The sequence below is a fragment of the Microcaecilia unicolor genome, chromosome 1, assembly GCF_901765095.1.
Source record: "Microcaecilia unicolor chromosome 1, aMicUni1.1, whole genome shotgun sequence".
Lineage (NCBI taxonomy): Eukaryota > Metazoa > Chordata > Amphibia > Gymnophiona > Siphonopidae > Microcaecilia > Microcaecilia unicolor.
The window spans coordinates 447,452,754-447,596,932 of NC_044031.1; the positions used below are offsets into that span (position 1 = coordinate 447,452,754).

The following is a 144,179-nucleotide window of genomic DNA, read 5'->3' on the forward strand; positions in this document are numbered from 1 at the left end:
AACGCCGTTTTCTTAGTCACCGCAGTGATTAAAGAATCCACTGTAGGCCACAGATAGGCCTCACGTTCACTTTCAGGCAAAGGATAGAGGCGGGACATAGCCCTAGCCACTTTAAGGCTCGCTTCCGGGACATCCCATTGAGCCGAAATTAAGGTGTGCATGGCATCATGCACGTGGAAGGTTCTATGCGGGCGCTTCGTCCCCAGCATAATGGCAGAGCCAACAGGGGCTGAGGGAGAGACGTCCTCCGGAGAGGAAATCTTCAAAATGCCCATGGCCTGCATTAACAGGTTGGGCAAACCCTCTGAGCTAAAGAGCCGCGCTGCAGAGGGGTCATCCGCTCCATCCGAGCGGGGATCCGTCTCCTCCAAGGAATCCGCAAAGGACCGTTGGGAGAACTCAGATACGCTGCCCTCATCTACATCGGAGGAGAGAAAGTCCTCCAAGGCCTGGGAATCAACCCGAGGGCGTTTACCTCCGGGGCCTCAACCTCTTTACCAGCCGAGGGAGCAGGGGCAGCGTTTTGCATAAGGGAGGCCTGATGCAGCAGCAAAACAAACTCGGGGGAGAAACCCCCCAGACTGTGCACTTCCGCAGCCTGGGCTATAGCCCTAGACGCACCCTCAACCGGCGCTCGCAAGAGCGGGGGAGAGACATGCTGCGCATCCAAGATGGCGTCTGGCGCGACACTCCGCGAAGGAGCCGCGCGGGAAAAACGGCGCTTAACTTTAGCCGCTTTTGTGCCGTCGCCCAAATTAAGGGCGTTCATGGCATCAATGTCTCCCACCTCAAGGGCGGCCCAAGAAGAAGCCGTCCGAGCCGCGTGGCCGGCCAATATGGCGGAGGCGAGCCGCGGGGGATGGGCGTTTATGGCGGGAAAAACCGCCACATCGAAGGACCTGGACACTCATCGGTCACGAAACTGTCACCCAACAAGGGCGATCAGACTTTAAGACCCCCGCATCCCCTCTAGAAGCGCACACGCGATCCGGGGAGCGACTCTTTGCGCCCTCGCCCTCCGACGCCATAGGCCACGTGGAGACCAATCGGGGAACCCCCTGCCCGCTATAAAAGGTAAAAATTACCTGCTTTCCGCTCCGAGCTGTAACGACCTGGTGTCCCAGTGAGTAGCTGCAATAAACGTTTAAATAAACGTCGAAATAAACGCCTTTAAGGACGTTCAAAAATTTTTTTTTTTTTTTTCAACGGAGCCAGCGGGAGGGGGGAGAAAAGGAGGGACCTGGCGCCACCAGGTTTGCACTTGCTCAAGAAGAGCCCTCAACCCCAGGCACTCAACAAAACCTAAAAATTAGGCTTGGAGGCCTAGCCAGAGCTGCTGCTGTGTGTGACCACCACCTGCTGAGATAGAGAACATACTGAGGAGTTTCCGGCAGCACATGACCACATATAGGGAGGCAAAAGTTTGCTCTCTATCTCCACCTGCTGGTAGATGGACACAACCCACCAGTCTATGGATTGATCAGCATGATGATATGGAATATTGCATTTTATTAAGGTGTCTCCCAACAGAGGGGGATGTGGCTTGTTGGTGCTGTAAAGAATTGGAGGAAGATAAGATTGTGGAACTGAGGTGTGCTAGAGAGTGAAGCCAGGAAGCAAAGTGGGTGGGACTCGGAGCAAGGCTGGGCAGAGTGAACAGGACTGGAGGCATGTCCTAAAATCTCCCTCTCAAAAATTGGGCCCCCTTGGCAGCTCTGAGGGAATTTTAATGTGCATGTGGAGGGGAGTCAAAAAAGGAGGAGTAGGGGAAGCTGGCTCTTCTCAAACAACAGAGACATGTAGATGGATTAAAAGCTTTATTTCATTAACATCAAATTCGACTTGCCATAGCAGCCGTGTTTTGGCGCCTGAGCGTCTGCTTCAGGAATCTACAGAAACGTTAAAAATCAAGAAATAACATTCAAAAGAACCAGTTGTGGTAAAAACCATATGAAAATATTATATATATATATATTTTTTTTTGTTATATTTGTACCCCGCGCTTTCCCACTCATGGCAGGCTCAATGCGGCTTACATGGGGCAATGGAGAGTTAAGTGACTTGCCCAGAGTCATATATATATATATATATATATATATATATATATATATATATATATATAATTTTCGAAAATAGGCTTAATCACTTCAATTGGTTGTAATTAACATGCACACACTTTCTTAAACAACCGTTACATGTAATTATAAATCTTTATTCAAATATTGCACATAGTTCACAATGTTGTTCAATAATTTCTAATAAAAACCTCATTTAAACCAACACTTCTTCATGCTTACCATATCCTCACTCACCTCTTCATACTTACCACATTCTCACTCACACATAAAACCCATTATACAAGCCCTATTCTTTACATAACATCATATAGTGGAGGAGTGGCCTAGTGGTTAGGGTGGTGGACTTTGGTCCTGAGGAACTGAGTTTGATTCCCACTGCAGGCACAGGCAGCTCCTTGTGACTCTGGGCAAGTCACTTAACCCTCCATTGCCCCAGGTACAAATAAGTACCTGTATACAATATGTAAGCCGCATTGAGCCTGCCATAAGTGGGAAAGCGTGGGGTACAAATGTAACAAACAAACAAAAAAAAACTTATTGAATCGTTACCACAGATAACAAGGACAGTATTTCAACAATCGTTAACAAAAGTAGCAGTGGCCATATGTCTAAATATAACCATATCACTTCAAAAGGCCATTCAATTTCTAATATCTATACTTAAATCAATATATCATACACATATACATTCCTTTATCAGAAGTCACCTAAGCGTTATTAAAACAATATTCCAAAATAGGCTTAATCAATTACCTAAGCGTTGTTAAAACAATATTCCAAAATAAGCTTAATCACTTACCTAAGTGTTGTAGGGTCTTGATGATGAACTGCATCGCTACAGTATATAACCAGTATGACTTCTTGCTGAGGACAGTGTTATAAGTCTGTACTGAGTGGGACCTTTTGTACGAGTATAAAAGAAGATTAGGTCCCTCAGTAACAATAAGAAGGGCATGAAGAATTGAGATTGTTTCTCAAGTGAAGCAGTTGGATTTGCAACAGCTGTTTGAAATCATCGTACCTTTGTCGATTGAAAGGAGAAGACCGCTTCTGACAAGTTTTTTGGATACAGATTTTGGATTACTTTTGGCTGACACGTTGTCAGTTGTTAATACGGACTTCTTATAAAGGAATGTATATGTGTATGATATATTGATTTAAGTATAGATATTAGAAATTGAATGGCCTTTTGAAGTGATATGGTTATATTTAGACATATGGCCACTGCTACTTTTGTTAACGATTGTTGAAATACTGTCCTCGTTATCTGTGGTAACGATTCAAGAAGTATATGATGTTATGTAAAGAATAGGGTTTGTATAATGGGTTTTATGTGTGAGTGAGAATGTGGTAAGTATGAAGAGGTGAGTGAGGATATGGTAAGCATGAAGAAGTGTTGGTTTAAATTAGGTTTTTATTAGAAATTTATTGAACAACGTTGCGAATTATTATGTGCAATATTTGAATAAAGATTTATAATTAAATGTAATGGTTGTTTAAGAAAGTGTGTGTATATATACTATATATATATATATATGTATATATACTATATATATATATATATATATATATATATATATATAAAGCATATAATAAACATCAAAAACAACAGGAATTATCAAGACATGATGGGAATATGTTAAATATGTATAAAAAAAGAAAAAATTAAGTTCAATATCCTGCTTATTTTCGAAGGAGAAGGCTGGCCATATTCCGACACAAATCAGGAGATGGCCGGCCTTCTCCTAATGCCGGCCAAATCGGTATAATCGAAAGCCGATTTTGGCCGGCTTCAACTGCTTGCCGTCGCAGGGCCGGCCAAAGTTCAAGGGGGCGTGTCAGCTGTGTACCGAAGGCGGGACAGGGGCGTGGTTAACAGATGGCCGGCCTCGGCCGATAATGGAAAAAAGAAGGCTGGCCCTGATGAGCATTTGGCCGACTTTACTTGGTCCCTTTTTTGTTCACAACCAAGCCTCAAAAAGGTGCCTGAACTGACCAGATGACCACCGGAGGGAATTGGGGATCACCTCCCCTTACTCCCCCAGTGGTCACCAACCCCCTCCCAACCTAAAAAAAATTTTTAATACATTTTTTGCCAGCCTCAAATGTCATACCCAGCTCCATGACAGCAGTATGCAGGTCCCTGGAGCAGTTTTTAGTGGGTGCAGTGCGGACCCAGGCCCATCCCCCCTACCTGTTACATTTGTGGTGGCAAATGGGAGCCCTCCAACCCCCCCCCCCCCAAACCCACTGTACCCAAATGTAGGTGCCCCCCATTCATCCCTAAGGGCTATGGTAGTGGTGTATAGTTGTGGGTAGTGGGTTTTGGGGAGGATTTGGGGGACTCACCACCCAAGGTAAGGGAGCTATGCAGCTGCGAACAATTTGTGATGTCCACTGCAGTGCCCCCTAGGGTGCCCATTTGGTGTCCTGGCATGTGAGGGGGACCAGTGCACTACAAATGCTGGCTCCTCCCACAACCAAATGTCTTGGTTTTGGCTGGGTTTGAGATGGCCGCCATTAGTTTCCATTATCGGCGAAAACCAATGACGGCCATCTCTAATGCCGTCAATCCCTAAGGGCGGCCCAAATGTTGAGATTTGGCCGGCCCCGACCGTTTTATCGAAACGAAAGATGGGGACATCTTGTTTCGATAATACAGTCGGGTACGCCGCTTGACGGGGCCGTCGTTAGAGATGGCCACCCTTATAGATGGCCGGCCCCGTTCGATTATGCCCCCGTATAAGATATGTATCATATAAATTATAATAAAAGCACACAAAGCATATAATGAGCACAAAATGAAATACACATATATATATAAAGATTTTTACATAAAAAGGTGCTAGTGAGAATCAAAATGTACTAACCTTATGATGTCAGTTATATTGTCAAAGTAGTTAGAAATTGTAGATAAGAAATTTGTACATAAGCAGGGTATCAAACTTAACCCTGTAAAAGGAATAAGGGTTAAACATCGATATAAACAGAAAGAAGTAGAGTGACTGGATTATACTAAAAAACAAAACAAAAAAAAGCAGGTGCCAAACTATAAAATGCAGTTTGAAAAGGGATCAGGGCACACGAAACGCGATTAAAGAGGGAGAGAAAAGATATCAGTTCCGTTCAAATGTTGATAATCTCTTAGATAATGGAAAGTGCCAATAAGCTTGTAAATTTGTATTTAGTGGAATGATAAAACAATACTTTAAGAAGTCCTTATTTTTTTTTTTAAATCTGCTGTAGAAAAAGTGGAGACTTACCTGAATGCGAGCAAAAACAAAATCTTCATGGATTAACAGTGGCGGTCTCTGTGAAGTATCAAGAAGGCATTTCTTTTCTGTCTGTTATTTAACTGTACAAAAAGCGCGACAAAAGCATTGGCTAAAATCGTGAGACCCCCTTAGATAACAGGAGACAGGATGACGTCAAAAAGATGAAGCCAGTTAATTTAATCTTCCTTTCCATCTCCTCCACGCAGCCGTCATTTCTGTTCATCCAAAACAAAGCAAGCAAATGCTGGCTCCTCCTACATCCCAATAGCTTGATTTTCTACATTTTTCACTTAGACGTTTTCTTTTTGAAAATAGCCCAAAAAATAAAATGTCCAAAGCACAAAACTTTGTTGGAAACAGTATTTTCGAAAAGAAAAGATAGACGTTTTTCTTTTTTGAAAATGAACTTCTTTCCTATTCAGATTTTGGACATTTTTTTTGCAAAACGTCTAAAGTCAGACTTAGACATCATATCGAAAATGCCCCCTATGTCATTTGGAGGGGCTAGTTATAGGGACTTCCTGTATTGGTGCAGAGATGTTTTCACCTAGTAAAACAGAAATGCTAGGATAATAAGGTACTTAACTATCAAACTTACTATTTATAAGTACAATTTAAAAAACAAAACATTAATTAGGTTGAAACCTGGGAGCATTTAACATCTTTTTTTCCTGTGCCTACATCAAAAGAAAGATGTGGGAACTTGCTCTTTTTGTTTTGTGGATTGCAGTGATATATTATAAAAATGCACTTGCTTTTTTTATTAGTACTATTTCACAGAGAGGTATTGAATAATGAGGGAAGGGCATCCTTCATGCAAAAGTTCTGTCGTCAGTCTAAGGGCCCTGTTTTCTAAGCAGCGTTATAGGCGCGTTAACATTTTTAATGTGCGTTAACCATATAGGCGCGTTAACCATGTACATGCCTACAATATCCCCATAGGTGCCTACATCGTTAGCACGCACACATGCTAAGTGTAGACGTACTAAAAACACTAACGCACCTTAGTAAACAGGGCTTTAAATATGCAAACATTGTCCAGTTCAGCACACTATTAGCTGCCAAGTTCATACAACGTTAATTATGTTCAATGGGAAATAAATCTGTTGGCTCAGGCTACTTGCTATGTGAATATTCCATCATTGTTTCATTATTGTTACCACGTATTACATATTAAGGGCATTTGCTTTAAACTTTGTTTTAATTCGTTTATCCAGTCCTTACATGCACATGGTTTTGTTTTTTAAACCCAAAGGTGAATCCTAAGGGTGGTGGAATAATTAGGTATAAACTGTGTTGTTTCTGACTTTACTTGTTTTGGACTGCTTTGGGTCTTGTTGATCTATACATCTGCTGTCTGGAAATTTGCAAGATGGAAATAAGAAAATAAAAGTTAAGTTTTGGATGTACTCTACAGAAGTTGTTGTTTACTTTTGAAATGCGTGGATGCATGTTCTGGTGTATGCATGTGATAATATTTGAATAACTGTGTATACTTATGACTATGATTTCTGAACATGCAGCATCATTAAAGGACATAATTTTAAATGCCCAGTTGGGTATATATGCTAATCTCAACCTTGTTAAATGTTTCAGACATATCCATCTACTCGATCCCATGACATAACTGAATTCTATTATTCCCGAGTTTGCTTGGGATAATGTGGGATATAAATTTAAATAAAAATATTCTTTATCCTGTACCTTTTAAGACACTACCTAACCAGCTGGATGGTGATGGTACAAGGAAAGCAAGTTTGATCCAGTGAAGACTAAATCAAAATAACCAGTTCCTTAGCTGGGCGCTAGTATTACCATAGTTAGGGTTACCATACATCCGGATTTACCCGGACAAGTCCTCTTTTTGAGGACATGTCCGGGTGTCCGGACGGATTTGGCCAGCCTGCCTGTTTGTCCGGATTTCTGGACAAACGGGCTGGCTGGCAGGCACAGGACTCCTCTCCCCTACTCTACTCTACTATCCCTGGTGATCTAGAGGTACCTCTTCATCTTCGGGGCAGGAAAGAGCCCCCTCTTTCCTGCCCGGAGCGCTGCTGCTAGCTGCCCTGCATCCTGTGAGTCCGGCTCTCGGCGTTTCAAAATGGCCGCCGAGAGTTGAAGCAGCCTCGTGAGACTTCAACTCTCGGTGGCCATTTTGAAACGCCGAGAGCCGGACTCACAGGATGCAGGGCAGATGGCAGCAGCGCTCCAGGCAGGAAAGAGGGGGCTCTTTCCTGCCCCGAAGAGGTACCTCTAGACCACCAGGGATAGTAGAGTAAGGGGAGGGGAGGTGACGGGGGGGGGGGGAGTGGAGATGACGGGGGAGGGTGGGTGATGGGGGGGAGGAGGGGTGACCGGGGGAGGGGAATATGCATCAGGGGCGGGGTGAGTGTGTGAAAGGGGCGGGACAGGGGACATGAAAGGGGCGGGGCAAGTGTCCTCTTTTTATGAGGTGAAAAAATGGTAACCCTAACCATAGTGAAAATGTGACCATACCATGCCTCTGTGTTTATGTTCCACTAATAAGTTAAACGATTAACCAGCTTTCTTGAAAGGATTATATAACCTTTGGATGCATGGCTAGGAACAAAAACATATACTTATTTATTCAACATCATAATTTCTCATGTACAGCTACAAAACAACCTTTTAGAGCAGCGTTCATAATAATCTCTTTATTATCGACTAGATAAAAGAGATAAGAGTTTTCAGTTTTGGCACAGTATAAGTCACAAGAACAAAATATAAGAAAACCAATGGACTGCATTACAGGCTTATAGAATTTTAGAGCAGTGTTCATAATAATCTCTTTACTATCGACCAGATAAAAGAGATAAGAGTTTTCAGTTTTGGCACAGTATAAGTCACCACAAGAACAAAATATAAGAAAACCAATGGACTGCACTACGGGCTTATAGCCCATTTAGTTATGTAGTTTAAACAAAAGAGATATGCATGAAACAAAATATTTATTTTGACTTACAAAATCACTTCACCCTGAAACATGTTCAAAAACAGAATAATCCATTTGTGTATCTAAAAGGTAAACGTCTACAAAACAAATGAAGATGTGATTCCATGTGCCACAGTGAAAGGAGAGTTTAATTCTACTTTCATTAAATTTTAATATATTCCATCTTTATAGAAGCAGACTTCCCAAGGCAGATTACAACAGTTAAGATGAATCCATCAGGAAACAAGTATCCTCACTGAAATGTAGCTATCGGTGTTTGTATAGAACACTGTAGAAAAATGAACACAAAATACAAGGTTTATAATTACTGTTTCTGAAGAGTGAGGCTTGAAACGCGCTGAGAGAACCAATTGGAGCCCAGAATGAGACTTGGATAACGATTAAGAAGGCTATTTGAGTACCAGAATGAGGCTTGGCAGTTACTGAGAGGAGCTATTGGAGCACCAGAATGAGGCTTGGAATTCACAAAAAGGCGGAACAACAGACTGAAGTTTGGGACTAAGGAAGTTAGATTGAGACTAAATTTGTTTGGAACACCGGCCAAAAACCGCACACACGGCATAAAAAGTAGCCCCCCCAAAAACTGCAACCTTCCACCGCCAAAAATGTCCCACCACTGGCTTGCAAAACTAGCCCGATCTGGTGCCCAACTAGTAACACGGTAAACTGCGCCTGCGCCACGCACGGTCCGTAGTGCCGTGGTTGCTTCTGCCAGCCGCAAGATGGTAGCAACTCGGCAGTATTAGCAGCACAGCAGTTGCTCTAGGCGTGCAGGATGGAGGGAAAGAAGAGCCTGCGGCGAGAACGAGAAGCGGTGAGTGAAGGGGCGGAGATGATGTCATGCCGCCGCCGCAGAGTCGTGAATGGGGAACGGGAGGAGTGGGGTGCCTCTGCCACATTGCTTTTCTTTTCCGTTCATGTGTCTTCTAACCCGAAAGATCCTAGCCTCTTATGCATTCAAATGCCATAGTTCCCCGGAAGATTTGTTTCTTTAGTTTTATGTGTTTAGCCACCATGTGAACTGTGCATTGGACTTCGTAATAAATGGTTTGGTGAAAGTCAGTTGTTTAATAAAGATGTGGAAGAACTCAGATCCGCATCACTGGTACTGTTAAATAACTCAATAACAAAATGTGAAGACTTAACAACCACTCTCTAGTGAAAGGAGAAAAAAGATCTCATCATACTGTGGCAATAAGAACACATAGTTCTTCAAATGACTTTTGAAGCACACATTTAAAAAGTAATCACAGATCACAAAAAACCTCCAGGAAAAAGTTTTTTTTAGTTAATAATTTTTATCTGACAAAACAATTTTAATGTTTACTAGTGTATTTAAACTTTACGCGCTTATTCAAGACCCATCAGATATAGACCCACAACAAAATTTTGAGAGAACCCTGGACTAATCTGGATAAAGCACTGGTAATGGTTGTACTGCTGCTGCTGCGAAAATGGTCGCTCTCCTGCTAGTCAAGAGCAAACCTAGCAGGGGAGAAACCATTTTCCAGCAGCAGTGCTTCAAATTCATTTGAAGAAGAACTATGTGTGATGAGATCTTTTTTCCTCCTTTCACAAGAGAGTGTTGTTGAGTCTTCACATTTTGTTATTGAGTTAATAAAGATGTGGATGCATTTATAAAGAAATGTAAAAAAAAAAATGACACGTTTTTGGAAGACGGGTCCATTTTATTAGTTGTTGGCCAAAAAACAAACAAACCCTAAGGAGTGAGCCACAGCAAATGACTCAGTCTCTGCTTTGTACCCCCAGAGATCCAGATTGTTCACTGTTGGAGACAGAATGGCAGATTCTGTGGGCTGACCCATGACATTGTGTTATGGCACAGTTTGTATAAATATCAACCTATCAAAAGGAGTTTACTTGTACAAACATATACAGAGATGGTATGCAGGTGTCCTGCACCATCTTTAAGGTTCCATACAGCTGACGATTTAGTTTTCAGTGTTAATTTGGTTTATCTAGATGGTTTTGTAGCGCTCTTCCTGAGGCAGCCACGAGGTTGGCGAAACAAGGCGCTTTTGTCGAGGGGCTGGCGTTTTTTCGCCGCTGCAGCAACCATATTGGACTCCGGAGTCCCTAAGAGTGGGATTTTTGGTTATAGTCTTTCGCCTGTGGGTGTTACACCTGGTTAAAGCTAAGTATTCCACACTTGTGATATCTGGGGTTAAGCCTGAGTGGGTTTCTACTTGTTGCAGAATGTATAAGCAAAGTTTCAAGATGGTTTAAAATGTTAAAATGTTAAAAAAAGTTTTATATTTACCACTGTTTTGCTCTATTATACAACAAATAGTACCTTAGCATATCTCAGGGTGTATCCTTGTTTTGAGGGTTCTCTTTAGACAGTCCTTTACTGGCTTTTGTCAGTTTTTCAGGATGGTTAGATGATAGGTGTCCATTTGTAAGATTGATATAGAATTTTTGAGAGAGGGATTGAGTTTTTTATCCCATCGGTTTTCTCATGTTTTATGAGTTTTTACGTTGGGATTTTTTCTCTCTTGACTCTCTTAAATAGAACCCATGATAGTACTCTACTCCTATTTTAAGCAGGGGTTTAGCAATAACTTTGTATGATTCCCTGCTAGGAGGTTTGAGGTTCATTTTGTTAACAGGATTTATCAATCCAGAGGGACACCTGCATACCATCTCTGTATATGTTTGTACAAGTAAACTCCTTTTGATAGGTTGATATTTCATTTTCGAGTTTATTTTCTCCTATATAATTTACAGTTTGTATAAATGCCTTTCTTATTGATTTCTCACTCTAAATGTATAGATACCCATCAAAGCCTACGTTATTTTATTGTGTCTTAGAAGTTTTATGTAATAACTTCTCCCCTTAAAAGGAAAGATCTATCTGTAGTTTGCAGTGGTGCAACAGCCATATTCTGCTACGCCACTGGTTCTCAGCCATACTCGTTAGCTCCAGTGCGTAGCAGTTCTAGTGCACAGTCACACCAGCCAATTCTTGACCCTCTCTGCAAGAATTTAGCACTGGTTTAGACATCAGACCATAAATATGGCTTCCAAGTCACATTTTGCAACATGCCTTTTGGAAGTAATCGTGGGACTGGAGAAGATCTAGGGCAGTTGGGTAAAGACCTGAGGGACTCCCAGGTCTTGGAGATTGCCAGGGGATGAGTCTTAAGGATGATTTTTAATTCTCTCTGTTTTGTCGTAGGTTTTGTAAGGACAGGAAAACCACTTTCAGGGTTTCCGCTTCCACTGCGACAAGCCACCTGGCTGCAGATAGAATGAGCTTGGTTTCAACTCCAGGTCTACCTATGCCTGCTCATCTCCCAATGATGGAGTCTCCATTCACTCCTCGGGCAGGACTCCTTTATGGGTTTCAGGAGGAGTGACCAAGATTGCCTTAGCTCAATGTGTCTTAGTTTTTCTATAGCATGGTTACAACGTATACTTCACTACAGATTTTTCTTGGAGTCTACATGCAAACTCAAACGCTAATATCAGGCAGTTCTTGCCACCTTTCCAACGTTGCTGCCTTTAGGCACAGTCGAGTCTGTCCACAGTTGCAATTGGGGGAGTGGGAAGTTCCCTTTGCTTTGTAGTTCCAACCAGGGAGCATCCTTTCAGCTGAGTTTGGACATCATAAGAGTCTAGGATGTTTACGGTTCGAATTTTCACAATGGGAACCTTCCAGTGTGTAATAGTTCAGTGAGTTTCTAGCCTCCTTGGACCTCTAGGAAATGTATTTTCATATTCCCATATTTCCGCAGAGGGATCTTAGCGATTTATGACCGTCATTCAGCCTTTCCACGTTACCAAAGACATATTTCAAGGTCATGGTGGTAGTGGCAGCTTTCCTTCGTGAGGATGGATTGCAGGTTCATCCATACCTTGTGACTGGCTGATTTGTGGCTCTCTATCAAGAGAGTCTGCAAATTTCATCCAAGATACCTACCCTTCTTCAGTCCTTAGGATTGATAATCAATGTCACCAAGTGTCAGTTGTTTACAGCACATAGCTTATCGGGGAGTGATGTACCATAACCACCTTCCCCATTCATGATACCTACACTGACTACATAGTTTGTTACCTTTAGATTGTAAGCTCTCTCGAGCAGGGACTGTCCTTCCCCATGTTTAAACTTGTACAGCGCTGCGTAACCCTGGCAGCGCTATAGAAATGCTAAGTAGTAGTAGTAGTAGTATATAGGCTTGGGAAGTCCTTTCTTCCTTTCGCCCCTCAGCAAGAGGTGCTAACCCAAGTCAGATTCTACTTTCCCTACCAGGTCCAGGATATAGGAATAGCTTCAAGTTATAGGCACAAGGGTCTCTTTCTTGGACATTCCCCCATGGGCCTGATTCCTTATCAGACCACTTCGGGGGTTCCTTCTTTGCTTTGGTCCCCATCTCTATGGTTCCCTTCAAGCCAACTTAGTCTCAATGGGTAATTTCAACACAGCCATCCGCTTACACCTCCAGAAGTTCTCTGTCTCTGGAGGTGGCTATCTGCAGCTTGTAGGCTGCTAAGGTGTGCGGCAACAGATTTTGGATCCCTTACAGAAGGCAGACAGTCGACCGCTTCCTCACTTGCCAGATGTGGAGTCAAGACTGGCTTAGTTGACAGTTTTCTTCTATGATTTGTTTCAGGCTTTGAATAAGAAGACATTTTTGGTGGTCACAGCCTGTCGTTTGATGTGGTTGCACTGCTGGGCGGCAGATGCAGCTTCTAACAACGACTGGTTCAGCTCCCTTTTCAGGGCAAGCTATTGTTTGAGGACTTGGTGAAGTTGGCGGAAGATCTGGGTGACACATAGACTCAACGTCTTCCTGAAGACATGTCTACACGTTATTTTTGGTCGGATCAGGCTCCCCCTTATCTTTAGGACACCTGGACTATCGTCCAGGGCAGCCTAGTTTTCTTCAGCACTTCAGTCCAGGCAGGGTCTCAGAACTCCCGATTTAATCCGTTCGAGATCCTCCAGATTTCTACTTAAGGGGTGACGGGGCACAGTCCTGTCTTTTTTGCATATGGTGGTTTCTGCCTTCCATCCCATTCCACCTTTGTCTCTTCCCGCTTCTTGAACGTTCACCATGTACTCCTATACTATTTAGAAGTGACCAGCGAGTTCTGTTGGTCAAACCTTTGCTTCATGCTTTACTCGGGACTGTAGGAAGGTAATGCAGTTTCCAAAGCCACACTGGCTCACCATTTTTAGATTGGCAGATGCGGGCGTAGCGGTTTTGATGTCAGGGAGAGCAGACCTTTTGTAAAATAAGCATCAGTGTGAAGCTGAAGTTCTGATTTGCAAAGGTGCCATTTTATTCAAAATCCATTTAGGGGAGCAGCCATCTAGCTATGCCTCTGCATAGCGGGGCAATGCATGGAGTGGTCCACTGAGCAGAAGTGACTTCTGATACAGCCTCATGCACTGCTAAAGGCTGAAGCAGTCTAGTGCTTGCCATTTTAAGGTTAGCAGATGCAGTGGTGGCAGGATCAGAAGCAGATGTATTCAGAACGTGGAGAGCCCTGGGTATGTAGAAAGGCGGAGACTCTTTACGAAACCCCTTCACTGTGGTGGAATCATCAGATTCCTGACCTGCTGAGCAGAAATGCCTCCCGGCATAGCCTCATTCTGGCCTCTGGCTGGTCACAAGAAAGGGGATCTGGTTTCGAGAGCTGCGGTGGCTGTTGGCTGAGAGAAGCAATTTCTTCTTCTGGCCTTTATATGGGACAGTCTCTCCCATTGCAGGTGGCAGCATTTTCTTCCAGATTGCAGTTGGCTTCCTTTTTCGAGTCCCGTCTGGCTTCCGATGCTGCCCTTTTTAGTTCGGCCAGTTGGTGGTCTGTCCTGCCGTGGATGGCTTTTGCAGATTGACCACTTGATCTGATGTCCTTCTCTTGCTAGGCTGCAGACTTGACGTGGCAGCGCATATAGCTGTGGCCTGTAGAGCATCGCTCCAGTCTGCTGAGGTTGTAGTACACCACCCCACTTGAGGACTGCTTTGGTACACCCCACAAGTCTCTGGATTGATTTGTGGGACGCAATGGAAAGTAAAATTAGTCCTTACCTGATAATTTTCTTTCCATTAGTCCCAACAGATCAATCCAGAGGCCTGCCCTTTGTTGCTCTGGGTTGAATGTTTTCTTCTAGTTGATTCCGTTCCATCAGGTTCCTTCATTTGATTTTCGGCTACCAAAAAAACAGAAAACAAGCAAAACAAATCAAAACATAAAGGAAACCTCCTGTTACCCTCCCGCAGGAGCTTACATGAGCTTTATGCAGGCAGGAGAGGGACTTACTGTTAGATGTCCTCTTCCTCCTTTCACTGCTTTGGTATCAACAATACTGAAGTTAAGGTTGGCTGCACATGACCACATATAGTAAACCTCTGAAGTTCTCTATCTCCACCTGCTAGTGGAGGGATATAACCCACAAGTCTCTGGATTGATCTGTTGAGACTAATGTAAATAAAATTATCAGGTAAGGACTAATTTTACCATAGGCTGCTTACTAAAGGGACACCATCCCAACTGCACTCCAAACGACCTTATTCTTCGGCACGTGTGCCCTCACGATCTACTTCCGGGTTAATATACTGGTCCGGATAAGTGAGTACGCCCTCTCAAGAAAAAGTTACAAAGATGGCATCACTATTTCCCTTCCCAGATTTAATCCGCCAGGGGTCACCGAATTCCATGAAACAATGAACCTTTGTTCTTGAGTCAGCAAAACGTCTCTAACATCACCACCTCTCAGTAGAACCACCTGTGACAGTGCTACAAACCGCAGATCATCAATCCGGTGACCCATAGATTCCCAATGGGCCACCAAAAGCACCTCCAATCTCAGATTTTTAATATTACTAATTTGTTCCGCTACCCGCTGTTTTAGTTTTCTTTTCGTGTGACCAATATAATACAAGTGACACGGGCACACAATACAATAAACTACCTGTGCACTGTCACAATTGGTGCTGCTTCTGAAGTAAAACTTTTTTGGTGGTCCCTGGTATAGGCAAACTGTTGGTGGTAAGGGAAAATGTTACAAAGATGGCATCACTATTTCCCTTCCCAGATTTAATCCGCCAGGGGTCACCGAATTCCATGAAACAATGAACCTTTGTTCTTGAGTCAGCAAAACGTCTCTAACATCACCACCTCTCAGTAGAACCACCTGTGACAGTGCTACAAACCGCAGATCATCAATCCGGTGACCCATAGATTCCCAATGGGCCACCAAAAGCACCTCCAATCTCAGATTTTTAATATTACTAATTTGTTCCGCTACCCGCTGTTTTAGTTTTCTTTTCGTGTGACCAATATAATACAAGTGACACGGGCACACAATACAATAAACTACCTGTGCACTGTCACAATTGGTGCTGCTTCTGAAGTAAAACTTTTTGGTGGTCCCTGGTACAGGCGAACTGTCGGTGGTAAGGGAAAATGTTGTAAATTTTCCCTTACCACTGACAGTTCGCCTGTACCAGGGACCACCAAAAAGTTTTACCTCAGAAGCAGCACCACTTGTGACAGTGTACAGGTAATTCATTGTAAATTGTTGTAGCTTTGTGCACTGTCACAAGTGGTGCTGCTGCTGGGGGGGGGGGGGGGGGGGGGGGGGGGGAAGAGGCATTTCGGCTGCTTCAGACTGCAGTGTGGGCAGACACCCGGGCGGATAACTGGCCTGGGCTGCATTAGGTGTGAGTGTCCCTTTAATTTCTTTTTGCTGGCAAAGGAAGCTAGATCACTTACTTCACAGGTTTACCTTTTGCCTGAGAGAAACTGTCCAGTTAATGAACAGGGAGACTTGTCTGAAGATAATTTAAATGTATCTCAGTTGCTGGAAACATCTATAGAGGAAGAAACTGTGAGATCTACTTTATTGAAGACATTTGTTTTAGAACCAGACAAGGGCTGGGTTATGAGACTCTTATTTCAAAAATGCTGAGAAACTTCATGGGTGGAAAGATGTGGGTGTTTCCTGATATTTGTGCTTAGACACAAGAAAACAGATTTTGTTGATGTGCTCTGAGGTTTTGGCCCTCTGTGCTCATTTCGTTATACGTGTTCCTTGTAAATGTTTGATTTAGTTAGATAATAATCGATTATCTGTTCTAGGACCCAATGCAACGTAGGGGTTTTCTTCAGCTTCCCATTACCCAGGGGATGTTACAATATTGAGGTCTTGATAATGCAATTCTCTGGCTAGACACCTGCAATATTTTTGTTTCTTCTTTTTCCTCTTTATTTGTAATAGTAATTTGAATAACAGCCCCTTTTTCTTAATGGTCCCCTCCGAATCATAAATAGTGGACTTATAGGGAGCCTTACTGCACTGTGTATTTTTTTCGTAGAATATTTGCCCATTACTTGTTTTTTTGTATTTTTTTGTACTTGGTTTCATTATAAATTCAAATTAAAAAAAAATTGAAATTCCTTTACCCTTTGTTAACATGGGGTGCATGGGAAAGGCTGAGTGCAAGAGGTTCAGCAGAGGCCTGGGAAATTGCACTGGTGAAGGAGAAGCAGGATGCAAATGGTTTCTGGCCCTGCGGTGCCCAGGAAGTGGAAACACTGATGATTAGGCCACTGGAACAGCCTTCTGCAATTTATCAGGACTTTCCACTTGTATGTATATTTGGGATATGAAAAAAAAAGAGAGAGATGAGGAATGGATAGTCATAAGCAAAAGTTAAAGAAAGTGAAAAGGGTGTGAATAATCCCATTGTAAAAGGTGGCCTGAGGTTTTGTTTTTCTTTACTTCTCTCTCTGCTTATGCTCAGGTCCAGGGTACCAATGACAGCAGCATAGTCAGTAAATGCTCCATGGCTTCACTGGGCTACTTCCAAGATGAATTCCTCCAGTACTTTGTGGCTAAGAAAAGCAGACGAGCACCTCTGATAAATTGGTTTGTACTTCTTAAAACATCAGACTTATGTACGGCACTTTCCTAGTCACTGTCTGCATCCTTACCTTACCTCTTCCCTTCTCTATCATGAATTGTGGTCTCTTCTGTGGAAGGGCTCCTTTTGAGTTCATACCATGTTAACTTCTGATATTACTTCAGCATTCCAAATGTTCCATTTCTTCTCCCTTTCTTTTACTTATTATCCATGTATACAATAGAAATAAAACATGGAAAAGAAAATAAGATGATACCTTTTTTATTGGACATAACTTAATACATTTCTTGATTAGCTTTCGAAGGTAGCCCTTCTTCATCAGATCATAAATAAGCAAATGTTAGTAGATGACAGTGTATATAAGTGAAACATCAAAGCATTTCAGTGACAGTTTAACAGGATGGGGGTGGATAGGTGAGAGACAGGAAGAGTCGGGTGGATGAGGGACATGGAGATAGGAGGGTGACAAAGCAAGTACAATTTTATGGTTTATAATGGGCTAGAAAACCCAGATCTTTGTTAAGTCCTGTCTGGTGGGTGTCAAAATATTTAATCATTCTGACTTCAAAGGTCTTACGTTCCTGTTTTGTTTTAAAGTTTCCTTTCAGGATTCTTACCATGAAATCACTGGTACAGTGTTCTGCTTTTGTAAAGTGCTTCCCCACAGAAGTAACATCCTGATTGGTAATAGCATTTTTCATATGGTGTCTATGTAAATTAAATCTCTTCTTTAGCATCTGACTTGTTTCTCCAATGTAGCAGCCTTCGTTGCATTTTTTACACTGAGTGATATATACCACATTGGAAGATGAGCACGTGAAAGATTCCTTAATGTTGAATATTTTTCCTTACTGGCAACCGGAGCTCTGCTCCTTGTTTGTGTGTGGAAAGCAACTCCTTGTCTGCGTTTTATACACGGTTCCATTGCTACCGCAGCTTCAATTCTGCAGGTACTTCTTTCAGTGGGGCAGCTCTTTCAGTGGGGCTGTCTTGTCTCCTGTTAGCTACCATTCCCGTGGCACCTTTCTTGCCGTAGCCTCTTGGTGGCTGGCGAGAAGCTTCTCCATTCCTGGAGTTTGAATTTGTCTCTGCTCCTTTTGTGACTACTTGGCACCTTGGGGGTCTTTTATCCACAGTGTGGCTCTCAACTCTTTCTTTTTGTCTCCTTTTGTTGTCTTGGCTGTGTTCTTTCATCCCTAAGTCCAGAGCGAGCTGGTTAAGAAGTACTCTTTCTACGGTTGTACTCTGATATGCTGCTGCCCTTTTCTTAATGGTTCTCCTGGAGAGATTAGCACTCCAGTTAGTTGGTTCTCTCGACTCTGGAGTCTCTTGTTCTGTGGAGTTTGATTCTTTCCCTAGGCGTGGGTCTGGGTGGTTCCTGGGCCTTGCTTCCTTTCTTCTATGAAGTGTTGCGTACTGTTTGGGGTTGCGTACTCCTAGTACTTGTTAGGGTCGCTTCATCCGACCATCTTGGACGCAAGGCAGACTGGCAGGTTTGGGAGTTAGTCTTTGTCCTGCCAGGGTTTGGAGAAGTGGATCCTGGTCTAGGAGAGACAGTTCTTCTCCTTGTTGCTTGGATACGACTGTTGCCTTCCTTCCAAGGGGGGGGGTCCTTTGGCATGAGTATCTTTTACTGCTTCTTTTACTACTCTCGGGACAGGTACGTAATTTTTCTTTTGCTCAGGACGTTTGTTTTATGTCCTATGCCTTCCGTTCCTTTTCTAGTGTCTAACTCTGTTCCATTTTGGTAGCCTGGTGGTTCAAATATTTGAATCCTTTTCTTCTGATCAGTTTTTTTTGCTGTGTGTATAGCTTTGTTGATTTTTCAACCTTCTGCATTCTTCTTTCTCCCCCCCCCCCCCCCCCCCCCAGATGACAAGGAAGGAAAAATTATGTTCTTACCTGATAATTTTCTTTCCTTTAATCATACCAGACCAGTCCAGATGCCCTCCCTGGCGAAAGTCTGTCAGAGTGTTGTTTCCTTTAGGTATCCCTGGCAGTTCCACGACGCTTCAATACACTGGGATGTCCTACAGCAATGCCTACATCTTCTCTATTCAATCTCCTGCCACTTGTTGTTGTGCCTGCTCTGTGTGACTCCTGTTACTTGGCATCACGGGGTATTCAGGGGTAGATCTCTATGTGCTTGAGCAACCTCAGTGTGGACCATTCCCTCCCGCTTACTTTACTGTGAGGGGAGGTTGTGCCAAGCAGGAACGGTGAGGTTCTGCATATTGGCTCCAAGAGTTTGCCTGTTTGGTATTAACTGTGTTTTCTTCTAGACTTCAGAGCACCATTGCTTGGCTATTTGAAATACTGAACATTCCAGACTGCACAATACTCTTAAGGGGCGGTTTACTTGGAACTATTTTCTCTGTCTCCTTCCACTAGTCTGGACTGGTCTGGTATGATTAAAGGAAAGAAAATTATCAGGTAAGAACATAATTTTCCCTTCCTTGTTGTTATACCAGACTAGTGAGTTGTGCTCATCTACTAACAGATAGAGACAGAAAAAAAGTAGTTCTTGTTAGTCACCCTTTAAAAGCATGGTGCAGCCTGGAATGTTCAGTATTTCTCCCCACCCCCGAAATTCAGTGCTATTTTACTGGCCAGAAAAAGCTTCTGAGCATTTAAATAGCATTTTGGCGCCTAACCACCAATATTCAACACAAGATAACCAGATATCTCAGCTGAAAAGATAACCAGCAATATTCAGCGCTGACAGACTAAATTTAGTGGTGAAATTGGACCGCCTAAATAGCAGTCCTATCTTTGGCCGCTGTAAACTTAATCAGCCAGCGCTGAATATTGACCATATTGGTTAAGTTTGAGCTGCCCCCCCCCTCCCCCCCAAAAAAAGGATATTCAATGCTGGGCACTGGAAACGGCCTGGGCATTGAATATCCGTCCAGGGTTATTGCCGATTGCAGCACTTAGGTGGGCCTCCTGTAGGCTAAATATTGGCCTCTGTCTCCAAATGGATGGTTGATGGTACATGCAGCTGCTTTTTGGTGTTTTCAGCCAGCTCCTGCCCTGTTCACACTGGGTAGCAGTTGAGCAGGGGGTTTTCTCTTGGAAGATATTAGCTCCTTTGCTTCTGCAGTTCTGGATGGAGCTGGGTGACACGTGGTGATGGGTCCTTCCTACCCCCCCCCCCCCCCCCCCCCCACCCCCCCCCCCCCCCCCCCACACCACACACACACACTCCTCGGCTTCTGAGGAGTTTTCTAGATTGTTCTGGACAAATTATAATTTTGTATGTGCGCTGAAGATTTTTCCCAGCAAGTATTTTTCTTCAGTGAACTCTTCTTCAGCATGTAAGTACTACCACCAGTTTTTTTTTTTTTCCTCGATGGTGAGAAAGCACAAACTCAGTCGGTGTTTTTCTTTTCTTAGCCTTTTATCCTTTTCTAGTGTTTTTATTACTTTAGGGCTGATTCTGCTGTTCTGCCTTCTACACTGGGTCCCAATTGGACTCCTCCTGTTCCCGTGCTCCTCGCGGTGATTATGCCACTCTGGCATTTGGTTTCTGCTGGAATCCTTACATAGTCGTGAGTGCAGGTGTTTTCTCTATCTTAGGCTCCTGTTCCGCTTTTATTGGTGGTGTTTCCTGTGCTGATTTGCGGCTCCCTTGTAATGGCTTTAGCCCGCATCTGCATTCTGCGAAGCCAGATTCCATATCATCATGCTGATCAATCCATAGACTGGTGGGTTGTGTCCATCTACCAGCAGGTGGAGATAGAGAGCAATTCTTTTGCCTCCCTATATGTGGTCATGTGCTGCCGGAAACTCCTCAGTATGTTCTCTATCTCAGCAGGTGGTGGTCACACACAGCAGCAGCTCTGGCTAGGTCTCCAAGCCTAATCTTTAGGTTTTGTTGCTGGGGTTGAGGGCTCTTCTTGAGCAAGTGCAAACCTGGTGGCGCCAGATCCCTCCTTTTCTCCCACCTCCCGCTGGCTCCGTTAAAAAAAAAAAAAAAAAATTTTGGACGTCCTTAAGGGCGTTTATTTCGACGTTTATTTAAACGTTTATTGCAGCTACTCACTGGGACACCAGGTCGTTACAGCTCGGAGCGAGAAGCAGGTAATTTTTACCTTTTTATAGCGGGCAGGGGGTTCCCCGATTGATCTCCGCGTGGCCTATGGCGTCGGAGGGCGAGGGCGCGAAGAATCGCTCCCCGGACCGCGTGTGCGCTTCTAGCGGGGATGCGGGGGTTTTAAAGTCTGATTCGCCCTTGTTGGGTGTCAGTTTGGAGGCCGGTCAGTGTCCCGGGTCTTCCTCCGGCGCAGCGGTTTTTCCCGCCATAAACGCCCATCCCCCGCTGCTCGCCTCCGCCATCTTGGCCGGCCACTCTGCTCGGACAGCTTCTTCTTGGGCCGCCCTTGAGCTGGGAGACGTTCATGCCATGGCCGCCCTTGATTTGGGCGACGGCAAAAAAGCGGCTAAAGTTAAGCGCCGTTCTTCCTGCGCGGCGCCTTCGCGGAGTGTCGCGCCGGACGCCATCTTGGATGCGCAGCATGTTGCTCCCCCGCTCTTGCGAGCGCCGGTTGAGGGTGCGTCTAGGGCTGTGGCCCAGGCTGCTGAAATACACAGTCTGGGGGGGTTTCTCCCCCGAGTTTATTTTGCTGCTGCATCAGGCCTTCCTTATGCAAAACGCTGCCCCCTTCTCCCTTGTCCGATAACGGGGTTGAGGCCCCCGGAAGTAAACGCCCTCGGGTGGATTCCCAGGCCTTAGAGGACGCTGTTTCCTCTGATGTAGATGAGGGCAGCGTATCTGAGTTCTCCCAACGGTCCTTTGGGGATTCCTTGGAGGAGACGGATTCCCGCTCGGATGGAGCGGATGACCCCTCTGCAGTTCGGATCTTTCGCTCAGAGGATTTGCCCAACCTGTTACTGCAGGCCATGAGCATTTTGAAGATTTCCTCGCCAGAGGACGTCTCTCCCTCAGCCCCTGTTGGCTCTGCCATTATGCTGGGGACGAAGCGCCTGCCTAGAACCTTCCACGTGCATGATGCCATGCACATCTTAATTTCGGCTCAATGGGATGTCCCGGAAGCGAGCCTCAAAGTGGCTAGGGCTATGTCCCGCCTCTATCCTTTGCCTGAAAGTGAACGTGAGGCCTTTATTTGGCCTACCGTGGATTCTTTAATCACTGCGGTGACTAAGAAAACGGCGTTGCCGGTGGAAGGTGGCACGGCCCTAAAGGACGCCCAAGACAGAAGATTGGAAGCGGCTTTAAGGTCGTCCTTCGAGGCGGCTGCCTTAAGTTTGCAGGCCTCAGTTTGCGGCTCCTATGTGGCCAGGGCATGCCTGACGATGGTGCAGCGGGCTTCCCCCTCGGATCCTTCCTTGAGGGCTGACTGGCCGGCCCTGGAATCGGGCTTGGCTTATTTGGCAGACTTACTGTATGATGTCTTGAGAGCCTCGGCTAAAGGTATGGCACAGACAGTCTCTGCGCGGCGCTGGCTTTGGCTGAAACATTGGTCTGCGGACCACGCCTCTAAGTCCCGCCTGGCTAAGTTGCCTTTTAAAGGCAAGCTGCTCTTTGGGGTCGAGCTGGACAAAATCGTGACCGATCTCGGCACGTCTAAGGGCAAGAGGTTACCAGAGGTCAGGGCTCGGGCCAGTGCTCGCCCCGGTATCTCCAGAGGACGGTTTCAGGAAGCCCTTCGGTACCGCCCGGGCAAGTCGGGCTCCTCTGCCCCCTCTTCCTTCAAAAGGAACTTCTCCCCCAAGCAGCATTCCTTTCGCAGAGACCGCCGTCCCGAAGGTACGCCCTCCGGTCCTCCCCCAGGGTCTCGTACCTAATGACGGGGCCCTGGTCCATGGCCCAGTGCAGATTGGAGGATGCCTGTCCTCGTTTCTGGGCGAGTGGACCAGGGTAACTTCAGACGCTTGGGTTCTGGAAGTCATCAGAGACGGCTACAAGTTTTAGTTCTGCCGACCCTTAAGAGACGGGTTTGTACTCTCTCCCTGCAAGTCTCCGGTCAAAGCTGTGGCAGTGCAGCAGACCTTGGACAACCTGATACGCCTGGGTGCGGTCGTTCCGGTGCCGGAAAATCAGATTGGCAAGGGACGTTACTCCATTTACTTTGTGGTACCAAAGAAAGGAGGTTCTGTCCGGCCTATCCTCGACCTCAAAGGGGTCAATCGGGCCTTGAAAGTGCAGCACTTTCGCATGGAGACTCTCCGCTCTGTTATAGCGGCAGTGAAGGCAGGAGAGTTCTTGGCTTCCTTGGACATCAAGGAAGCGTACCTGCATATTCCCATCTGGCCTCCTCATCAACGCTTTCTGCGTTTTGCAGTCCTGGGCCGACACTTCCAGTTCAGAGCCCTCCCTTTCGGGTTGGCTACTGCTCCGCGGACCTTCTCCAAAGTAATGGTGGTCATCGCGGCCTTCCTGCGAAAGGAAGGAGTACAAGTCCATCCTTATCTGGACGACTGGTTGATCCGAGCCCCCTCTTATGCAGAGTGCGGCAAAGCTGTGGACCGGGTGGTTGCTCTTTTGAGCTCCCTGGGGTGGATCATCAACTGGGAGAAGAGCCAGCTGCGCCCGACTCAGTCCCTGGAGTATCTGGGAATTCGATTCGACACCCAAGTGGGCAGAGTGTTCCTGCCAGACAATCGGATTGTCAAACTTCAGGCTCAGGTGGACCAGTTCCTAGTAGCCTCTCCTCTTCGGGCTTGGGACTATGTGCAGCTGTTGGGCTCTATGACGGCCACGATGGAAGTAGTGCCCTGGGCCAGGGCTCATATGAGACCACTACAACACTCTCTGCTGCAGCGCTGGACTCCGATGTCGGAGGATTATGCTGTGCGCCTTCCCTTGGACCCAGCAGTGCGCAAAGCGCTGAGCTGGTGGCTGCAGACAGACAAGTCTGCAGGAATGCCTCTGGTGACCCCGGAGTGGATTGTCGTCACGATGGACGCCTCTTTGTCGGGCTGGGGAGCCCACTGCTTGGGAAGGACAGCGCAGGGGCTCTGGTCTCCTGCAGAGGCAAAGTGGTCTATCAACCTCCTGGAACTCAGAGCCATTCGGTTGGCGCTTTTGGAGTTCATCCCGGTACTGGCGTTGAAGCCAGTACGGGTCCTGTCGGACAATGCCACGGCTGTGGCCTATGTCAACCGCCAGGGAGGTACCAAGAGCGCCCCTCTAGCCAAGGAGGCCATGAATCTATGCCAGTGGGCGGAAACGAACCTGGAACAGCTGTCAGCGGCCCACATTGCCGAAGTCATGAATGTCAAGGCGGACTTTCTCAGTCGCCATACCTTGGATCCCGGAGAGTGGCAGCTATCTGCTCAGGCGTTCTTGGACATCACGAAGCGCTGGGGCCAGCCGAGCCTAGATCTGATGGCGTCATCGGCCAATTGCCAAGTGCCGCACTTTTTCAGCAGAGGACAGGACCCTCGATCCCTGGGAGTAGATGCTCTTCTCTAACAGTGGCCGACACAGGAGCTTCTCTATGTGTTCCCGCCCTGGCCCATGTTGGGCAGGGTGCTAGACCGGGTGGCAAAGCATCCGGGCCGGATAATCCTGGTGGGTCCGGACTGGCCCAGACGTCCCTGGTATGCGGACTTGATCAGGCTCTGTGGACGATCCTCTGCGGCTGCCAGTGGAGCAGGTCCTGTTGCATCAGGGTCCCGTGGTGATGGAGGATCCCTCCCCCTTTGGTCTTACGGCCTGGCTATTGAGCGGCAGCATCTGAGAAAGAAGGGCTTCTCAGACAAGGTCATCGCCACTATGCTGAGAGCGAGGAAGCGCTCTACTTCTACTGCTTACGCCAGGGTTTGGCGTACCTTTGCAGCGTGGTGTGAAGCAGGCTTACTTTCTCCCTTCACTGCTCCAATTTCTTCAGTGTTGGCGTTCCTGCAAGAAGGTCTGGAGAAAGGCCTGTCGCTCAGTTCCCTTAAAGTCCAGGTAGCGGCTCTGGCTTGCTTCAGGGGCCGCCTGAAGGGTGCTTCCCTGGCTTCGCAGCCAGATGTGGTGCGCTTTCTCAAGGGAGTTAATCACCTGTGCCCTCCTCTGCACTCGGTGGTGCCTGCGTGGAATCTCAACCTGGTGCTAAGAGCCTTGCAGAAGCCGCCTTTTGAACCCTTGTCAAGGGCATCTCTGAAAGACCTGACGTTGAAAGCAGTCTTTTTGGTGGCTATCTCTTCAGCCAGAAGAGTTTCCGAGCTCCAGGCACTCTCATGTCGAGAGCCCTTTCTGCAGTTCACGGAGGCAGGAGTGTCTATTCGCACAGTGCCTTCCTTCCTGCCCAAGATTGTTTCTCGCTTCCATGTGAATCAGCAGCTCTGTCTCCCTTCCTTTCGTAGGGAGGACTACCCAGAGGAATACTCTGCTCTCAAATATCTGGATGTGAGACGAGTCATCATCAGATACTTGGAAGTGACCAATGATTTCTGGAAGTCGGATCATCTGTTTGTCCTGTTTGCAGGTCCTCTAAGGGTCTGCAGGCTGCTAAGCCTACAGTGGCAAGGTGGGTCAAGGAAGCCATTGCAGCGGCTTATGTGGCCGCGGGGAAGGTGCCGCCTATCCAGCTGAAGGCTCACTCCACTAGAGCTCAGGCGGCCTCGATGGCAGAGGCCGGGTCCGTCTCCTTGGAAGAGATTTGCAAGGCGGCAACTTGGGCATCGGCCCATACCTTCGCCAGGCATTACCGCTTGAATGTGGCTGCTCGGGCGGAGGCCCGGTTTGGAGCTTCAGTGTTGCGGTCAGGGATTTTTATGTCCCGCCCTGGGTGAGTACTGCTTCGGTACATCCCACCAGTCTATGGATTGATCAGCATGATGATATGGAAGGTAAAATTATGTATCATACCTGATAATTTTCTTTCCATTAATCATAGCTGATCAATCCATAGCCCCTCCCAGATATCTGTACTGTTTATATTCTGGTTGCATTTCAGATTCAAGTTTAGTCTTCAGTTCCTTCAGGAGGACTTCGTGTTCAAGTTTTTCAATGGATTCTTCAAGAGTTGAGACGAATTTGTGTTACAGTGAGCTGCTGCATTCCTCTCCCCTCCGTTTTACGGGGCTGGATTGAGACTTAAATTCTGCCGGCACTCCCTCCCGCTTCGTGCGGCAGTAGGGCAGCTTTGTACCCCTCCCGCTTCGGCGGTGTTAGGGTCAGTCAGCTCCTCCCGCGGTTGCAGGATAAGCCAGATTCCCCCGTATCGGCGGGGTGGTGTCCTCCCCCGCTCCGTGGGGATGAGCTGGACGGATTCCCCTCCCCCACTTGTGTGGGGATGAGCTGGGTTAATTCCCCTCCCCCGTTTCGGCGGTGGTGAGCTGGGCAGAGTGTCCCTTTGTGGGTGTAATTCTCTAAGTGCTGAGTCCTGCGGATGGAGCTTGGATATCGACATACTGAGGAGTTTCCGGCAGCACATGGCCACATATAGGGAGGCAAAAGGATTGCTCTCTATCTCCACCTGCTGGTAGATGGACACAACCCACCAGTCTATGGATTGATCAGCTATGATTAATGGAAAGAAAATTATCAGGTATGATACATAATTTTACCTTATTTTTCTTGATGGCTTCTCCATTCATTCTGCTTCTGGGTCAGCTGTTATATCTTTTTTTGTGGGGCTCTGGGAACAGCCCAGTTCTCTTCTGGCTAGAGTAATTGTTTTATTTTAAAGGATTTGCTCTCTTCTACTTTTGGATCTACTTTCTTGGTGTGGTGTGGGACTTGATAATATTCAAATTTGGAGTTTGCTTCTGCTCATTTGCCATAGTTTTGGTCTGCTTTCACTAATAGCAGTCCTGTTTTGCTTTTTCTCCCTTCCTCTTATGGATGCAGAATACCCTTGGAGATTCAGTTGTTAGTACTCTGGTATCCCACATTTGCAGCTTCCTTCCTCCTGATGCGCTGGCCTCCACAGCTTCTTTGGTTTAGTTCTGCGTCTTTTCTATTCTGTAGGCTAGGCAGATATGCTTTTTTGCCTACCTTCTCCTGGGAGGCATTGCTACGTTTTAGCTATGCTTCATGGCTCGCTCTCTTACGAACATTTCTTGCTTACTCAGCACTCTTGCGTTTCATGATGAACTGCAGTTTCATCAATGTGGGCAGACTGTTCCATTGCGGTATGGATGGCACTTCTCATTTCTTGCTTGTACATCACTAGTTTGCCTCTTTTGGCAGCGTGCTGATCCATATTTCCTGGGAAGCACAGGCCCATCTCTCACTGTACAACAATGGTTCTCCTTTTGGCTTTTATAGTGCTATATATCTCTGCATGTAAACTGCAACACCTCCTGCTGTGAACACTGAGCACTATTTCAGCTTTCTACATGGAGCATTGCTCCATCTCTCCATGTTGGGCATTGCTCTCTCTCTCTCTCTCTGCTTGTTGGGAACTAGCTGTTGTGCACAGTACCATCTCTACCTGTGGTGCATAGTGCCATCTCTAACCCTTCTGCACAACACCATCCATGATGCTCTGTTCCTCCTCTGCAGGTGAAGCACAACTCCATCTCTCAGTCTACAGCGCGGCTTCTTTGCTGAGTGGTGAGCTCAGTTCTAGCTCTGAGTTCAGCTCCATTGCTGAGTTGGTTAAAGGTCCATTTACAATTGGATCTGTTTCTGTAGATATCAACTTCTCTATCTTTGACTGTAGAACTTGCTGCATCTCTGGAACTATTATCTGGCCTCTTCTCTAGCTGTTCAGCTCAGATCTATCCTTGAATTTATAGTAATCTTCCGTCTCTGTTTGAAAACACACCTCCATCTCTTGAGGTAGAAAACCATTCTTCTCGGACTGTGGAACACACTTCATCACTGGGTGTGGACACAGTCCCTATCCTTTGATTTCTTGGTGTGGACACAGTCCCATCTCTGGCTACAGGGCTCAGTTCTTTCTCTGAACTTTCTCTGGAAGTGGCATACAAATTCTGTCTGTGGGAAGTAGCACCATCTCTGGTCCCAGAAACCAGCTTACTTTCCTGATATATTTTCCTAGGTCGGACTTGCTAAGGCTGATTCATATTTCTGAACGAGTTTGGCTGCCTGTTTAATTGGAGTCTTGTGCAGGACCATTTCAGCTCTGTATATGGTGTGCTGCTCCGTCTTGAGTATTGTACAATGGCCCTTCTCTGCTTGTGCATTTCAGACACATCTTATGCTGCTGTTCTCGACTGACTGTAGACCGACAATCCATTTATTCTTCTGGTGTCAACTCAGCCACTAGCTGCGACATGGAGTGCTCTCTCACGCTCTCTCTCTCTCTTTGGAGTATGACTCCCTTCACAAGTTAAGCTTGTTAAGCTTGCTGTTTTTTTCCTCTTGAGTGGCGCAGCCCTAAGTTTGACCACGGCTCAGTTGACAGCTTTCTTATTTTGGGGGGGGGGGGGGGCATTTTTTGATATTCCTCTTGCCAGACTCTGCTGCCTTTTGGCCTCTTGCAAGCAGGGCATCTCTGCTTCAGGATTGACTTTATACCTGTAAAGCTCAGCTTGGTTTTCTCCTTTGCTGTTTAGTGCTGTTATTGACATTTTACATCTGTTCTGGTTAAACTTCTACCTGTTTTTTTTTTATTTTTTTGTGAACCAGGTGTGTCATGGATCTTGCTGATACCTCTGGCTGCCTCATCGGTAGCTGCCATTCTGTTCTGCGGGGATAGTTTTGATGTTTTTCTGAATTCTCAAGTGGTCAAGGTCCTCTTAATTTGTCTCTTGGTACTCGGCTGTAGCTCCATGTGTTAGGGTCTTTGACGGGCACTAGTATTCTCTTAAATGTTCTCTACTCCCATCTATTTCCCTTCTCAAGATTGGGCTTTTTCTTCAGCAGCCTATTTAATTGTGGTACCTGTATTGTGGTGACCTTCTGGCTTAGTGCCTTCTGCTTCTTGCAGTGCTTACATCAGTGCTTTGGCTCTCAGGTTGGGGCATCTTATTTGGACTTTGCTTATCGGTTCTATTCCTACAGCTTGAATTGTTTCCTCTTAGTCTGTTTGGTGGCCAGGATTCATGGAAGTCCTGCTTCTAGTGTGGAAAGGGGACCAACTTCTGCCTTTGGACAGAACTATATGTATTTTGGTACTCCTTTTAGCTTTAGGGGTTGCCCAGTTACTGCTTTGCTATATCCCATTGGTCTGGACAAGAAAGGAAAAATTATGTCTTAGATATTTTTCTTTCCTTTAGTCCTACCAGATCAGTCCAGACACTCGTCCGGTGCACTCTTTTTTTGCTTTCTTTCCATCCTGTAGTGTTACTACACTTGCTCACTTTTACTGGAGTTTTACTCTCATATTTCCGCTATGCTCACTTTAACGCTTCTCCAGCATCATCGCCTTGCCTGTAGTCCGCTACTATATGCACCTCCTTTACTTCATGGACTTTTGGCTGAATGAGACAGTTGAGCTTGAGTCTATACTGGCAGCTACTGTGGTCAGAGGCACCACTGCTTGGCTAGTTGAAATACTGAACATTCCAGGCTGTACCATCCCTTTAAAGGGGGAATAACAATAACTACTTTTCTCTATCTCCATCCACTGGTAGATGAGCACAACCCATTGATCTGGACTTGTCTGATAGGACTAAAGGAAAGAAAATTATCAGGCAAGACATAATTTTTCCATCTTAGCTCATCATTGTTATATCTCTTTGTGATCATTTTTAGTCTTCCCAAAAGGTGGCCTATGCCTTTTCAGAAGAGTAGCAATTCATGGACTGTTGATGGTTCATGCTGAGTCTTTGTGTATTATTTTCTCAGGGGTTATTTTATCCGGGCGAAGGCTGTGGATCACTGTATAAGACAGTTTCTATTACAGACACAGAACCATAGCAAGAGGCAGGTGAGTATCCTCAGATATGATATACAAAGTAGTTCTGTTTCTGTGCTTTTATTTTAGAGGAGAACAAAGTGCAACAGGTTTCTGTGCAAGCATAGAAAGAGGTGAAAGTTGCTGTCTGAAGGCACAGCAGACACTAGTAGGTCTGTGGATTCTATTTTAGGACTATAGGGCCCTTTACTAAAACTTAGCGTACGCTAACAGAATTCTAATGTGCACTAAATGCTAAGAAGCCCATAGGCGCACGGTAAGCTTTACTAAAAGGGCCCCTATGAGTTTTGTTTTAATTACAGCATTTCTAGCATGCCCATCATAATTTCAACCAAATGCAGTGCAATCCACTTAAGTGCAAAGGTCTGGAACCAAAGAAATACATGCAGTTAACTGGAGCATGCAGTTATCTGGAGCGTGCACTTAACCGTTGTGACCCAAAGAAGTTTGACATCTGATAAGCATATGTACAGTACTGTTTATTATACGTACAGTATACAATCTCCGTTAACTGACATTATACAATCTCCGTTAACTGACGTTATACAGTCTCCGTTAACTGACGTTAGGCTTACTTGAAGTAATCAGTCATAGTCCTCTGTACACACTTGTGTCTGTGAGATCCATAAGCTACGTCTGCCAGACGGTAAAAACTGTCATAGCACTGACATCCAGTGGCCTCCAGGTAGGCCCGCAGGGTGTTGAGACTCTCCAGCGCTCTTGAAAAAGTGACAGGAGGTTGTTGAATTTCGTCAGCATGTACCTCGCTGCTCATTTCATCATCTGTTTCATCATCAGCCGTTGCCTTCGTGTAGGCGCATATCTCGACATCAGTGCTGTTGTCAGCTGTTTGTAGATCGTAATCAACAGCTATTTAGTGATGAAACTCCTCTTCAGTAACACCGGCTGGGATGTCAATAGCCTGTTCATCTGATGCGTTTGCAACAGCTGCATCTGTTTCGTCCCTCTCCACATCCATAACAAAGCTTGCCCGCTTGTAGCAGTTCACAATGGTTGCCTGTATAACATGATTCCAGGCTTCATTCTGCATGTGTTCTAAAATGGCCGCTGAGTCACGGGCTAAAAAAACGTTAGCTCCAGTTACCATCACGGAGCTGACCCGTTGTCTGGCTGAATAATGGCCTGATTTTGCATAAACCGGCTTCATTGGGTACCGCAGTGGTCTGCCTTTCCCCTCAACACCTGTTTCGGACCGGAACTTCAAAGGGAGCAGTTTTCCGTCCTTGCTCGTTGTGTCGGCGGTCCGGCTGTACACTCGATTACATCGATGTTCCGGTACTGGGTGCAGGATTGCGAGGACCGGCTCCCCACGATGCGGGTCGCTAGCGCAACTACTGGTTGGCTCCTTCCCGATGTTTGTTTGACCCAGCTCTCCTTCAGCCTTTCTATCGGACTGCTCCAGTCCGAGATAGTCTACTGCGCTGCTTGTAGCTGGCTGTTGGGCGTTGAGGCCTACTTCACGATGGGGAGATCTTTTGTGCATTGCTGCATCTTGTGGGGGATTTGCTTCCTTTTGAGACGCCAGATGATGCGAGGGGCTGCTGCCCTTAATTCCGGTAGACTGCGACTCTCATACCTTGGTAGTGTTATTGCCGGACCCATTGGACCCGCTGGCATTATTCGCCTCCAGCTGCTGTCTTCTGCCTCCGGTGACCACCTCCACTTTCCAGGCTGCATGTTGCTTCTTCTGCACTTCGACTGCGCTCGCTGCGTCTCACTACAGTGCCTTGTTGGGAGCTGTTCCAGCCACTCAGATACATCTCAGCGTCTAGATTTCCACAGTCCATTTTAGACTCTTTTCCCTTCCCTTCCCTTCTTCCTCTGTTCCTTCTACCCTCTCTACTGTCATTGTATTGTTTCATCAGTTCATTATGTGTCGCTTTGAGGCCGCTTTCAGTGGTATAAAGTGGGGTATAAATGTTCTGCATAAATAAATATGTAGGGAATCCAACAGTGATAGATTATGAGCCAGTTCAACAGCACGTTTATCCTTGCCAGTCTGGTCATCCATAACGCTCATCAGACGACGTAGCACAAGAGCCCGATAATATTGTTTGAAATTGGCTATTATGCCCTGATCCATAGGTTGGATCAGAGAGGTAGTGTTTGGTGGCAGGAAGACCACCTTGATTTTAGACAGCCTGACATCATCACTGTGTGCAGCACAATTATCACAAAGCAACAAAATCTGACGCTTTTGTGCCCGCATTCTAGTGTCTAACTTCTTTAGCCACTGCTTCCAAATTTCCCCAGTCATTCATGAATTTGCATTAGCCTCGTATGACACAGGAAGTCGCTTAACATTCTTGAAGCAACGGGGCTGTTTGCTCTTTCCAATGATGAGTGATTTCAACTTCTCACTCCCGTCCATATTGCAGCAAAGGAGGATCGTCAATTGGTCCTTCGACGTTTTACTTCCTGTAGTTTCGGTTTGTTTGAATGCAAGTGTTCCATCAGGAATAGCTCGTCAGTAGAGACCTTTTTCGTCAGCATTGAAAATGTCACGAGGTGCAAACTCGTTCAAGATGGTAGGAAGAACTGAAACAACCTAATTTTCAGCACCAAAGTCATCAGCGTCTTGTTTTTCACCATGCTATTTCTTGAATTTATGTTGTTCCTCTCCTTCCATCTTTCCAACCATCCAACAGTGGCTTTGAATTCAGTTAGTCCAAGACTTTCAGCTAGCTGATTAGCTTTCTCCATAAGCAGTGGACCACTGACAGGAAACTGTCTGCTCCTGACTTGAGAAAACCACTGAAGAAGAGCATCTTCTACCTCTTCAGCTTTTCCTGCCCGTTTTCGTTTCCGTTGTGGATTTGTATTGTTTTGCCTGTCTTCCAGAAGCTGATCTTTCTGCTTCAAGATACGTGAAATTTGACTGGGATTGACATCATATTCTTTAGCAATAGATGCTTGACTTTGTTTTCTAATGTTTTTTAAGAACTTCTATTCGTTCAGCCAGTGTTAGTCTTACAGTTGCGCGACGAAGACTCCAGTGTACGCTCTAACAACATTCTTTCTCTTATTCTGCCTGTGACAGTTAACCAACGAGATTTCAAATTTACCGCCCCTTTGTCACGTGCCAATCGGCTTCCATATCGCATGCTTTCGCTTATGCGGAGTCTTTCCTGCAGAGGAGCGGTCTTAAACCATGCATATAAGCAAATCTTGCACTTGTCATTGGTGCGCTGAACCAGTTTGTCCCCATAGAAATTGATGGTGCCAAAAATGAGACTGAAGTACGGCATGCAGTTAAACAAAGCATGTGCTTATCCGACATGAACTTAAATGGAGTGCATTGTACAGTAGGTCCTTCAGTGCACAGATACCCAATTATTCTACCTGCCAGCCAAAAAAAAGACTGGCCTAACATCTAGCATCCACCCTGTATAGCATCTAAGAGAATGCCTGAATGAACAAGAAGACCTTCAGCTATCTTTCAAAGGTAGGTGTCAACCATCACCCTGATAGCCATAGATAAGTGGTTCCATTCCAGAGGGCTTGCAATTGAAAAAGATCAGCTTGTAGTATCTGCAAACTAAATTTTCCATATTGAAAGTAATTGGGTCCTGTTCAAGCATAGATATGAGGTGGTTTGAAAATTTTTAGGACCAAATTCAAATACTATGGAGCATCGTTTTGTAAGTCCCTTTGAATTAGCAATATAATCGAACTTAATTCTGTAAAGAATAGGCAGCCAGTGTAAGTCCCACAAAATCGGAGTGATAATATTGTGACTTAGGAATACCAGTTAGCAATTTGGTGGGTAATACTGTAAGACAGATGTAATAACCTTAATAGAAAAATGACTTAAATAGTTCGATTTAGGTGAAACCAAACTCTGTAACACAGTTCTAAAATCATCAAGAGCTAACATTGACTTAAGCTTTTAAAAAACCTAAATGAGCTATCGGAGATTGATTGGAGCTCAGAGAGACCCCAAGAATGGAAATCTGTGCAAAAATCTTAACATAAGCATCCTGATAACTTTAAAAGTGGTTGGTAAATTCAGAACTATAGAAGAACTCAAAAATAGTCTCTTATTCATTTATTTTTGAAATAAGTTGATTGGTATCCATCCATTCAGAAACAACAGAAAGACACTATTCCAGTCTAAGCAAAGCATCCATTACAGAACCGTCAAACCCTAAAAAGAACTGTATGCCATCTGCATAGATCTTTGTAAGGATTTTAGGAACTAGAGTGTACATAATCAGAAGTACCAAATACAAATTAAATAAAAGAGCAGATAGTGCAGAACCTTGTGGAATACCAACCTGCAAAGGAAAAATAGAAATCTAGTCTAAATCTTTCCTTAATGAATGATTCTAACTATGCACTGCATCATCAGTATTCAGCATATTGGAGACGGTCAAAAGTGGAAGCCATAGTTCTTCATCCTCTCCTTAAATATGGAATTATTAATCCATGAAGAATCACGCAGAGGCAAAGATAGAGTGAATAATATAGCCACTTGATCATACCATGATAAATGCTGAAAAGATACATTTCAGGGCAAAATATTATGAGGAGGAGTATTTTAATGGTTAGAGGAGCTTGTTTGAAATCACACTGCAGCTCCCTGTGATCTTGGGAAAGTCACTTAACCCTCCATTACTTCAGGTACATGCTTAGATTGTGAGCCTTCCAAGAACAGAAAAATAACCTACTGTCCCTTAATCTGTACTACTCTATAACTTTTGGGTTTATATAAGTACATAAGTATTGCCATGCTGGGAAAGACCAAAGGTCCATCAAGCCCAGCATCCTGTTTCCAACAGTGGCCAATCCAGGTCACAAGTACCTGGCAAGATCCCAAAAAAGTACAAAACATTTTATACTTTTTATCCCAGAAATAGTGGCTTTTCCCCAAGTCCATTTAATAATGATCTGTAGACTTTTCCTTTAGGAAGCCGTCCAAACCTTTTTTAAACTCCGCTAAGCTAACCACCTTTACCACATTCTCTGGCAAGGGATTCCAGAGTTTAATTACACATTGAGTGAAGAAAAGGCTTCTCTGATTTGTTTTAAATTTACTACATTGTAGCTTCATCGCACGCCCCCTAGTCCTAGTATTTTTGGAAAGCGTAAACAGACGCTTCACATCTACCCGTTCAACTCCACTCATTATTTTAAAGATCTCTATCATATCTCTCCTCAGCCACCTTTTCTCCAAGCTAAAGAGCCCTAACCGCTTTAGCCTTTCCTCATAGGGAAGTCATCCCATCCTCTTTATCATTTTCGTCGCCCTTCTCTGCACCTTTTCTAATTCCACTATATCTTTTTTGAGATGCGGCGACCAGAAGTGGTATATAAGAAATAAAAATAACAATAAAAAGTTTTACCCAGAAAGACCAGTTCCATAGCGTCCCACAGATCAATCCAGAGACAAATGGGTTATGTCCCTCTACCAGCAGGTGGAGATAGAACTTCAGAGGTTTACTATATGTGATCATGTGCAGCCATCTTAACCTCAGTATTCTCTCTATCTCAGTGGGTGGATGGACATCTCCTGTGCAGCTCTGGTTTGGTCTTTACTCCTAACCAGTTCCCCCAGGTTTAGTTGAGCTGGGGAATTGGCATGGCTTGGCCGGCCAGTTGGGTTTCATCTGGTGGAGCCAGTCCCCTCCCCTCCTGGTGCCCACCTCTATGGGCTTCTTGTGGGCCTCTGTCTTTCCTGGGCTTAGGGCTCTGGTTCCTCCTGCCTCTTAAAAAAAAACCAAAAAAAAAAAACACTTTTTGGTGAGTTTTTCTCTGTGTGATCTGCTGCAACTGCAAGTATGCTGCTATTTGCTGCTTTCTGTGAGGTTGGTAGGCTCAATTACCTATCTGCTGGACCTCTCAGGTATTTTGATATGTGCCTTCCGGTATGAGATGTTCGGCGCTGTTTGCTAGCCTCTGTCCGCATTCCGTCAGATTCGCTGTTTGTACGGCGGCTGCTGCAGTGCGGAGGGCCTTCCAGTGTTAGAGTGGGCCTGTTGGCGGTGGAGTCTGTTTTGGCGGGCTCTGCGCCTTTCGTCCGCTCTGTCCGCCATCTTCAATTGCTCCCGTTGCAGAGCATGAGGCTATCTGCGTTGGCGCTGGGTTGCAGTCGGGCTTGTTCAGTGCCCTGCCCGCAGCAGTGTTCAGGAAGTGAGTGGCGGGAGCCTTTCTGTTTTGGCATCAGGGTGCCGTTGCAGTCTGCTATCCGGTTTGGATTATTTGCAGGGGGGATTGTTTTTTGGTTTTCCTCTCTGCTCCGGCGCTGTTTTTTTCCAGGGGCTAGATGCTGCAGGCCTTTTGTTTGCCCAGGCCACTGTGCTGAGTTTTTCGGCTTTCTTTTCTGTTGAGCACCTCCAGTTTAATTTAAAAAAAAAAAAAATGTTTTTAGTCGTCTTATTTTTCCTGATTTCGTTCTGGTTGGTGTTCTCGCAGGAGTAGTGGCGCTGGGCTCAGGGACACTCTCCATTTGGGTCTCCCAGCGCTTCGCCTGGATGACTGGGACTTCAGATACTCGGACTGTTGGGTCATTGGTCTGTCTCTAGCCTTTGGGTCAATCTCGGGTTCTGGCAATTGGCATCCTTTTGTTGCTGAGTGTTGAAGCTAGCTCAGGCTCCGTTCTGGTGTTTTGCGCTACCTCTGGTCAGCTAGCCTTTCCCAGTCTAGAGACATCAGGGCTTCCGCTGTCTTCGCAGACAGGATCTTGGGCTCTCTCTGCAACTTGGTATTTCTCTGCTTCTGTTCTCCAGGCCTTGCTCTGTCATGAGGCGGGACTTATCTCTGGACCTAAAGCCTTGCTCCCCTTCGCTGAACCCTGCTCTACCCCTGTGCTGCTCCGTCTTTGTGCGTCGAGCCTTCCTCTGAGCGTCAAGGCTTGCTCTCCCTCTGAGCGTCAATACTTGCTCCACCTTTGGGTGTCGATACTGGCTCCGCCTCTGCACCTCGTGCAACAGTCCTTGATCCTTCTCTGTCTCGGTGCGGCCTCCTTTGTCCTGTCTTCTGGCGTCGAGCCTCGATATGCCTTGCCATGTTGCTGAGTATCAAGCTTTATCGGGCTTTGCTTTTCCAACCTGGTCAAGACTTGATTAGTCTCTGGGTATGAAGCCTTGTCAAGCATTGCTCTGTCTCTGGGTATGAAGCCTTGTCAAGCATTGCTCTGTCTCTGGGTATGAAGCCTTGTCAAGCATTACTCTCCCTCTGGGTATGAAGCCTTGTCAAGCATTGCTCTGTCTCTGGGTATGAAGCCTTGTCAAGCATTGCTCTGTCTCTGGGTATAAAGCCTTGTCAAGCATTGCTCCGTCTCTAGACGTCGAGCATTGTCGGGCCTTACCGAGCCTTGCTCCGTTCCTCTCGAGCCTCGTTCTGTCTTGGGACGTCGAGCCTTATCAAGCTTTGCTCCGTCTCTGGGCATTGAGCTTTGCTCCGTCTCTGAACGTCGAGCGTTGCTGTGTCTCTGGCCGTCGGGCCTGGGTCCGTCCACCTCTGGCCGTCGGGCCTGGGTCCGTCCACCTCTGGCCGTCGGGCCTGGGTCCGTCCACCTCTGGCCGTCGGGCCTGGGTCCGTCCACCTCTGGCCGTCGGGCCTGGCTCTGTCCACCTCTGGCCGTCGGGCCTGGCTCCGTCCACCTCTGGCCGTCGGGCCTAGCTCCATCCGCCTCTGGCCGTCGGGCCTGGCTCCATGTTTGGGTTTGAGTGTTGCTCCATTTCTAGAACTCGAGCCTTGATCCGTCTCTGGACTTCGAGATTTCTCGAGCCTTGTCCCATCTCTGCATGTCAAGACTTGGCAAGTCTTGCTCTGTCTCTGGGTGTCGACCCTTATCGAGCATGGCTTCGCCTCTGGACGTTGGCCTTTGAGCCTTATGCCATCTCTGGGCTTCAAGTCTTGTTCTCTTTTGAGACCTGGCGGCCAAGATGGGTGCAGGCCGTTGACCAGAGCTCCATTGGGGTCAATGGAGTTTGCACTAGCACAAGATGCCGGTCTCTTTACAGTTATCGGCTGTTGGTCGGTTGTGGGAGGTCCGAGCTTTCTCTGCCTATGGGCGGAGTTCTGGTCTCTTCTGGTGTAAGGGCTGTGCTCCTAACTGGGAGGTCAGCCCGGGCTCTGTCTCTGCTTGGGGGGACCTGGTCTGGACTGGAGGATGTGGAATTCTGCAGGTTCTCTCCCACTTGGGAGGGTAGGTGTCGTTCCTATTTCTTAGGGTTGAGTGGCTCTATTGCTCTCCGTGGATCTTATCCTCGGGAATCCTCTGTCTTAAGTCTTGCTCCAATTTTGCCATTTTAGGCCTTTTTAGTTCTGGCCACTTAGTCTTGTGGCACTTCTGCGGTCCCACCCAACTCGGGAACTGCTTTGGAACATCCCACTCGTCTCTGGATTGATCTGTGGGACGCTATGGAATGTAAAATTATGCCTTACCTGATAATTTTCTTTCCATTAGTCCCAGCAGATCAATCCAGAGGCCCACCCTTTGTTGATATTGGCAGAATCTTTTCCCGCTTGTCTCTGCTTCAGTTCATTTAGGTTGCTACGTTTGGTTTGTAAAAAAAAAAATACACTCATTGGGCTAAGAGGCAGGAGAGGGCTTACAGTTTGGATTTCTTCTCTCATATTCCACTGCTTTGGTATTGACAATACTGAGGTTAAGATGGCTGCACATGTCCACATATAGTAAACTTCTGAAGTTCTCTCTGTCTCCACCTGCTGGTAGAGGGACATAACCCACTCGTCTCAATCTGTTGGGACTAAAGGAAAGAAAATTATCAGGTAAGGCATAATTTTACCTTCTAACATATTATTGGCCTCATGAGTTGAGAAAGAGATCTTCCATGAGAAATTCAAGGCAGCTAATGCATTTAACAATATATGCCCGCAATTCAGAAAAAGCATTAATGTTGAATTGAAAGGTATGTTTAAAATCTCTCAGAATACATAAATTATCCATTGAAACAGGCAACAAAGTCACGGGTTCTAAAAATGAAATACATTCAGATCCCAAATATCTACGCAGTAAACCAGACATAACAAAATTCTTGAGCATGTCAATAACAATACATCACAGACCTTATCAAAATGCACAAATTCTCTTTTAATATTATTCTGGTGAATAGTCATAACATTACCCACCCCCTTTCTTTTCAACCTCCTGACATTGCACTTCCTTCCCATGTAAAATTGTCTAGGGAGCACTGCTTCATTACAGGAACATCTGAATCAATAAACCAAGATTGTATGCACTTGGTAATAAATTAGTAACACTTCTGCAGATTCTCTCCTTAGGAGCTGGTTTTGATTCATTATATTTCCGCCTGAAGGCCAGTGGTTATCTGGACAAGACTGTTGTGTACGAGGTGGATTTCCCTGAAGTAATACGTCGTAAAACCTTGATGATTAAAGGCACAGAGAAGCTGGCAGAGCTCGTGGCCATCACCAAAGAAGCAAAATGCCTGGACAGTGGTAAAACAGTCATAGTAAATAGACATTGGTATTTGGGGAGTGGGGAGGGAGCTTACAGGTTTGACACTATTAATGAGAAAATTGTGGTGGTCATTTTAGAAAGTCTTTTCTAAAATCACAAAGCTGTGTGTGTGCGCCATCAATGCAAGAAAAAGGGGGGTCCTCACAATTTCCACAAAAAGTCAAGCAGAACCAACGAAGGTGAAAGTGAGGGGAGTTCCAAATAACCAAGGCAAACAAGGAGTAAGAGTGGCCTAGGGTTTTATTTGCCAAAATATGCTGACACAAAACCCTACATGGCCATGTTTCAGCACAATGCCTTCCTCGGGGGGTTGTAGCAGTTCAGATAAAATCAGCTTTGCAGAGTTTTTAAATGGGAAAAAACCATTAAAGCGCTGGAGCAATATGGGCTAAAATAGAAACGCAAAGTTAAATGATCTGTAAGGCATGGCAACCAGTTCTCTTAATTTGGCTCTTGACTGACTTTTGTAGAGACGACTGGTTGCCATGCCTTACAGATCATTTATCTTTGCGTTTCTATTTTAGCGCATATCTCTCTATATAAAAGGCAACACCAACGTTCTATGAAGCCTCCAGCCGGAAGTGTGAAGGGGGCGAGATATCCGGTTTCCCTATGAGTGTCTGCCCCGCCCTCTCTGTAACACAGTCAGTGAAGGAAAACAGCAGAGCATGAAATCAAATCGCTGGCTCTGTAACAGTGAAGGACTCAGAGGGGGGAGGGGAGTGAGGCCAGAGGGCAGGGACACACACACTCCCACATGCACACAGAAGAAAACATTGCTAGCCCCCGTTTCATTTGCATCAGAAACGGGGCTTTTTTACGAGTATATATATATACACACACACATATTTTGTCTTCTTACCTTAGATTTTTTTTTTTTAGTTCTTAATCAGACACATGATATAATTTATCCTCATCCGGTACTAATTTATGATTGATATGTTTGTTCTTGGGTTTTTACCATCTGATACTATCATATCTGCATGTGAGAAGCTCAGTTTCCTTAGCGTCAGCTGCAAATGAATCCAGAGATTTGTGGGTTGTGACCATCTATCAGCAGGTGGAGATAGAGAGTGCTGAACTGAACTGTCTAATAGGATGGAATTTTCCTTGGTCAGTCAGTAGTCTGTCTCTAGCAGGCGGTTGGACAGTCACAAGCTCTTGGTCTCATCTGATGGTACTCCTGTTCTGGGTCTCAGTTCAGTGGAATTTTGAGGTGTGTTTCTGAGCGGTGCTGGCTTTAGGGGGTATACCTGGTGATACCAGGTCCCCGTCCCCCCCCCCTTCTCCCCTTCCAGTCCTTTCTCGTATAAAAAAATTAAAATAAATTGAGGTGTCATTCTTTAAAGCCCATAGGGTTGGCTGCAGGAGAAGTACTGTTTTGGATTAGTATACAGGGCTTAGTAGTAAAGAGAGTTTGTGTGCTTCCAGCAGCACTGAGTTTAACGGGCAGGACTGCCGACGGCTGGCTCTCCTGGAGTGAGTGTATCTTTAAGTTTTCTTTCAACTTCTTGTTGGTCATGGTTTTAATTTTGTTTTCTGTGTGATAGCTGTCAAAAGTTGTTAGGCGCTGCTCCCACTGTGGGAAGCAGAGGGTAGTGTCTGGGTGTCTGTGCAGGCTCTCTAGTAGAGGAGGCCATGTAGGGGAGGCCTCGGTAGTTTCCCATGTGGGAGCGATGCGGCCTTATTCTCCTCATGGGGCTGAAAGTGATCTGGCAGCCATTTTAGTGCAGTGGGATTCGGAAATAGCGCTGCCAACAGCTTTTACCCCACACTGCTTTGGCGGTCCTTATGTCAGCTGCTCCAGGGGTGATGTCTTCTGATTCATCCCCCCCCCCCCCTCCCAAGTTAATTCTGCTGCTCCTTAATTCCTATGTGTTAAAGTAATCTGGTAAGGGAAATGGCAGTTCCTTTTTAACTCAGTATTTGGAGATTTCTGGCTGGCTCCCTGCCTCAGTCTCCCCTTATGGACCCTCCCAAAAGAGGAGATGTTTGCACTCCAGCTCAGCATTAGGATCTATTACTCCCCTGTCTCCCTCTCAATCTGAGAGAGTGATGTCAGAGCAGTTCCTTTCTGCACAGATGCAGGAGGAATTGGAGGAGGGGGAGCTTTTTAAAGAGGACTCTGTTGATCCCACTGCGGTGTAGGTGTTTCATAAGGAAGAGTTGCTTTCCTTTATACTTAAGGCTCTCCTGGATCATAATATTTCTTCTTCTGACCTTACTACACCTGCATCTGCTAATCCCAAAATGGCGAGCACTAGAAGACTGCCTAAGTTTTTTCCGGTGCATGAGGCTGTGCAGAAAATCACTGCTCAGTGAGCCATCCCAGATTCTACCCTTCGGGTGGCGCAGTCTATATTGCATCTTTAACCTGCTTCCACACCTGAGCTGGAAAAGCTACATTTGCCTGAAGTGGCTGCTGAAGTGGCATGCCTTAGCTGGCTGCAACAAATTTCTGATTCTTTCCAGGAGTCAGATTGTCAGCCTCCTCTTGAATTGCCGGATGTGGAGACGGGGCTGGCACATTTGGCGGAGTCTTTGTATGATTCGGGCGTCGGCCAAGCAAATGTCTTTGATGGTTGCAGCCCGTCATTTGCTGTGGCTGCGCCAGCGGGTGGCAGATACTGCTTCTAACAGAGGCTGGTTGAGCCTCTTTTTAGGGCCACCTGTTTGATGAGGACTTAGCGAAGTTGGTGAAAGATGTGAATGACTCAAAGATTCAACATCTTACTGAGGGCTAGTCTACACGTTCTTTCCAGTTGGGTCAAGCTCGCCCTCAGTTAATTCTCTATGTTGGATCGTGTTGCTACATTTTTATATTTTAGATGGACTGTTGTAATCGGTTTGTGTTTGCAGTTCTTGGTTTATCACCTTTCCCTTTGGGGAAGGAGAAACGTTATAATTCCTCAGCAATCCTCCAGACCATTCAAGACGCTTGGGTTATGCACTCCTACCAGCAGAGGGAGACTGAGAACACTAAAACTTCTTATACAAGTAGCCTGTGCAGACCTTCTACTAACCAGTATTTTCTCAGTCTCAGCAGAGGGTAGATGTGTGCAGCCTGTGCAGTGTACTCAGTCTGGTAGGCCCGTTTGGGGTTTCTAGGTTGGGTTGTAAATGTTAGAGAATCCACACTTGGATCTCTATTACAGGGTGTGAGTCCTAAGGGGCTTCTTATTCCCTGTGGGGTGTTACACCCGGGTGGCCGGGTCTCTCCCCCTGTGCTCTTCCTCTGGAGGACTGCTTGACCTCGGCTACAGACCTCGTTCTGTACCCTTGAGGCGTTTAGGCATCAGCAACGAGGTTTTAAAAAAAAAAAATGTTTTTAAAAGGCGGCTATTTTGGCCGTTCTTGTGGCAGTCCAGAGATAAAATGTCTTCAAGGGCGTTCTTGCCTTAGGCGGTTTTGCCTATTAGTCTGTCAGAGCACAAAGCAACTGTTTGTTTTTATTGTGTTCACGGCCATTATATCTAAGTCGGCGAGGTGTTGGTTTTGCGCAAAGCACGGCATTGAAATGAAAGGTGGGCAATGTAAATTTTGTGGGGAGCCTACGTTGTCAGCGCTCTTGCCCCCCGTGCTTTCCCCTGAGTCGGCGGAGGTGTTGGGCGGCGATTTGACTGCACATTCCGGGCTGGCAACGGCGGGGGCCGGTTTTGGCAGGAAACGCGGCCATTTTGGCTGCACGTCCCGTGTCAGCCTCGATGGAGCCGTTTTGGGCGGAAAGCGCGGCCCTTTTGGCCGCGCATTCCATACCGGCGCCAGGGGACCCGTGTGTGGCGGGAAGCGCGCCTGGTTTAGCCACGGATCACATGATGGACCTGCCGCCTCTGGAGCGAGGGGGATCCGTCGCAGAGACTGCGGGAAGTGTTGGGGCTTCAGCAGCGTCGGGGGGGGGGGGGGGGGGGTTTCTGGTTTCCCCCCTGAGTTTGTTTGGTCTCTGTATAATGCCTGGAGAGCTGGCCCCTCTCAGGCTGTTTGTTCCCCGGAGGCTGCTAGCTCAGTGGGAGTTAAGCGCCCGCGGGTGGATATTTCGGAGCCTATGGAGATACTTTCTCTGCTTGGGTCGGAGGTTTGGAGTGACCTAGGAGAGGAGGATCTCTTAGATGAGTCTGAGGATCAGGATGGGCTAAGACCTGGGGAAGATTCTTCAGTGGTTCGCATTTTTCATGAGGAGAAGTTGTTAGAGCTCATTGATCAGGTGATCTCTACTTTGATGTTTGCTCTGGCGGCCACTCCCTCTGCGGAGGGACCCCAGGTAAATCCCTTGGTTAAGGGGATTTGGAGAGCCGTTCCTTTCCCATGAATTCAGACATTAGAGACATGTTTTTTCAGGAATGGTCTGTGCCGGAGGCTGCTTGTAAGGTGTCTAGGGCTATGGTGCGGCTGTATCCCTTGCCTCCGGAAGATTTGGCCCTGCTGAAACCATCGACTGTGGATGCGGTGGTTACGGCGGTTACTAAGGCTACGGCCATTCCGGTGGATGGCGGTACAGCCTTACAGGATCCTCAGGATAGGAAGCTAGAGTCCTTTCTGAAGCGCAGCTTTGATTTGTCAGCTTTGGCCTTGCAAGCCTCTGTGTGGGGGGGGCTTGGTAGCCAGAGCTTGTTTCCGTTGGTCGGAGAAGCTCTTGGATAAGCCTGCGTTAGATAGGACTGGTTTGGTTCAAGTCCTGGCCAAATTGGAGATGGGGTCTTCGTTTTTGGCGGACACCCTTTATGATTTGCTAAGGGCTTTGGCTAAGAATATGGCTCTGGCGGTGACAGCTCGCAGGGCTCTTTGGCTTAGGGGCTGGGTGGCAGATGCGGCCTCTAAAGCAAAGTTGTGTTCTCTACCTTTCTAAAGTTCTATGTTGTTTGGAGAGGACTTGGATAAACTGATGAGTGGTCTTGGGGATACCAAGTTCTCACGGTTGCCGGAGTTACGGCCTAAGGCGGCTATTCGAGGTGGTTCGGCTAGAGTTCGGTTTGATGACGCGAGGCGGTACAGGCCGGGCAGATTTGTATCTCCTTCTAAAAGCTGTTTTTTTCCAGTGGACGCAGTCCTTTCGAGGGGGTCGTCGAGGAGGTCGGGACTCCTCCAGAGGTGCCGGAAATGGTAATAAGTCTTCCTTATGAAGGTGTGCGGGTCCAGCCTCTGGTGAAGGTTGGGGCGCGACTTCGTCTGTTTTATCAGGGGTGGACCCAAATTACTTAAGATCAGTGGGTGCTGGAGGTTGTTCGCGACGGTTATGCGCTCGAGTTCGAGCACCCGCTGCCGGATCTGTTTCTTCCCTCTCCTTGTCACTCTCGAGTCAAGTTAAACGCTATTCAAGAGACTCTGGGTCGCTTAATCCAGTTGGGAGCTGTGGTACCCGTTCCTCAGCACGAGCAGGGAATGGGTTGTTATTCCATTTACTTTGTGGTGCTGAAGAAGGAGGACCAGTTTCGACCCATTTTAGATCTCAAGAGGGTCAATGGGTCGCTCAAGGTGCCATCCTTCCGCATGGAGACTCTGCGCTCAGTCATAGTGGCTGTTCGTCAGGGAGAATTTCTCACGTCACTGGATCTCACAGAAGCGTATCTGCACGTGCCGATTCGAGAGGCGCATTAGCGTTTGCTTCGTTTTGCTGTTTTAGGGAGGCACTTTCAGTTCTGTGCTGTGCCTTTTGGTCTGGCAACGGCTCCACGCACCTTCTCCAAGATAATGGTGGTGGTAGCAGCGGCTTTGCGGAGGCAGGGAATTCTGGTGCATCCATATCTGGGCAACTGGTTGATCCGGGCAAAGTCTCGGGCTAACAGTGTTGCGGCGACGGCTCAGGTGGTCGTGTTTCTGGAATCGCTCGGATGGGTAGTGAATGTAGTCAAAAGTCAGTTGATCCCATCTCAGAGTCTGGAGTACTTGGGAGTGCGGTTCGACACGGCAGTGGGTCGTGTTTTTCTGCCGGATTCTCGGATCGCCTCTCTTCAGCAGCAGGTCCGGCTGTTAATGTCTGTTCAGAGTCCGACGGTTCGAATGTACCTTCGGGTTCCGGGCCTCATGGCAGCGACAATAGAGGTAGTACCATGGGCCAGGGCGCATATGCGTCAGCTTCAGGCGGCTCTGTTGTCCCGGTGGTCTCCCCAGGTACACAGTTTGGAGTTGCGGTTGCCATTGAGGGGGGCTCCTCGGCGCAGTCTCCAGTGGTGGCTGTGCTCGGCCCATCTGAAAAAGGGCATGCCGTTGGAACCCCCTCAGTGGGTGATTCTGGTAACGGATGCCAGTCTGCTGGGCTGGGGAGCTCAGTGTCTCGGTCGGTCCGCACAGGGGCGGTGGTCGATGGAGGAAGCTCAGTGGTCTATCAACCGGTTGGAGACGAGGGCGATTCGGCTAGCTCTGTTGGCATTTCGCTCAAGTGTGATCGGAAAAGGCGGTAAGAGTCATGTCCGACAACACGACAGCGGTAGCGTATGTCAACCGGCAGGGTGGTACAAAGAGTCCGCGTTTGGCAATCGAGACGGCTCTGCTCTTGAGTTGGGCGGAAAGGCATCTAGTGCAGATTTCGGCGGCGCACATGGCCAGGGTGGACAACGTGAACGCGGATTTTCTAAGCAGACACATGTTGGACCCCGGAGAATGGTCTCTGCACCGGTCGGTGTTCGACCAGATAGTTCTAAAGTGGGGAATGCCAGTAGTGGATCTCATGGCGTCGGCACAGAATGCTCAGGTTCCTCGGTATTTCAGTCGGCGTCGGGATCTGCGAGCGGAAGGGATCGATGCGATGGTCCTTCCGTGGCCTCAGCAGGTGTTGCTGTACTTGTTTCCCCCGTGGCCCTTGATAGGTCGAGTCCTACAGAGGGTAGAATGTCATGCGGGTCCAGTGTTGTTGGTGGCTCCGAATTGGCCGCATTGGCCGTGGTTCGGGGATCTGATGTGCTTGTTAGAAGGCGAGCCTCTGCGGCTGGGGGGCTCGATGCTGCTGTGTCAGGGTCCAATTGTCATGCCGGATCCGGCTCGGTTCTCTCTTACGGTGTGGCCCTTGAGAGGGAACGGTTGAGAAGGAAAGGGTTTTCCCCTCAGGTGATTCAGACGATGCTGCAATCTCGCAAACGTTCGACGTCTTAGGCCTATGTGCGTGTGTGGTGCATATTTGAAGATTGGTGTGGGGACCGAGCGTGTGTCCCTTCGACAGCTTCTGTGTCGTGCATTTTAGATTTCTTGCAGGATGGTTTTGAGAAGGGCCTTTCGTTGTCATCTTTGAAGGTGCAGCTGGCTGCTTTGGCGTGTTTTCGGGGTAAGGTGCAGGGCAGGTCGGTTGCGTCTTCCCCGGATGTGGTCCGTTTTTTGAGGGGGGTGAAGTTGCTTTCTCCTCCTCAGCGGCCGGTAGTTCCTCAGTGGGATCTTAATATCGTTCTTGACTCTTTGGCGTGTTCTCCTTTTGAGCCCTTGGAGTCTTGTTTGATAAAAGACCTTACTATGAAGGTGGTCTTTTTGGTAGCTATATCATCGGCTCGCAGGATTTCGGAACTTCAGGCTCTTTCATGTAGGCCTCCGTTTCTGTGGTTTTCTAAGGAAAAGGTTTCGCTGCGTCCAGTCCTTTCGTTTTTGCCTAAGGTGGTATCTTCCTTTCATGTCAATCAGGTGATTTTGTTGCCGGTCTTGGGGGACCGGACGGGGGATGCTTCTCAGCGTCGTTTGGAGAAATTGGATGTGCGCAGAGTGTTGAAGGTTTACTTGCGCAGGTCGAAGGAATTCAGGTCTTCGGACAGGTTATTTGTCCTTCATGGGGGGCCCAAGAAGGGAGCGGCTGCTTCTAAGGCATCTATAGCTCGGTGGTTGAAGGATGCCATCTTTTCGGCTTACATATTGCATGGCCGTACAGTGCTGGTGGGGCTCAAGGCACATTCCACTAGGGGGATGGCGGCTTTTTGGGCAGAGATTAGTTTTGTTCCACCGGTGGACATTTGTAGAGCGGCGGTGTGGTCCTCCCTGCATTCTTTTGTCAAACATTACAGAGTGGATGTACAGGCAAGGGAAGATGCCAGTTTTGGAGCTGCAGTCCTGTCCTCTGGGCTTCGCAGGTCCCACCTTTAGATGTGTTTACTGCTTTGGTATGTCCCAAGCGTCTTGAACGGTCTGGAGGATTGGTGAGGAAGGTGAAATTAGGCCTTACCTGCTAATTTCTTTCCTCTAGATCCTCAAGAGCCCACCCAGTGTATCGCCAGTTCAGTATGATATTTTCTTTAGACTTCAGTTGCTGATATTTCTAGTAGCTCCTGTGATTTGGGTCCTGGAGTTTTACTAAGGGCAGTTTTGTGGTACCGTTTGTGCCCATCTGCAGTTGAATTCCCCTGACAAGGGGAGGAGATCTGAGTGTGGATTCAGTGGTTTTGTTTAGGTGGAGGTGTTTTGTTCCTCTGCTTTGTTACTATTTTACTGGTTAGTAGAAAGTCTGCACAGGCTACTTGTATAAGAAGTTTTAGTGTTCTCAGTCTCCCTCTGCTGGTAGGAGTGCATAACCCAAGCGTCTTGAACGGTTTGGAGGATCTAGAGGAAAGAAAATTAGCAGGTAAGGCCTAATTTCACCTTCTGTTTCCTTCTGCTTTGTTATGAGAAATACTGACTGACCAAGGAGCATTCCATCCTACAAGACAGTTCAGTTTAGCACTCTCTATATCCACCTGCTGGTAGATGGTTACAACCTTCAAGTCTCTGAATTCATCTGCTGTAACTAAAGGAAAGAAAATTGTCAGGTAAGACATAATTTTTCAATTTCACACTGGACATGTTTGCAATGATGTCACCTTTTCAGGTCTCCTGGAGTTCAGTGGGAAAGATTATAAACTTCTTGGTATTGACCTCAATGATGTAGTCCTGCTGGACAAGGAGCTGAAAGAATTGGGCGTGGATCCATCCTGTCCCACTCTGCTGTTAGCCGAAGTTGTGCTGACTTACATGGAGAATATCAGGTTTGTTTTTCTGGACCATGTGTTGAAAAGAATGATGGAGTCATAACCTGGCATAAGCATAGAACTTTAAAGGCTACAGCTGGGGCAGGAGATATAACCAAAGAACATGGCCTAGGTTGAGGAAGAAATGTATGGGAAGAGTCTGAAGGATATTTTGTCAGGGAGCATCATTTAGGGTTTGTGAAGGATATGCTTGCAGCTGACGCTGTCTCTTCCGTAGATCTTCTGCTGTGATCTGTTGGGCAGCTGATTACTTCTCTTCAGCTCAGTTTGTTGTCTATGAACAGATCCATCCCGAGGATCCCTTTGGCCAGGTCATGCAACAGCATTTCATCCATCTAAATTCCAAGTTATATGCCCTTAGTGAATACCCCAACCATGAGGGACAGAGAAAGCGCTTTCTGTACAGTGTAAGTATTATGAGGCTTAATTTTTTGCAATGCAAGAAATGGAACAGGAGATTTAGTATTAGGTAAATGGTTAGAGGCATGCCTACCTATTACTATGATTAGACAACACTTGCAAATCATTTGCTGTGGAAAAAGTATTTGTACTGAAATACCTCATAGCCCCCTCTTCCCAAAATCATTTCCCTGCTTCCTTTACTTTTTGTCTCCCTCAGCTCCATCGTTATCCCTGTCTTATCTTTTCTGTGAATTCAAGCCTTCTGTCCCTCTCCTTTTTTCCAGCCTGACCCTGGCATGCAAACCTGATCTGCACTACAGGGTGTGGATTCTGTAGTGTGATATGCATTTGCACTCCACTGGCCAATGACACCAGTTCCCTTTAGGCATATTATATTTTCCTTATAGAGCTGACAACATACTACACAAAGTAATCATAAAGTCAAAATAGATCTATTAAATCTAATAAATGATTAGTACAAGTTACAAGACAAAACATTGTACAAGCAAGAGAAAAGGAGATGTAGGAAATGAAAATGGGGAATGATTGAATTGAAGTGAGATTGTAGACCACCAGGTTGAGAATAACACCATGGAAGGTGGAAATTGCAATTCCTTGTCATCAACAGCAGATGAATCCATTAACTGATGGGTTGTATCTGCCTACCAGCAGGTGAAGATAGAGAACACTGAAAGCACACGGTGTTCCTGGACACCCAGCCCCCTCTGCCTTCAGTATATCTGTATCTCCCAGCAGGTGTGGACATCACTTTCTCAGCTCCTGGATTTCTGCCTGGGGTGGCTCCTGTGCTTTGCCAGTAGAGCGGGGGGGGGGGGTGTTATGGCTGGTGGTGCCCACTTTAAAGGCATACTTGGTTTTCCCTGTCCCTGCCTTACCCACCCCATTCCCCCTCCTCCCGGAGTTCCTCTGTGTCTGCGTGCCTCTAACTTTCCTCACAGTAAAAAAAAAAAAAAAAGGGTCTCGCTTTCTCAGCGTGGCGATTTCTGAGGCTTTCTCCAGAGCTCCTGGTTCGGTGCAGCTTGACCAAAGCTCGTTTGACTCAGTCTCCTAAGGTGAAATTGGTGCCCAGTTCATCCGGGGAGGTTCCCGGTGACAGCGCTCTGTGCGGGGTAAGTTTTGGCGCAAAGGCGTCATTTTGTTTTCTGTATTTGATGGCTGCTGAAGGGGTTAAGCGCTGCTCCCACTGTGGGAAACGCAGATCAGCAGCGGGGCTTTCCAGCACATGCTGCCTAGATGCTAATGCTGGCACGAGCATGGCGAGCGGTGATTGTTCCCGCCCGACGGAGTTGGCAGCGGGCACCATCTTGGAGGCATTGCATGACTCAACCCTCACGGTTGCGGAGGGGTCTGAGTACAGGGGGACGCCTCGTTTTGAGGTTTCTAGAGGAGCTATTGCCTCCGCTTCCCCCGATGTGGGGGCGGATGCATAAGGTGAGTTTTTCTCCCCTGAATTAGTGCTGCTGATGCATAAGGCTTTTATGTTAAAAAGAGCACTGCCTGAGGCTCCTGACAATTCTTTTCGGACTGGGTTGCCTCCAGTTCTTGATACCCAGCGTCTGCTGGAGACTTTATTTCTTCCCCTGAGCTTTTGGCTGACGCTAATCGTAGACGAGTGAATTCCCTGTCTGAGGGGGCCTCTTCACCCTGTTCTCCCCCGTGGTCTAGTTTCGGGGAGTCTTAGGGGTCTGGCAGGCTGATGATCCAGACGAGGGTGGCTGCTTGCCACAAGAGTTGGATGACCCTAAAGCGGTTCAGATTTTCCACCATGACGAGCTGCCAGCTCTCATTTCTGATGCCTTGCAGGCCCTTTGTATTGAAGATCCTGACGAGGGCGCTGCCTCTTCTATTAATCCTCAGATGGCTAGTACTAAGAAGCCTTTTCGGGATTTTCCTGTGCATGCTTCCATCCAAGAGCTTATTTCAGCTTAGTGGTCTGACCCTGATGGTCCCTTGAAGGTGGCCAGGGCTATGTGTCACCTTTACCCTCTGAGTGAAAGTCAGTTGGCCCTTTTTGGGATGCCTAAAGTGGGATGCGTTAGTCACGACTGTGATTAAAAAGACTACTCTCCCGGTGGAGAGAGGGGTCGCTTTGAAAGATATGCAGGACCGGCGGCTGGAATCCGCGCTGAAGCGGTCCTTTGACATCTCGGGGCCTGTCCTTACGGGTGGCTATTTGCAGTTCCTATGCAGCTTGGGCCTGCCTTTCCTGGTTGCAGCAGGTGGTTGAGCAGCCCACCGATGGAGCGCGTTCCCTCGCTGAGGTTGGCCCGCGTATGGAGTCTGCCCTGTCTTTTTTGGCTGATGCCCTTTACGATCTGGTCAGAGCTTCAGCTAAGCAGATGTCGGTGGCTGTCCGCCGCCTTCTTTGGCTCCGGCATTGGGTGGCTGACATGGCCTCTAAACTAAGGCTGGTGAGGTTACCCTTTCGTGGCCTTCTTTTATTTGGGGAGGATTTGGAGAAGATTGTTAAGGACCTAGGTTGCTTGAGGATAGGCCGTGGCCTTCTTCCAGAAGTCCTTCTTTTCCCTCCTCTTCCAGGCCATGTTTTTGCGAAGCTCGCAGGTATCGCCTGGGGCGCTCTGCGGGGTTTGGTCAACGTACCCGTTTCCAGCAGAGGAACTCCTTTCGTTCAGACAAACGCGCTGCCGCATCTGGGCAACGTCCAGGAGTTCAGGGGCGCCCTCCACAATGATGGGGCGCTGGTCCACTCATCGGTTCCCCGCAGTAAGGGGTCATCTCTCCCTCTTTCTCGAGGAGTGAACCAAGATTACTTCGGATCAGTGGGTTCTGGACCTAATCAGGGAAGGTTACCGCCTAGAATTTGCTGCCCCGGTGGGAGACGCATTTTTGGATTCCAGATGCGGCACTGCTATCAAGCGGGTGGCGGTAAACGAAACCTTGCAGGTGTTGCTGAAGCTTGGAGTGGTGGTTCCGGTTCCTCCTGCCGAACGTGACTGCGGTCGCTACTCCATCTATTTTGTGGTGCCTCGAAAAGGCGGGTCGTTCAGACCTAACCTCAACTTACGCAGTCAACGAGGCCTTAGGAGTGCGACACTTCCTTATGGAAACCCTGTGCTCCGTCATTGCGGCGGTACAGCCAGGAGAGTTTCTCGCGTCTGCACCTCAAGGAAGCGTGTTTGCATATTCCCATCTGGCCGCCGCATCAGCGGTTTCTCCAGTTTGCAGTATTGAACCAATATTCCAGTTTCGCGCCTTGCCTTTCGGTCTGGCAACTGCCCCTCGGACGTTTTCCAAGGTGATGGTAGTGGTGGCTGCCTTTCTCAGGCGAGAGGGTATCAGAGTTCACCCTTATCTCGACGACTGGCAAGAATTCATAGTATAGTTGCTGGGAGAATGGATGTTCATTTGGAAATGCTCAGATAGGCATTTGCAAAATAGCTTGGTAATATGCTTGGAGGCATAGCTTGATGGAGTTTGATGAGAGAACAAGGATGCAAGTTAGTGGAATGAGGTAAGGATTGTGATCAAGGGCACAGGAATGAATAGAGTATCAGGAGAAAGCTACTTGGGAGCCATGTGATAATATTTTTAAATGTTTTATAGTTTTTTTTCTTTAGTGTATGCCATTTTATTTACAGTTTTATGATTACTTTGTTAAATTGGTATATAATTTGTACCCTGCTTAGATTTTTAGAGAGAGTGGACTAGAAACTTTTACATAAATAAAGAGATGGTGAGTAAGGCACAGATATTGCAAAGTGGTAAATAAAAGGTGAAAGACATGGTGATTACATATGGGAAAGACCAGAAAAATCTAAGCAGGTGCAGTTTATGATTTTGTAAATATTTAGGTCAAGTGAAAATGACCCCCATAGAGATCAGAGGAGTTAATCCGTGGGTGATGATCCAAAGAGCAATGGAGTTAAATGGTCATCAATATATCTTTCTGTGCCTGGGTGACTTAAAAGTTGTTATAAGATCTCATCCTCTTGGAAAAATACAGTACAATATGCCTGGGGCATCATATATTGCTCTAGAGTCTGTTATATGACTTCTTTGCAGGTATCTTGTGAAATGGTATATTTCTGTAACTAACCCCATGCTTTTGATTTCCAGGGCTGGCCTAAGTGCCAGGTTATTAATATGAATGAATTTCATTTCAACTTCATTAGTAGATCTGACAGGAGGAGGATTGAAACTCTAGAGCCGTTTGATGAATTTGAGGTAAATATATCCTGTTTGTTGAACCTCACTACTTTGCTTATAACTTTACTACAGTGTGACAATGAAACAAATCTCATGATGCCATGGGCTGGATAAGGCAGCATTAGTAATCTCTTAACATCTGGTAGTTGTGATTAATTCATAGCATCAAGGGGCCTGGTGAATTTACTCCATTATTTTTATTGTATGATTTCTTTCCTATGTTACAGGAATGGCACTTGAAGTGTTCCCATTATTTTATACTGGTTGCATCAAAGGGAAGCCTGATCCAGAACTCAACGCTCTCTATCTCTACAGGTTAAGGAGAAATTAGATTCTTTGTTAGAGACCGACCAAATTTTGGGTGGTTATGGTGCCAAAACTAGCACAAACTCCTTTTTCTGCCTGCTTTTGATCTCAACTGAAAGATTATTTTAATTTTTAGCCTTGTTTTCGGTTTTGGCTGAAAATGACCGTGTGTTTAGTGAAAGTTGACAATTTTGTGCTTTGTTCCACTTCTCTCCCTCTATTTTCCCTTCTCCTTTCCCCCTCTCCCCCCTCCCATACAGGGGTTGCCCCCCTGGCCTATCTTTACAATCCCTGGTTGTCTAGGGGTGTAGTTGGGGCAGGAGCGATCCTTAGTTACTCGTACCCGTTTTGGCTCTGCTCTCAAAATGACAGCCATGACTAGACTACCAGAAAATGTAATTTAGTCCTTAATATGTGTGTGGGGGAGGGAATATTCTTAAATTTTTTTCTTGTACTGCATTTGCAAGTAATGATCTTGTTCAGTAGTTTATATGGTAAATAGAATGCTCCAAATAAATGCTTTTGATACAAATTTTTAGCAGGAATTTAAGTCTGTAAATTTGGGATAATAAGCTCCTTAGGAATTAGCCTCCCTGTAGAGTTATGTCAGCTGTCACTCTGAGTGTCAAAGTCAGCCACTGTAAAAGCACTGTGACTTTTAGTTTGTTTTCATTAGCTGTGGCCTGTGTGTGGAGTCTGTTTTGCTTGGAGGTCTCATTATTTAAATTATATTCTGGCTTGGATACTGTGGGTTTAGCAGAGGGATGCAGACTGCAAACTCTGACAATCCCCAGTGGCCCTCGCTGGCTCACATTCACACAACCAAACTTGAGCTTTCAGTTTCAGCTTCAAACGATTTTGCTGGGTCTCTATTCTTTGTACATCTTTCTTGTCTTAGAATATAGGAATTGAGACTTGACCCAGATTCTGTACACTAAAATTGCTCTATTCACAGTACACAGTATCCTGATAGCTCATATTGGCACTTGTGGAGTTAGGTGTGAGGTTCAAATCTTACCCAGTTAAATTTTCTCTTTATCTGTTGCAGGTTTCCTAGTAATGGAACCTCCAGCTATCTGTGGTACTGTTTCAGTCTTCCTGTGCCCTGGTAGTACAGAAATTAGCGGCCTCAGGAGGTATGGGCACTGTTCTGCACTGTTCAGACCCGATGTGGTTATCAGCACTGGAGGTTTTGGGGAGAAAAATGGACAACATGGACGCCTTGGAGATATTCATGCTCTTATCAGCTATGAAGGCAAATGGAGAAATGCATGTGTGAAGATAAATGAATCAGATAATGGAGGGGGTAAAATTCTATTCTATTTATATTTATTTCACTTGATATACCGCAATAAATCAATGTAACAGTGTGGTTTACACAAAACAAAGAACATTACAATGTAATTAAAACTATATTGGTCCCAGAAAACAACAAGGCAGACGATCTGCAAAATCCAATGTGGAAAACAAACCAGCAGATCAGTATAATATCCAAAAAAACTTTATTAAAGATACCGTATGTAAGACAGTTGCCCGACACAGGCCGTGTTTCAGGACAAGGATAAAAGGAATTTTCTTGACAGTAGACTATTTATCGATCACTTGGCGAAATAACAGGATACGCTGTTTTGTGCTACTTATGCTGTTTTTTTGTAAAGAAAATTCCTTTTATCCTTGTCCTGATACGCAATGTGCGACCGTTCCTTTTTAAGAAAGATACAGACGAGCCCCTGACGCAGCCCTATTGTTGGGCGAAACACAGCCTGTGTCGGGCAACTGTCTTAACATACAGTATCTTTAATAAAGTTTTTTGGATATTATACTGATCTGCTGATTAAAACTATAATTAGGAAAATGGGAGAACAAAGAAAAAAAAATACAGAATCCATTACATACTGCACCCCAAGTCAACATATTGGAAAAAGCCAGCAAGCCAGGAACCTGATCCTTATGGCCCATGTCAGTCTGAAATAATACGTTTTTAGAGCAGACTTAAATTTTTTGTACAAAGATTCCAGCCTGAGATTTATTTATTGAGATTTAACTGCCTTTATGAAGAGATTCACCCAAGGTGGTATACAGAAGGTACAGTTTAACATCAAACTTAAAATTTTGTTAACAGCATAACAATAGTAAAATGTACAAGTGTAATCATAAATACAATGAAAGAGGAAAATTTGAAATCAGCAAATTGAAACCTAATAATTAGACTACCATGAAACAGGATTAAAAATATACACATTTAACAGCACTGAAGTTTAAATAAACAGAGATATAATACGATGTAAGCATAATAGTGATGGAATATCTAATAAGCACACAATTAGAACATTCAAATAACATTTTTATAATACTAATTGTTTTCCACAGTACAGCTTACCATGTTTATTTTTATTCGGAGATTTGATATACTGCATTTCACAACAAATCAAAGCGGTGTACAATATAAAATAAAAATAATAAAGAAAGGAATGCCAAAATTCAATAGGACAGAAGAAATGAAATAAGGCAGAAAAAGGGAATCCAGTAACAACGGGCAGGGTGCAAAGAGACAACCGACTGCTCGCTCCCACCTGCCACCTAAGAATGAATCTCTGATTAGGGAGTTATGGAAACACCTGAGAAAGTAAATGGGTTTTAAGGAGACAGTGGAAGTGGAGAAATGAAAGCTCAGCTTTCAAAGCAGGAGGTAAGGAATTCCAAAGAAAAGAAGACAAAAAAATGCAGAGGCATGTGTGGAATTAAGGCGAGCACAATGAGCAGATGGCACAGAAAGATGGGAATCAAAAGCAGAACGGAGTGAGTGTGTAGGATAATAGGGGATAATGAGATGGGAGGGGACACCTGAAAAGAGTGATCAGTGAGAAAAGAGCAAAACTAAAGGAGCACAGTGCCACGAAGGCCCATAGAAGACAATCTAGATAACAAAAGGGAGTGACTAACCAAGTTGAAAGTGGATGAAAGGTCTAAAGAACCCAGCAAAAGAGCATTACCACGCACGTTCTATGACAGTATGACAGAAATTCAACAAAGAAGCAATAACTGGCTCAGTTGAGCACCCAGGACGAAAGCCACCCTGAAAAAGATGAAGCATATTAGAAGACACTAGTTGTTGCAAAAGCTGCTGAAAAACACACCTTTTCAAGTAGTTTACTCAAAGAAGGCAAATTTGAAACAGGACGATACTTACTCAGTAGTGCCAGATCAAGAGACTGATTCTATATATATATATATATATATATATATATATATATGTGTGTGTGCATGCTAGGGCATTGCATAATGTCGAAAGTGGCCTGTACCTTTAGGTTGGAGAATGTTTAGTTGAAGGTGGGATCAGATTGGGAGGAGCGTAGTACTACGGGGGTTGGGTCAGAGAAAGGGGGGCTTGGGGAATTTAGGAGGGGCTTGAGGGTGTTACAGATGGTGTTATGTGTACTGAGCTTCTATCACTTGGTGTGCTTATTGACCACTATCTACTTGAAGATTTTGGCGGCTTTGAAATCAATTTTACGTGGAGGGTATCCCTGCACTGCTCATTAGTTTTGATGCTGAAAAAGCTTTTGATAAGAGTATTGTGGGGGTTTCTGTATGCGACCATTAGAGCCTATGGTTTGGGGGATTTCTTCCTTAAAGTGGTAGAGACATTGTATTGCAGCAAGGAAGAAACCACACAAGGTGTGGAGGTGCACTAAATCCCCACGAAAAGTCCAATGGAACAGCAGAGAAGGAGTGGGGAAGGTAGGCTCTTTCCAAACGCAGAGACGGACGGACGATTAAAAATGGTTTATTGGTAACATCAAACAAATATATGACTCAACACAGCTGTGTTTCGGCGCCGTGTTGAGTCATATATTTGTTTGATGTTACCAATAAACTATTTTTAATCGTCCATCCGTCTCTGCGTTTGGAAAGAGCCTACCTTCCCCACTCCTTCTCTGCTGTTCCATCAGAGACATGTTGCCATCCAAGGGCCCAGATTTATGCAAACAGGAAATGTTCGGATTTCTTTGAGATCAGGAGGGGGGAGCTCGGCAGGGATGTCCCTTGTTCCCCCTTTTGTTTGTACTAACATTGGACCCCCTTATTTGAGAAATCATTTCGAATTCTGATATTAAGGGTTTTACAGCTATACACCATACGTTTAAAATTGCAGCGTTTGCAGATGACTTGCTGGTGTTCTGAGTGAACCGCAGACATTACTTCCTGCTCTGCTTGAAAATTTTAGAGAGTATGGCAGTTTCTTGGGGTTTAGCCTGAACTATGGTAAGTCTGAGTTGCTGGGGAGTCTGGCTTTCTTACAAGTGACCTGGCCTACTCCTTTCCCGGTACAGTGGGTGAAGGGCTCATTTTGTTATTTGTATCGCCTAAATGTTTGAAAGTTACTTCAAGAGACTAAACTGCAGTTGGTGGCCTTGCGTGATCTTCCGCTGTCTTTGATGGGCAAACTTTATTCGTTTCATATGGAGCTCTTTCCACGTTGGTTGTTTTTACTTCAAACTAGAGAATGACACTGGGACGGGGAACCGCAGTAACTGCGGGGATGGGGACAAGAGCCCACAAGGACGGGGACAAGGGACAAACTTTGTCCCCGTGTCATTTTCTATTTTGAAGCCTGTTAATGAACTGGACTTTTATTTATGTTTAAGTGATGCCTACAAAGATATTTTGATTTTTTGGAAAAACAAGCAAACATACTGGCCACAACTAGCAAAATTTGCATGGGAGATCCTGTACATCCTGCTACCAGCACATCTTCTAAGAAGACAACTTCTATTCCAGTAAGGACTGTGGAAGACAGGAGAAGTAGATTGAATCCTGAGATTGTTGATGATTTCTTATTTATCCACAAATTAAAAAAAACATAACAGTGCTTTATCCACAGATTAAAAAAAAAAACATAACAGTGCTTTATAGGGCATATTTTTCCCTTCTAGGGCATATAGAACGGGTTGTATTTTATACCCCTGGACATTTTAACAGTGTGAATTAGGATTCCTTGATGTAGTAGAAATCACCTATTGTTGGGATTGGAAAGGTAGAGAGGGTGGTGGTGGGAAGGAGTGTTATTATAGCTGCAAATAGTTAGTATTGTTCTCTATTTGTAATTTCTACACAACAGTTGCACAGCATATTGTTCCTTTTTATATTTTAATAAAGATTTAAATATAAAATCATAAGTGTTCGAGGCTTCTGCAGATGAGGACAGAGCCCATGGGGGGCGGGGATGGAGACAAGGCCTGCGGGGACGGAGAAAGAACCCACTGGGGCGGGGTGAGGTTTGTTGAAAATGTGGGTTTGAAGTTAAAATGGAAAAGAAATTGAAACTTATATTTTCTGTATTATTAGTTCTTCACAGTGTGGTACAGTCATAGAAGAAATCTGCTATAGAACAGAGAAAATAATTACATATTTGAAAAAGGTTTTAGGAGTTTACAGTTAATTCACTTGATTTTGAAAGTAGTCTTGTTACCAAACCATTACATTTGTGAAGTCATTAAATAAATGATTTATAATTGATTGATTCTGAGCCTATTATTTGGAAAAATCTTACATTTAGTTTATTTTCCTCTTTCAAGCCTTGGGTTTGGAAGACAATGTTAGTTTATTTGTCCTCATCTGTTGCAGAGGTTCATCTCAAGATATTTTGCCTAACTACAAACATCAGGTACGGTAGAGCTGAACATACTCTGAAAACAGAGTGGAGTTACAATTACTTCACTATCACATTGATGTGCTCGTATTCTCCATAGTGCCTGCTAGTGAAGCTTGTAACATTTTTCCTGGTTGGATATGAAAGATGAATGGTGTTTGCTTTCTTGCAGATGAACGCCTCTTTCACAGTATGACATGGCTCTCAGATTATGAGCGCTGTCTAATACTAGGAGGGAGATACTCCCCCATCTCTCCAGCCTCTAAAATCTTGTGTCTGAAGTTCCAGCAACTAACAAATGAGAAGCAGCATAGGATAGAAGTGAAAGTGACAGAAACCCATCTGAAAGAGACAGACTGTTCACACCGCTGGCGCCACTCTGCCTCAGAGGTGCTTTTTTCTGGTAAGAAAGGAGAAAGATGACTTCTGTTTTTGAAAGTTGTATAAAATAACAGAGCATTGCTTTAGTGTAATCCAGAGGGTCCCACAGATGGAGTGCTGAACCATTAGCAGGGAGTATGTGGCACTGCGACAGCACACCAGAATGAAGTGTTACAGGTCTCCCTCCCTCTGACCCCGGGTCTGTTCTAACTTGCCTGGATTGCTGCCATTCAGTCTCGGGGTCTTCACTTGATCATGCCACACCTCCTCTGATGCAACTTCTGTTTCCTCAGAGACAGTCCGCAGTCTAGCAAAGGCCCAGAAACTGGCTGTTTGAATCGCTGTGCTGCCGCTACCAGCAGCATTCCAGACAAGTTAAGACAGGCTCGGGGGAGTTGGTGGGGGACAGAAAGGAAGAGGTGCTGCTGGCCTGGGAGTGGGGTACAGAAAATAAAAGGTGATTCTGGTCCAGGGGGGAGAGCGACAGGGAAAGGAACTGCTGGCCCCAGATTGGAGGAGAAGAGACAGGGAGAGGTACTGCTGGCCCCAGATTGGGGGAGGAGAGACAGAAAGGGAAAGGTGCTGCTGACCCTGGATGAGGGGGCGGGAAGAAAGGGAGAGATACTGTTGGCCTCGGATAAGGGGAGGAAGAAAGGGAGAAGTGCTGCTACTCTGGGGGAAGGGACAGAAAGGGAGAGGTGCTGCTGGGCCCAGATTGGCAGGGAGGGGGGGAGAAAGGGAGAGGTGCTGCTGGTCTGGAGGGGGAGGGACAGAAAGGGAGAGGTGCTGCTGGCCTCAGATGGTGGGGGAGAAGGGAGAGGTGCTGCTGGTTGGTGGGGGCGTGTATGAGAGGATGGGTAAGATTTAGGTCTTACCACCATCCCAATATTCACACATATCCCGGGAAAAGATTGGAATGATAAAAGACCAGGCCACATATGAGAAAAGCAATTTATTAACTTACCAATAGAGTATACAGAATTAAAATAAATTTTCTCATAGGAGTACAGTTCTGCTTATACAAAAGTATTGGCTGAGACTGTCTCAAACATTTACTAATCATGCTGCTACTTATATACTGTTTTTACACAAAGCCTTTTCATAAAAGACATTACTTCATTCTTTTCGCTTATCATCTTTCTCTCTTATGTTCTTCAGCCAAAAACTCCCTGCTACTTTTTCTATTACCTCATGTTCTGTTTCCTGAACTCCTGTGCACATACCATTCTAACTACAGTCATGTCTGTTAGTTTGGTCGGCCTTCACCTTTAACAACATCCCTTGATCCATAACCGTGCTGCTGTCTCTTCAGTGCTGCTGGACCTGGGGGAGGGGAGTGGAAGAGAGGGAGATGTGCTGCTGGGGGTGAAGGCAGTAGAGATGGGGAGAGACTGGGTTGGGGAGGGTAGATGGGTGAGAGATACAGGACTCAGGAAGGGAGAGATGTGAACCACAGAGGGAAAGCATGGAAAAAAAAGAGAGTAGCCATGGGATTGGAGTATGGGGTGCGCGGAAGGGAGGAAAAATATGTTGGGCATGGAGGAAGCATAAGGACAGACGCACAGAGGGAAGATGTTGGACGGAGAGGAGATGGTACTGATCACGGAGGGGGGGATAGGGAGACAGGGACTAGGTGCTAAATATGGGAGTAGGAAAGGGACAAGGACACGGAAGATGCTGGACAGGACACATAGGGATGCAGCGGGAAGATGGATGGTGGACATGGAGAGAGAAGGTATGTCAAATTGACCGGAGAACCAGCAAAAACAGGGGAAAAAACAAGAGATCAGAGAGATACTGGGTCCAAAGCGAATGGAAAATTAAAATGGTTAGATAAGAGGTTGAAAAATGTATTTTATTCTGAATGTATTAATTGGAATAGATCAGCCTTTGGAAATACACATCTGTGATAGCTTGTAATTAAGTTTCTATTTCTCTAGTATTGTTGTATATGCTGAGACTGACATCTTGAGGTTTCCATTTCAGTTTTTTGCCTTTATATCTCTATTGCTGATCTGTGGTCCTTGTTTCATATTTGTTGAGTCTGTCATTGTCTGTCTTGTGTGAGCGAGGTGTGGTATTGTGCAACCATGTAGTTTCTGTGTAGAGATCTGTTTTCTTACTATGGTGTGTTAGGGACCTAGTATAATACTTACAGTGCTATTTTGTCATTCATAATGTGTCCTGAGAGTTAGTGCTATTATAGTATGGTAATGTTCCAAGTCCCCTTTTTCTTTTTTTGCAGATAATTTGTGCATAATATTTTGCAGTGCAGGGATTGTGTTAGCCTTACCGAGGTGATATTGAAAGTTTAATATAGATTGTCATAATATCAGACAGGGCTTTAGACATTTTGCAATAACTGATATGTGTAGAGGGTACAAGAAGAGCCTGTTGATCTGACAACTCCCAATCTCATGAGACTGCAAAATCAATAAGCTCTCAGAGAGGGAGGAGGCAAACAGGTTGAGGGCTGGTGGGATGTGAAAGAGAAGTGCAGACTGACTGAGGGCAGGTGGGATGTGCGAGTGTGTGTGGGAGAGAGAGAGGACAGACTGGCTGCAGGCCTGTATTGGAGGCCTAATTATCAACTTGAAACACTTTTGTCAATTCACTTTGATTCAATTGCTGTTTCCGCCCACTCTGGGAGCTTTCCTGTGCTGCACTGAAACACTGCAAAATGAGGGCCTGGGAAATATTACAGTATATTGGCAGATGCAGAAAAGGGAATACCCACAGCTAACAAAAGTGGCTCTTAGAACTTCTACCTTTTGCTTCAATGTACTTTTCCATTACATCCTAAGGATCAGTCCAGACAAATGGGTTGTTACCTTCCGCCAGCAGGTGAAGATAGAGAACTCTTGGTTGTGCCCCATATGCTACTGCACTTAGCAACCAAGCCAGTATTCTCTTATCTCCAACAGGTGGGATAGCAGCTCCTGTGCACTGTGGTGACTTCTGTGTGGCCCCCTGTCCTGCTTACAGGTTCAGTTGAGTTTGGGTTTGAGAATATCCTATGCCTCAGGTATAAACCTAGTGATCTAGGTCCCTCCTTGCTCCCCTGTTTCTACTTTCTACCTCTTTATCTCAGTCTTCCCTTCTCTTTTTTCTCCTGCCTCTATTTTAAAACAAAAAAACAGCCACTGCGTTTCTTTTTGAGAGCACTTGTGCTGTGGGAAGATTGTGGGGCTTCAGTACCTTGGAGGTCACGAGACTGGCTGTTTTCTGTGAGTATATTTATTCTCTGTCTGAGCCTATTAAGTCTCGTGTGCGCTGTGGGGGTAAGCTCTCAGCTACCAGTTTCTGCACTCTTTGCTTTACTTCTGTGGACATGCAGCTTTTGCTTACTTTGGCCGTCAGTACTCCGTCTCCGGGAGTTCAGTCCGGCCCCGCTCTAATGGTGGTTTTGGCGGGCTCAGCGCTAACGACTTCTGTGCACCATGAGGCTTCAGTGGCCATTTTGTCAGAGGTTTCCTCGCCTGCAACCATGACTCGGGATGTTTTTTGTGTTTTTTTTTGGAGGGGGGGTGTAGAAGTTCTCTGCCCTGCTGTTTTCACCTACATTTCTTAATTTATTACATCAGGCCTTTTAATTAGTGAGCTCAAGCTGCCTCTCCTTCTTCCAATCACATTGCTTTTGAGGAACAGCTTCCTAAGAAACGAAAACTTTCTGTTTCACAGGATTTGGAGAATGTTCCTTCTCTGGACTCAGAGGAGGAATTATCTGGCTTCTAACTGTCCTACTTCTGCAGACATTTCAGAGACAGACAGGGGTGATGATCCTACTGCAGCTAGGCAGCGGAGTTGCCTCTGTTGATCATAAAATCTATGGAGGCTTTAAACATTTCTTTCCCTGCTTTTCAGTCCTCTGGTCCTGTTCCATCTGTTGTGTCAGGTAATAAGAGATCTCTTGTATCTTTCCATATTCATGAGGCTATGGAAGAGCTTATTGCAGCTTAGTGGGAGACCCCTGATTCTAACCTTCTGGTGGCTCTCACTATGTCCAAATTGTATCCCCTTCTGCCATCTGATTTAGAGCAGTTTGCTCTGCCTAAGGCTGATGCCATTACAGTGGTTTCTGAATGTACCACTATGCCTGTTGAAGATGGCATTGCATTAAAGGATATGCATGACTGCAAGCTTGAGGCTTCCTTGAATCTTGCTTTTCAACTAGCTGTGTTAAATTCTCAGGCAGCAGTTTCTTCTTTTGTTGCCAGGGCTTCTTTATCGTGGATTCAACAGTTTTCCATGTTGGACTCACCTCCAGACTTTCTCCCTACCCTAGAGGCGGGGTTGTCCTATTTGTCAGACATTCTTTATGATGTTCTCCAAGCATTAGCTAAGAGTATGGCCTTGGCTGTTTTGGCGTGATGCTGGCTATGTTTGAGGCATTTGGCCGCTGATGTAGCATCCATATCTCGTCTGACGAAGTTGCTCTTTTGGGGGGAAACTACTCTTTGGTGCGGATTTGGAGAAGATTGTTAAAGACATGGGAGATTCCAAGGTCTAGCGGCTACCTGAGGAGAAGCCTTAAGCCTCATCAGGCAGCTAAGTCTCGTTTTTGAGAAGCAGAGATGTATAGACCAGGGAAGGTTAGTGCTTCTGCTCAAAAACCTCGCTTTCCTCAGGCTCGATCTTCCTTTCGAGGACGTAAGAAGCCATTTTCTGCTTCTTCAAGAACCTCTCCCTCTTCGCAGCCCTCACAATGACTGAGTCGAGGTTCACTTCTTGCATGTAGACAAAGATGGGCTTCTTTCCCACTTTCACAAGCAGTGGACCACCATTACTGCAGACCAGTGCGTCCTCAGTATCATGCTCCATGGGTACAAGCTAGAATTTTCAAAGCCACATGCAGATCTTTTCATGCTGTCCCCTTGCGTCAGCTCTGCAAAGAGTCGGGCAGTGCTAAGTACCCTAGCCTCTTTAAGGCGACTGGGGGCCGATCAGCCTGTTCCTCTGGCAGAGATAGGCATGGGTCAATATTCCATCTATTTTGTCATCCCAAAGAAAGAAGACTTTTTTCGCCCAGTTCTGAATCTCAGAAGGGTGAACAAGTGTCTTGAGTGCTGCACTTGCACATGGAGACTCTTCATTCTGTCATAGCCTCGGTCCAGCCAGGTGAGTTTCTCACCTCATTGGACCTCAGTGAGGCTTATTTTCTCCAGTTTGCGATCTTTGGAGATTATTTTCAGTTCAAGGCCATGCCTTTTGGCCTTGCCACTTACACCTCACACATTTTCAAAAGTTGTAGTGGTGGCAGCCTTTTCTTTGCCGGCAAGGGATCCAGGTACATCCTGTTTAGCCTACCCCTCTACAGACCCCCGTGGGATCCTTCCACACGGAGGTGTACAGAATTCCAATGACACCCCTTCCCATGGGTATTGGTGCTGGGGAGGCATCAGAAGGCTCAGTTCACATCCTATTCCTGTTTTAATGCCCCCCTTTTTGACCCCTCCAGGGTTACCCAGACCCATGGGGGTCTGTTCTGGGAAGGCATCAGAAGCAGAAGGCGGAGTTCACACCTTATTCCCATGACCACAGCTTTCTGTCTCTTTGGATTTAAATGAATCTTTGGCTATTTATGTTCAGTGAGAAATCTTACTTGTGTGTGTGTGTTCGTTTGCAAAACAGATAGAAGATAGAGAATAAATTGAAGCAAGGACAGAAACAGTGTAGTTAAAGAAATAGTCTTTTTATTCTTACCAAATCAGACTTTAATCAGATACATTCATCAGGCAAATTCTGGATTCAGCTGACTGGAGCTCTGCGTCCTAGATGCGTTGGGGAGAACCTCCAACGATCTATCTGATTCTCATCTTATTTATAGGAGCTGGTCTCTATACAAGTCTATGGAGAGGGTTTTTTTTCTCTAATATTGCTTAATCTATGAGTCATGACCTCCGGCCAGGTGCTCTTCCGTTTTAGTATTGCAACTTGTTGTGCAATTTCCCTTTTTGTAAACACTTCCTTAGATACGGGTATCCAAACATCCAAACATGAACAAAACAACTTTTTTTATGAAGATATCTAAATTTGGATATATCAGGTTCATATCATCTTGTGATCTGAGTGCCATCTTATAAAGACAGACTCCGTGTTATGAACCAATCTTCTTATCATTACTGTCTTTAATTTCTTCATTATGTGTGTTACACTCTATTTGGAAGTTGCACCAGGTTTCATTAGGACTCACCAAGAGTCCAAGCTCTCTGCTATAAGGCCATCAGCTGGATATCAGGCCTAATCAGTGCTCTTCAGCTGTTTAAAGTTATGTAGCTTGGCCCACCACTATTCCAGTGGATAGGTCTTAAGCTAGAACACATATTAACTTGCAGGAAAAGCAAGTCCTTGCTCAGCCAGTCATAGATTTTTAAACCTAGCTGGTATTTTTACAGCCTGAGTCCTAAAATCTGGCCTTCCACCCTTCCGGTGGGCATCCAGTGAGGGCCTCTTGCTGTAGTATAATTATACATTCCCCACTTGTCACCCCCTCTGAGGAGGGGTGACACAAAGCTCGTCATCATCCGTTCCAGAAGGTGGCAAGCTATCAAATTAGAGGGGGAGTTTTGGTCTTAAAAATTGCTGGAAGATATGGTGCAAGACAGGAAACTTCATTCTTAGATGCTATATTTTTGGGCATATGGAATTCCCTTTATATTACCCCACCCCTTGGGCTTAATCCTGATGTCATCTCTCTTGAGGTTTTATGAATGGGACAAATCCATGAGTTCATCTACAAATAGGTATGCGGGTCTTTCTATGGCGTCTATTATATCTGTTGCATAGCGCATGGAGAGATAATCTAATGTATCTATCTCAGTGGTCCTCGGAAGGAATAGTGGTTTTGATTAAGCATTGTTATGGTGGCTCAACAAATATATGGTTAGTACTCAGATTGCAGGCTGTTTTAGGTTGTAGGTATTCAGAATCCTTAAACAGGTCGGAATTCCTGGACCTTACTATTACTCATCATTGGCATCCAATCATGAGCACTAAAAATGGATAGCAAGTATGAGGTTGCCTTATACAGCAAAAAATGGTCAATCCTAGGAAAATTTATATTAACAAAGGTCATGCATGGATCTTGACATATGCATAATGACCTGGAAATATGGGAAGCATTTTATATATCCGTTACCCCACTTGGAGCTTAGTCAAACCTACAGAAAGACATGCAACTTAAGTAAGCCTACACCAAAGTTAAACAATTGAATAAGTGGTTGATACTAACAGGGTTTACACCTACATTATGATATCATAGCCAGTATTAGGGTTTGATGTTACCCTTGTATCTGAGCAATATCAACTTCAATTTAAATTACATAAACAGAAATAACGGGGAAACTCTTAGAAAAACATTTAGAACAATAAAGGAAATAATAGAAAAATAAAAATAAAACCTTTTCAATATATAGACAGGATTACTGCTAAACTGAAAATAAAACAAAATATGAATCTATAATGTCCTTAAACAGCAACAGTAAATCTCAAATTAAGTATCAGTTCTGAATTCTCTTTCATCGATCATGGTTGAGGCGGTGGAAGCGCTGAAGAATCTGGACGGAGATCTGGGTTTTCAGGCTGGCCTGCTGAAGGAAGTGGCCGGTCTTGAGATGGTTAGGCTGGTAAGTGAGGTCATTTAGCGCTCGTAAGTCTTGTACTATACGGAAGGCGCCAGGTTCTTTCTTTGGGACAGGGAACAATGGAGTGTTGTATGGTGAATTACACTTTTCAATAATACCCTGTTGTAACAAGGAATCAATTTGTTCCTGAGCTCCAGCAATAACTTCAGGCTTCAGTGGATGTTGGGCGATTTTGGGGCCTTTACAGCCAGGTAAGAGCTGGATACGATGGGGTGGGCCCGTTACTTCACCATAGGGTTTCTCAGGTGTGGCCCAAAGAAAACCTGGTAGGTCATTCAGTGCAACCTCTATTTGTTTCTCAACCATAGAGGTGACAGCCATCATGAGTGAAGTGCTTTCATTAGGGGAAGGATCAAAATGAATTTCAAAGTGAAACAATGTCAACAGATCTCTTCCAAGTAAATTGACAGGGCATAGTGGGGCATACAAAAAGGGAGCCGAAAGTTGTAGATCGGCATATTTAATGGGCAGGGGTTCAAGCAGTGGTGTGTCCGTTGGGACACCATCAAATCCTGTGGTGGTAATAATGTCTGGAGAAACTTTGAGAAGCTTCTGCAGTTTGTGCGGCACGTGGGCTAGCACAGAGCGGGAAGCGCCTGTGTCAATTAAAAAGGGGACGGGAACATCACAGATAAGCAGGGTGATCATAGGATCATCCAATCCTGCTGCAGTGCGGACTACGCCTAGTCACTGTGGGCGGCGTTGATCTGGGTTCCATAATGGGAATGACTGCCGTCCTGGGGGATTTTGAAGGTTTTGACGGCGGATTTGATTCATAAGTTCATTTTGTGGTGGTAGCGAGCATTCCCGTGCATAATGACCGTATTGCTGACAGCGGTAGCACTGGACATCTGGAAAGCGATCAGGACTAGGCCGGGAACGGTAGTCTCTGGGTCGTCTATTGGAATCAGACGGGCCCCTTGGGGGGCCTCTTTGAGGTTGAGAACGGCGACCACGTTCTTCAGGGTAATCAGTTCTACGGTCTGGGTGGTAGGGCCGTGGGCCCTGATTTCGGGTGTTATTGTCATAGCGTTGGTCAGCATACATAACAATAACAGGGGGAGAGGTCTCGGGGGTATTGGGATCTGTGTCAGTGCTCTTGGAGGCTCTTTTCTCTTTGAGATCTTCAGTTTGTAGCACTTCTAAGTTAGTGCGTACTGTCTTACGATGTTGAGCTTCATCTTGCTTGCTTTTAATAAGCCTTCTACAATGATGTAGAATGTGTTCGCGAATTTTTGGCCATTTTTCTAGTTGGAGACCAACTGTGTTTTCTAATTTATTCTTGATTTCTGAAGGTAAGGTTCCCTTAAGTAAATGGTAGAACACTGGAAGGGCATTATCAGAGTCAAATTTTTCCTCTGTCTCTTCTTTAAAGAGGTCTTGGAGTCTGAGTAAATAAGCCTCAATAGGCTCTGAGTCCATTTCCCATCTTTGGGAAGTGATAACTGAAAAATCTTTAAGAGCCGGATACATGGTCCGGATTTCCTGAAATACTTTGGTCTGAATCTCTGTCAAAGGATTGCCATCATACTGAGTATCTGTTACAAATTTGGCATAGCCTGATTGAGTGAATATATCGGTGACACTAGCATGTGGGGTTCTGCCCAATAGTGCTTTCATATCACCGACTGACAAGGTGGAGCCTAGTGTAATGTCCTGCAATTTCTTTAACCATCGGTTGCCTCCCATTGCAATATCTGGGAGCTGCAGTATAAGGCTATTTAGTTCAACAGCCGAAAGTGGGGTGTATTCCGTATGAGGGACACCACCTGACATCTTATTCAACAGGGGAAAGAGTTTGACAATTGAGGATGTAGAGGGCTTTATCGCGACATTTGGGGGAAATTGATTCTCATACTTTTTCCAAACCTGAAGACCCTGGATTAGGTAAAGGGTTGTTTTCTGATCCCAATGGGGGTCAGGGTGGTCATAGATAAGGTCTCGCACTAACGAGAGTTTGTCAGACCGCAAGGATCCTTCACGTGGGAAAAGGGCGGACTGGGGCTGGAGAGCCTCAGACCATCCTGCAAGATTATCAATCCATGGCTGAACATAATGCCATGAATTCTCGTGCAATGCCACATATTGGGCGGGTGTACTAGGTGGACTAGGTAGGATATGCTCTGCACTGGCATCTGGGGCAGAGAAAACTGTAGGGTTACGGGGACCGTCAATAACTGCAAGGCACCGATTGGTTCCTTCGTCAGTAAGGTAACTTTTAGGGTGCTGTTGTCTGGTGTTACATGAAATAACATCATGTTGTTGGGGTAATCTGAGTGAGTGGGGTGATTCGGATTTTGGTGCAGCAGATGCAACAGTGTCCGGGATATCCAGTCAGTGCCAAGTATGGCGTATGTGAATAACCAAAAATCCACCACGTCACCAGTTTCTGGTCTTATTAGGAGCTCATCAGTCTGTTCAACCTGTAAACCCAAGCTTCCTCCAAATAATGCCAGAGTATGATTTGCTAATTCAAGTGCTTTCTTATCAAGAGAACCTTTGCAGTATACAGACAGTCCTGTCTCTTCTTTCTGGGTTGGGTGGTGAATTACAAGAGGAGTCATGTCACCCCCACCCAGACCCTGGATTCTGGGAATGTGATTCAGTACCCAGGCGGCGAAGATTTTCCTGCCTCGGCATCGTCAGCTCAAGCTCAGACTGCAAATTCTCAGGTCTCTCTCTTTCCTGCCCACAGGTGTGGGATCATGCTCAGGTTCTTGGTTCTATGGTGGCAACTTTAGATTTTCTGCCTTGGGTGAAGTTTCACATGCGGCCCCTACAGTTTTCCCTGTTGAGCCAGTGGTCTCCGGTCTCGGGAACAAGACCAGCTGGTGCCATGGACGCATCAAGCCAGACAATGTCTGACTTGGTGGCTTCTCCCTGCACACACTCAGGTGGAGTTGCCCTTGCAGACTCCCAGTTGGTGTGTTCTCACCTCAGATGCTAGCCTCTTTGTATGGGGAGCCCATTATTTCCACCACTCTGCGCAGGGCCACTGGTCAAGAGTGGAGACCTGGTCCATCAACAGGTTGGAAATTCAAGCTGTCTGGAAAACTCTACTAGCCTTTGCGCCGCCTTTTCATGGGAGGCTGGTGCGCGTGCTCTCGGACAATGTCACAGCCATGTCTTACATCAACAGCCAAGGAGGAATAAAGTGCATATCTCTATCCCAGGAGGTACATCTTCTTTTTCAATGGGTGGAATTGAACAGTCTGATGATTTCAGCGTCTCGCATAGCAGGTTCACTGAACTCGCAAGCGGATTTCTTCAGCAGATTATCTCTCAAGCCGGGGGAATGGCAGCTGTCAAAGACTTCTTTTTCACCTCATTTCCACACAGTGGGGCCTTACAGTTCTGGACCCCATGGCATCCAGACTCAACCGCTTCAGGGAGAATTCCCTAGGCACAGATGCACTGGTGTAGCCTTGGCTGTCGGATGGCCTTCTTTTATGTGTTTCCTCCATGGCGTCTCGTGGGAAGGATGTTGCACAGGATTGCACATCATCCTGGGAAGGTCTTTTTTGTAGCTCCGGACTGGCCCAGACATCCTTGGTATGCAGACCTCATCCATCTTCAAATTGCTCCTCGGTTGACTCTTCCTCCACAGACAGGCTTATTGCACCAAGGACCAGTATTTATGGAGGATCCCTCCTGCTTTGGTCTTACAGCTTGGCTCTTGAGAGAGGGTGATTGAGGAACAAGGGTTGCACAGATGATATTGTTACTACCTTGCTGCAAGCCCAAAAGCGGTTCACCACTTCTTCTTATGCTAGAGTGTAGAGAACTTTTGAGAGCTGGTCTGCACAGAATGATGTTTCTCTATTTGTGCTTCCTTTTCTCAAATTTTATCCTTCGTTCAGGAGAGATTCAAAAAAAGCTTAGCTCTCAATTTGCTGAAGGTTCTGGTGGCAGCGTTGGTGTGTCATAGAGGCAAGATATAGAATGCTTCATTGGCTGCTCACCCAGTGCGATTCCTGAAGGGAATCATTCATCTGCGTCCCCCTCTCTGCAGTATTTGTCCTTGTAGGAATCTTACAAGTGGTTCTTAAGGCTCTGCAGTCGGCCCCCTTTGAGTCCCTTTGTTCAGCAACAATCAAAGTTCTTACTTTAAAGACAGTATTTCTTGTTGCCATTTTGTCAGCACAGAGAATTTCAGAGCTTCAAGCTCTCTTACAGGGATCCCTTTCTCCGCTTTTCTGACTCTGGAGATTCCATATGTACAGTTCCGTCCTTTTTTGCCGAAGATTGTATCTCCTTTTCATGTCAATCAGACTGTTTCTTCCTTCTTTTTCTATGGTGGTCTGTTCTTCGTAATACGCTTCCCTGTGACTGTTGAATGTGAAGCGTATCCTTATGCACTATCTTACTGCTACCAACAATTTCAGGTGGTCTGATCATCTTTTTGTCCTCTTTACGGGACCCTGAAAGGGTTTACTGGCCTCCAAAGTGACAGTAGCTTAAGGAGGCTATTTCTTCAGCTTACATTCTGACGGGTAGATCTGCTCCCATTCACATCGAGGCTCATTCTGCAAAGTGTTTGGTGACTTCTTTGGCAGAGTCCTCTATGGCAGTTTCGTTGGCAGAGATCTGTCTGTCAGTGACATGGTCTTCTCATTCCTTTAAGCATTACTGTTCAGATCTGTCTGCTCAATCAGATGCTTCCTTTGGGGCCACGGTTCTTGCTTCAGGGATGTCACAGTCTCTCCACGCTTAAGGATTATTTTTGTACATTCCATTTGTCTGGATTGATCCTTGGGACGTAATGGAAGGGAGAATTAGTTAATTACCTAATAATTTTCTTTCCTTTAGTCTCAAAGGATCAATCTAGAGCCCACCCTTCTGTAATGGTTTCAGTTTTTTCGGGTTCTGTGTAATTTGTATTGTTCTGGTTCAGTTATTTGTAAGGCATGAGTTATGCCCTTTATTTCGTAGTTCTTTTTCTATCTAGAGGCTGGAGGTTTTTCTCTGGAAGTCACTCTCTTTCACTGCTTTATCGAATACTGTCTTGGTCGCTAAACGCAGGAGCTTATGAGGCACAACTGATTAGAGTTCTCTATTTCCACCTGCTGGCAGATTGTCACAACCCATTTATCTGGCCTGATCCTTTGGGACTAAAGGAAAGAAAAGTATCGGGTAATTAACTATTTTTTCCATGTGAAACCAGCTTCTCTCAACTAATAGTTCTCAAATGTAAAATGAGAAAACACTTCTGTCCGGTAAGTGACCTGATTGTAGAAATCAGTACACTGAAACCAAGTTTCAGAATTCTTATTTCATCCAAAAAGCCCAGAGCTCCCATTTAAACTGTAAAAGCAGAAGTGTGTGCCTATATTTCACTATATTTTAACAGTCCACAATTTTTCAGTTTAAATGGCTGTGGTTGCATTCCTTGTATGTTCTGAATACAGTTTCTTCTTCTGTGTCATTACTATGTGCTATTTGTTTTTAATTTTTATTTGGTATGTGCATAGTAAGGTGCTTTGGTTCATTGGGACATAGTTATAAAAAAAAACAAAAGTACCTCACAAGAGTGGAGAATTTTCCCTTGATGATTCAATCAGAATTCATGTTTCATTTTTCCAGAGAAAAGAATGAAATTGGAATCCCCTTGTGGCGTTCCCTGGGACTTTCCTATGTCTGTGCTCCTGTTTTAACTTATATATGAGCTCTCTTGGTCAATTTTATTGAAACCTGGTGTGCTCATGTTGTCGTCATGCGGATTATATTTTCTTTTTGACCCCTGTTGGTCAAGTTGTGGGTTCTGTCTCTTCTAAGATTAATATGTGTATAAACAGGATAAAAGGTTGGTCAGCTAAGTTTAAACGTAAGCTTAATACTGAAAAGACTAAGGTATTGTGGCTTTCTTTGGATTAGGAAAAATTCATCAGGTGATCTTGTATAATGATGGATCCAAGTTAAAGGTAGCAAGAACCTCCATGGAGTCGCAGATTAATGGTCTGATCAGAAAAGCTTATTTTAAATTGAAACAACCGAGATTGTTAAGATCTTATTTTTTACAAGATCATTTTAGGATTCTTGTGCAATTAGCTATTTTATCATTATTAGATATCTGGGGTTATCTTCCAGGCAGGTATCTAGGATACAAACGATTAAAAATTCAGCTGCTAGGTTGATATTTTAGAAGTTTCAAATGGATCATGTAACCCCTTTATTGGGTGCTTTACATTGGTTGCCTGTGCAAGCTCAGATTATTTTTAAAATACTTTGTATTTAAGTTTTTGGAGGGTACTGGCCTTCTAGTTGAACTCAATTAGTAAATTTGTTAAAATTTAGGACAAGCTCTAGAAGCTGTAACCATTTGATGTTGAAGCTTTTCCTTCAACCAAAGGTATTCATTCAGTTTAAGGCAGCTTTTTCTCAGTTTTTTCTTTTCTTTAGTTAATCATTGGCATAATGTTCCTTTAGAGTTGCATTTAATGAGTAATTATTTATTGTTTTGAAAATCTTTGAAGACTTATTTGTTAGTTGGGGGGGGGCAATTTCTTGTTTAGTTTTTATTAATATGTTAATTCCTGATTGTATCAGTCTCTTACCTAATTTGATGTAATTTGCCTCGACTCTTTAATTAAGAGAGTTGGTGAGAAATAAGTCTCTGATAGCATAGCAAGTTTTGTGGAGAACTTTATTTTCTCCTATTTTTATTAATATGCCCCATCTAAGTCTCATTGTTAATTTTTACTCAGTTTGTAAGAATAACACACCTCCTGATCAAGGAGCCAAATAGTTTATATGAGAGCGAAATATAACAGATCATTCCAACGGTGTCTTGTTCTGTATGTCATTTGCAGTGACCTGTATTTGTTATGTATGTTGCCTAGTTAGTTAACTGTTTAACAATAAAATATCCATTTCAAAATCTGTGCTGCTCAGGGGTACTTCGGTTGAAATTTGTTTCACTTAGGAGATGCTTAGCTTGAAGAAGGTGGGAAACACTGTCCTAATCCTTACAACAGGTCAGAGGTCTTTGGGCAGCACACAACTATTTGCAGGTGTAACAGTTAAAATACCATACTTTGTATTGTTTGAATATTTTTACTGCTGTAATTGTCTGTTGCTTATGTTTGATATATTCTTACTGTACACCGCCTTGAGTGAATTCTTTCAAAAAGGCTGTAAATAAATCCTAATAGTAAATAATAATAAAAATTAATATAGCACCTCACTGAATCAAGTACATATAGGGCTTATTTTCAAAAGACAAAAACGCTAAAAAGTGGCATAAAGCAGCATTTGGACGTTTTGCTTGCCAAAACGTTCAAATTGCTATTTTCAAAACCTGTTTTGCACAAGTTTATCTATGCATTTCATCTGCAGTGTGTCTAAATCAGTAATGGGTGTGTTGGGGATGGGATTAGGACATTCTGAACACTTGAACATGTTTCTGCCATAATGGAACAAAACCAAAATGTCCAGGAATAAAACTAAAATGTTTTGAGCTAGACCTATTTTAATAACGACTTAAGGCACTAAAAAAGTGTCTTAAATGACCAGATTACCACTGGAGGAATAAAGGAATGTCACCCCTTACTCCCACTGTGGTCACTGACCCCTCTCCTACTCCCCAAAGATTTAAAAGAAACAGTACATACCAGCTTCTATGACAGCTTCAGATATTATGGCCACTATGACAGCTTCAGATATTATGGCCAGTCTTATTAATAGAGCATCAAGCAGATCACTGGAGTAGCCTAGTGGTTGGTGCAGTGGACTGTAGAGAAGGGAACCCAGGTCCATATCCCCACTCTGTTACACTTGTGGTGGAAAATGTGAGCCCTCCAAAACCCACTAAAAACCTACAGTACCTGCATAGTGGTGATACTTGCAGGCATAAGGGCTATTGTAGTGGTGACCCAGGGCAATAATCCCCTCTAACTGTTATACTTGTGGTGACAAATGTCAGCCCCCCAAAACCTACCAAAGACCTATTGTACCCACATATATGTGACACCTGCAGCCATAAGGGCTATTGTAGTGGTGTATAGTTGGGTACAATGGGGTTTGGAGGGCTCCCCAAACAATATAAGGGGGGTAACGGTGAGATGTGTACCTGGGAGCTTTTCCCTGGAGTCTACTGCAGTGCCCCCTAGGGTGCCCCTGTACTCTGCTGGGTGTCTGTGTGGCCAGTCTACTAAGAATGCTGGCTCCTCCTACATCCCAGTGGCTTGATTTTGTGCGTTTTTCACTTTGACCAAAATAAGTGCTCAGAGCACAAAAACATCTAGCAAGTGGCCATTTTCAAAAGAAAAATAGATGTTTTGCTGTTTCAAAAATCGCTATATTTGCTATTTGAATTTTGAATGTTTTGAGCAAAACGTCCAGTCAGACTTAGACATCGTAACAAAAATGCCCCTCAGAGTATCCAGAATGCTTGGGGTGCTTGTTTTCTTAGAATTATTGTCAAAATGGCCCTTCCCCCTTAGAATCTTTTCTGTGATTGAGCTTTGAGAAATTTGCATAGGCAAGAACTGTATAGGAAAACAAGGTCGGATAATGATTTGAAAACGTTTAAATCTATACTCAGGAACTTTAATTTTCACTTAAGGCAAAAGATCAGTATTTTTCTGATCACTTTTTGCAGGCCCCAAACTCAACCAAAGAATTTTTCTCTATCTTTCCATCAGCTGACATACCAGGACTCCTCTAACTATTTCGGCCCCTCTGCTGAAGCTCTAGCCCAATACTTTCACACCAAGATCTGTGACCTGGTATCATGTTTCCCAGCCTCAGTTAACAATTCTCTCTTTTTCTTCTCCTGATACCAGCACAAGAGAAAATTCTTTGCTCTTCCCTGATTCCTCCATCTTGGTTCTCTTTCCAGACACAATCTCTAGGGTCCCTCACTAAATTAATGGCAGCTCTAAAACTACTTCTTGCTCTCTCGACCCTTTTCTGTCAGCTTGGCTTCGTACTCCTGAACTGCAACTTCTACCAAAAATTCTTTCCCTCATTAATAATTGCTCTCTTCCGGTCAGGTTCCAGTTGCATGGAACGTGGGCGCTATTTGTCCAATTTTTAAAAAAACCTTCTCTTGATCCCTCTGATCCATCTCACTACTATTTGATATCCAATCTATACTTACTACTACTACTGCTAGTTATCACTTCTATAGCGCTACAAGGCATACGCAGCGCTGTACACCATACATGAAAAGACAGTCCCTGCTCAAAGAGCTCGCAATCTACATAGGACAGACAGAACAACTAAGAGGTAAGGGAATTAAAAGGTGGAGATAAAAGGGTACAGGGCAAGTGAGTAGTGGTTAGGAGTCAAAAGCAGCATTAAAGAGGTGGGCTTTTAGCTTGGATTTGAAAACGGCCAAAGACGGGGCTAGACGTACAAGCTCGGGAAGTCTATTCCAGGCGTGAGGTGCAGCGAGATAAAAGGAACGGAGTCTGGAATTAGCAGTAGAGGAGAAGGGGACAGACGAGAGATTTATCCACAGAACGGAGTATCCTTGGGGAGGCGTAGGGAGAGACAAGAGTGGAGAGGTACTGGGGAGCGGTAGAGTGAATGCACTTATAGGTCAGTAAGAGAAGTTTGAATTGAATGCGGAAACGGATAGGGAGCCAGTGAAGTGATTTGAGGAGAGGGCTAATGTGAGCATAGCGACTCTGGTGGAAAATGAGTCGCGCAGCAGAGTTTTGGACTGATTGAAGAGCAGAGAGATGGCTAAGTGGGAGGCCAGTGAGAAGCAGGTTGCAATAATCTAGGCGAGAGGTGATAAGAGTGTGGATAAGGGTTCTGGTAGAGTGCTCAGAGAGAAAGGGACGGATACTTCCTATCTAAGGTCCTTGAAAAAGTTGTCTACACTGAGTTCCTCTCCTTTCTCAAAAAATCACTTGCCCTCCACCCGAGACAATCTGGATTCCACTCACAGTTTAACACTGAAACAGTATTGACTGCTGTACTCGGTGAGAACTATTCTTATTTAGATAAGAATTATATTGTTCAGGCTATTTCCTTCGGCTGCCTTCGATCTGGTTAATCACTCCCTTCTCCTTTCCTTCCTTGCTTCCCTTGGGTTATCAGGGACTGTTCTATCCTAGTTTATTTAATTTCTCTCTAACCTGTCCTACACAGTATCTGTAACTTCTGCTACTTCTTCCCCTCATCCACTATCTTGTGGTGCTCTGCAGGGGTCTGTACCATTCCCTCTATTTTTCATCCTGTTTCTGGCTCCTCTTGCCACTCTGATCCAATCTTCTGCCCATTTTTATGTCCTCTTCTATCAGACCCCTTCAGGACTGTTTACGTCTAATCTCAAATTGACTGTTGGACCACCATCGTGTTCTTAACAAAGACAAAACAGTGGCATACTGGTTCACCAGTGGTCTTTCCACTCCCACTACCCCGTTAATTCTCTTTGATACTCTGATTCAACCTATTTCTAACTTTTGCTACTTGGACATTATCCTTGATTCAAATATCACTTTTTCTGCTCAAGTATCCAATCTTGTAAGACTGGCTTTTATATGTTGAGACAATTATATTGTGTTAGGAGGTATTTCGATTTCAATGTATTCCATTCGCTTATTCTAGCCTTGTTAACAACCAGACTAGACTACTGTAATATTGTTTATCTAGGGTGTTCTCAATCATGTCACATAAAACTCTAATCATTGCAAAATACTGCTATGCGTCTCCTTTGCTACCTCCACAAACATGGTCACATCTCTCCCTACTTTTCAGCAATTCCACTGGCTTCCCAAGGAAAAGCAGATAATCTACAAACTGCTTACTTTAACCTTCAAGGCTTTTTGCTTAGGCTTTACCCCCTTCCCGCCTTACTTACCCTAATTCACCACCACACTTGCTTTCTCCTTGTTCTTCCTGGCCCTTGCTCTGCCCAACTCGAGTCAACTCGACATCAGGCTTTCTTTTTTGCAGCTCTGTTTTACTGGAACTTGCTTCCTTTGTTAATTCACTCGGAACTGTCTTTTAAGAATTTTAAACGTGAACAAAAAACTTGGCTCTTCCATCTTGCATTCAGTGTAAATAGATAATTCCTTTCTCCCAGCCTTCTTTCTCCTTTCTCCCAGCCTTCTTTCTCCCGTTATTGTTTTTCCCCCCCTGATGTGCCTTGACTGACACGGTTGGTTCCTTGCTGACTGACTGTCCTGCTTCTTTTCGAGGGAGAAGGCCGGCCATCTTCCGACACAAATCGGGAGATGGCCGGCCATCTCCAAAAGCTGGCCAAAATCGGTATAATCGAAAGTCGATTTTGGCCGGCTTCAACTGCTTTCCGTCGCAGGGCCGGCCAAAGTTAAAGGGGGCGTGTCAGCAAGGTACCGAAGGCGGGACGGGGGCGTGCTTAAGAGATGGCCGGCTTCAGCCGATAATGGAAAAAAGGGTGGTTAGGGTGGTGGACTCTGGTCCTCATGAACTGGGGAACTGAGTTCGATTCCCACTTCAGGCACAGGCAGCTCCTTGTGACTCTGGGCAAGTCACTTAACCCTCCATTGCCCCAGGTACAAATAAGTACCTGTATATGTAAGCCGCATTGAGCCTGCCATGAGTGGGAAAACGCGGGGTACAAATGTAACAAAAAGTAATAAAAAAAGAAGGCAGGCTCTAATGAGCATTTGGCCGGCTTTACTTGGTCAATTTATTTTTAGGACCAAGCCTCAAAAAAGTGTCCCAAGTGACCTGATGACCACCGGAGGGAATTGAGGATCACCTCCCCTTACTCCCCCAGTGGTCACCAACCCCCTCCCATCCAAAAAAATTTTTTTATACATTTTTGTGCCAGCCTCTATGCCAGCCTCAAAAGCCATATCCAGCTCCCTGACAGCACTATGCAGGTCCCTGGAGCTGTTTTTAGTGGGTACTGCAGTACACTTCAGGCAGGCGGACCCAGGCTCATCCCCCCCTATCTTTTACACTTCTGGTGGTAAATGGGAGCCCTCCACCAGAAAGCCACTGTACCCATATCTAGGTGCCCCCCTTCACCCGTAAGGGCTATGGTAGTGGTGCACAGTTGTGGGTAGTAGGTTTTTTTTTGGGGGGGGGGGGGGGGGGGTTGATGGCTCAGCACACAAGGTAAGGGAGCTATGTACCTGGGAGCTTTTTCTGAAGTCCACTGCAGTGCCCCCTAGGGTGCCTGGTTGGTGTCCTGGCATGTGAGGGGGACCAGTGCACTACAAATGCTGGCTCCTCCCACGCCCAAATGCATTGGATTTGGCCGGGTTTGAGATGGTCGCCATTAGTTTCCATTATCGCCGGAAACCGATGGCGGCCATCTCTAACGCCGGCCCAAATGTTGAGATTTGGTCGGCCCCAACCGTATTATCGAAAAAAAAGATTGCCGGCCATCTTGTTTCGATAATACAGTCGTGTATGCCGCTTTAAGGGGCTGGCCTTAGAGATGGCCAGCCCCATTCGATTATGCCCCTCTATGTGTCCTAACCATTTTAGGTTTTCCTCTCTCTGTGTCTTCCCTCTATCCCATTGCTCCCTTAGAGTTTGTATGCGCTTGTATGTTAGCTTGTATTGTTTCTTTCAGTATTGTAGTTCTTTTCCTTTTAATTTTTGATGTATCTTAGTTTGTGAACCACATGGATCTGCCAGTTAGGTAAGGTGGTATAGTAAGCCTAAATACAGCAGGCAAAATAAACACTCTGCTGACAAACCAATGATAGCAGTCCCATTTTAAAGAAAATGCTGACTCTGAAAATTATTTACATATGCACGCTAAATGAATTTCCTAAGAATTGTCAGAATAAATCATTAAATATTGATTTTGTTACACCTTAATAAAGAATTACTGTTGTTAAGATGTGTTCTTCTGCTGAGTGCTTGCTAGGGTCTCTAAGAGAGAATGGTGCCTTTTGTCATTTCCCAAACTGTGTGACCCCCCTGACAGAAGATGTTTTGTTCAGCTAGCTTTGTCTTCTTGGAAGGTAGTACGTTTGTATGGCTGGGACATGGGATTGTTATCGAGTTTCCCTTACTTGCTGCTTACTCCAGACAATGCTGCTTTTGACAGTGATCTTGCATTTTAAGCTGTAATAAAAAGAGAAGCTGCTTTTTTTATTACTTATTTAATTAAATGTTCTCATCTTATTTTCACTTAAGGTCAGACTTACCTGTTCATCTATGGGGGTCGTTCTGTCAGGGAGTTGGCACTGAAAGATTGGGGTTTTCTTCACCCTGAAAAGCTTTTGTGGGAAAAGGTATGTGCTTGACAGTATTACAGCTTGGATAGTTTCTACACAGTATAGCACCTACTTATTAGGCTCTTAATTTGACAGTGAGAGGTATATGTAACCATGTCCGGTGCCCTCCTAACCCCTCTAGTCACTTAAAGAAACCAGTTTCCCCTACTGAATCCATGCACCCTTTGTTCTTACTCTCTGGTAAATTCCACATTAATTTCTCTACCATTAATGTTAGGCTGACTGGCCTATAGATGCCAGACACCTCTTTGTTCCCATTTGTGAGACAGCTTCTGCCATTCATCATTGTTTGGAACTTTCTTTCTCCACTGAACAAGGTTATAGCAACCTCTCTGAAATCCCTTTAATGTCCTAAATTCTGCCTGTCATTCCCGTTTTCCTTGTCTATTTTCAACTTTGCTGGGTTTATTTAAACCTTTATAAATCAACAGATTGTTGGGCATCCTAAATATTAAAGGGCTGTGATAACCTTTTTTAAACCGGTAAGCTAAAAATTGGTATCCAAATATTACAGCTTTCAAAAGGATCTAGGGAGTTTGAGGTAATGATCATAAATCAGTATGTGCAGAGGTCAATATTCAGTGATTGCAATGGAGTTAAAGATAACTGACTAAATTTACTCTTTCCTGATATTCAGCAGCATTTTATGTATTTAAAAGATACAGTAAATACAAATCTATCCAGTTAACAATCCACTGGGACAGTATTGATTTGTGTCTTTAATGTTTTGCAAGCCAGTTTTGATTGTGTCACTCAGTATTTTATGGTAATGTTAGACATTACGGCTGCTTTTGACACTGTTCAACATGGCATTCTCTTGGCTAGATTGAAATTGTTGGATTACTGGAAATGCTTTGGTCTGGTTTTAGAAAATTAACATTTTGTCGGTTTGTAGTACAGCAAGGGTTTACAAGACGCATGAGGAGAGACTTGATGACCTGAACATGTATACTCTGGAAGAAAGGAGAAACAGGGGTGATATGATACAGACATTCAAATATTTGAAAAGTATTAATCCGCAAAAGAACCTTTTCCGGAGGTGCGAAGGCGGTAGAACGAGAGGACATGAAATGAGAATGAAGGGGGGCAGACTCAAGAAAAATGTCAGGAAGTATTTTTTCACGGAGAGAGTAGTGGATGCTTGGAATGCCCTCCCGCGGGTGGTGGTGGAAATGAAAATGGTAACAGAATTCAAACACGCGTGGGATAAACATAAAGGAATCCTGTTCAGAAGGAATGGATCCTAAGGAGCTTAGCCAAGATTGGGTGGCAGAGCCGGTGGCGGGGGCAGGGATAATGCTGGGCAGACTTATACGGTCTGTGCCCTGAAGAGGACAGGTACAAATCAAAGTAAGGTATACACAAAAAGTAGCACATATGAGTTTGTCTTGTTGGGCACACTGGATGGACCATGCAGGTCTTTTTCTGCCGTCATTTACTATGTTACTCCACCTGGAAAAAAATTTACTTGGAAGAACCATAGGTATTTGCCTTTTCAGCTGTTTTGTTTAAGGTATTCTTCCCATTTGTAGCTAGCTTTCTTGTTTAGATGTGAATTATAGGTTGTACATTGATCTACAGTTCTTTTCCTATATCCAGTATGATTCTGCTTCAGTCAGCTGTTAAATCTTGGATGACTACCAATCGAATTAGATTGAATATGGCTAAAATGCAAGTGCTACTATTAACTAGTCATTGAATTGTCTTGTTTCCAGAGAAGTTTGCAATTGATGGGATTGAGATTGAGATTCCTATCCTCAGTGAGATTCATTATTTGGTAATTTGGTAATTTCTTCTTCTCCTCCCCGTTTTAAAAAATATTAATGGGCAGTATTCAGTGTGTGGCAGACAGTGTTTTTTTTTAGCCACCAACAGCTGCAGACTGAATTAAGCGGTTCAGATGAATAGTTGGGGCTCATCCAGCAGAGGAGGAGGATGCCCAATGTGCATGCAGCCATTCACTACCACCTCCTTTTGTCTTGTGATCTGTGCAGGAAAGGGGTAAAGGGATTGATGACTATGCCTGCACAGAATTCTGTAGAGCTAGTGCAGAATATCCCCAAGAGTAATTTACAGACTATAATATTAAACTCGTGCACAACAGGGAGAAGCATCAGCAGTATTTAGAAAGGTGAATCTGGAGAAGATATTCTTGTCTATATCAAAACTGTCTGTTTAGAATAGTAGTTTTAAGCTTACAAATCTAAGTTCCTTAGTGTCCCTCCAGATGTGGGTTTACTACCAGCAGATGGAGACTGAGAACCACTAACTAGTGACATATTTTAAATATTCTGTGCAGTGCCCACTAGTCAGTTTTTCTCAGTCTCCAGGAGATAGTAGAGGCATCTTGTACAGTCTGTGACTGGCTTTGGCGATTTAAGGATTCCCTCAGGCTAAAATGAAAGACAGAAAGAGGGCATGACTTTTTTTTTTTCAGGCAGAACGACTGTCTTGCCCAGCGCTTGGTTGGTTGTGGCCCTTTGCTGCCTAGGGGGAGTTATACCTGGTGGTCTCTCCCTCCTCCCCAACCACCACTGCACCCCAGTAAGGGGTCACCAACTTGTACCTTGATCCCACTCTCTAAACACTTTTAATTTTTTTTAATTTGGGGGTGAGGGTGGCCCTTCTGAATGCCCTTGGAAACAAGATTCAGATATTTAAACCCAAGCTGAGCACCGGGTATTGGTGCTATTTGCCAAAGTGGGAGCTGCTGACGGTAGCAGCCAGAAGCATTTGGTGACAACAGGAGATGTGAGAAAGAAGCTCATGGGGCCATGGTCTGCTGAGGTGGCAACAAGTCATGTCGGGTAGTTTGGCCGTAGTGCACATGGTTGCGCAGACTGAGGGCTTGATGCATAAAGCTTATCGTGCTGTTAACATTTGCTTTAGACTGGTTGTAGCCAGTCTAAAGCAAACATTATTTAGTGAGTAGTGCACAAAGGGGGTTTTCCATAACTAACTTGTGGCATTAGCAGCCACTGAGAACCCTATGCAAATGTATTACAGTGAGCTCATTAGTATTCTAATGAGCATTCCATGCCATACACAGTTTCAGAACACCTAGCTTTAACAAGCTAATTTTATGGCTGCTCTGGAGTTGTTGGAGAGGAGGAAAACCGACAACTGCAAAGGCTGTCTGCTTGTGCTCCCTACCTCTCCCCTCCCAACCCCCCCCCCCCCCAGCTGCCCCTCGAACCAAAAATCCCTGGCGGTCCAGTGAACCATCTCCTAACCCTCTCCCCTAGATCTTTTAAAAATTCCTTTGTAGTCCAGTGGACCCCCCTCCCCCCCCCCCCCTGAGGCAAAAGAACCCAGTGGACCACCTCCCTACACCATGCCTCATTGCAACCATCACTCCCTGATGTTCTAGTGACACCCCCCCCCCCCCCCCCCCCCAATAACTAAAAAAAAAAATCAGGTGGGCAAGCTGACAGTAGTGTGAAATACATTTGACAGCTTCATGTCACAAACAGCAACCAATACACAAAGGAGAATTCGCTTTGTGCATCGGTTGCTGTTTGCGAGTTGGTAAATTTTCCGGCTGCACCCGTATTTAATGGGTGCCTTTGTGCATCGGGCCCTTGGTGAGCATGACCCACTTTGGTCTGTAAATATACATATAGCCCTCTTATAACCCAATAAAACAGGACATCCTTTGACTTATAAATTTTGTGGAGAGTGATGTTTCAGTAGCAATAGCAACTAAACTGCAACTTGCAAATTGCTTATATAATAAAATGCTATTTGTAGAGCTCTAACATCACAGCGTAATAAAGTTACATCACAAATCATCTGACTCCACTAATGTGGTGAAAATAAATTTATACGTTTAGTATATGTTCTAGTCCCAATATTCCAAATCAAATAGTGTGATACCTGCTTCAAAACCTTCAAAAAATCAGAGCAAACTGAATATAGTTGAAGCTGCATGGCTGGTTATGATTGGATTTGAGCAGCTTGAACTTTATTCAGGCTACAACATACACTAAATATATAATGTATTTACACTACTTTGATCTGTGGCATCCAAAGCTTGGGGGGCTGTTTGCCTGCCACAGCGCTCTGATGCCAGTCTTGTAAGTGGTACAGATGTAGGCAGGCAGTCACAGACCTTGAAGGCAGGTTTTAGACCTCAGTCAGGGGGTTCCAAGGGACTACGGAGGAGGCATTTTTGGCAGGAAATGCTGCCATTTTCAGGGCTTGAGAAACCAGGCCTACTAGTGTTAAGTAGGGCTGGAGAGTTAAATATTTCTGAGGCGATTGGAACGGGCTCAGGTAGTCCAGGAACAGCATGGGTAGACTCTGGAGGGAATTTTCTTCGGAATTCATTCTCCTAATGCAGGAGGCGATTAGAGATGGCTCATCTGGAGTCAAGAGACATCAGCCGTCCCTGGAAGAAGACACTGAGAGGGGGATCTTGCTGCTTCCGGGCACCTCAGGTTCTAGTCCATGACTTGTGAAGTGAGAACACTGGGCTCAGGAAGAGAAGACTATTCTTCTGGGGAAATATGTTACAGTTGTAAGAATTTTCATTAGGAACGAATTGTCCTCCTAATTGTCTAGGTCCTAGAGGTGCTGAAGATATTGGATCTTCCAGAATTGGATGTACTGGTCTCTGTGGTAACAAAATGACTACTATCCTGGAGAAAGGATGTGTGTAGCCTTGATGGATTCTCTCTTGAAGCAGGCGTTTGAACTAGCTGCCCTGACCTTGCAGGAAGTGGCCTTTGTGGCTTAGTGGCTGTGGTCAATGGACTGAACAGTTGCCTAGCAAAACGGTAGAAGGGAGTGTCAAAGGCAGCCTGGGTTTGAGATGGGGATCACCTTTTAGTGGACATGCTCTATGATCTCATCTCTTGGCTAAGGGGATGGCCTCTGTGGTAGCAATATGAAGAATTGGCCAGCAGGCATAGCACCTAAGAGCCATCTTAGCAAGTTCTTTAATGAGAGGCTGTTTGGAGACAATCTGGAGCATGTTATAGAAAGCTTGGTAGAGTCCAAGAAAGTGCTTATTTCATTAAGCCACTATGTGCCTTTTTATAAGATAAGCTCTTAAAACCAACCCCAAAAGCAGGCAAATTCTCACAAATTTACATTTGCTCTGAAAATGGTTGAAATGTATATATTCTGTGTACCAATGTATTTTATAAAATATAGGTGTACTTTACAATTTTGCTCCTGCTTCACCAAAACCCCCCCCCCCCCCCCCCTCTCCAGGAATGCCTGTACACAGTTTGCATATAAAGAAAAGTGCACTCCTTTCATGTGCCTTGACCAAGAACTTTGGTTTCTGCATGTAAAGCATACTTTACAGATGGAAAAATCTTTACAAAATTATTTTCATATTGAATAATTTTGTTAAAGTATTTTCATGTTAATATTCACGCATAAATGACTTAGGGGCCCTTTTACTAAGCCACGCAAGCGTCTACGTGTGCCCAACACACGCCAAAATGGAGTTACCACACGGCTACAGTGTGGCCCTTGTGGTAATTTCATATTTGGCGCACATCCGCTACACGTGCCCGAAAAATATTTTTTATTTTCTGGCACACATCAGCTACGCGCGCCAGGTGGCATTTGGCATGCTTAAGTCATTACCGCCTGAGACTTTACCACTAGGTCAGTGGCTGGCGGTAAGGTCTGAGACCCAAAATTGACACACGGCAATTTTGATTTTGCTGCACATCCATTTTCGGCAAAAATTTTTAAAAGAGCGTTTTTTACAGGCGCACTGAAAAATGGATTGGTGCACGGCCAAAACCCGTGCCTACACTACCGCAAGCCATTTTTCAGCGCACCTTAATAAAAGGAACCTTGATAAAGTACCACACACAAGGGAAAAAGGCACTTCCATATCATCAAGCTGATCAATCCATAGACTGGTGGGTTGTGTCCATCTACCAGCAGGTGGAGATAGAGAGCAAACTTTTGCCTCCCTATATGTGGTCATGTGCTGCCGGAAACTCCTCAGTATGTTCTCTATCTCAGCAGGTGGTGGTCACACACAGCAGCAGCTCTGGCTAGGCCTCCAAGCCTAATCCTTAGGTTTTGTTGAGGCCTGGGGTTGAGGGCTCTTTTGAGCAAGTGCAAACCTGGTGGTGCCAGGTCCCTCCTTTTCTCCCCCCTCCCGCTGGCTCCGTTTAAAAAAAAAAAAAAAAAAAAATTTTAAACGTCTTTAAAGGCGTTTAATTCGACGTTTCTTTAAACGTTCATTGCAGCTACTCACTGGGACACCAGTTCGTTACAGCTCGGAGCGGCAAGCAGGTAATTTTACCTTTTTATAGCGGGCAGGGGGTTCCCCGATTCTTCTCCTCGTGGCATATGGCGTCGGAGGGCGAGGGCGCAAAGGGTCGCTCCCCGGATCGCTGGAGCGCTTCTAGAGGGGATGCGGGGGTTTTACAACCTGATTCGCCCTTGATGGGTGACAGTTTAGTGGCCGATGAATGTCCCGGTCGTTCCTCCGGCGTGGCGGTTTTTTCCCGCCATAAACGCCCATCCCCCGCTCCTCGCCTCCGCCATCTTGGCCGGCCACGCGGCTCGGACGGCTTCTTCGTGGGCCGCCCTTGAGGTTGGAGACATTAATGCCATGAACGCCCTTAATTTGGGCGACGGCACAAGCGGCTAAAGTTAAGCGCCGTTCTTCCCGCGCGGCTCCTTCGCGGAGTTTCGTGCCGGACGCCATTTTGGATGCGCAGCATGTCTCTCCCCCGCTGTTGCGAGCGCCGGTTGAGAGTGCGTCTAGGGCTGTTGCCCAGGCTGCGGAAGTGCACAGTCTGGGGGGTTTCTCCCCCGAGTTTGTTTTGCTGCTGCATCAGGCTTTCCTCATGCAAAACGCTGCCCCTGCTCCCTCTTCTGATAAAGAGGTTGAGGTTCCCAGAGGTAAACGCCCTCGGGTTGATTTCCAGGCCTTGGAGGACTTTGTCTCCTCCGATGTAGATGAGGGCAGCGTGTCTGAGGTCTCCCAACGGTCCTTTGCGGATTCCTTGGAGGAGATAGATCCCCGCTCGGATGGAGCGGATGACCCCTCTGCAGCGCGGCTTTTTAGCCCAGAGGATTTGCCCAACCTGTTTTTACAGGCCATGGACACTTTGAAGATTTCCTCTCCGGAGGACGTCTCTCCCTCAGCCCCTGTTGGCTCTGCCATTATGCTGGGGACGAAGCGCCCGCCTAGATCCTTCCACGTGCATGATGCCATGCACACCTTAATTGCGGCTCAATGGGATGTCCCGGAAACGAGCCTTAAAGTGGCTAGGGCTATGTCCCGCCTCTATCCTTTGGCTGTGAGTGAACGTGAGGCCTATCTGTGGCCTACCGTGGATTCTTTAATCACTGCGGTGACTAAGAAAACGGCGTTGCCGGTGGAAGGTGGCACGGCCCTAAAGGACGCCCAAGACAGAAGATTGGAGGCGGCCTTAAGGTCGTCCTTTGAGGCAGCTGCTTTAAGTTTGCAGGCCTCAGTTTGCGGCTCCTATGTGGCCAGGGCGTGCCTGACTATGGTGCAGCGGGCTTCCCCCTCGGATCTTTCCTTGAGGGCTGATTGGCCGGCCCTGGAATCGGGCTTAGCCTATTTGGCAGACTTGCTGTATGATGTCTTGAGAGCCTCAGCTAAAGGCATGGCTCAGACAGTCTCTGCGCGGCGGTGGCTTTGGCTGAAACATTGGTCTGCTGACCACGCCTCTAAATCCCGCCTGGCTAGATTGCCTTTTAAAGGCAAGCTGCTCTTTGGGGTCGAGCTGGACAAAATCGTGACCGATCTCGGCACGTCTAATGGCAAGAAATTACCAGAGGTCAGGGCTCGGGCTAGTACTCGTCCCGGTACCTCCAGAGGACGGTTGCTGGAAGCCCGTCGGTACCGCCCGGGCAAGTCGGGTTCCTCTGCCCCCTCTTCCTTCAAGAGGAATTTCTCCCCCAAGCAGCATTCCTTTCGCAGAGACCGCTGTCCCGGAGGTGCTCCCTCCGGTCCTCCCCCAGGGTCTCGTACCCAATGACGGGGCCTTGGTCCACGCCCAGTGCAGATTGGAGGACGGCTGTCCTCGTTTCTGGGTGAGTAGACCACTATAACTTCAGACGCGTGGGTGCTGGAAGTCATCAGAGACGGCTACAAGCTAGAGTTCTGCCAACCCTTAAGAGACGGGTTTGTACTCTCTCCCTGCAAGTCTCCGGTCAAGCTGTGGCAGTGCAGCAGACCTTGGACAACCTGATCCGCCTGGGTGCGGTCGTTCCGGTGCCAAAAAATCAGATTGGCAAGGGACGTTACTCCATTTACTTTGTGGTTCCAAAGAAAGGAGGTTCTGTCCGGCCTATCCTCGACCTCAAAGGGGTCAATCGGGCCTGGAAAGTGAGGCACTTTCGCATGGAGACTCTCCGCTCTGTTATAGCGGCAGTGAAGGCAGGAGAGTTCTTGGCTTCCTTGGACATCAAGGAAGCGTACCTGCATATTCCCATCTGGCCTCCTCTCCAACGCTTTCTGCGTTTTACAGTCCTGAGACGACACTTCCAGTTCAGAGCCCTCCCTTTCGGGTTGGCTACTGCTCCGCGGACCTTTTCCAAAGTAATGGGGGTCATAGCGGCCTTCCTGCTAAAGGAAGGAGTACAAGTCCATCCTTATCTGGACGACTGGTTGATCCGAGCCCCCTCTTATGCAGAGTGCGGCAAAGCTATGGACCGGGTAGTTGCTCTTGTGAGCTCCCTGGGATGGATCATCAACTGGAAGAAGAGCCAGCTGCGCCCGTCTCAGTCCCTGGAGTATCTGGGAGTTCGATTCGACACCCAAGTGGGCAGAGTGTTCCTGCCAGACAATCGGATTGTCAAGCTTCAGGCTCAGGTGGACTAGTTCCTAGTAGCCTCTCCTATTCGGGCTTGGGACTACGTGCAGCTGTTGGGCTCTATGACGGCCACGATGGAAGTAGTGCCCTGGGCCAGGGCTCATATGAGACCACTACAGCTATCTCTGCTGCTGCGCTGGACTCCGATGTCGGAGGATTATGCTGTGCGCCTTCCCGTGGACCCAGCAGTGCGCAAGGCGCTGAGCTGGTGGACGCAGACAGACAAGTTGTCTGCAGGATTGCCTCTGGTGACCCCGGAGTGGATTGTCGTCACGACAGACGCCTCTTTGATGGGCTGGGGAGCCCACTGCTTGGGAAGGACAGCGCAGGGGCTCTAGTCTCCTGCAGAGGCAAGTGGTCTATCAACCTCCTGGAACTCAGAGCCATTCGGTTGGTGTTATTGGAGTTCATCCCGGTACTGGTGTTGTAGCCTGTACGGGTCCTGTCGGACAATGCCACGGCTGTGGCCTATATCAACCGCCAGGGAGGTACCAAGAGCGCCCCTCTAGCCAAGGAGGCTATGAGTCTTTGCCAGTGGGCAGAAGCGAACCTGGAGCAGCTTTCAGCGGCTCACATTGCCGGAGTCATGAATGTCAAGGCGGACTTTCTCAGTCGCCATACCTTGGAGCCCGGAGAGTGGCAACTATCTGCTCAGGCGTTCTTGGACATCACGAAGCGCTGGGGCCAGCCGAGCCTAGATCTGATGGCGTTATCGGCCAATTGCCAAGTGCCGCGCTTTTTCAGCAGAGGACGGGACCCTCGATCCCTGGGAGTAGATGCTCTTCTCCAACAGTGGCCGACACAAGAGCTCCTCTATGTGTTCCCGCCCTGGCCCATGTTGGGCAGGGTGCTAGACCGGGTGGCAAAGCATCCCGGCAGGGTAATCCTGGTGGGTCCGGATTGGCCCAGACGTCCCTGGTATGCGGACTTGATCAGGCTCTCAGTCGACGATCCTCTGCGGCTGTCAGTGGAGCAGGGCCGGTTACATCAGGGTCCCGTGGTGATGGAGGATCCCTCTCCCTTTGGTCTTACGGCCTGGCTATTGAGCGGCAGCGTCTGAGGAAGAAGGGCTTCTCAGACAAGGTCATCGCCACTATGCTGAGAGCGAGGAAACGCTCTACTTCTACTGCTTACGCCAGGGTTTGGCGTATCTTTGCAGCATGGTGTGAAGCAGGCTCACTTTCTCCCTTCACTGCTCCAATTTCTTCAGTGTTGGCGTTCCTGCAAGAAGGTCTGGAGAAAGGCCTGTCGCTCAGTTCCCTTAAAGTCCAGGTAGCGGCTCTGGCTTGCTTCAGGGGCCGCCTGAAGGGTGCTTCCCTGGCTTCGCAGCCAGATGTGGTGCGCTTTCTCAAGGGAGTTAATCACCTGCGCCCTCCTCTGCACTCAGTGGTGCCTGCGTGGAATCTCAACCTGGTGCTAAGAGCTTTGCAGAAGCCGCCTTTTGAACCCTTGTCGAGGGCATCTCTGAAAGACCTGACGTTGAAAGCAGTCTTTTTGGTGGCTATCACTTCAGCCAGAAGAGTTTCCGAGCTCCAGGCGCTCTCATGTCGAGAGCCTTTTCGGCAGTTCACTGAGGCAGGAGTGACTATTCGCACAGTGCCTTCCTTTCTGCCCAAGATTGTTTCTCGCTTCCATGTGAATCAGCAGCTCTGTCTCCCTTCCTTTCGTAGGGAGGACTACCCAGAGGAGTACTCTGCTCTTAAATATCTGGATGTGAGACGAGTCATCATCAGATACTTGGAAGTGACCAATGATTTCCGGAAATCGGATCATCTGTTTGTCCTGTATGCAGGTCCTCGTAGGGGTCTGCAGGCTGCTAAGCCTACAGTGGCAAGATGGGTCAAGGAAGCCATTGCAGCGGCTTATGTGGCCGTGGGGAAGGTGCCGCCTATCCAGCTGAAGGCTCACTCCACAAGAGCTCAGGCGGCCTCGATGGCAGAGGCCGGTTCCGTCTCCTTGGAAGAGATATGCAAGGCGGCAACTTGGGCTTCGGCCCATACATTCTCCAAGCATTACCGCTTGACTGTGGCTGCTCGGGCGGAGGCCCGGTTTGGAGCTTCAGTGTTGCGGTCAGGGATTTCTATGTCCCGCCCTGGGTGAGTACTGCTTCGGTACATCCCACCAGTCTATGGATTGATCAGCTTGATGATATGGAAGGTAAAATTATGTATAATCATACCTGATAATTTTCTTTCCATTAATCATAGCTGATCAATCCATAGCCCCTCCCAGATATCTGTTCTGTTTTTATTCTGGTTGCATTTCAGGTTCAAGTTTAGTCTTCAGTTATTTCAGAAAGACTTCGTGTTCAAGTTCTTTCACTTGGATTCTTCAAGAGTTGAGACGAGTTTGTGTTACAGTGAGCTGCTGCATTCCTCTCCCCTCCGTTTTACGGGGCTGGATTGAGACATAAATTCTGCCGGCACTCCCTCCCGCTTCGTGCGGCTGTAGGGCAGCTTTGTACCCCTCCCGCTTCGGCGGTGTTAGGGTCAGTCAGCTCCTCCCGCGGTTGCGGTTGCAGGATAAGCCAGATCCCCCCGCATCGGCGGGTGTGGTGTCCCTCCCCCGCTCCGCGGGGATGAGCTGGACGGATTCCCCTCCCCCACTTGTGTGGGGATGAGCTGGGTTAATTCCCCTCCCCCGTTTCGGCGGTGGTGAGCTGGGCAGAGTGTCCCTTCGTGGGTGTAATTCTCTAAGTGCTGAGTCCTGCGGATGGAGCTTTGATATCGACATACTGAGGAGTTTCCGGCAGCACATGACCACATATAGGGAGGCAAAAGTTTGCTCTCTATCTCCACCTGCTGGTAGATGGACACAACCCACCAGTCTATGGATTGATCAGCTATGATTAATGGAAAGAAAATTATCAGGTATGATTATACATAATTTTACCATACTTGGTTGTAGGTGTGTTCTGTGATAAAGGTGGTGTGGACCATATGTGAGTCAGTTTTTATGTGCCTATTTAATAAAATGCACATATACTGGGGTAAATGTGCTTGGGCTTATTTTACCCACAGGTTCTACAGGATTTATGCTAGTATTTTATAGAGACATAGGAGCTTTATAGATCAGGCCACAAATAGGTGACTTCCTTTGGCGATAATTTTGGTCATTTTTAGCAGGTATGTGGCAATCTGTGTATCAGATAGCTTTTGTAAAATTAGGGCAGACATGACAGCACACACGTTGGATGGAACACAAGTAATGTTACTGTAGGCATTGCCAGGGTTGCAGTCTTGGTGGAGTTGCAAAGTTTCTGTGTTGATTAGGAAATGCTTGAATCTATATATGAACTTTTATACCTGCGTCCCCCCAAAAAGCAAATCTTAGTCTCTTAGAGAACCAAGCTGTATGTAAAGCGTTATGTAATGATGTATTGATGGAGGTGTGGTTTGTGTACAGCTGGCATAATGATTGGTCTGGAATATGCACTTGTCATTTAGGTTGGGTTTTAAATCTCGTAGTTGGAAGTTAGTATTGATAGGATGTAAATGAGCAAGTTAAGAGGGCTGAAATGTTATTACTTCCCTAATGCAGCTGAGTAACATCAAAGCATGTTTTATCTTGGATACTGTTCAGTTTGGTGAAGGATGTTAAGGCACCCAGAGCCTCAAATACCACTTGTGCTTAATTTTCTACTCGCTTTTCAGAAGTGTTTGTATACTGATTTGAATTATTTAGAGAGTTTTGGAGATTTCATTTGAAAAGCACTGAAAAATAGCTAAACATGGTTGGAGATTTGTTGTATGCCTTGATGCAAGCTACCCTTTGAGTGTGTTCATGTTCATTTATGAGTATCGGCCATCTAAAATCATTCAGTCCCTTGTAGAATGCAATATTTGGATATCACTTTTTTGTTGTCTTGTGCTGGAGCATGGTATCTGATTTGCTTTCTTCTTTTAGTGACACTTTGAGACCAGCCTAAAAATTATTCAGAGATCATATGCAAAAGATCTGGTACTACATTGGATCAGTTGTCACAATCTGCAGATAATACAGTATTTTACAGGATCCATACAGTAAAACTGAATTTTTGTTTGCATCTAACCATTTACTCACAAGCTCTTTTGTGAATACTGCACATGAGCATTTTCCTGCCAACTTGTGAAATCCAGAGGTCTTGTTTCCCATACCTCACTGCCTCTCTTAATTATTTCCTCCTTTGTGATTGTTCCCTGGCTGCTGCCTTCTTGGGTGTACTTACCGATGATCTCTTGTGCTTTATAAATGCAGCAAGTAGCTTTCTTAGGGCTAGAGAAAACTAGATTTTTCCCCTTCAGTTTTCCATTGCCTAGTGAATGATTACTTCATTGGTGTATCCTTTGGTTGGTTATGCTACACCAAACAAGCGTTGTTTAGTATCTCTGTGTTATAATTATTTTGATCTGATGGCTTAATTTTTAAAATCTTTATTGCACTAATTGGAAACATATCTGTAAGGTATTTGGAAAAATATATCAAAATTAAGAATTGTAACCAGAGAAGGCTGTAATTAAAAATATCGCATATCAATGTCCTCGCAACCTTGGTAACAAAATTTGGCCTAAGTCGTGTTAGCTTGAAATGAAAACAGATTGCATGAAAAGGCAAAAATAGGAACAAAAAATTATATGAAGTTTGAATTCTACATTATGTTCCTATAATAAGCATACTTGTTGAGTGCTGTAGTCTGACTTGCTGGAACAAAGGGTAGATTGATGCTATTATGCGTAATTTGTAGAAGAATCGGTTATGACTAGCAAGGTACACACTAATTCTATTTGGACCTGTTTTCTAGATTTCAGTGGAAGGGAGCACTCCTGAAGGCCGTCACTCCCACAGTGCTTGTAGCTGGAATGGGGGTGCAGTGATTGCAGGTGGTTTAGGAGCAGAAGGTTTGCCATTGGGGACCATATTCTTCTTAAAACCTTCCATATCTGGATTTTGCTGGCAAGCTATAGATACGTGTCCTCCTGTTGTCCCCAGGTAAGGGCCTAGTTGCTGTGTAGCATCTTTCAAATCATAATTGATATCACAAATTGATAGAGATTTACATGGTCTCAAAAGCTCAAGCAATTCATCTGCTTTTTGTAGCCTTGGTTCAATAGAATAGAAAGGCTTATGAGGTTATGGAGATAAGGTAAGAAGAGTTTCATAGTGTCCCACAGATCAATCCAGCAATATGCAGGCTATGTCCCTCCTACCAGCAGGTGGGGGACAGAGAGAATGCCAGAACTCTGCTATACATAGTCCTGTGCATTAGCCTTTACCTCGGTATTCTCTCTATCTCTCTCTACTCTGGATTGACTTGGCTCCTGGCCTGTTCCCCCAGGTCCAGTTAAGCTTCTGGGGTTGCAGTGTCCCTGACCCCGGGACTTTCAGGTCCCTCCTTTCCTCCTCCCACTGGTCCCCCACTCAACTACCCAACTGTTCTTTGGCTCCCGTGGCTGTGTTGGCTCCAGCTTTATCTCCTACCTCTTTAAAATAAAAAAAATGAGAGAACGCTGTTTTGAGTATGTGCTTGTTTTAAAACAAAACAAAAAGTGCCTATGCACAAATTACTGACACCAGTGTGAGGGGGGCAGAATTTGCGGCTGCAGCAGTGAATCCCCTCTGGAGTGAGTAGCGTTTTGTTGATGGCAGCGCCGGCGGAATCTGTGACGTGCTGCTCCTGGTGTGGGAGCCGAGAGCAGCGTTGGGCATCTGTTACGCATGCTCTCAGACTGATTCGCAGGACGCTCCACAGCTTGATGTCACCATTCAGCCTGGGTCCGGGAAATGTGTTGAGGCTTTGGAATCAGTTTTGGCAGGCTCCTCAGGGCTTTCTTCCTCCCGCGTGCTTGCAGGTGCCATTTTTGTTCTGCCGCGTGGCAAACCTGAGGCGCCGGTGGCAGTAAATCAGCTGGGGCCTGTTTTGTCTTTGCTCCCGGGTTCACTGGCTGGCATCCTGATGACTGAGGGTGTTTGCGAGGTCTCTGGGGTTGAAGACACCCAGTTTTCACCAGATATTATACTGTTAATGCACAAGGCCTTTTTTGGTGAAGTGGTCTGTGGAGATGCAGGCTCCATCTTCACACCAGGCCTCAGGAGGCGCTCTGGGGGGGCCCTCATTCGCTCATACCCAAGTGGCCAAAGTTGGAGGTCCAGGGCTCAGATGTTGACGAGAATTACTTGTTGGATGACTCTCCTCAGGCCCTATCAGATCCCTTGGAGGACAGGGAGCTGCCGCCAGATGAAGGTAATGACCTCATGGTGGCTAGGCTCTTTCTGCGCTTGGGGGCAGTTCTTCCCATGCCGTCTTCAGAGCATGGTCTTGGCTGTTACTCCATTTATTTTGTGGTGCCCAGGAAGGGCGGGGCTCTTCGCCTGTGCTTGACCTCAAGTATGTGAACAGGACTCTTTGGGTCCGGCATTTTCGGATGGCAACCTTGCAGTCCGTCATTGTGACTGTTCAGCCGGTGGAGTTCCTGACCTTTCTGGACCTCAAGTAGGCATGTTTATACATTCCCCTTTGGTCTCCTCATCAGCGATTTCTGGGCCAGTATTTTCAATTACGGGCGATGCCATTCGGCCTTGCCACAGCATCCAGGACCTTTTCCAAGGTTATGGTGATCATGGTGGCTTTCCTCCCTCGAGATGGGGGCTGGGTTCATCCTTACTTGGCCGATTGGCTAATCCGAGTGTTGTCACATGAGGAGAGCTTGCAGGCGATGGACCGAATAGCCTGTTTTCTGCTTTTGCTCAGTTGGGTGGTCAATCTGGAAAAGAGCCACTTGTCTCCATCTCAGTGCCTCCAATACTTGGGAGTGGTATTCAATACTTGGACACACATGGTGTCATTGCCCCTGATGAAGCTCCTGCAGCTTCACAGTCAGGTGGATAACCTGCTGAGTCTGTCTGCTCCCCGGGCGTGGGACTACATTCAGATCTTGAGCTCCATGGTGGCCACCTTGGACGTGGTTCCTTGGGTGAGGAGTTATATGCAGCCCCTCCAGTTAGACCTCCTCAGTCATTGGTCCCCGCTTTCGGGCGACTACCTTGTCCAACTACTGTGGTCTGTGCAGGCTCACTTTGCAATGCGTTGGTGGCTTCACCCGATACATTTGGAATGGTGGGGGGGGGTCCCCCGGCAACTCCGAATTGGGTGGTGATCACCGTGGATGCCAGCCTGTCAGGCTGGGGAGCTCTTTGTCTGGAAAGGACCGCTCAGGTGGGATCTTGTCCTCGGTAGAAGCATCCTGGTTGATCAACTGTTCAGAACTACAAGCGATTTGACTTGTCCTTTGGGACTTTTTGTCTGGCCTTCAGAATCAGGCACTGTGTATGCTCTCCAACAATACCACAGTGGCGGCGTATATGAACTGGCAGGGGGACACCAAGAGTGCTTCTCTGATGAGGGATGCTGCCCTGCATTACCGCTGGGCGGAAGTCTACCTGGCCTTGCTGTCTGTTCACATAAGCAGCTTTGCTGAACATCCATGCAGACTATCTCATGCTGAACCCCGGAGAGTGGGAACTGTCCGGGACTGCATTCTCTCAGATCACAGACCATTGGGAGGTTCCTGCGCTCGATATCATGGCTTCAGGGGTCACGTGCAGAATTTTGCGGTCAATCTGGATATCATTCATTTCCTTTGGGGGGGGGAGGGGTGAATCACTTGCATCCTCGCCAGGTGGGCCTTCCTTCTTGGAGTCTTAACCTCATCCTGTGGGCATTACAGAGAGCGCAGTTTGAGCCTCTGGATAGGCTCTCCTTGAAATATCTCACATTGAAGGCGGTCTTTCTAGTGGCCATCGCCTCAACTCGTTGGGTTTCAGAACTACAGGCACCGTCTTGTAGGGATCCCTTCCTCCGCTTTACAGAGGCGGATGTCTGTATTTGGACATTTCTGTCCTTCCTTCCTAAGATATTGTTCCGTTTTCACTTGAATCAGTTGTTGTTCCTTCACACTTTCCGCAGGGAGGATTATATTACCAATTTCTGGTCACTGCTCTGCCTAGATGTGTGGTGTACTCTCCTTCAGTATTTGGAGGTTGTCAGTGACTTCTGTTGTTCGGACTATCTTTTTGTGCTCTTTGCTGGATGCAGGAAGGGGAAAACAGCCTGTTGGCAGAAGGAAGGCATCACTTTGGCCTACATGTTGGTAGGGAAATCGCCACCACTTCATCTGTGGGAACATTCTACTAGGGTGCATTCAGCTTTCTTCGTGGATACATAGTCTGTGTCTATTGATGAGATTTGCCGGCCTACTACTTGATCTTCTGTCCATACTTTCTCTAAGCATCATTGACTGGATGTTGCAGCATATGAGGATGCCGCCTTCGGGGCCTCAGTCATGATGGCTGAGGTCGCCGTTTCCCGCCCTACTTCAGGACGGCTTTGGCATATTCCACACGTCTCTGAATTGTTCTTTGGGATGCAATGGAAGGAAACATTAGTTATTACCTATTAATTTTCTTTCCCATTAGTCCCAACAGATCAATCCAGAGGCCCGCCTTTCTGCTCGCTATTGCATCCTCTGTGTTCTCCATCGCAGGCTGTTCTGTTTGGTGACTGTGTTTCAGTTTCTCTACAAAAAAAAAAAAAAAAACAGGAAAAAGGACAACAACTACACGTGGCAAATGCCATGCTTGGCAGGCATTGCGCTTCGGCACGTTGGCACACTGGGGTGCTTTTGTCCTATAGAAGCGGAGGGGGCTCAAGGGTTCTTGTTAGAGGCAGGAGATTGCTTGGATCTATGAATTTTGTTACCCACTGCTTTGGTATCGACAATACTGAGGACCATGTGTAGCAGACATCTGGAGTTCTCTCTTGTTCTCTCTATCTCCACATGTCTTTGGATTGATCTGTTTAGACTATTGGTATGAACAATTTTTTTCCTTAGGCACCATTTACATGTGTAAAGAGTTTATTTACACATGGAAATGTTCATAGACATGCGAGTAATAATTTTAGAAAAGTGTGTATACAGTAGGACTAAACTCTATTTATGGTGCCTAATAAACCTGCGCCAACCCCTCCCCCCCCCCCCCCCCCCCCCCCACACACACACACACAGCGTTATTCTACAACCCATACTTACACCCGGAAACCATGACTACATTTAGGCGCAGACGTTTACACCAATGGAAATGTGGTGCAAATGTCCTAAATAGGGCGCAGATCCCACCTTATTCTATAGTTATGCACATAACTGAAAGGAATGCTCATCTACCCATGGTCCTCCCATTTCTGCTCCCTCCTTTTTTGACTTGTGCTTAAAATTTAGGTGTGTACATTTTAATTCTAATTAACTAGTTCCACTGGTTTTGCAAATGTCAGTTCTTACACATGTAAATAGCAAAATCTGCCACTTAAACCAGTAAATGCCAACATAACATTTATTGCTCACAAAGCCTCGAGGGATGCTACTCTTTTATGAACATTTTTTGTAAAAGGGCTGTTCCTGCAGTACATGTATTTATTATTTTTCCTGTGGATTTATATAGCTTTGTATTACATGTGCCTTTGGTAAAATGGGCTGCAAATTGTGAATGTTGTAGCTTGGATGTTCTTTTCTGACCTAGATGGCCTGTACAAAAGTGGGGTTCGTGTGTCTCCCCCCGCACACTCCTTGTAACTTGAGAATGGCTAAACTTGATATCACTAAATTTTGTATGAAGGTGGGTTCTTGGAACGTTAGAATGTTCCACATTTCAGAGTTGACAAATGACTTGATAGAGGGGCATGATGGAGGCCAATATGGCAGCTTTTAGAAAGATGCATACAAAGTTGAACCAAAGCAATCTGTATTTGTCACACTTTGTACTTCATCAGTTTTGCTTATGTCAGCCTGGTCCTTAGAGAGAACTATGACTGCAATATCATTATTGATTTTTACCCTTACCCGTGGTGTCTTGATCTTTTTGGTATGTCTTCTTCCATGGCTGGAGTTCAATTTATGATCTCACCGTGGTTGTTAAATTCCAGTATTATAGAGCATCCCTGTCCTGTTCTCAAGTACCCTCTAGCTCAGTGGGATTCACTTCTGGTCCTCAAGGGCTGCAAATGGATTGGGTTTTCAGGATACACACAGTGAGTATGCATGAGAGAGATTTGCATCCATACTATCTCCATTGTTTGCAAATCTTGCTTATATATATATTCATTGTGAGTATCCTGAAAACCCAACCAGCTAACAAGTACTTGAGAACAGGGTTGAGGCCTCTGCCATATTATGCTGCTTATGATTTTATTGGAAGGATGGGTATACTGTACAGTACAATACAATAAATATTTATATTCAGCTACAAACCAATTCTTGATCAGTATTAATTATAATAAATAAAAAAAGAAGCTAGGCCAACCCTAGGAAATAACATCTTGTACAGATTCCAAACTAAGGTTAGATCCCTCAAACATCAATTAAGATGCTTAGAAAATTCTGTTTTTAATAGCTTACGAAACTTCAAGTAGTTAGGTCAATTATAAATCATGAGGGAGTGAGTACCAGTATTGTGCTGAGCAATATGCAAAACCCATGACATGCACTGGTTTATAATTCACACCCTTTAATATGGAGAACTGTAATAAACAATGATCTTTTAACCTAAATGAAGAGTCTGCCATCTTAATAATAAGCAAATCTTCCAAGTATTCAGGGGCAAAACCATGAAGTATTTTGTGCACCAAGGTACATAATGTAAATTGGCAGCGAGCCTCCATTGGGAGCCAATGAAGGCTCCTCAAGTGTGGAGTAACATAATCAGATTTTTGCTTACCAAAAATTAGTTTTGCAGCAGTGTTCTGCTTAGTGGTTTGGATAAATAACTTATGAGGGTAATGATTCTATTACCATATAATAAAGCAAAATAAAATTGGATTTAAAGTTATGAGGAAGGCTATTTAGCTCAGTCTGAAGGCTGAGCACACTGGTCGCCTCATTTTCATGCAGGCATTTGAACAGATAGATGTATTTAACTTCTTGGATCAAATGTGGGACACTCTTCTATGAAGATGCTGCTACAGTGCTCTGAGGTGTTATGTCATGAAATATTTTCTGTGCCATCCCAGGTACTCTCACACTGCACATGTGCATGAAGGGAAATTGTTGCTGGTTGGTGGTATTTGGATTCATTCCCAGTCAGTTCCAGGAGTGTCCATGATTGACATGAATACAGGACAGACTTATGAGTATCAGATAGATACTGTGAGTAGCTTTAATTCTCCCTTTCTTTATTTTGAGCAAGTGTGTCTTGTTATTGAATAAAGTATTTTCTAACAGGTCATCTTTTTTTTTTTTTAACTGTATATTTTATTGAATTTGTGTAGTCAAATACAACGAAGCTAGAAATAAACAACCATCACTCACCAAACATAAGCGTGGCTCAATAGAGTCAAAGCAGTGGATAAGTATAAAAACGGTGAGCATGCTTGTCATGTATAGTGTCTGTTCTGAAATTTTAGGTACTTCATGAATTTAATAACTTTTGTCAGTAGGCTTGCAAAAAGCACTGATGCAGCTGAATGCACTCAAGCTGAGAGTAATTCTATAATAGGGTGTCTGTATTGAAAGTCAAGAATTTCAAAGAAATCTAAGAACCTATATGCCTTGCTAAAACCATCCCTAGCAGCATGCAAATCCAGACACACACATTTATACCCGCTGCAAAGGTAGTGCAAATATCTTTCGCTCTATCTCTTGTTTTCTCTACCCTGTTGCTGTGCAGCAACTGTGGTATCAATGAGATGATATTGTCTGCAAAGGAGAACCAGTAAAAAAAAATATATATATATAGCCAGGAACAAGGCTACTGTTAGGCAGGGTGAGGCACCTGCCCCAGGCAGCAAACCACACCAGTGGCAGCTGCCTTAGTTCAGTCAGTTTGTATAGCTCACAGCTGCTGTGGCAGTACATAAAACAAAATTGGGACCTTCCAGCCCAAATGTAACTCAAAGGCCTTGCCAGTCCTTCCATCTCTGACGCAGAAAGTGTGCATTAGAGGAGGAAAGACTGGAAGGGCCTTCGAAGCGCACGTAGGATGGAAAGGCCCAAAATTTCTTTTATCTTATTTGTGATGGCTTATGCAGATGCTGCATTGGCAGGGAGGCAGAGGAATGGGTTTGGAAGGGAAATGCTAGGACAGGGAACAGAAAGCTGGAGGGGTAATGCCACAAGGATTATGTGGCAGGGGGACTGTTGAAGGGAAGAGAGACAGGAGATGTGGAGGGTGGGGGGGGGGGGGACAAGGGAGATGGAAGAGGATATGTTGGTCTTGGTGGAGGTGGAATAGGGAGATAGAGCACAGATGTGGGACATCTTGGACATGGAAGACAGAGATACAGGGGAGATGCTGGCAATAGGGATCTGGAAAGAAGATGCTGAACAAGAGGGAGACAAAAGAAGACAAAGGGTTGATGCTGGAAATGAGGGAGACGATAGGAAATTTGAAGGGAGAAGCTGGGTGTAGGGAGGCATACGAAAACCAAAGTAAGATATGGGACATGGAGAGGGGATAGGGAGAAAACAGAGGAGTTGCTGGATGAAGGGTGGGGTGGGGGAGATGCTGAACTTGGGACAGGGAAAGATGGGATAGATATTTGGGGGGGGGGGGGGAGAGAGAGGGAAGAGTTAGTAAAACACTGGAGAAAAAGGGGCTTGGGAAGAAGAGAAAAGGAAAAGATCGCAGAGATGTTTGTAAGGGAGCAAGTAAAGAAATTGCAGATGGACACGAGACCATAGAAGAGCGATAAGACGGAGGACAATAGAAAGCAGAGACTGTGATCTACGTGGTGGGAAAAATAAAGTGGCCGGAAAGCAAAGGTAGAAAAGCTATTTTAGTTTAGTAATTGAAATATGTTGGTGTTGGAGTTTACATGTGCTGTTTTTATATTTTGCACAGTACATGAGGAAATATATTAATGTTTCTATTTCTCTGGTGTTATACTGCATGTAAAGTGTGTATTCTTGGGTTTTCAGTTTAATTTTATCTACATATTTGTACTTCGAGTTTGTGATATCTAATTTTGTACTTGGTGAGAGTCTGTCTGTTTAGTTTGTGTGACCCAGGCCAGGTGTTCTGGTAGCATGGAATTTCTATGTAGGGATTTCTACTGTAGTAATCTGGCTTGTCCAGTGTTTCCAGTAGTTGCCGTGAGACCAAGAACCTTCATAAGAATTTTGGAAATTGGTGCAGGGGTGGGTTGGCAGATTTGCTGTATAGGTCCTGAATTTGTTCTGTAGGGTTTTTTATTAGTTTACGATGCTAGAATCTGGCATTTTATTTTTCATCTCAGGTTTTAAGGGGGAAATGTCCTAGCTGTGCTCTGCACCCATTGTTAGGGGAGGAGTTTCTGTAAATGCAGACATTTTGGTGTTATAAAATGCACTGTGGTAATGCTTTCTTGTTGTTGTGTTTTTTTTTTTTTTTTGCTCTTTGTATGTGAGCAGCTTGCATATTTTAACACCATGCCAATCCAATATAAGAGTCAGTATGCTTTATATTAGAACTCAAGGTTCCATAATTTAAATTGCTACCATTTTTGCTGCACCTAAATAGCATTACACATGTTTCTTCCCTTTTTCTTAGGGCAACAATAGGTACCAGCTCTGCATATGCATTTGGGTACTAAGCATCCCCAACTTTGAGCAAGTTAATTTATTATTTCCTTGGGGTACAAAACTTGTGCTGTCCTTATCACTTGCAATTATTTTGAAAAATTGGTGCCTATTCAAGTGACCAGTTTTCTGAGTGAGGGCATTCCTGCTTACTGACTAGAGCTCTGAGACCTTCCCCATTTTGAGTACCCTGGTGGGTGGGGGAAAGGGGTGCTCTGGTTCATGCCTTCCCTCAGGCAGCAGATTGCATTGAACCACCACTAATTACTACTTCTTCCATGGCCAGCAGCCAGGAAACCAGAATGCTTTCTGTCTACTGTTTACCGTGCTTTGCTTGCCACTAACCATAGGAGCCAGCCCTGGGGGTTCTGAGCACCCACAATATTGAGCAAGCTCCTTCATTATATACAGGAAAGGGTTGTTTTATTATTTTATTGAAATGTTGGTACCTATATCATTTGCTGGTAGAGACGGGAGATCCTGAGAACACTTGAATACTGCCTCAGTCCTTCAGCATTTCCTTACATGGAATTTTTGTGTCAGTGCACCACTATAGGGAGCAGAAACAAGGATTTAGTACACAGAAGGAGAAAAAGGAACACAAGTGGACTTGTGGTGGAAAGGAAGAGTATGATGAGGAGAGGAAAATCTTTTATTTCAATGTTTATATAGTTCCCTGTGTTAATGGTTCTGTACAACATTTTTCATATAGGTTTAATTCCCTTCCACAGATTGTTTACCACATAAATTCAGGTTTACCTAGGCAGCAGCATCTAAAATTCCAAGGTTGCTATGAGTGTCGGTGGAAGATGCAAGATTATTTTTCTCTTGGTTCCCAGCACTAGAGCATCTCTGCTCGATGGGGTAGAAAGAGGGAAGGAAAAATCTGAAGAAGAAAAGAAGTATCATTTTTGTAAGCATATGAGTGCAAGAAATCACCATTTCTATGCTCACATGCCTTATGTGCTGGCAGGGGCATCTAGTAGTATGACATTCTTCCTGTTTCCTCCATCGTAACTTGTTTGTGATCTGAAGCTGTATGATAATACATTATTCTCCGAGGACAAGCAGGCTGCTTGTTCTCACTGATGGGTTGACGTCCTCGGCAGCCCCCTCCATCGGAAAGTTTACTAGCAAAGGCCTTTGCTAGTCCTCGCGCGCCCATGCGCACCGCGCATGCGCGGCCGTCTTCCCGCCCGAAACCGGCTCGAGCCGGCCAGTCTTCTTTCGTCCGCGTTCGGTACAGTCGTGTTACGCCGTTCGTGCCCCAGAGAGTCGACCTCGCGCGTCCTTTTCGACGTGTTTTTTCGCTGTTTTTTCCTTGAAAAAGTTCGGGAAGTGCTCCGGTAGTGTTCCGGAAGACCCTTTCGGGTTTTCTGCCCTTCCCGTATTTCTCAGTTTTTGCCCCGTAAGTTTTCTTTCGTTGTCGGGGTAGGCCTCTTTGGCCTCGGTCGAGATTTTTTCTCCCTCTAAATTTTGGTGCTTCAATTTTCGCCATTTCGGCTTTTGATTTCGCCGGCGTGATTTTTCCGCCCATGACATCGAAGCCTTCCAGCGGCTTCAAGAAGTGCACCCAGTGCGCCCGGGTAATCTCGCTCACTGATAGGCACTCTGCGTGTCTTCAGTGTCTAGGGGCCCAGCACCGCCCTCAGAACTGCAGTCTGTGTTCCCTGTTACAAAGGCGGACTCAGGTAGCGAGATTAGCCCAGTGGAACGTTTTGTTCTCGGGCTCTTCGTCGGCATCGGCACCGGAGGCATCGAGTGCATCGACGTCGTCAGCGTCCGGACCATCTTCTTTGGCTGCCGCTCCATCGACTGCATCGAGGCATCGGACCTCTGCATCGGGCGACTGCATCGACGTCGGTGGTACCGAGACTTCGTCTGCTGATGTCGTCGGACGGAGGTGCATCGTCAGGAGTGCAGGTGAGGGCTGTCCATTCCCCTGCTGGTGGCGGTGAGCCTTCGGGTGGGTCTCCTCCTACCCTGAGGGCTCCTGCGGTACAGCCCCCCCGGGATCGACCCTCTTCGGTCTCGGCCCCGAGGAAGCGACGGATGGATTCTACGTCCTCCTCGTCGGTGCCGGGGAGCTCCGGTGACATGCTTCGGAAGAAGTCGAAGAAGCATCGACACCGGTCTCCTCCCCATGTCGGCACCGAGAGCTCTGGGTCGCCGAGGGATTCGGCACCCAGCAGGCATCGGCACCGAGAGGACCGTTCACCCTCTGTTCAGGAGGTGTCGATGCGCTCCACTCTGGACAGCCCGGAACAGCCTCCTCGCCCGGAACAGGTTCTGACGTCGACGCCTGCATCGACCTCTCAGCCTTTCTCTGCAGCCGCTCTAAACGAGAGCCTCCGGGCCGTTCTCCCAGAGATTCTGGGAGAGCTGTTGCGCCCTACCCTCCGGTACCGGCGGTGCTTGCGCCTCCGGTACCGTCGAGCGTGGCGCCGGCTGGCCCATCGCCCAGGTTGAGGTCCCCGACGTCGGTACCGCGTGCGGTGCCGACAGCGGCCACCTCCCAGGAAGGCTCCCCGACTACGTCGGCGGAGGGAGCTTCGCCGATGCGGGCGAGGGAGTCTACCTCTCGACGCCCCCACCGTGGACGGGGTTCCACCGAGTCGAGCAGGGCGAGGTTGCAGACGCAGGTTCGTGAACTTGTGTCTGACACCGAGGGTGAGGCCTCGTGGGAGGAAGAGGAAGACCCCAGATATTTCTCTGACGAGGAGTCTGAGGGTCTTCCTTCTGATCCCACTCCCTCTCCTGAGAGACAGCTTTCTCCTCCCGAGAGCCTGTCTTTTGCTTCCTTTGTCCGGGAGATGTCTATGGCCATCCCCTTCCCGGTGGTTGTGGAGGACGAGCCCAGGGCTGAAATGTTTGAGCTCCTGGACTATCCTTCTCCACCTAAGGAAGTGTCCACTGTTCCCTTGCACCATGTCCTGAAAAAGACATTGCTTGCGAACTGGACCAAGCCACTAAGTAATCCCCACATTCCCAAGAAGATTGAGTCCCAGTACCGGATCCATGGGGACCCAGAGCTGATGCGCACCCAGTTGCCTCATGACTCTGGAGTTGTGGATCTGGCCCTAAAGAAGGCTAAGAGTTCTAGGGAGCATGCTTCGGCGCCCCCGGGCAAAGACCCTAGAACCTTAGACTCCTTTGGGAGGAAGGCCTACCATTCTTCTATGCTCGTGGCCAAGATCCAGTCTTACCAGCTCTACACGAGCATACACATGCGGAACAATGTGCGGCAGTTGGCGGGCTTGGTTGATGCTCTTCCCCCTGAGCAAGCCAAGCCTTTTCAGGAGGTGGTCAGGCAGCTGAAGGCGTGCAGAAAATTCCTGGCCAGAGGAGTTTATGACACTTTTGATGTTGCGTCCAGGGCCGCTGCTCAAGGTGTGGTGATGCGCAGGCTCTCATGGCTGCGTGCCGCCGACCTGGAGAATAGACTCCAGCAGCGGATTGCGGACTCGCCTTGCCGTGCGGACAACATTTTTGGAGAAAAAGTCGAGCAGGTGGTAGAGTCTCTCCACCAGCGGGACACCGCATTCGACAAGTTCTCCCGCCGGCAGCCTTCAGCCTCTACCTCTACAGGTAGACGATTTTTCGGGGGAAGGAAGACTGGTCCCTATGCTTCTGGTAAGCGTAGGTACAATCCTCCTTCCCGACAGCCTGCGGCCCAGGCTAAGCCCCAGCGCGCTCGCTCTCGTCAGCAGCGTGCGCCTCAGCAAGGCCCCGCGGCTCCCCAGCAAAAGCAAGGGGCGAGCTTTTGACTGGCTCCAGCAGAGCATAGCCGACATCCAAGTGTCAGTGCCGGGCGACCTGCCGGTCGGGGGGAGGTTGAAAGCTTTTCACCAAAGGTGGCCTCTCATAACCTCCGATCAGTGGGTTCTCCAAATAGTCTGGCAGGGATACACCCTCAATTTGGCCTCAAAACCTCCAAATTGTCCACCGGGAGCTCAGTCTTACAGCTTCCAGCACAAGCAGGTACTTGCAGAGGAACTCTCCGCCCTTCTCAGCGCCAATGCAGTCGAGCCCGTGCCATCCGGTCAAGAAGGGCTGGGATTCTATTCCAGGTACTTCCTTGTGGAAAAGAAAACAGGGGGGATGCGTCCCATCCTAGACCTAAGGGCCCTGAACAAATATCTCGTAAAAGAAAAGTTCAGGATGCTTTCCCTGGGCACCCTTCTCCCCATGATTCAGCAAAACGATTGGCTATGCTCTCTGGACTTGAAGGATGCCTACACACACATCCCGATACTGCCAGCTCACAGACAGTATCTGCGATTTCAGTTGGGTACACGCCACTTCCAGTACTGTGTGCTACCCTTTGGGCTCGCCTCTGCACCCAGGGTGTTCGCAAAGTGCCTAGCTGTGGTAGCAGCGGCACTTCGCAGGCTGGGGGTGCACGTGTTCCCATATCTCGACGATTGGCTGGTGAAGAACACATCCGAGGCAGGAGCCCTGCAGTCCATGCAGATGACTATTCGCCTCCTGGAGCTACTGGGGTTTGTGATAAATTACCCAAAGTCCCATCTTCTCCCAGTGCAGAAACTCGAATTCATAGGAGCCCTGCTGGATTCTCGGACAGCTTGCGCCTATCTTCCAGAGGCGAGAGCCAACAACTTGTTGTCCCTCGTCTCGCGGGTGCGTGCGTCCCAGCAGATCACAGCTCGGCAGATGTTGAGATTGCTGGGCCACATGGCCTCCACAGTTCATGTGACTCCCATGGCCCGCCTCCACATGAGATCTGCTCAATGGACCCTAGCCTCCCAGTGGTATCAGGCCGCTGGGGGTCTAGAGGACGTGATCCACCTGTCCACGAGTTTTCTCAAATCCCTGTATTGGTGGACGATTTGCTCCAATTTGACTCTGGGACGTCCCTTCCAAATTCCTCAGCCACAAAAAGTGCTGACCACGGATGCGTCTCTCCTGGGATGGGGAGCTCATGTCGATGGGCTTCACACCCAAGGAAGTTGGTCCCTCCAAGAACGCGATCTACAGATCAATCTTCTGGAGTTGCGAGCGATCTGGAACGCTCTGAAGGCTTTCAGAGATCGGCTGTCCCACCAAATTATCCAAATTCAGACAGACAACCAGGTTGCCATGTACTATGTCAACAAGCAGGGGGGCACCGGATCTCGCCCCCTGTGTCAGGAAGCCGTCAGCATGTGGCTCTGGGCCCGCCGTCTCGGCATGGTGCTCCAAGCCACATATCTGGCAGGCGTAAACAACAGTCTGGCCGACAGACTGAGCCGGATTATGCAACCTCACGAGTGGTCGCTCAACTCCAGAGTGGTGCGCCAGATCTTCCAAGCGTGGGGCACCCCCTTGGTGGATCTCTTCGCATCTCGAGTGAACCACAAAGTCCCTCAGTTCTGTTCCAGGCTTCAGGCCCCCGGCAGACTAGCATCGGATGCCTTCCTCCTGGATTGGGGGGAGGGCCTGCTGTATGCTTATCCTCCCATCCCTCTGGTGGGGAGGACTTTGTTGAAACTCAAGCAAGATCGAGGCACCATGATTCTGATTGCTCCTTTTGGCCGCGTCAGATCTGGTTCCCCCTTCTTCTGGAGTTATCCTCCGAAGAACCGTGGAGATTGGAGTGTTTTCCGACCCTCATCACACAGGACGAGGGGGCGCTTCTGCATCCCAACCTCCAGTCTCTGGCTCTCACGGCCTGGATGTTGAGGGCGTAGACTTTGCCTCTTTGGGTCTGTCAGAGGGTGTCTCCCGCATCTTGCTTGCTTCCAGGAAAGACTCCACTAAGAGAAGTTACTTCTTCCATTGGAGGAGGTTTGCCGTCTGGTGTGACAGCAAGGCCCTAGATCCTCGCTCTTGTCCTACACAGACCCTGCTTGAATACCTTCTGCACTTGTCTGAGTCTGGTCTCAAGACCAACTCTGTAAGAGTTCACCTTAGTGCAATCAGTGCATACCATTACCCTGTGGAAGGTAAGCCGATCTCAGGACAGCCTTTAGTTGTTCGCTTCATGAGAGGTTTGCTTTTGTCAAAGCCCCCTGTCAAGCCTCCTACAGTGTCATGGGATCTCAATGTCGTTCTCACCCAGCTGATGAAACCTCCTTTTGAGCCACTGAATTCCTGCCATCTGAAGTTCTTGACCTGGAAGGTCATTTTCTTGGTGGCAGTTACTTCAGCTCGTAGAGTCAGTGAGCTTCAGGCCCTGGTAGCCCAGGCCCCTTACACCAAATTTCATCATAACAGAGTAGTCCTCCGCACTCACCCTAAGTTCTTGCCAAAGATCATGTCGGAGTTCCATCTGAACCAGTCAATTGTCTTGCCAACATTCTTTCCCCGTCCTCATTCCTGCCCTGCTGAACGTCAGCTGCACACATTGGACTGCAAGAGAGCATTGGCCTTCTATCTGGAGCGGACACAGCCCCACAGACAGTCCGCCCAATTGTTTGTTTCTTTTGATCCCAATAGGAGGGGAGTGGCTGTAGGGAAACGCACCATATCCAATTGGCTAGCAGATTGCATTTCCTTCACTTACGCCCAGGCGGGGCTGGCTCTTGAGGGTCATGTCACGGCTCATAATGTTAGAGCCATGGCTGCGTCGGTAGCCCACTTGAAGTCAGCCTCTATTGAAGAAATTTGCAAAGCTGCGACGTGGTCATCTGTCCACACATTCACATCTCATTACTGCCTGCAGCAGGATACCCGACGCGACAGTCGGTTCGGGCAGTCAGTTCTTCAGAACCTGTTTGGGCTTTAGGATCCAACTCCACCCCCCGAGGGCCCTGTTTGTTCTGTTCCAGGCTGCACTCTCAGTTAGTTGGTAAATTTTTTAGGTCAATCTCAGTTATGTCCTCGCCGTTGCGAGGCCCAATTGACCATGGTTGTTGTTTTGAGTGAGCCTGGGGGCTAGGGATACCCCATCAGTGAGAACAAGCAGCCTGCTTGTCCTCGGAGAAAGCGAATGCTACATACCTGTAGAAGGTATTCTCCGAGGACAGCAGGCTGATTGTTCTCACAAACCCGCCCGCCTCCCCTTTGGAGTTGAGTCTTCCCTTGAAGTGTATTGTCTTGCTACATACTGGACTGGCCGGCTCGAGCCGGTTTCGGGCGGGAAGACGGCCGCGCATGCGCGGTGCGCATGGGCGCGCGAGGACTAGCAAAGGCCTTTGCTAGTAAACTTTCCGATGGAGGGGGCTGCCGAGGACGTCAACCCATCAGTGAGAACAATCAGCCTGCTGTCCTCGGAGAATACCTTCTACAGGTATGTAGCATTCGCTGTATCTACAGAGAAGTTTGTAGTACTATCATGCATACCATCATTTTTCTCTCCCCTTCAACAACCCTAGTGGCAGGTTATTTTCTGGGTAGGCAAGAATAACATTTTGAGGGACTGGTGCCAAGGACAGCATTAATCATACATACAGTACCTAAAATATCATTCCCAGAACAGAAGAGTTGAACACTGTTTACATTTCTGAATGGATTGTACTGTTAACAACATGGACATTAATTCTTTCTCTCTTCACAGTCACCACTCCAGTGGCCTTTAATGCTCCACAATCATAGTAGCGTCCTTCTGCAAGATGAAAATAGGTTGCTGATACTTGGTGGAGGAGGAAACTGTTTCTCATTTGGGACCCACCTGAACCGACATCTGGTACTACTGGACTTAGCAAGTATTCTCTGATGTACAAGTTGGAGCCAGAGTGGAAGGAACCATTTCAAAAGGATACTTTTATTCATCAATACAGTTGTCTAATTAGTATTTAACATGGATCACGTGTGTTTCATTGAAAAACTTTATATTCTTTTTATGGCCTTGAATTGTGTAGTCTGTCTGTCTTAGTGCTTTTATCTGGGACCAGGGTAACAGTGATATCAGTGGAAGATCAGAAGCACACTTCAGCAGCAGCAGCTCTTGGCAAGCTATCAAAATAAGCTTATTCTCTGTGCATCTAGACTGACTTCTTAAGTTTCATTTTGACTTTTAAAATACTGTAGATATGTATATGTAAACAACAGGAAAATAAACACTTTTTTTGTAATACAGAGCTTCAAGAAGTACCTTTCTCTGATTTTCTTTGTTAGTTCATGCTGGCTTGAGGGCTTTTCTGTTTTTGTAATTGCTTCAGGTTGAAAGTTAGGGAGCAGCTTTCTTGCCAGATTAAAAAAAAAAGTTGTATAGTGAGCTTCCTTTGAGGAGTGCCAGCTGATGTGGAGGTGCTTGATAAATCCACGTGAGCTGTTGATTATCCATTACTTCTATTTAATTGAAGTACAGTGGTGTCACAATGATCGATGAAGTTCCTTGCTGCAAAACGTTTACGATAGGGAAGTGCAGTCATCTTAAATGACATAGAACGTACCATTTCATGTCAGTTTCAAAGGAAAAACAGCAATTTAAAAGAAACCATGAAATATTGTAACATTTTGTCTATCATAAATAGTGCACCCTATTGAAAAATAATGGGTACTGTTCATAAATAGCGTGCAGTCTTTGTAGAGAGTGCCCACTCTTCCCAAATGATGTGCAATATTAGGTAGAAGAGATTGAGTAGTCATTTTAAAAACACAGGGGTCATTGAGGGAACACTTTGCTTGCTTCTGCATCCCCATTGGTTGCCTACAGCTACGTGTTTGTGCTGTTGCTATAGCTGTGGTGTTGTGGCTGTTTCAGTTACTTTCCCACAAGCCTTTAATGGAAGAAATAACTAAGTAGCTAGTCACACACAGAAGGACTAACACCAGCTGCATATACTGTATCAGCACTTCCTTATCCAATCCTACCCTAGCTGAACCTATTTTCATGCACCTTTCTGACTTCATGGGCAGTTTTCTTTTAGACCCTTTATTTTCTGTCTAACTTCTGTTGTTATCTGTCCCACTTCTGCTTACACTCTGTGTTGTCTGTTCAGAAGTTTTATGTTGACATTGTAAGCAGCATACCATGCCATAATGTGAAGTGTTCTGAATATCTTTTCTGCTGAAATTGTCTATTGCCTATGTTCAGATTTTTTTTGTGTATCCATCACTTTGGATGAGTTTCTTAAAAAAAAAAAAAAAAAAACAGTAAATAAAAACATAGAAAAATATAGGCAGGTAAAGACCATATGGTCTATCCAGTCTGCCCTTCCATGCCATCTACTCTCCCTAACACTCCCTTAGAGATGCTATGTACTTTTCCCAAGTTCTCTTGAATTCAGATAACTGTTTTTGTCTCCACCACTTCCACCGAGCTACTGTTCCACAAATTCACCATCCTTTCCATGAAGAAGTATTTCCTTAGGTTTCTTATGTCTATCTCTTCACCTTCATCCTATGCCCCCTTGTTCCAGACTTTCCTTTCAATTGAAAGAGACTTGCCTCCTGTGCATTTATGCCGTGTAGGTATTTAAATGTCCCCATCATATCTGCCCTCTCCTGCTTTTCTTCCAAAGAATACATACTGAGATCTTTAAGTCCCGATATGCTTTATGACAAAGACCACTGACCGTTTTAGTAACTGCCCTCTGAACCAACTCCATCCTGTCTATATCTTTTTGAAGATGCGGTCTCCAGAATTGTACACAATAAATCCAAATAGATAGAAAAAGGTAGCTGAGGAAGAAAAAGGGACATCATAAACTGAATTTTGCAATCCTGTCCTGTGAAGAGGTTTGTTTCTAAAAGAGGCATTTGGCCATGGATTGTTAGAAGTTGAATTTGCCAATCTGTGTATAGGTGCTTTTAAAGTTGAGACCCAAACGGTATATAATGGGGATGCTGTGCTCACATTTATAGGGGGAAGAAAAGAGAGATTTTAATGGGAACACTGGAGACAGATAACAGTGAGGTGGAGTAGAATTTTTCTTTTCCAAAATAGAGCTTTCTAGCTAACTGCCTTGTGTGACTTCAATGCACAGATTTTCACCGATAAACCCATTCTGTGTGTATGCTAGAACAAGTCTGAAGCCTCAGCATGCTGGGAAAGCTGTGCCAGTGGCATATATGTAATCAGTTGGTTAAGAAATAAATTAAAAAATTACCCTGGAGAGAGCAGGCTGGCTGAATAAGGTACAGTGCTGTGTGTGTAAAGGAGTGTTGGGGTTTGTGCATGAAAGAGGAAAAGGCTTGTGTTGAGTGTTTGGTTTTGCACTGCACCACAGTTTTCTGATAGAGGCATTTACAAGAGACAGAAGAGAAGGCTGTGTTTTGATCAAGCTTTGTGTGAAATGGGCAAAACTGCTGAAAACAAAAAAAAAAAGCTAGTTAGTGTATGTGTGAGAAAGTATGTTTGTTTATTTTTAAAATTTTCTGTAAGATAATGGTTAAGGATGAATGAAAGGTGACTGCTGTTTTGGATTTATCCTGTTAATGGAAAAATTAACTGCAACTAAGAGAGAAAGATGTACGAGATGTATTAAAAATGTTTTAAATGAAAATGGGTGATTGCTGACTGACCATTTTTACTGAAAAAAAATAGATCTTGCAGAGAGCAATTGACAAGTGAGAAGTAAGTCTGGAGAAAAAATTAAGCCGAAAAAGAAAAGAAAACTTCTTGAAGATCATTAAGAATGCTAGTAGCAGAACCTGTCCATTTGTTTTTTTAGATCACTGAAAATGTGGTTAGTAGTATAGCAGAATTATTGATTACTTGTGCTAAGGCTCTGACTTGGACAACTGTTATTTATATGTACAGGCTTCTACACCTAAAGTTTAAAAAGTGCACCAAATGTATGAAAAGCCATAGTATGATATGTGCATATAAGAGCACAGTTGTCCATAATCACAGGATTGTATAGTGGTTTATTACATTAAACACCTCTGTCTTTTGCTTTATCAGTGGTTGCAGGTGAAATCTATCACACCTGTTGATGCATACCATAATACTGCTACAACCCAGATGTTCTAAGCAGTTTATATATCAAAAAGAAACCAGGACATACTGCACTCCTGTGTCTGCCTCAGAAACAGGAGTTGCCTTCAGGAGGTCTGGGGGAGTTAGACCCTCGAGTAAATCTTGACTTCCCCAGGCAGAACTCCAGGCAAGAAAAAACTCTGGCTACTAAATAAGTATTAGATTCAATAAATGTTTATTCAGAGAAGCCAATATAAAGACGCTAATAAGCAATTAGATATTAAAGAAAATAAAGACCCCAGTAGAGTATAACATGTAGCAAATAGAGTTTTCCCTGGGAGCAGTCAATATGTCCACCTACTTGTGTGGACACACAGAGGCCCCCCATCCTTAGTTCTATTTCCCCTTGTATACATTTTCTTTCCTTCTTAATTACCCTTCCTACTTAATGAATATGCATCTTTCCAGAACATTCTATTCCTTTTATGGCAAGCATCCTGTTCCAGCATTTTCTGTCATGTTCTAGCTTAAAATCTCATATAAAGCATAAGTTTTCATTTGATATGAGTTGACCTCTGTCCTTGGTATTCACAGTCATCCTAGTAGTCCCCTCCACCCTTTGGTTTAACCTACAGTGTTACCCACACCCCTTACTTGTCCCTCTGATTGTTTATCTGGATACAGCAGGCGTCCTTAGTCATAGGAGTCTCTGGCTCTTAGTTTGCTGACCAGCAACTTATCACAAGTTAGCATAGGTCAGACCACAGCCCAAGAAAGATATTTACCAGAAAAAGCACATTTATGCATCTCTTAAGTCTGCTCCCAGCTTAAGAAAAGCAAAAAATAGCTTATATTAAAATAATAAACTAGAAATATAGAGGGTTTGCATCTTGCTGTGGCCTTTGTAATATACAATGCTTCCGGGAATTCTTTTGGTGACCTCACGGTGCCCCAACCTGCAATTATTGGGTAGCCTCTCCACTGCAGGTTGGGGCACAGTGAAGTTCCAGAAGAAGCTTGGAGTAAAACAGGTCTGTGGGGCCAAACTGTTTTTCCCTTTTGCCCTGCTTAGATGCAGTGACCATCCATAGAACCATTACTGCATCAAGATAAGTGTCTATTCTGTGACTTTACCTGCATGGTATATTTAGTTGAAGAAACATCTTATTTTTTTTTATTTTTCACATTTGGGTTGCAATTTGAAATAGAAGTTTTTTTTTTACTTATGATTAATATTTTTAACTGTGTGCATATGGAATCGCTGATTCAGTGCTCCCTGTGTTTGATACGTGCCACAGTTTTATGAGGTGTTTTTTCTTCCCTTATCAATATTCTGCATATAGAAGAAGTAAGAGTGTTTGCATCATGAGTCACTGTTTGTATTGAAGTTTTCTTGATATTCTGAGTGAATCTGATCTGTGTGGGACTAAAGGAAAGTCAGCAGGTAAGACCTAATTTCTCAGTAGCCTGCTGCACTGTCCTGTTCAGTAGGAGTCCATGTACTTGAAGACCCTAAGGACAGTACAATAAAGTCAATGAAAAGAGTAACAGCAACTGTATAGGCAAGCCCTACAAAAGACAAGGCTGTCACAGGAATGCCACCATCTTTACAAAATCAAAGATGTGAAGTGGGCAAACAATTTTGCCCTTCAGAATGCAATGAGTGCCTTAAAAAAAAAAAAAAAAACACTTGTTTTGTCTGTTCTTGTCCTTTCAGAGCAAACTGAAAATAATGAGCTGCTTTCCAGCAGTGAGGCACATGCTGTACTAGCACATGGTGGCTATCATGTAGCAGGTGGCCCAAAATTCAACATTGCATTGAGTGTCAATTAGCATCAAGAGGTGACAAAATTCAAATAATGTTTAATCAATTGCTACAGCAACAGGAGCCAAAATTATCTGTTCTGGCAAACAATCAGCTGCCGCTTGAAGCGCCAAATATCAAATATTGTTCTTACATTCAATTGACTGTATTCTGTGGTGGCATGTTGCTGTGCTTCCTCCTTACTCCCTTTTTCCAGAATGGTAGATCTTTTATTACTAGCCTAGCACTTGGACAGAATTTAAACTGAGATACTTCCTTTGCTATTCCTAAAAAAAAAAAAAAAAGATTTTCTTTCCTTTTTAGAGGAAGAAAGCTGACTGTTGAAATCAGCAGCACCCCAACAACATTTTATTTACAATTTTACATTACAGTTGGGTCTGGAGTATCCTCCAGATCCTTGGGATAAAGCTGTAATGTTAAAGCTGTCCACAGCTCATCTAATTGTGTACATAGGGGAGCCAAGCAGGGAGGAAAGAAGGCAACTGTTGAAATTGCTCTATCTGACCATCAAATGTAAGAGCTGAGTTGTCAAAATAGTGCCTCAACAAACACACTTAGCTTTGCACTGATTTCCCTTCATGGCACATGTTCAAAACAAGAATGCCTTACTAGGTGTACCAAAAAGTTTCATTTCCTCTTTTAAAATAAAATCTCTGCATTATATGATTGGGAACATGGACAAGTTTCAGTTTAACATTACAGTAAGATCTGGAGAATTCAGCTGTATCGTTAGTTAAAACTGCCCGCTGGTGTTCAAACTCAGCACGCTGCGCATCTCTATCTGCATCTCTCGGAGGAAACAAGTAGAAAGAAATGCAGGCTGTCAGTGCAACTGGCAGCCTGATTGTCAAAGCAGTATTGCAAGATTTCTTGGTGGTACGTGACAGTAAAGATACTCACCTTTTTTTTTTTTTTTTTTTAATCTGATTCCCTTTTGTGACATGACTTGAAATACTAGCTGGTCTCTTGGTTCAGTTAAAAAAAAAAAAAAAAAATCATTCCAAGATTTTTTTTTTTAAAGTACCTCAGAATAAAATTTTTGAGCACTGCTTGATTTGAACTGAATCACCAAAGGGAAAGAGAAAAAAAGTCTTTCTACTAGAATCAGTAAGGACATTTATGATAGGGTGATGACTAACATTAAGGGCTGCATCAGTTTGGCCGAAGGCAACTTTCATTGTTATATTACAGTGGGATCTGCAAGCTAAACCTCGGATCCTCTGGATTCTAAAGTATTATTAAATTGCAAGCTGCCCCCACCCTGACCTGAGCTTTGGAGCTCAGTGTAATGAAGGGGCCAAGTTGGGAGAAAAGGGCTGTGCCCTTAGCAGCAGAGAGAGCAAGGCTGTGGTAAAATGCCCAGGGGTCCACACAGAATACTTACCGTGCAGTTAATCTGGGTGTAATAGTGTTTTACCACAGGTTTCAGTGCAGGTGTTAATTTGCACAGAAACCCTTAACACAGAATGCATTAACATACATTTAAATGCATGTTAATGTGGTAATTAGGTACCCCACAGCAATACTAAAAACCTTTCCCATGAGTGGTATAGGAAATGTTTGTGCCAAGTCCTACACAGCATAAACGGTTGTTGAGAGGAGTGGGTGTCTAGCGGCAGCCCCCCTCTCTCTAACCCAACCATCCTGCCCAAAGTCTCCCTGAACCCCCCCCCCCCCAATTCCCTTAACTGTGAAAATAAAATACCTGGTGGTCTAGTGGACCCCTCCATCCATCCAATCTAGCTCCCACCTCCCAAACAAATTCACTGGTAATTTAGTAGCCCCCTCCCTCCCTCCCTGTTGCAAAAATAATTCCCTGGTAGTCTAGTGGCACCCCTCCAATCCTTCCCTGAGATCCTCCCCAACTCAAAAGAAGCAGGAGCAATGCCCACTCACTCGTGCTTTTAGCGCTACCCTCTTCAAAAGGGCAGCACAGTGCACTGGGCAGGGACAGTCTACAATATATGGGACACCATGTGAAGTGTACAGGAGATATGTAATGGAGATTTTAGGTACTTCCTGATTTTAATTCTGCCAAATGTTTATGCATAGTATCCTCCACCTGGAAAGAGCAAAGTCCTCAAAATCGGGGAGCAGCATCTTTAGAAGTGGACACTTTGGATGTTTCCACTATTGTTGAACACTCTGATTCTGAAAATGCTACTCCACTCATTATGTTGGTTACATTTTTATTATAATCTGATAATTACTGATTGCTTAAAATATATTTTTGCCATTGTGATAAATTGTTTTTCAATTATAAGAAGAATGGATTCCCAGATGTTTCTAAATAAACTCAAAAAGAGAGCAATTTCTTATTAGGCCAGGTGTATTACAGCTGGGAGCTGTATTCTTTTTTTTAATTTCCCTATGTGTGGATAATAAAATATCAATCCGTGCAATATTGTTTTTTCCAGTCCAGTGCATCTGACTAGCTTTCTGGCATCTAAAAGGCCTCTTGTCAGCCATGTTTCCCGTGATTGTCATAGGAAATGGTGAATAAATAACTCAAAAGCATTGATTGTGATTTCTGCAAGTAGCTTAACTGTGGTAAATTCTTTCCTATACTGGAGTTCAGGAAAAAAAAAATCCATCTATCTGTAGGAGCAAAACAAGCAGCATAAAGCAATATATATAGCACTGTTCCTGGATAACAAAGACATATGGGATTACAATACATGGCACTATCCAGCATTAACAACGTGATAAAATGCAGACTCACTGTTGCTTAATGAGCCTCAGCCTTGTAGACAGACACGAAAATACTACCAAGGTTACCATTGTACCAGAATAACAATGTTATCAGCACTGACATCATGGCCAGACTAGCCAAGGACTCTTTAAATTTCCCTTGCAGCTGGAGAAGCACTGTGGCTGGCAACATTACACATTGTTTATGAAACCCCAGCTCCTTATCATGGTGACCCCTTCAATGTGGTGCCAGGAAGATAATCTTGTGGCCCTTGAAGCAACAACATTTAGATAAACAAAGTTATGTATGCATCACCAAAAAGAGGAAAGGAGAGTGGGAAATGGATGATGGTACTTCACAAACAAACTGTGGAACACCAAAAAGTAGAAACAGTCTTTACTGATGTGTATTAAAGACTCGACACAGCACCGTTTTTCAGCTATATTTGCCAGCCTCAGGAGTCTGAAAATATCAAATTTTCAATAAGAATGCATTAACATATGAGTAAAAAATACAAAGAGAAACAAAAAAAACACAGTAAGACAATCTATATAGGAGTGGATAAATGGAAAGGCAAATATGACATTACCTGACTTCTTCCCCCTTTCTCTCTCTAAGTTCCCCCCAACTGCTTCCTACCATACAGATACCTCATTATACCACAATATCACTTTATATTCATTCATACTATGTATTTGTTCAAACCGTAATCGGCTAACACCGTTAACAGTTATATGTAAGCCACATTGAGCCTGCAAAAGGTGGGAAAATGTGGGATACAAATGTAACAAATAATAATAATAATGCAATCATAAAAACATTGTGAATATCTGATTGAAGAACATAAGAAATGTGATCAAAAGTTATGGTACATTAAAATTAAAGAAACCAAAAAAATTAAGATGTGCATAAAGATAAACAGTAAGATATATAATAATTATACTGTACAGTAAAAAGCACAATTGAAAGATACTAATTGTATAAATGTATTGTTGGGTATGTAATTTACAGTTTTCAACATATGCAAAAAGTCGTTGAGAAGTACAAATATACCAAATCACCCATTAAAAATATAAAAGTAATCAGGACAAAATTAAAATGGAGCATTAACCATCTTGAAGGACAATAGAAACCATAAGTAATGAGGATATTTGTGAATGAAGATATAGAGGGGCATTATCGAAAGGGATGTCCAAGTTTTGATTTGGACGTCCTCGCAAAACTCCCGATCCAGGGGCAGGGAAACCCATATTTTCAAAACAAGGTGGACATCCATATTTCGTTTCGATAATATGGTCAGGGACGTCCAAATCCTGAAATTTGGACGTCCCTAGACATGGACGTTTCTGATTTTCGGCGATTTTCGAAACCAAGGACGTCCATCTCAGAAACGACCAAATGCAAGCCATTTGGTTGTGGGAGGAGCCAGCATTTCTAGTGCACTGGTCCCCCTGACATGCCAGGACACCAACCGGGCACCCTAGGGGGCACTGCAGTAGACTTCATAAATTGCTCCCAGGTACATAGCTCCCTTACCTTGTGTGCTGAGCCCCCCAACCCCCCCCCCCCAAACCCACTACCCCCAACTGTACACCACTACAATAGCCCTTATGGGTGAAGGGGGACACCTAGATGTGGATACAGTGGGTTTCTGGTGGGTTTTGGAGGGCTTGCTGTTTCCTCCACAAACGTAACAGGTAGGGGGGTATGGGCCTGGGTCCGCCTGCCTGAAGTGCACTGCACCCACTAAAACTGCCACGGTGACCTCCTTACTGCTGTCATGGACCTGAGTATGACATCTGAGGCTGGCAATCAATATTTAGAAAGATGTTTTTTGAGGGTGGGAGGGGGTTAGTGACCACTGGGGGAGTAAGGGGAGGTCATCCCCGATTCCTTCCGGTGGTCATCTGGTCATTTCAGACACCTTATTATGCCTTGGTTGTAAGAAAAATACGACCAGGTGAAAACATCCAAGTGTTCGTCAGGGATGTCCTTTTTTTCGATTATGGGTGAAGGACGTCCAAGTGTTAGGCACGCCCAAGTCCCGCCTTTGCTACACTTCTGACACACACCCTTGAACTTTGACCGTTCCTGCAATGGAAAGCAGTTGGGGCGTCCAAAATCGGCTTTCAATTATATCGATTTGGACGTTTCTGTGAGAAGGACGTCCATCTTCCGATTTGTAAGCTTATGTAACCCTGTAAGCCACATTGTGCCCGCTCTAGTGGGAAAATGTGGGGTATAAATGTACTAAAAATAAATAATTAAAAGATGAGCATAAAGATTAAACAATGACATAATAATTATACAGTAAATAACAGCACAATTGAAAGATACTAATTGTATAAATGTATTGTTGGGTATGTAATTTACGGTAGTCAACACATGCAAAAAGTCCTTGAGAAGGACAAATACACCAAATCACCTATTAAAATATAAAAGTAAACATTAGGTCTAAAAATTAAATGGAGTCCAAAGAAGAGCAGAACACACGTCTAATATGATAAAAAGACTTTATTTGTGCCACTCTGTAAAATGTCCTCATGTGGCCACATTTCGCCTCACTAGAAGCTGTCAGAGGCTAAAACAGCTATGTGGTGAAACATAAAAACATACAATAAATCATATCATATCATACAATAAATCATCCAGAGTACCTGAATGTAACTAGCCTTAAGCTACTACTGAAAAAGGTGTGAGCAAAATCTAAATAAATAAATATAACATAAAACACCAATCCAGAATATCAAAAACTATTAAAGTATCTTCATAAAACATGAATTAGGAACAAGCTACCTATGAATTAGAGGCAGGGTCAAACAGCATAGGTTAGTTATTACATACAAACCAATAGATAATAAGGCTAACAAACAGGTTAAATACTTTAGGGACATACTATTTAAGCATGGGCCGAAGTCTTCTGTTCTGATTGCTGCAGATCGTTCTGTCTTCCTGCCTTGTCCCTCCTCCTCCTGACATCAGGTACTTCCTGTTACCACTGTGGTTGGGAGGGGATATGGTAGGAATGGAAGGATCTATGGGGGGAGGGGGATGGAGGGTAGCGGCTGCCTGAGTTGAGAGAGAGCGGGGGGCAGTAGCGGCCTGAATGGGGGGTAGCGTGGGTGGTGGGTCAAGTGGGGTGGGCGGCAGCCCTGCCCCGCCTAGCTCTGACCCTGGTTATATAGAAATCAACAGAGAAACTGATTTCTAATCACTCCTTTTTTTTCTTGAGCTACCAAAGAGCCAACTTTCTCTTGTGAAAGCTTATAGAATTGATTACTTGTCCTACAAAGGGGCCCAAATTTAGGGAAACAATCCCTTTCCAGTATGTTCATGAAAGTGAGCAAAATAAATTTATTGTACTTAATTACTTGAAATTTATATCGTGCTTATTTTACTCATAATGAGGGCCCTGATTACAAAGATGAGCTAGCATTTTTAGCATACGCTAAAAATTAGCACGCATTACACCCTGTAGATGCCCATAATAATCCTATGGGCATCTACACGGTTAGCATGTGCTAAAAACACTAGCATGCCTTTGTAAATAGAGCCTGGAGTGTATTAAAGAATATTGAACAAAAATATTATTTTTTTACTGCTAATTAGAATAGATTTACAGTAGTAATGGGCAGTTTTGATTTGAACATGTGATCTTAAAAGATAAGACCATTTCAAGTGTGCTGACCACCTTCTGTAGTCCACAAATCAAATCTTCCTCTAACAGAATATTTGATGTAGTAGCCAAGAGGTCAATGTGATTGGTTTTATGCATCAGTAAGAAATGTATCTGACTTAATTCTGGTATTGAAAGAGTTCTCCAAGGACAAGCAGGCCATTAATTCTCACAAGTAGGTAATGCAGTGCTTTGTGGAGCATGTATATGTGAGTCCCTTCCCACCCACCGCAAAGGCACGGCTAACTCGGTTGTTTTTCTACCGCATTGAGAAGAGGTTACGTTTGTAATTGCTCTTCACTTTCAGTCTGGAAGAGCTGCTTTTTTGGTTTTTCAAACGGAGGAGGTTTGCCATCTGGTGAGAGGGCATGGCCCTAGATCCTGTGTCCTGTCTTACACAAGCCCTGCTTGAATACCTTCTTCACCTATCTGAGTCTGGTCTCAAGACCAACTCCGTAAGGGTTCACTTCAGTGCAGTTGGTGCTTATCATCAACATGTAGAGGGTAAGCCTATCTTTGGACAGCCTCTAGTTGTTTGCTGCATGAGAGGTTTGCTTTTGTCAAAGCCCCCTGTGAAACCTCCGCCTGTGTCATGGGACCTCAATGTCATTCTCACCCAGCTGATGAAAGCTCTTTAAAAGCCACTGAATTCCTGTCATCTGAAGTACTTGACCTGGAAGATCATTTTCGTAGTGGCTGTTACTTCAGCTGATAGAGTCAGTGAGCTTCAGGCTATAGTAGTGGATGCACCTTAGATTAGGTTTCATCACAACAGAGTAGTCCTCCGCACGCACCCTAAATTCCTACCTAGGATAGTGTCAGAGTTCCATCTGAGCCACTTGATTGTCTTGCCAACATTCTTTCATTCTTTCCCTGACCTCATGCCCATCCTGGTTAGAGCACCTTGCACACCTTGTACTGCAAGCGAGCATTAGCCTATTACGTGGAGGGGACTATGTCCTACATACAGTCCGTCCAACTTATTGTTTGTTTTGATCCCAACAGGATGGGCGGGGTTGCCATCGGGGAAACGCACAATCTCTAATTGGATGGCAGATTGCATTTTTTTCACTTATGCCCAGGCTGGGCTGACCCTGGAGGGTCATGTCAAGACTCACAATGTCAGAGCCATGGCTGCATCGGTAGCCCACTTGCAGTCAGCCTCTATTGAAGAACTTTGCACATCTCATTACTGCCTTGAGCAGGATACCCGACGCGACAGTTCAGGCGGACAATGTTGAAGAATCTGTTTGGCGTCTAGAGTCCAACTCCACCCCCCTAGGCCCGTTTTATTCTATTCCAGGCTGCACTTTCACTCAGTTTGTATATAGTTTCAAGTTAATTTGAGTTATGTCCTTGCCGTTGCGAGTCCCAATTGACCAATGTTTGTTGTTTTTGGTGAGCCTAGATGCTAGGGATACCCCACTTGTGAGAATTAGTGGCTTGCTTGTCCTTGGAGAAAGCAAAGATATGTGTAGTAGGTATTCTCTGAGGACAGCAGGCCTTATATTCTCACAAACCCTCCCACCTCCCCTAGGAGTTGTCTCCTATTTTTTCTTTTTATGCTATAGTATTTAATTGCGAGGACCTTGCGAGACTGGGAGAATGGGCGTGCAAGTGGCAGATGAAGTTCAATGTTGACAAGTGCAAAGTGATGCATGTGGGTAAGAGGAAACCGAATTATAGCTACGTCTTGCAAGGTTCCGCGTTAGGAGTTACGGATCAAGAAAGGGATCTGGGTGTCGTCGTCGATGATACGCTGAAACCTTCTGCTCAGTGTGCTGCTGCGGCTAGGAAAGCGAATAGAATGTTGGGTGTTATTAGGAAGGGTATGGAGTCCAGGTGTGCGGATGTTATAATGCCGTTGTATCGCTCCATGGTGCGACCGCACCTGGAGTATTGTGTTCAGTACTGGTCTCCGTATCTCAAAAAAGATATAGTAGAATTGGAAAAGGTACAGCGAAGGGCGACGAAAATGATAGTGGGGATGGGACGACTTTCCTATGAAGAGAGGCTGAGAAGGCTAGGGCTTTTCAGCTTGGAGAAGAGACGGCTGAGGGGAGATATGATAGAAGTGTATAAAATAATGAGTGGAATGGATCGGGTGGATGTGAAGCGACTGTTCACGCTATCCAAAAATACTAGGACTAGAGGGCATGAGTTGAAGCTACAGTGTGGTAAATTAAAACGAATCGGAGAAAATTTTTCTTCACCCAACGTGTAATTAGACTCTGGAATTCGTTGCCGGAGAACGTGGTACGGGCGGTTAGCTTGACGGAGTTTAAAAAGGGGTTAGATAGATTCCTAAAGGACAAGTCCATAGACCGCTATTAAATGGACTTGGAAAAATTCCGCATTTTTAGGTATAACTTGTCTGGAATGTTTTTACGTTTGGGGAGCGTGCCAGGTGCCCTTGACCTGGATTGGCCACTGTCGGTGACAGGATGCTGGGCTAGATGGACCTTTGGTCTTTCCCAGTACGGCACTACTTATGTACTTATGTACTTATGTAGGAACAAAGCTCTGTAAAGCTTGTTATAAGCTCCGGACCAGGCAACGTGGTGCCATGTTACCCACTTGTGAGAATATAAGATCTGCTGTCCTCGAAGAATACCTACTACAGGTAAGAATCATCACTTTATCAAAAAAAATCAAGGCTTCTGGTTTGTTCAGATATATATTAACTCTAATCCTATGGACTATTAAATGTAGTTTTAGGGCAATGAAAAATCTGGCATTACTATCATGTGGGGGAGATGTAGTCCCAGAGTTGACTAAGGTGTTCCTTTTCAGAGCACATAATAACCTATATAACTTTGTAAGTCTATGTGCTTTGAAAGTGAGCCTCCGCATTAATTAATTTATCACCATTTCTATCTGAAATAGAAGCTGGGCAATACAGTAACATGTCTAAATTAAAGTGCTCACCCATCTTCATTACTATATGCTCAAAACCCTGTGGAAGACAAATGTTAATTTTTGAAACCTAGTATGCATCTTTATGGAGAATATATACTCTGCCTCCATATTTGCCAATTCTGAGTTGATGAATAATAGAAAATCCTGGGGGAGATCATTTGAGTAATATAGGCCCCACAACTTCAATAAGCCAGGTCTCTGTTATGCAAATTAAACCTGAGTTCCTTCCAAGAGCTCATGAATAACTAATGGTTTATTTGCCACTAAGCATGCATTAAAAAGTTGCATCTTGGTTTGTTTTTTAATTATTTTTTCCTTCCCTATCTCCATCTTAACTTTTCTTAAATTAGAAATAGTCCATAAAATTACAGATAGTACATATTTGAACAGACCGGAAGCAATTGATGAAATGAGTGGGGGTGAGGTGAGGGGAGAATCTAATATTTTTTTTCAGTGATGAGCAAAGGCCCCTTCCCAAAAATAGAGTAATCATCCTTCTGCAACACTAAATGTCTATTTTCTAATATATTTCCACTATTCATGATTATTGTAAGCCACATTGAGCCTGCAAATAGGTGGGAAAATGTGGGATACAAACGCAATAAATAAATAAATTCCATGTTACTTATTCCAGGCCTCAAAAAATGTCCAGCTGGCCAGAACTTTTCAAAGCAAGTGAGATTAAACACATAATTGCATATATATATTTAATGGAGAAATATTCCACCCTACTTAAACATAAGTGCAAGCTTTAGACAAAAGCCACTACTACATAATGCACTGAAATCCCATGCTGCAATTCGCCTGCACTGATCTCTGGCATGCTCTAAGTCATACAAAAGAACACTTCCCTTTGATAAGGGCCCCTTAGTGCTACTCTCTTATGCAGACAGGAGTGTTGCCAGTAGTGATGTCACATTCTGTGGAATGAGATCAAGACCAGTGTCTAAGAGGTGGGCTTGCAATAACAGCAGCAGGCAGGGGGGCTATCCAAAACTCTGGCACAGTTCTTGTAGGAATATATTTTAAAATAAGGGCTAGATTATAGAAAGGCAAAACCACGAATCATGTTGGAATTCAGGAGATGGTGTGTAAAGAAGATTCTCAGAGGACAAGCAGGGCATTAATTCTCACAAGTGGGTAACAAGGTGCCTCATTGCCAGGTCTGGGCTTTATAACAAGCCATAAGATCTTTTGTGAAGCATAAGATATGCTCCATCACACAAGTGCTGGTACTTTCCTGCCCACACAGCTACCGCAGTTCTTTTTTTAATGCAGTGAGAAGACTGCGTCTTTGACTTCTCTTCACACCCGGTCTGAAGAGCTTCGTTTTCTGGTGCCTTTCAGTGTTTTTTCAGCAGTTTTTCGTTGTGCCTTTTTGGGCATTTGTTTTTCCCTTCTCTTCCTGTACCTTTTTAGTTTTTGTCCAATTTTTAAGTTTCCTTTCTTTTCCGTGCACTAGGTCGCGTTTAGGCCTGGCCTCCGGTCGGGTCTTTCCCGTCTTTTTTTTCCTGGTGCCTTGCTCCTTTTTTCAGGCACCATCGTGTCTTTTGATTTAGCATTGGAAGTTTTTCCTTCCATATCCTCTAAAGCTCCCAGTGACTTTAAGCACTGTACCAAGTGCAATTGGACAGTCTCTGGCATGGACACCCATTCTTGGTGTCTGCAGTGTCTAGGGCCTGACCGTAGCCCTGCTAATTGTGTCCTTTGTCTTCATATGAAGAAAAGAATGCAACTGTTCAGAGAGGCTCAATGAGAAAAGAATTTTGGAGCCAAGTCCAGGTCCTCAGGAGCATCGGTCCCTATGGCTGCCTCAAGACTCAGAGACACTGGGAGCAGTAGTGTGTCACGTGGGTCTCTACCTACCCCAACGCTGACTGCTGGATAGGGCCCCCGGGACCAGCCAGCGTCGGACCTGAACAAGAGGCAACATGAGAGAGAGAAGGGGAAGGCTTAAAGGCTAGAGACAAGCCTGTTTTTTCGCTACCGTGAATTTTTTAACGCAGGGCGACTGGAAGGAAAGCAGCTGAGCGACAATATGGCAGGGAGCGACAGGAAGCGCCGCAGGGCCCCTGGAGGCGCAAGGCCCTGTGCGACCGCTCCTGTCGCCCCTGCCTAAGACTGGCCCTGCTCCAGGTATCTATCACCCTCTTGGTGAAAAAATACTTCCTGGCATTATTCCTGAGTCAGCCCCCTTTCAACCTCAATTCATGTCCTCTAGTTCTACCACCTTCCCTTTTCTGAAAAATATTTGTTTACAGATTAATACCTTTCAAATATTTGAATATCTGTACAATATCACCCATGTTTCTCCTTTCCTCCAAGGTATATATGTTTAGGTCAGCAAGTCTCTCCATGTATGTCTTGCTACGTAAACCCCATACCATTTTTGTTGCTTTTCTCTGAACTGCTTCAAGTCTTTTTACATCCTTAGCAAGAGGAAGCCTCCAAAACTGAACACAATACTCCAAGTGGGGCCTCCCCAATGATTTGTACAGGGGCATCTACACCTCCTTTCTTCTGCTGGTTATACCCCTCTTTTTGTAGCCTAGCATCCTTCTGGCCGTGGCCACCACCTTGTCACTCTGTTTTGTCACCTTGAGATCCTCAGATACCATCACCCCAAGCTCCCTCTTCTAAGCCAAACTTACCAATCTCTCCCCTCATATCTGGTATAGCCAGTGTGTTTTTTCTAGCAAAAAATGTGCCAGTACTCAAATGATTGGCCACCCTTCAGGAGTGGGGTCATCAGTGAGGGACCCACTCCACAATAGCCAGGCCCCCCTGCAACCAGTCACAGAATCTATGATGAGGCAGAATTGGTGTGTAGAGCCTGAGCTCTTTCATTAAAACTTGGGGACCATGAGTCAATTTTAGCAGACAATGGAAAAAGTGCCGGTACTCAGTACCCCCAAGTACACCTCAAAACATATTTATTGGCCTACCCATGTAAATGTCTGGTCAAATACTTGGGGGTAAAATACACGTTTTTTGAGCCAGAACATCTTAAAGCGTTCCTAGAAATGAAAAAAATGAGCCATTAAACGTGCAGAGTAAGAAATATCATCTGATTATCAAAGTTATGAAGGGAAGATAAGGTCAGGCCATATACGTACTTTTCTTTTTTTTTTTTCTTTTTGAGATCTCCTATTATCTGAATCACTCCTCCCCCATTGACTGAATTGTGGTCTAATCAATTGTATAACTTGTTTTTTCCTTCTAGGTTTAATGAATGTACTTGTAATTTTCAATATCATGACTAATTTTGTTTTATTGAATTATTCAAGTTATACAATGTATTTCAAATTGCATGTTTTACGTGTAAAAATTTTTAGTAATTAATATTAAAAAAACTTGTGGACCATGAGTCAATTTTAGCAGACAATGAAAAAGGTGCCGGTACTCAGTACTCCCAAGTACCCCCTCAAAAAAAGCCCTGGGTATAGCTGTTTTGTATTTCTGCACTCGAAGTGCATCACTCTGCACTTCTTGGTATTAAATTTTAACTCAATTACATCTAAAGCACAGTAATTATATTCTGTAAAACACACACACACATACAAGTGATATGTGTGTGGTAATTAGAGTATATAATTACTGTGCTTTAGATGTAATTGATTTGATTAGGAGCACAGGTTATGTAATGTGTATTTCCTGGCTATTGAGGATTACACTTTAACTGCCAGACCCTTGACCATTCTTCCAATATTTGAAGATCCCTTCTCATGGTTTTTACTCCCTTCAGAGTATCCAATCCATTGGCTATCTTCAAGTCATCCACAAAAAAGGCAAACCTTTCCTTCTAACCTTTCAGCAATGTCTCTCACAAATATATTAAACAGAATCAGCCCCAGCACTGACCCCTGAGGCACTCCACTACTCACCTTCCTTTCCTCCTAGCTGATGCCATTTACCACCACCCTCTGCCACTTATCGGTCAACCAGTTTCCAATCCAGTTCACTACTTTGGGTCCCAAGTTCAGCTTATTCACGAGTCTTCTGTGAGGTACCATATCAAAGGCTTTGCTGAAATCCAAATAGATTACATCTAGCACACATCCTTCATCCAGTTCTTTGGTCACCCAGTCAAAGAAGCCAATCAGATTCATTTGGCAGGATTTTCCTTTGGTAAATCCATGTTGCCTCGGATCCTGTAACCTGTTGGCTTCTAGAAAGTCAACTATTCTTTCATTCAGCAGTGACTCCATTATTTTTTCCTACCACCAACATGAGGCTTACTGACCTGTAGTTTCCCACTTCTTCTCTGTCTCCACTTTTGTGAAGATGGACCACATCAGCTCGTCTCCAATCCCACAGCACCTCTCCTGCCTATAAAGATCTATTGAATAAATCCTTAAGAGGTCCCGCCAGGACTTTTCTGAGCTCCCTCAGTGTCCTGGGATTTATCCTATTTGGCCCCATAGCTTTGGATATCAAACTCAGCCCTAGATGAGACACCATTTAGATGTGCACCGCAAATCTACCTGAAATTACAATTTGTAAGAGCCTTGGTATGTGTGGCTCATACAAAGAAAGTTATAGTTTCAAAACAAAAAAGTAGTTATGACCTGAAAAGGAATAAGAAAATCACAGAATAGAGTAGAAATTACTGTATTAATAGGCACACTAAATTACCAATCACTGAAACATTGCATTTTTGCTTGATTTAAAGACTCAATAAGAGCTTTTCAAGATTCAGATTGTTTAGTGTTCCCGGACATATATCTGTTCTAATGGTTTAAACCTCTTTTTATATGCCCATAAGAGTTATTTAATAATTTAGTCGAGCAATTCCAGGCATGTTTAATGCACTTTTCTGAAGTTTTAATAGCAGAGATATTTGCTAGTGTACTGCCCCCTTATTCCAAGCCCTCTGTTATTGACTTATCTTCCTCTTTCAGTAGCTACTTAATAATGAAGACTGTAGAATCAGAAGAGAAATTCCCAGGCTGGTGGAACATGATAAGCATGGTATGCAGGGCAGGGGGGCACCAACATTCGATGGCACCTAGCTTTAGCCCTCCCCATCTGCCCTGTTCTTTTTCGCTGCCGCCGATCTGTCTCTAGTCAGATGGTTGATGCACCAGCACTGTGTACTCCTCTGAGTCACAAAATTAACTACTTCCGGTTTTGTGAAACCAGAAGAGGTTAATCTGTGGCTCGGAGCAGCATGCATTGCCGGTGTGCCAGACCTGTTTGACTAGAAGCAGAGCTGGGAGCTGATCCCGGGGCTGGGTGAGAGAATGGAGCTGGGGCTGAAAAAGGGGGCAGGTGGGAGAAGAGGGGAGGGAGAAGAGAGAAAGGAGATGCTAGGCTGGGCTGGACTGGGGTGGGGGCAACTGACAGCTTGCAGGGGGGCACCAGCAACCCTAGCACTGGCCCTGGAAATTCTTATCTGTTAAGACGATACATTTGGGCAACAATGGTAACTGATCATTAGTCAAACTGGCAGAGATACTATTATAAACTTGAGAAGCATTGCACATGAGATATTTGTGCTGGCTTGTAATGGCTATGAGCACACTAAAAAGATTTTAAATATATTTTTTTCCTCATAGGTTATAGGCCAGATTCTATAAATGGCATCTATAATCTAGAAACATCTAAAAAAGGTGCTTAGCACTATTCTATATAATGCGCCTAAAGTAAGGCATGGTGTATAGAATAGCACATAGGGCCAGGGAACACACCTACATTAGGGGTGGCCATTTAAGCCACTGAAAACCTGGTATAAATACCCATGCCAAAATGTAGGCACGCTCCCTTGAATTCTATAACAATGTGTGTGTCACAAAATGCCTAGCCACCCGCCTGTGTTTACTCCGCGGCCACTTAAAGGGCCTATCCCCAGCACAGCTCAGGTCCACCTGCACCTGACACTTGTGCTCTACACTAGCACCCTCCTTCCACTGACTGGGTCACAACCACCTCTGGGGAAGTCTCCCGCTCTCAAATAATCCCCATTGATTTCTAGATTACTTGAGCCACACTCCCAGTGGTTCCACAGTTCCCAGAAAGCACTCACAGACCCAACACACAAACCACCATGATTCTTTATTAGTACAGACAAAGAAGACAATAAACAATTGGCAGACCTGAGCTATTCTGGGGATAGACCCTCTCAGTGGTCGCGGGGTAACCCCAGGCAGGTGGTTAGGTGTTTCTGACACTCACAAAGAAGGGAAAAGCATGATATCAGACAGGGCTGCCAAGAGACTCCCCCCCCAAGGATTGCCGCCATTCCGCCTCCGCCCCCCCCCCCCCCCCCCCCCGCACGGTCCATCCAGTCTGCCCAACAAGATAACTCATATTTGCTACTTTTTGTGTATACCCTAGTTTGATTTGTACCTGTGCTCTTCAGGGCACAGACCGTATAAGTCTGCCCAGCACTATCCTCGCCTCCCAATCACCAGCCCCGCCTCCCAACCACCGGCTCTGGCACAGACCGTACAAGTCTGCCCAGCACTATCCCCGCCTCCCAACCACCTGTCCCACTTCCCACCACCAGCTCTGGCACAGACCGTATAAGTCTGCCCAGCACTATCCCCACCTCCCAACCACCAGCCCCGCCTCCCGATCTTGACTAAGCTCCTCAGGATCCATTCCTTCGGCACAGGATTCCTTTATGCTTATCCCAGGCATTTTTGAATTCTGTTACCGTTTTCATTTCCACCACCTCCCGCAGGAGGGCATTCCAAGCATTCACTACTCTCTCCATGAAAAAATACTTCCTGGCATTTTTCTTGAGTTTGCCCCCCTTCAATCTCATTTCATGTCCTCTCGTTCTACCATCTTCCCATCTCCGGAAAATGTTCGTTTGCGGATTAATATCTTTCAAATATTTGAACATCTGTATCATATCACCTCTGTTTCTCCTTTCCTCCAGAGTATACATGTTTAGTTCAGCAAGTCTCTCCTCATACGTCTTGTAACGCAAATCCCATACCATTCTCGTAGCTTTTCTTTGCACCGCTTCAATTCTTTTTACATCCTTAACAAGATATGGCCTCCAAAACTGAACACAATACTCCAGGTGGGGCCTCACCAACGACTTATATAGGGGCATCAACACCCCCTTTCTTCTGCTGGTCACACCTCTTTCTATACAGCCTAACAACCTTCTAGCTAAGGCCACCGCCTTGCCACACTGTTTCGTCGCCTTCAAATCCTCAGATACTATCACCCCAAGATCCCTCTCTCCGCCCGTACCTATCAGACTCTCCCCGCCTAACACATATGTCTCCCGTGGATTTCTATTTCCTAAGTGCATCACTTTGCATTTCTTCGCATTGAATTTTAATTGCCAAACCTTAGACCATTCTTCTAGCTTCCTCAGATCCTTTTTCATGTTTTCCACTCCCTCCCAGGTGTCCACTCTGTTACAGATCTTAGTATCATTCGCAAATAGGCAAACTTTACCTTCTAACCCTTCGGCAATGTCACTCACAAATATATTGAACAGAATCGGCCCCAGCACCGATCCCTGAGGCATTCCACTACTCACCTCCTCCGAGCGAATTCCATTCACCACCACCCTCTGGCGTCTGTCAGTCAACCAGTTCCTAATCCAGTTCACCATTTCCGGTCCTATCTTCAGCCCATCCAGTTTATTTAAGAGCCTCCTGTGGGGAACCGTGTCAAAAGCTTTGCTGAAATCTAAGTAGATTACGTCTATAGCTCGTCCCTGATTCAATTCTCCTGTCACCCAATCAAAGAACTCAATGAGATTCGTTTGGCACGATTCCCCTTTGGTAAAACCATGTTGTCTCGGATATTGCAACTTATTGGCTTCCAGGAAATTCACTATCCTTTCCTTCAGCATCACTTCCATTACTTTTCCAATAACCGAAGTGAGGCTTACCGGCCTGTAGTTTCCAGCTTCTTCCCTATCACCACTTTTGTGAAGAGGGACCACCTCTGCCATTCTCCAATCCCTCGGAACCTTTCCCATCTGCAAGGATATATTAAACAAATCTTTAAGAGGACCCACCAAAACCTCTCTGAGCTCTCTCAATATCCTGGGGTGGATTCCGTCCGGTCCCATGGCTTTGTCCACCTTTAGCTTTTCAAGTTGTTGATACACACTTTCTTCGGTGAACGGTGCTCTATCCACTTCATTCTCATTTGTACTATTTCCAGTCCATCGCGGTCCTTCTCCAGGATTTTCTTCTGTGAAAACAGAACAAAAGTATCTATTTAGCAAATTTGCTTTTTCTTCATCATTTTCCACATAGCGGTTCACAGTATCTTTTAGTCTCACAATTCCCTTTTTAGTCATTCTCCTTTCACTAATATACCTGAAGAAATTTTTGTCACCCCTCCTTACATTTCTAGCCATTTGTTCTTCGGCTTGCGCTTTTGCCAGTCGTATCTCTCTCTTGGCTTCTTTCAGTTTCATCCGGTATTCCTCCATGTGTTCCTTTTCTTGAGTTTTTCTGTATTTCTGGAACGCCAACTCTTGCCTTTATTTTCTCAACCACTTGCTTGGAGAACCATATCGGTTTCCTTTTTCTCTTGCTTTTATTTACTTTTGCTACTGCTCTCACCTCTCTCTTTTGCTCCCAGGTCGCCGGTGCCACAGTCCCCAGTCTCCACCTACCTTCCCTCAGCTCCCTTCTGTCTGCCATCTGACCCCCTTTAAAAAAAAAATTCTCGAAATCGGCAGCGCAGTGCCTTCTGTGTGAAATGGGCAGATTGCCTCGGGCAGGCCTTCCCTCACTGTGTCCCACCCTCATGGAAATAGGAAGTTACATCAGAGGAGGGCGGGACACTGCGGGAAGGCCCACCTGAGGCGATCTGCCGCTTTCACACAGAAGGCGCTGCACTGCCGATTTCGAGATTTTTTTTTAAATGCAGGGGACTGGGTGGCAGACAAAAGGGAGCTGAGGGTAGGCAGGTGGAGACTGGGGACTGCGGCGCCGGCAGCCTGGGAACAACAAAGGGCGAGAGAGACCCCGGCACTGGGCCCTCCTTGGAGTCCTGGGCCCGGGGAATTTTGCCCCCCCCCCCCCCCCCCCCCCCTCTGGGCGGATCTGGTATCAGATAAAATATTAGGATGTGCAGGCCAAAATGTTTTATTTTGTTTTGCTTACATTTTTTAGGGGGGGGGGGGCTATATCATCAATAGGGTGTGCTGTTGCTCAAATGTCCACATTATTGAGTAACAGGGTTCTCTGTTGTGCAGTAGTGTGCACTATTGAAGGCATAGGGGAAAAAGCTTTTGTGTGTTTTTTTCTGTCATCATGGGTTAAAAATGTCACGAAACAAAATAGAAAATGTGACATTTCTCATGTCATTTCAAATAAATGCACATCCCTATTAAATATGGGATCCTGTAGGCTTATGTGGAAAATATTTAAAGACATTATTTTTTCTGATAATTGAAGCCTTGCTTTATTTATTCTTTAGCTTCTTTTGTATTTATGTAACTTTTATTTTAATTTTTGCAAACCACTTTGGGACCTTTTTTAAGGGTAGAAGTTGTATATGAGATTAATGAATAGAATTTGCTCATTGTGGTAGAGAATCAGTGAGTAAAATAAAAACTAACTTGTTTACAAGGAGTCAAGCTTCTGTGGCTGGTAGCTGGCATGTATCTTTGCAGTGCTAATAGGAATAACTGAGCAAACTGAGGGTTCCTTTTACTAAGCTGCAGTTACAAACCATTACTGTGGGTCATGCTCTGGCATCCTGTGGTAGTTTCAGCATTTGCACGCACTTTCTACACCCTAAAAATAGATTTTATTTTTTAGCACTAGAGGTGTGACTGGGGGCAGAGAGTAGGCGTGTATTGTGCTAATCAGTTACTGTAGCTACATCGCCGCATGCTGATTAGCTTGTGAGCCCTTACCACCTAGAAAATAGACGTTGGTAGTTGGTATGTGCTTATGCACTAATGGCTACGTGTTAATGGGAAAATTAGTGCATTGCCATTAATAGGGAAATGGAAAATGGGGCCATTGTACCGCCACGTGAAAAGTGGCCTCAGCAAGGGAAAGCTCTGTGCTGCCCACATTTTAGCACAGCTTAGTGAAAGGGTCTCTGAATGAGCAAATTGACCATCTTCTTTTATCCTCTACTACGTTACTGTAGCGCCTCCCCCCTCTTGGGGTGTTCTTGGATCTGGGCCCTGACTTAGCTGAAGCCTCCCGAGGGCAGTCTCTGTTGGTGCCTTACTTATTTGGTACTCATTGCCTCCACCTGGGGAAGAAAAGTATTAGCGGGTGGGACTACCCTCTTCTCCCCCAGGAACTATCAAAAAAACAAAACACTGGGAACAAGGCTGGCTAATAAATTAAAAAAGGGTTTATTGAACTAGTCACATAGATATCTATATACAGCATCTTATGTATGTAAGAATTATGGATTTCTTATCACATTAACTCAGTTACCATAATAAAACACCAACAATCTTGTTACTTAACCTCTTGAACCAAAATATCAAATACTTTCTAATTTGTACACTCAAACCAACAGCACTAATTTTTAACCCAGATCTTCAGAACCAGTAACTTATAGTCTTTCACACCCTTTTAAACCCCCTTCAGTCTTGATTACCAAGGTAGTAGCTGTAAGTCCTTCCCAGTTTCCTAGTTAAGTCTGTTTATGGGTGTGTGGCTATATTGCCTAGGTCCCTCCTCTCCTTTCCACTCTGGTTCACCTTCACCCAGTCCCCCAGATCTCACACCTCTACAGGAGTCTTCTGGCTATGCCTGACCCTGCTGCGGCCTCCTGGAAGCTTCCTCTGGGCTCTAAGGACTGGCTGTCCTCCCCAGAGCTATTCTCTTCTGGGATCCTAGTGCTGACTACACCTCAGGAGCATTCTCCCTTGTTGGGCTCCTAGTATGGATTGGACTCTGGAGGCCTTGTCCTTTGCTGGGACCTAGTGTTGATCACATACCAGAGGCCTTGTCCCTTGCTAGATGTCACCTCAACAGCAGCATCTTAATTCTTACATACATAAGATGGTGTATATAGAGATCTATATCCCGCTAATACTTTTCTTCCCCAGGTGGAGGCAACGAGTACCAAATGAGTAAGGGACCAACAGAGACTGCCCTTAGGAGGCTTCAGCTAAGTCAGGGCCCAGATCCAAGAACACCCCAAGGGGGGGGGGGGGGGGGGGGGGCTACAGTAACTTAGTAGAGGATAAAAGAAGATGGTCAATTTGCTCATTCAGAGACCCTTTTACTAAGCTGTGCTAAAACGTGGGCAGCGGTATCCCCAGTACAGAGCTTTCCCTTGCTAAGGCCACTTTTCATGCGGGGTTTCAGGCTTAACAGCTCTTAACAGGGCTCTGCAACCACCAATAACAGAGTTTACCACTAGAGGGCTACCTCTGCTCAGTTCTAGGCACTGATAGTGTCTCTACAGGCTATTTTCTTCTGCCCTGAGCTGCTCCGAAGGGCTCCTGTGCTTCAGTACTGCTTCCAAGGGCTGCTGCTGTTCTTGTCTTCAAGACAGCCTCTTGGAGTACTTGTTTGCTGGGTTTCAGAATTACTAGCCCTTAACAGGGCTCTGTAACCTCCAGAGCCAGAGTTCCCCTCCCCCCTCCGACAAGCTGTTCACCCAAGATTAATTCCTATCCTCTTCCCCCCCCCCCCCCCAAGTTCTCTGAGATGGCCACCATTCTCCCCCTCCCCTGAACTCATGGGGAGCAAATTTTCTAATTCCCATGTTTTGATCCAGCTCTCTCCACTCAGTGTGTATACATCATTTAGCTCACAAGCTTTTATTCCCTTTACTGAATTAACTCCCTCAAAATGTATGAAAGTGCTCCCATCATCCGGCTGCCTGTCTGCTCCCATTTGCTGTGGAGCCCATTCCCCTCCTGCAATGCAGCAATATTCAGTCAGCTACATTCCTGTGCAGTTCTACTAAGGCATGCCAAACTGGCAGTTATGAACGTACCAGTTCACCTCAGAAAAAAAATAAACCTGTTTGTGTTTTAAATACTCTTTATCGACATTTTCTCTCAATTCTTATTCTTAATAAACCCACCCACAAAGTGGGGGGGGGGGGGGGGGGGGGGGGGGGTTCATTACTATAAACACAAAGAGAAAAGTGTTAGTTAATCAGGGGTTAAAAAGTGAGCATTGATATAAAAAGCCAAACAGATTTGATCTCAGTCACTGTACTCAGGAACAGGCATGAGATTTTAACACATTGCTAAGAGTCTTCAAAAGCAGCTGATCAAATTACCACAAGGGGGCACCATTTCCAAATAAAAGAGCCAGTTCTGTCATAAAGATTGATAGTGAAGTCTTTTAAGTATTCATTTACATTTTCTATCATAACATTTTCCTGCCAAATAAGAATTCAATATTTTGATTTTCTTTGCATTGCATTTTTCAGGCAGACAAGGTACTTTGTTGGAATGCTAGCTTTATCACTTAAAACCTGAAATTAACTAAAAAAAAAAAAAATGATTAAAGAAGGATTGCTTTCATGTGCCGGGTCATTTTATTAGGAGTTAATAAGCATTTCTAAGATATTTGTGAGAAATGCTTATAAGCTGTACATAATATTAAATTGGACACAGAAGCTAGAATTATTGTTTACTTTGTTAGAAATGTGTTTATATCTCCATGAAATCTAATTTTTATTTTATATTTGTACCCCACGCTTTCCCACTCATGGCAGGCTCAATGTGGTAGGCAATGGAGGGTTAAGTGACTTGCCCAGAGTCACAAGGAGCTGCTTGTGCCGGGAATTGAACTCAGTTCCTCAGGACCAAAGCCCACCACCCTAACCACTAGGCCACTCCTCCACATTCTCAGATGCTGCTTGTCTCCAGTCCATATAAGGCAGGGATATGCATTCATTAGTTAATATTTGATTTATTAGTATGCCTTAAATGTGTAGAGCACACTAAGGGGGTAGTTATTAAGCTGTTTTACAGCAAACTGCATTTTATTTGGAAAAATACTGCCAGCCAAGTAAATTACTGAGGGGTGCTTTTACTAAGGTGCGCTGAAAAATGGCTTGTGGTAGTGTAGGTGTGGGTTTTGGCTGTGCGCCGAACCATTTTTTAATGCACCTGTAAAAAAAGGCTCTTTTTTTGCTGAAAATGGACATGTGGCTTACCAAAAATTATTTCCGCTTTAAAGACACGCATTATCAGTAGATTAAAGGCACCGCAAGGGATGCTAGCATGGCACCAGATCTAGCCAACTTGTATGTGGGTAAATTTGAAGAAAAATTCCTTACCAATCATCCATTTGCAAAGCACATTAAGAGTCTTCAAACTTTCAATAAAGTTTTTTTATTAAAGAACATCCTCCAGTTTCTGGTATCCTTGGTCGCTCTCCCACTTTTTGTACATTACTGTTTTTACCGTGGGGCGTTTGAGTTCTCTGCTTGCCGGCGGATCTTCTCTCACGGTGTCGGGCAAAAGATCAGAAACTGATATAAAAAATAAAATTATGGAACACATAGACAAACATGGTTTAATGGGACAGAGTCAGCATGGATTCAGCCAAGGGAAGTCTTGCCTCACCAATTTGCTTCATTTCTTTGAAGGCATGCGTAAACATAGGTAAAGGTGAGCTGGTTGATGTAGTGTATCTAGACTATCAGAAAGCTTTTGATAAAGTTCCTTATGAGAGACTCATGAGAAAATGAAAGAGTCATGAGATAGGATGCAATGTTCTGGTGTGGATTACGAATTGGTTATTGGACAGAAAACAGAGGGTAGTGTTAAATGGTAATTTCTCTCAATGGAGAAGGGTGAACAGTGGAGTGCCAAAGGGATCTGTCCTGGTACCAGTGTTATTTAACTTATTTATAAATTATATGAAAATCGGAACGACGAGTGAGGTGATTAAATTTGTAGATGAAACAAAACTATTCAAGGTTGTTAAAACACGTGCAGACTGTGAAATATTGCAGGAAGACTTTAGGAAATTGAAAGACTGGGCATCCAAATATCAGATGACATTTAATGTGGACAATTGAAGGTGATTCACATTGGAAAGAATAATCCTAATCATAGTGATCTGATATTAGGGTCCACCTGGGGGGTCAGCTACCAAGAACTAGGTGCCGTTATAGATAATATGCTGAAATCTTCTGCTCAGTGTGTCACAGCAGCCAAAAAAGCAAATAGGAGGCTAGGAATTATTAGGAAAGAGATGGTGAATAAGACCAAAAATACTATAATGCCTCTGTATCGCTCCATGGTGCGATCTCACCTTGAGTACTGCATTCAGTTCTGGTTGCCATATCTCAAAAGAGATATAGCAGAATTAGAAAATGTTCAAAGAAGAGCAACCAAAATGATAAAGGGGATGGAATGTCTCTCATATCAGGAAAGGTTAAAGAGGTTAGGGCTCTTCAGCTTGGAAAAGAGATGGATGAGGGGAGATATGATTAAGGTCTACAAAATCCTGAGTGGTGTAAGAACAAGTAGAAGTAAATCAATTATTTACTTGTTCCAAAAGTACAAAGACTAGGCACTCGAGGAAGTTACAAGGAAATTCTTTTAAAACAAATAGGAGGAAATATTTTTTCACTCAGCGAATAGTTAAGCTCTGGAACTCTCTGCTGGAGGATATGGTAACAGAGGTTAGTGTATCTGGGTTTAAAAAAGGTTTGGACAAGTTCCTGGAGGAAAAGTTCCTAGTCTGCTATTGATTCAGACACAGGGAAGCAACTGCTTGCTCTGGGATTGGTAGCATGAAGTGTTGCCATGATTTGGATTTCTTCCAGGTACTTGTGACCTGACCTGGCTTGGCTAGTGTTGGAAACAGGTTACTGGGCTAGAAAGACCATTGATCTGACCCAGTATGGCTACTCTTATATTCTCTTATAATAACAAAGATGGTCAACTTTCTGAACAGGTGGAATTGCTTCCTCAGGATACTTTAAAATCTTCTTCAAGAACCTCTTAAAAAATTCTTTAGGAGAAAGTGACAGGAATTTAGGAAAATTTAATACTCTAATTTTCAAAGGTCTCATACTATTTTCCATAATCTCCAACTTTATTAGCCACCATAACTCAGCAACTACATCATATGCAAAATCTTTATTATAGCAACTTGAAATTACAAAACTCTTATTAAAACAAACCATTCAAATCACAAACCTTTGCTCACCTAACTACTGTCTCATAAAATACCATTCATACCCCTCATACATCCAAAACCACCCAACAATCCCCTGCAACCAGTCCACTGTTAATAAGCATTGACTTCACAACTATTAATTATCTTGATGGCAGCACCGATGACACCATTTGTTTCAAGAAATCCTTGGATACCAAATTGTTATTATAGTAGAATTAAATGTCGACTGTGATTGCAGTCCAATTACTAATTCAATTGAAAATTTCACCATCACAGTTTTCCGTGTGTCTGCTCAATGACGCGCTGTAACTCGTCCACTGTACTTCACCCCTTTTTTTCCCCCCAAACAGGGCAGTGCATAGGGATATTCCTTTTAAATCCAACTTCCACCTTTGTTCTCAACACTGCCGTTCTGCCAAGACTCATGGGATCGATTGAACTGGTGGGTTTAAATGTCAGTATGGAATGGCAACATTTTTTCTAAACTAGAAGTGAAGATCTAGATGAATTCCCTTTAAGAAATTCCCAGCCTGACATGACAAACTGCAATTGGAAAGCGTCCTTTTCCAGGTAGTTATTTTAAAGCATTGACACCATTTTGTTTTAACAGCAGCAGCATTTTTGAAGTAAAAGCTCATAGTGGGTGGGGAAGTTTTGTGATTATTTTGGCTAGAGTTTTTTCTTCTCTGACATAAGTTTTTCTTTTTTAGAACATAAAATATCGAACAGCAGATACATTTTTAATCCCTGATGCAGCGATGGTTATACCACGGAACACTGACAGCATCAAAACTGGCATTAAAGTGAAAGAAACAATTGAAGGACTGCTTGGGAAGCTGCTGATTTAAGTTATGTGTGCATATGTGAAGATATATGATTCTGTTAGATTAAAGACTGTTATACTGATGAACATACTTCGATAAGCTGTATGTACCAAGTACTTGGTTTATGCAACTTATCGAAGTACTTCTGAATTACTTCGAAGTACTTCTGAATTAGTGAATTAATGAAATTTTTAATAAAGAAAAAGGGTTTTAAAGCCAATGACTGAAATAGGGAAGTATAAAAACTTTTCATTATAGCTACAGCGAGCCTTCTCAGGAGTAGCCCCCACGCTCTGGAATTTGCTCCCAGGGGGGTACGTGTAACTCAAGTGTACCTCTATGTCAGGAAGAAGGTGAAAGCCTGGCTCTTCTCCCAAGCCTTTAATACACAGGGTGACTGACTATACTCTCATTCTGCACCTGGATTAGCTTGCTACACACACTGTAACTTAGATCAGTTCCTTATCTCTTTCTTATCTACACAAAGAACTTGCCTTGAGTTTAACCAACCATCAAATTATCCCAATTGACTCTACCACGCCTCTTTTTCCCCATAATATATCTGCTCTTGTTTCCTCAGCTATATGGTAAGTCGTATTGTAGAAAATCTTTAGCATCATATCTATGTTAGTTGAATGTTCTAACATACATAAACAAATTCTCAATATTGCATGAATCACAATCAGGTTTTCGCCTGTGCGTGTGCTCCAAAGCAATGGAACACACGCACTTGAGGCAGTTATCGGAATTGGTGGCTCCCCCTTGATAAAGTTACTACGAAACGGGGACCTGTCGGGGTTTGAGAGTGCACCAACCTGCCAAAGCTAAGTGCTGTGCATATTTTGTCTACCTCGATTAGATTGTGAGAGTTGGACAGATAAAAGTTACAAATTAGTGACTAGGAAAGGTTGGTGGAGGTCGAGTCAATGATTAAACCATGCACACGAATTAGACATTCACGGATTGAGTGAAAAGAACTTTTTTCGTGTCAAGCATATGAGACTCCACTTCACCTTATACATATAAACAATTGCATTCATATTCGTTTGTATATTTTTTTTATTTCTAGGGTAAGCAGCATAAAATATATTGTACTTTTTGGGGATCTGGCCAGGTACTTGTGACTTGATTGGCCACTGTTGGAAACAGGATGCTGGGCTTGATGGACCTTCGGACTATCCCAGTATGGCAATACTTATGTAATGTGTGACTGTACTAGTATTCTAAACACTTCCATGCAAAATGGGCCAAGTTCTGTACCTGGCACTGAAAATTTGGCACTCAACACTAATCTATACAGGGTGCTTCGGGATGAGCACTCTATAGAATAGCGTTGAGCACCGAATTTGGTGCTCAACTTTTGGTACCAAATTAAGCACTTACAGTAGCTCTGGGTGCAAGAACTTATGCCAGCTACCTGGTGTAAATTCTGATTTACAAATTGAGTGTGGATCCTCGCTAATCTGTAACACTGCTCATCTTTTGTGATCACCCCTCATCCGCCCATGGACACACCCTCTTTTAAGTTGAATGCGATCCACTTTAGGTGCCCATTGTTACAGAATAGCATATAGATTGGCACCCAAATCATAATTAGTGTCAATTAATTGCTTGTTAGTGCGAATAATTAAATCATTGGAGCCCATTAACTAATTGTTTTGGCCACCAATCTGGGATCCGTGCCCAATTTTGGGCATCCAAATTTGGGCGACCTTTATAGAATCTGGAGAAATACATGTATAAATGTGAGTGCATAAGTTAAAAAGTTATCTCCTAGCTGTCCAAGTTCTTCAATGGTTTTCCTCAAATTAAGTTCTATGGGGAAATTCAAGCCCAATGGGCAGCTTCATTCTACATGGACCAGCAATGTCTATAGTGTTGCTTCAAGCCTTCTCAATCAAGTAGGAAAGAGAATTCAGACATATTTACTAAAGTATTCTAAACAGTCAGGCTGGGGTTTAGTGTATGCTAACCATTAGTGTAGGGCACACTAACGACTACCATGCACTAGAACAACTGAGCCAGAGGCGTAGCCAGACCTCGAATTGGGAGGGGGCATAAGCCCAAAATGGTGGGGGCACATTTTGCCCCATTTTCCCCATTGCTCTCGACCCCCCACCGTAACCCCACATACCTGGGCTGGTGGATGTCCCCAAGCCCTGCCATCAGAAGCTTTCCTGTGGTGATATTCACCACCACACCGCCTGCGCTGCTTTCCCATCCCAGTCTGCATGCTCAGTTTTAGTGAAATTCAGCATTCGTAAAGCTTGTGCATGCTCAATTTCACTAAAAACAAGTATGTACATGGGGAAGGGGGAAAGCAGGGCAGGTAATGCGGTGGCAAATATCACCGCTGGAAAGATTGTGCTGGCGGGACCTGGGGACCCCTGCCAGCCAAACCAGCAGACCCCAAAGGCCCCCTGTGGCTACGTCACTGCAACTGACAAATATGAGATAATTGGCCAGAAATAGCTCCTAGCTGGTTAAATCGCCTCTTTGAGACAAACTGGTTAGTTTCAGCAGCACCTAACTGTTTAGCACTGCTGAAAATAACCAGTTGGCACTGAACTCAAAACTGGATACTTTGGGGGGGGGGGGGGGGTGTTCCAGGGGTGGAGTCTGCATCTGGCCAATAGTTAGAACTTAACTGGGCAGGTTAATCGCATAAATAGGACCACATAAAACACAATCCTATATTAATGCAGTAACCCATAGCCAGTTAAGTGCTGAATATCACACTTAACTGGCCATGTGTTAGCCGGCTCTGCAAACCCGGAAATTCAATGCCAGTGTCCAGACATGGCTCAATATTGAATTTCTGACTTTAGCACCAGCGGTGGTCAGCAAAACACAGAGCACTGCCAGCTGAATATCGACCGACAGGTTTTTTAGCATATAATTAGTGTCTAATTATGTATAATGTTAGTGTTCTTTCTATGTATGTTTGATTGTAATCTACCAAGGATAGTAGATTGTGCAGAATATAATTTTTAAATAAATAATATAACAGACATGCTGAAACTCCTGCTCTGTTTATCAGGGATAGGGGCTGAGTGGGGCATGGACTGCACATTTGCAATTAGCACACGGTAATTAATACACTGTCAGAATCCCTTATGACTTCATAGAGATTGACAATCTCATTAATAGGCTTCTTTCTGTAGTAATCCTCTCTTTTAAAAGCAACTTTCTAATATTTGCAGTCTTATCATCCAAAAATTGCAGCAGATGGCATGCATTCAGTCCTAAATGAGATATACATCATTCTTAATAGTTGTAGCTTTCTGTAATTTATGGGAAATGAGAAAAAGCTCCTTAGTTCAGTTTTTCCTCTCACCATTTGATATGAATATGGTTTCATAGCTTGTGGTATATTTCCCATTTATTAAGCTTAAATCAATCTCTCTCTCTCTCCCTCTCTCCCCCCCCCCCCCCCCCCTTTCATCTGACTCCTATCCTATTTCCAAGTTCTTTCTAATAATTAACAGTACTTTGACTCTTTAAGAGAGATGGGGAGGCATTTTTTATAGATGTTTTCCTCCCATTTTAAAGGGGCCATTATATTCAATGCTTTCAAAAACACATTGCTCTAATTTTTAACTATGATATCAATATCTAAATGATTCTGATTAAGAAAATCTAAATTGATGGACTGTACATGTTTGACTCTCGGTTATGCCTCTACCAGTAGCGAAGCTATGAGGGGCCTGAGGGGGCCTGGGCCCCCATAGATTTGGCCCTGGTCCCCCTCCCGATGATCCCCTTGAACCTCCCTCCCGCCACCAA

The 144,179-nt window shown here is 45.1% G+C and overlaps 1 protein-coding gene across 3 annotated transcripts; it reads left to right on the forward strand.

Moving 5' to 3' along the window:
- The first annotated feature begins 8,803 nt into the window (after positions 1-8,803).
- On the forward strand, positions 8,804-110,581 carry LCMT2 (leucine carboxyl methyltransferase 2). Of its 3 annotated transcripts, XM_030212738.1 has the most exons (14): positions 8,804-9,141; positions 17,102-17,226; positions 29,937-30,018; positions 39,267-39,456; positions 48,249-48,405; positions 48,626-48,815; positions 52,909-53,016; positions 53,226-53,313; positions 54,353-54,610; positions 59,130-59,360; positions 80,077-80,174; positions 93,786-93,973; positions 100,041-100,176; positions 110,084-110,581. In XM_030212738.1, exons 1-14 carry the CDS (start codon positions 9,103-9,105, stop codon positions 110,240-110,242), a joined length of 2,049 nt encoding a protein of 682 aa, XP_030068598.1. In that variant the 5' UTR covers positions 8,804-9,102; the 3' UTR covers positions 110,243-110,581. The 3 variants fall into 3 exon arrangements, with proteins under 3 accessions (XP_030068598.1, XP_030068607.1, XP_030068614.1); XM_030212747.1 differs by lacking the exon at positions 17,102-17,226 and having other exon boundaries at positions 8,806-9,141; positions 39,280-39,456; XM_030212754.1 differs by lacking the exons at positions 8,804-9,141; positions 29,937-30,018 and having other exon boundaries at positions 17,148-17,226.
- Positions 110,582-144,179: the final 33,598 nt, after the last annotated feature.

Excerpts from the sequence above, each read along its gene's own strand:
- LCMT2 (XM_030212738.1), top strand. The coding sequence starts at position 9,103 with ATGGAGGGAAAGAAGAGCCTGCGGCGAGAACGAGAAGCG. Across the intron at positions 9,142-17,101 it reads TGCGGCGAGAACGAGAAGCG|GTCCAGGGTACCAATGACAG; the intron begins GTGAGTGAAGGG and ends GCTTATGCTCAG. Across the intron at positions 54,611-59,129 it reads TGAATCAGATAATGGAGGGG|ATGAACGCCTCTTTCACAGT; the intron begins GTAAAATTCTAT and ends GCTTTCTTGCAG.